General features: G+C 33.0%; 10 protein-coding genes across 17 annotated transcripts; 2 read left to right on the top strand and 8 right to left on the bottom strand.

Moving 5' to 3' along the window:
- Window positions 1-16,152: 16,152 nt before the first annotated feature.
- On the bottom strand, window positions 16,153-19,750 carry LOC123713919 (aquaporin AQPAe.a-like). Its single transcript, XM_045667805.1, has 2 exons — window positions 18,728-19,750; window positions 16,153-17,750 (listed from the first exon to the last, which is right to left on the bottom strand). Exon 1 carries the CDS (start codon window positions 19,550-19,552, stop codon window positions 18,785-18,787), a length of 768 nt encoding a protein of 255 aa, XP_045523761.1. The 5' UTR covers window positions 19,553-19,750; the 3' UTR covers window positions 16,153-17,750; window positions 18,728-18,784.
- A 2,957-nt stretch (window positions 19,751-22,707) lies between these two features.
- On the bottom strand, window positions 22,708-23,441 carry LOC123708995. The gene has a single exon (XM_045660071.1). The coding sequence runs from the start codon at window positions 23,312-23,314 to the stop codon at window positions 22,742-22,744; it is 573 nt and encodes a 190-aa protein (XP_045516027.1). The 5' UTR covers window positions 23,315-23,441; the 3' UTR covers window positions 22,708-22,741.
- A 10,068-nt stretch (window positions 23,442-33,509) lies between these two features.
- Window positions 33,510-48,096, bottom strand: LOC123708720 (PHD finger protein 14). Of its 4 annotated transcripts, none has more exons than XM_045659571.1 (21): window positions 48,058-48,096; window positions 47,817-47,981; window positions 47,613-47,749; window positions 47,141-47,249; window positions 46,718-46,846; window positions 46,523-46,605; window positions 46,118-46,272; window positions 45,355-45,507; window positions 44,163-44,278; window positions 43,474-43,592; window positions 42,451-42,636; window positions 41,357-41,559; window positions 40,534-40,652; window positions 39,969-40,137; window positions 39,000-39,729; window positions 38,004-38,111; window positions 37,242-37,313; window positions 36,644-36,703; window positions 35,772-35,893; window positions 33,985-34,093; window positions 33,510-33,905 (listed from the first exon to the last, which is right to left on the bottom strand). In XM_045659571.1, exons 1-21 carry the CDS (start codon window positions 48,065-48,067, stop codon window positions 33,885-33,887), a joined length of 3,075 nt encoding a protein of 1,024 aa, XP_045515527.1. In that variant the 5' UTR covers window positions 48,068-48,096; the 3' UTR covers window positions 33,510-33,884. The 4 variants fall into 4 exon arrangements, with proteins under 4 accessions (XP_045515527.1, XP_045515544.1, XP_045515535.1 ...); XM_045659588.1 differs by having other exon boundaries at window positions 39,969-40,116; XM_045659579.1 differs by having other exon boundaries at window positions 40,534-40,640.
- Window positions 48,097-53,176: 5,080 nt separating this feature from the next.
- LOC123707567 (tubulin-specific chaperone D) lies at window positions 53,177-67,735 on the top strand. The gene is made up of 18 exons (XM_045657712.1): window positions 53,177-53,704; window positions 53,799-53,958; window positions 54,249-54,372; window positions 54,793-55,043; window positions 55,403-55,554; window positions 55,964-56,171; window positions 56,447-56,670; window positions 57,139-57,408; window positions 58,487-58,625; window positions 59,367-59,549; window positions 60,145-60,381; window positions 61,031-61,303; window positions 62,117-62,276; window positions 63,158-63,407; window positions 65,044-65,212; window positions 65,859-65,998; window positions 66,144-66,299; window positions 67,077-67,735. Exons 1-18 carry the CDS (start codon window positions 53,342-53,344, stop codon window positions 67,197-67,199), a joined length of 3,582 nt encoding a protein of 1,193 aa, XP_045513668.1. The 5' UTR covers window positions 53,177-53,341; the 3' UTR covers window positions 67,200-67,735.
- A 24-nt stretch (window positions 67,736-67,759) lies between these two features.
- Window positions 67,760-70,837, bottom strand: LOC123707562 (putative defense protein 3). The gene is made up of 3 exons (XM_045657698.1): window positions 70,481-70,837; window positions 69,114-69,324; window positions 67,760-67,896 (listed from the first exon to the last, which is right to left on the bottom strand). Exons 1-3 carry the CDS (start codon window positions 70,740-70,742, stop codon window positions 67,806-67,808), a joined length of 564 nt encoding a protein of 187 aa, XP_045513654.1. The 5' UTR covers window positions 70,743-70,837; the 3' UTR covers window positions 67,760-67,805.
- A 273-nt stretch (window positions 70,838-71,110) lies between these two features.
- On the bottom strand, window positions 71,111-79,487 carry LOC123714861 (parathyroid hormone/parathyroid hormone-related peptide receptor-like). Its single transcript, XM_045669480.1, has 10 exons — window positions 79,160-79,487; window positions 78,676-78,804; window positions 78,036-78,239; window positions 77,478-77,640; window positions 75,959-76,081; window positions 74,559-74,818; window positions 73,914-74,118; window positions 72,927-73,134; window positions 72,200-72,380; window positions 71,111-71,818 (listed from the first exon to the last, which is right to left on the bottom strand). Exons 1-10 carry the CDS (start codon window positions 79,211-79,213, stop codon window positions 71,159-71,161), a joined length of 2,187 nt encoding a protein of 728 aa, XP_045525436.1. The 5' UTR covers window positions 79,214-79,487; the 3' UTR covers window positions 71,111-71,158.
- Window positions 79,488-89,460: 9,973 nt separating this feature from the next.
- Window positions 89,461-97,839, top strand: LOC123716311 (S-adenosylmethionine synthase). Of its 2 annotated transcripts, none has more exons than XM_045671991.1 (11): window positions 89,461-89,595; window positions 90,023-90,354; window positions 90,638-90,715; window positions 90,799-90,921; window positions 91,374-91,486; window positions 92,458-92,601; window positions 93,413-93,499; window positions 94,447-94,578; window positions 94,938-95,120; window positions 95,618-95,751; window positions 96,826-97,839. In XM_045671991.1, exons 2-11 carry the CDS (start codon window positions 90,240-90,242, stop codon window positions 96,929-96,931), a joined length of 1,215 nt encoding a protein of 404 aa, XP_045527947.1. In that variant the 5' UTR covers window positions 89,461-89,595; window positions 90,023-90,239; the 3' UTR covers window positions 96,932-97,839. The 2 variants fall into 2 exon arrangements, with proteins under 2 accessions (XP_045527947.1, XP_045527957.1); XM_045672001.1 differs by lacking the exon at window positions 91,374-91,486 and adding an exon at window positions 91,064-91,176.
- An 85-nt stretch (window positions 97,840-97,924) lies between these two features.
- On the bottom strand, window positions 97,925-107,713 carry LOC123716287 (putative serine protease K12H4.7). 4 transcript variants are annotated; one of them, XM_045671953.1, is made up of 10 exons: window positions 107,662-107,713; window positions 107,186-107,377; window positions 106,842-107,026; window positions 106,184-106,416; window positions 105,903-106,041; window positions 105,320-105,459; window positions 104,230-104,346; window positions 100,418-100,556; window positions 98,827-99,000; window positions 97,925-98,141 (listed from the first exon to the last, which is right to left on the bottom strand). In XM_045671953.1, the coding sequence occupies exons 1-10, from the start codon at window positions 107,662-107,664 to the stop codon at window positions 98,036-98,038; spliced, it is 1,428 nt and encodes a 475-aa protein (XP_045527909.1). In that variant the 5' UTR covers window positions 107,665-107,713; the 3' UTR covers window positions 97,925-98,035. The 4 variants fall into 4 exon arrangements, with proteins under 4 accessions (XP_045527909.1, XP_045527934.1, XP_045527925.1 ...); XM_045671978.1 differs by lacking the exons at window positions 97,925-98,141; window positions 98,827-99,000 and having other exon boundaries at window positions 100,427-102,206; XM_045671969.1 differs by lacking the exons at window positions 97,925-98,141; window positions 98,827-99,000; window positions 100,418-100,556 and adding an exon at window positions 102,221-102,701.
- Window positions 107,714-108,369: 656 nt separating this feature from the next.
- On the bottom strand, window positions 108,370-110,615 carry LOC123710819 (venom allergen 5-like). Its single transcript, XM_045663061.1, has 6 exons — window positions 110,506-110,615; window positions 110,300-110,415; window positions 110,142-110,223; window positions 109,684-109,865; window positions 109,214-109,311; window positions 108,370-108,535 (listed from the first exon to the last, which is right to left on the bottom strand). The coding sequence occupies exons 1-6, from the start codon at window positions 110,555-110,557 to the stop codon at window positions 108,427-108,429; spliced, it is 639 nt and encodes a 212-aa protein (XP_045519017.1). The 5' UTR covers window positions 110,558-110,615; the 3' UTR covers window positions 108,370-108,426.
- Window positions 110,616-117,091: 6,476 nt separating this feature from the next.
- Window positions 117,092-120,163, bottom strand: LOC123709750 (venom allergen 5-like). Its single transcript, XM_045661320.1, has 6 exons — window positions 120,054-120,163; window positions 119,848-119,963; window positions 119,690-119,771; window positions 118,220-118,401; window positions 117,788-117,885; window positions 117,092-117,398 (listed from the first exon to the last, which is right to left on the bottom strand). The coding sequence occupies exons 1-6, from the start codon at window positions 120,103-120,105 to the stop codon at window positions 117,278-117,280; spliced, it is 651 nt and encodes a 216-aa protein (XP_045517276.1). The 5' UTR covers window positions 120,106-120,163; the 3' UTR covers window positions 117,092-117,277.
- Between the last annotated feature and the right edge of the window lie 2,571 nt (window positions 120,164-122,734).

Below are 122,734 nucleotides of genomic sequence, written 5' to 3'. Positions count from 1 at the left end.
GTTAACTTGTTTTTTTAACTCTTGTATATCAAGTGCATATATGATTACTCGTTTAATGTGTCTACAATATATTGAAATTATTTTTTTGTCATGTCAGGGATATGTCAGGGATATACATATATATATATATATAGTTAGGTAAATATATGTATATATACAGGTGACCAAAAAGTCGTGGATCAAACGCAATTAGGCTTTAGATAGGATCATCAGCTGAAAAAGTTTTATTAAAACAACTACTTCAGTATTGAGAATGTTGATTTTTTCGAACTGTCATTTCAAAACTCCTGAATTGCCAGTTATTTTCTCACATAGCTTCGTAAATACATACACGTAGATATACGCTTTAATTTGAATGTACTATCACGTCGCATCTATATGAGTTTTACAACGTACATTTTTTATCAAAAGCCACTCTCGTTGTACACCTTTGAAATATACGCCCTACAGTCGTTAGCCTGTGTTGATTGTTTCTGTGCATTCTTTACACTTGCACAAAAAACAAGTTACACGAGACGTATTCAATGCAGGCTTGTCGGATTCGCTTTTTAATTTAGGCTTTATCTGCCTCAGTGGAAGGTGTATTGAAATGTTAGATTAGTATATGTTTTATGAAATTACAAATGCAAAAAATTTGAGATAATGTGATCGTTTAATTTTTAAGTGATACGAATAATAACGAATAGTTTTACTATGTTTATATGTTTTATTAGAAAAAGACGGTTTATTTTAATTAAACATTTTTACAACATAAAATATATTTATATACTACTATTATCATCCCTATATTTTGATTCCATTTGTGTGCTGACCTGTCGAGTGAATAAGAGAATATGGGTATGTACTTGGCAGTCTAGCGTGAACAAATACTAGCTGTGATAACGAGCCTTTGGAGTCTCATGAGAATTTGAAAGCTGCCATTGTTTCCAAGTTTTGAGACCATTTTGTTGGCGGTAAAAGTGTTTTAGATGACCTTTACGTTGAAATTTGAACTTGGACGTTGGACCTTTGTTAGTATAAGGCAAAAATAGAATTAAATGCTATTGTACTATGTTGGCCTACTATACAGCAACTGTATTTATATAATATCGGTTTCGAGATTGTTTATTTTTGAGTTGTTTATCTGAAATTCAAATATTAGAAAGATCTGTTGTCCCATGTCCTGAGAAAGACTCAACCCACTAACTAATGCCATAATTTTTTTAGACCTACCGTAGCTAATGTCTATTGTAAAAGCATTTGTAGTCTTTTCATAACTATTGTAAGCGGTGAGGAGAAGTCGAAAAAAATGGTTGGTTTACATAGATACATAGATCACATGCAACAGAATATTCCGAATAAATAACCAAAGGGAATTCAATAAACGTAGGCATGTGGAGGTTCTAAACAGACTTGTTGGTAAATTTAAAGGAAAGCTCCATCCCGGATGTGCACGCCGCAACATCCGGTACAGCCAATATATCTTATCAAATCTCATCACCGTGACACCGGCTGGAGACGAATGCATTTGAAATATATTTTGTAGGCAAATGTATAGTAAATCCTAATATTTATTAAAGGAATTTTAGATAATCTATTATTCCTAACCGTCTTTAACCGTTATATACAAAAGACACTATTTTATCAAACGGACTACTCTTTCATATTTAGACTAACATTTACGATAACTATATTTTTAAAATTTCTATGATATATTGTTTATATAATCCATAAGAGAATATAGCTGATACGTGTCAAATGCTAAATAAGAAATGACAAGTACTGGATATTTTCACTCATAAACCATACATAATTTCCATTGAAATTCATTACTGTACGAAATTCATATTTACAGAATACAAAGCGATCCCAATAATTCACAAAGTATTATTGTTCAATGTCATTTAGAAATTAATCTGCGATTAACATTGATATTGTCATTTTAATCGTATTAAATACACACAAAATTGATACTACGTTAATGTTATTGTGAAATAAATACTCCTTTAAGCCATCCGATTTTTATCGTGGTTTTGTTGTCTAGAGGGACTATTTGTTTATTAATACATAACAAAAGTAATAGAACAATATCATAGACAACTCGACAATTACTTGCCACCTGATTGGATTCTGTTGCTACCCTGACAATACCGGTCGCTTTACCAAGATATTAACTATAGTTATGAAAAAAAATTACACAGACTTTAAAACTTCTGTTACTAGGCCATCGAAGACAAAAATCTAGAAATGGGTGTTTGTACGTTTCGAATTTGATGGGCGTGACGCAGCTAACATTCAATAGAACAAACATTTAGTAAATAACTTATTAAAAATCTAAATTGTAATATCGGTAAGCGTACCACATAATTTGAACGTGTATGCTTAGAATATCACTCATATGACAGTCGATCATCTCTAGTTTATTTTAAAATACTCATTAGTTCAGTTTTTATTATTCTGTACATTATCGTCTAAATATATTCGAAATAATACTTAGATAAGGGTACTATGTACACCGTTTGTAACGTTATGTCGTACATTTCCGTTTAAAATAAACATTGCTTTTGCCAAGTTTTTCTTGAATACAATTCAATAAACGTTACAAAATCATAGCGCATAAATATGAGTTCATAAGAGTGCTATCTACACTTTTGGCACGTTTTTGTGCTCCGTAAACATTTTCACTCAGTTACATCGAAGAAAAATGGTTTTCAGACAACAAGAACCGACCTCGGAAACGAATTCACACATATATTTTCCCATCGGCACTGGTACGCCCGTTTTAAAGTGAATAAAATCACTGAGATTTTATTCGTGTTTTCATTTGTTTATCGGAACTATGAATATTTTGATAGTTGTAGTTTTACATGGATGTCAAATATAGGTAGGTTATACATTTTTAAATTAAAAATTCGAAGAAAGAGTGAAGAAACGTATGTAAATCACTGAGATTTTATTCGTGTTTTCATTTGTTTATCGGAACTATGAATATTTTGATAGTTGTAGTTTTACATGGATGTCAAATATAGGTAGGTTATACATTTTTTAAATTAAAAATTCGAAGGAAGAGTAAAGAAACGAATGTAAGTGTTCTGAAGAGTTGTTTGGGTTGACCCCCTGCCCCGTTTTATCACCGTACGAGCCGTATTTACTAAAAATTTCATCCGCATCATCTTGATGGATGGAATTCTTCCACGATCCACTTCACGAGACATTTTCTTTTACGAATCTTTTGGAATCAACTCCCGGTGAAGGGAAGTCTAGATAGACTGGAACAGACAGGGAATACCTGTTTGATACGACCTCCAACTATAAAAAGCATACTCCTCCCTTAAAGGCCGGCAACCTACCTACTTAAATGGGTGTCCACGAGATTGCTACTCTTTTTTGGAGTCCCGTAGGCTCGTTTGGACCCCTTTAAAATTTTTTGTAAAATGAAGCAAACGAATTTCAGGTTAATTTGGTATAGCTTTGTGCTGTTACATAAAAAAAAATTAAAGGTATTAACATGTCATATCACTTATAACAAAACCAATTAAAATCTGTAAAAAAATTAAAACCTTCGTTTGACCCTACTTGTGAAAATAAGATGAATCCAATTACAGTATAAAATCTATATAACGATACTGAAAGGACTGTGCCTTTTATGGCGAGTTGTCAATAAATGCAGAGGAGAAAAACCTATAGATAGTACATGACTTCTACTTATTAGTCATGATAAACAAGTCTCACGTGCAAGCAATCCCAATTTGTAAACAAAAGAACGAATTTCTTAGAAAGTTCGTATGCATGATGCCGACAGTCGAGTTTATTGCGGTTTCATAATAAAGCGACAAAAGAACGTACATAGCTGCGCAGTTTTTATTAATTAATATTAGCAACTTAAAAAGTACTTTATTACTCAATTGCTGTCGTTTTGAGAGAGGGTGTAATGATATGTAGAGTGTATCATTGTATGGAAGACTAGCTAATTCAGCCAAAGCCAATTGATTTCGACTCTTTAGGGAGTTCGTCGTTAAACCAGGGACTGAAAATGGAGTTTACACTCGAAAAATCATTTTGGCAGATCAATTATTACTCAAATATACTAAAGAAGGTACTATCTCTATTTAGAAAGATGAAGATAAATTAATACGAATAATACACCCACTTAAGCAAATAATTTCTTCAAATCATATGTATCTTAATTATGTAAAGCATTTGAATCGATTCGCTTTAGAATTCAATTTACCTCAGATATTATGCTAAGCCGGTGATGTAGCATAAACACATTGCATTGAGCACACTATACTAGAATATTCATTCATGCAAGGCAAATGCCTAGCAGACTATATAAATTTATAGTAAAAAAAATGTATATAAAATATCTGTCATACTTTATGTATATGCTTCAATATAAAAATTATGTTTATCTATAGTTCATTTGATAAAATATAGATAAAAATACTAGTCCAGACAGAAGCGACAATCTATTTTAAAATCTGAATAGTGAGTGAAATCCACAGCTGCCATTTGAATTTAGTTTTACTTTTCGTCGATATTCTATTTTCTATGTATGATTTTTTGTTGTATTTTATGTAATAGTTTTTTGTAAGGATATATATAAATGTTTGCAAATTTTATTAATTGAATCTTTGTTTTTGTTCTAACTCAGTTCTAGTTTTAATTGCATTGTATTGTTTCAGAATAATACTTATATTATGTGAAACTTCTTTATAGGCGTTCGAAAAAAATTACCGTCACATTTTTGGGTTACGCGTCACATTTTTCCATTACGTGCCATCTTTTTCTTGTCTCCGCCATGGTTTATTCGAAAAGATTCGAAGCTATTAATAACAAAAATATATAATAACGATAACAATTATAGTAATAAATTTATTACAATCAAAAAAATTCTGTAATAATCTTAGTAGTAATAAGGTAAAATGAAATAATTGTGATATTTGTATTCATGTCTATGATAATAAAAGCCTTTTGTTAAACTTTATCTAATTTTATTTTTTTAACCAATTTCTGTAAAGTTGCATATAGTAGATCATTTTTTTTAAATAAGGTCATAAAGAAGTTTCACTTCTTACGCTCACATTTTTATCTGTATAGCAGTGCAGGTGCCTGAATATATCATACATAATTGGAAAATGTCAATTCGTAGGCTGAATTGGTTTAGATTGTAATTGTAATGTACACATCTATAGAATATTTTATTCTTATGGTGAGGTTCTTCCGCAGAAGGTCTGGAATACTGTGAAAAACCTAGTTAGATGGACATAGCTGGATATATAGTTATGTTTTCTTAGTTTACGTATGAACACAACGGCTTTAAAAAAGATTGTGTTTGTTAATACTAAAATTAATAAAAAGCCTGTATCAATTTCAAGATGGATTTTTTTCGAGTTAAAGACGCACCTTTTTACCCTAAGAATATGCTCTTTCGCGTACTCTATAAGGGGCGATTGCAAGTGGAGAGGGTTATGTGGGAGACAATCTGTGCCTTACCTACTGAAACCTGACAATGCATCTCCTCGACAGCCAAGCCTTGTGTATCGCGCGTGTAAATCTTATAAAACAACCTATACTTAAAAACAATCAATAAATGTTTACATAACCGTCATTGTCATCTATGTCACGATAGTTACGTGTAAATTGAATACCAAGATAAATAAATCTTATCAAATTATTACGTAAATACATAATAAAATATGTTATTTATGTAGCTTAAGTTATGTATTACGAGATATTACTACTATAATTTATTGCGTTATTTATTAAATTAACCGTTCTGTTATTGTTTCTATGTACCGTGTAGATAGCATAGAGTTTCAGTCAATATTTATTTCAATAATAATATGTTGTTCTTAGCCCCGTAGTCCTCAATGGAATTTTGGGCAAACACGTGTTTGTCTTTGTTTTGTTTATAATATTTAAGGCATGATTTTCTGTGCTTATGAACCTTGAACACTAATTATTTCGCCGAAAATTGATGCAAGGGTACTAGGGAGGTGGCAATAATAACGAATATTGATTAGATTCATTGCTAAAATTGACTTCCAGTACATGATGGCAATAAATAAATGAACGGAATAAAATTTCTATCATTCGGCTTCAAGTGTGTGATAATTGTTAACATCAAAACATTATCGCACAATTGAAGCCTAAATGAACCCTTTAGTTTTTCGCACACTCATAAATTGTAATATAACATTCCTGTTTCTGATAATGTCTAAAAAGTCAACTTCACTTATCCTGAAGTGACACTTAGATTTAAGAACCCTTAAATAAGCCAAGTTAGTTTTTGTTAGCGTCGCAACCCTAGTAGGTTAATAAATTTATGTTAGAAAATAAATTTTAACCGGATTAAAGCTATTTGTATTATTATAAACTTATTATTCGATACAAACTCCGGGGAAATAAATACAGATAACACAACTTTCTCTACAGCTGTGATACTTTTGACATTTAACACCTTTTCTCTTCAGTCACCGTGACCACGCACGCTGTAAAGCACGCGAAACGTCGGAAAATTTTAAAATATGTAAATACTTATAAGTTAATAATAATACAAATAGCTTTAATCCGGTTAAAAAATTGTTTTCATTCAATGTGTAAAAGCTATGTTAACCAAAGACAATACTAAATTAATGTTAGTTATAAGCTCATTTTTTAAACAATTAAAGCCAGTTTATACCCAGCTTCAAACAATGAGTTTCATTTAACATTGATTTGAACATCCCTTGAACAACCGCCAAGAAACATAACTGGAAGAATAAATTTTTTCATATATTAGATTCATAAATGCAAAATAATATGTTATATCTATAAAGTTGACTAAAAAAGTTTAAAGACTGGTGTCAACCTTATTTCGTGTTACCAACTGTTACCATATCTTATTCACTCGATCACTCCAAATTTAAACGAATATTTTATGTCGACTGCCAAAAATCACTCGAATTGTTGACATATGTGAGGAAAATATTATATTCGTCTTTATATTTGTTATACTTTCATTAATCTATTTTGGCAATCTTAAGCCAGGTCAAATTATAACTAGTAAATATAAAAGTCTCAATGATCAATTAATCACTGAATGAAACTACTCATTTTAAAAAAATCTCATCACCAACGTCTGTAGAACTCATTTTGTAACTAGTACTAACAAAATTACAAGAATAATATAAAAGATTTTTTACAAAAAAACTGCATTTTAAAATCCGTATACTTTTTAATATTTGTTTCAAGTATAAATTGGATTAATATTACGAAAAATGTACGTGAATATTAACAAAACGGATATTAATGATAAAAGGATTGTTCATTTTCATTTAAAGCTGTTCGCTCTGGTCACTGCATATATTTATAACGGAATGTATAAATAAGGTTGAAAGGGACTGTGGTCAAATTTTGTAATAGAAACAGTTTCCCCGCTTTGACACATTTTACACATTAATAATGAATATACCGCATTATCATTTTCATTAATGACTATATAATTATCCACATAGAAACTCTAGTCCAAAATAAAGACGACACAGCTCTGGGGCCATCGGGTACATATAAAACATGGATATGCATACATGTTGGGACAAAAAGCCCTGAGCGACGAAAACAACACACATTGACTAACTACAGCATACACAACATTCTCATCAACATAGGTACCAATAACAAAGTTGTAACTTAAAACTATACGGTCATGATGTCATAGGAAAGCTTCTTACGCATCGTGAAAGTTTTAAGAGATTTTCAGTTTAGTTAAGGTCAGTTCGTCATATAATAGCTGTATATTAAAGTATAACCATTGGTGTAACCCACAAACCCAACAAAATAATATATGTAACAACTGTGTTAACGACTCACCATTTTGCAACAAATTAGCGAATAGAAATGTGATGTATAAAGCTTGAAATTGCCGAGCATTAAAAACAATTTTAAAATCCTGCCTTTATAAATATGCAAATCGCCGGTCGATTTGACGCGTCACGGCGGCAACCGTAACTACCAGTCAATAAATTAAATTCCTGAAAAATTTACCTGAATAATGGATTTATGAAAAAAAATTGCTCGTGAATGTTTACTTCAATTATAAGAATTGTTTTCAATTACAAATCCTAATAGATACGGAATTTGGAACGAATGCAACTAAAAAATGAGCACTAACGTGGAAAGACTGGATAGAGACCTGAAATGACTGAAGAATGGTTAAAAAAATATTGACTTTAAAAACGTTTTATACATAATAAAAAAAGGTTATTTAGTTAAAAATCAAAGGGCAGCTAGTCTCTTCCTTTTGACATGCTGACAAAATAATTTCTACATAACACTTACATTTTATATTGTGGCAAGTGGTTTAAAACTTTTTTTTCGGGTGACTGGACCAATTACCAATGGCACAATAGGCAGGCCGACTATATCCACAATAAATTTTATCTTTCCGCTCATCATAGACTATGTAAAAACTGTTAAAGGACTGGCATCTACACACCTTACGCAAAGTTGGAGATGCTACTACTAACTATACTACTACACTACTACTACTACTATACTACTATATATGTCAACTGCATCATACACATACACATGCTCATACACATTACAGTCACTTACGTGCATCTACGTATATCTACGTATCTATATTAAAAATTAAGAGAAAGAATTTGTTCTAAATAGTTTAAAAAATAATTTAAATTAAAAAAAAATATACCTAGTCTAGCCATAAGTTCTATTATAAATAAAATGCACATTATTAAAATTTATACCTATACCTTTGGCTTTTATACAGATCTGAAATCTGTTTGGCCACGAACATGTCATGTCCTCTACAACTGACCATAATTTGAAGTCTAAAGGGTTGAGGTCTGGGCTAGGTGAGAGTCAGTCCATATTGTCCATATGTGTCCAACTTGATAATGAGCACGAAAAAATATGTGACATGGCGCAAAATAGAAACAAGTTTTTAAAATAATATACGTGTTCTAAATTCAAAATAATTAAAATTTAAAGAAAGTAAAGGTTTTATTGAAGGCCAGACTAGTTTCATAGACTAGTATTCATAAACACATTTCTATTATTTTTTTCAGCCGCTCAAGTGGCTACATGCTTATACGTAAATAAAAAAAGTTAAGCGCGAGATCCATGACTAAGTTCACCATGACAGCGGACACCACTAGCATACAATAGCCGCTTTTTATTATTTAATAGCTATTTTTGATTATCAAACAAATTTTAAGAAATATAAAAATGATAACAAAAGTATAAGAACAAATCGTTTCGAATCAATCCACGCGACAGGCACTTTTTCTTAAACACTGGCAATTCGTCGAACAAAAAGGCAGGGTCGAGATCTTGTTAAGAGTTTTACATTGTTTGTAACTTATACAAAGCGTTTATCGATTTGCGAACAGATTTCTCTTTCTCGATTCTTGAATTAAAAATATGTTTACTCCATTGTTTAATAATTTTTCTTTGTCAACTAAGTTGAAATAGGAACTGCTTCAAGAATTAAAATTAAATTTTATGAACTGAGAACAGGTGATGTTAAAAGACGTTTTAGGATATTTGTGTTTCAGATACAATATTGCGAACATCAAAATTTTGACTTCAGATGAATTAATTTATTAGTAAGCATATTACATTTTTTTATTTACATACAATAAAAAACAAACAATGCAATCTCGCAATATACAATAAAGTATAGTTTAACGTCTATGTTTTATTTACTGATAAACAGTATAGATATTAGATTGGGGAAAAATGTTTTTTCGCATTATATGTAGTATGTATGAACTTGTAATAAAATCTCTTTGGCTATACTGTTTGTATCTGGCTGGTTTTTGTATCATTAAAAGTTTAAATTTTAAAGAAGATAATTCAAAATTCAAATTAGGAAAATGTGTTTTTCATTTTCATTTCATTTCAAATTTTCATTTATTTTTTATACTGTCAAGATGAAGTGAATCTAATGAAGAAATTCGATACATTTTAAAATTTTACTACAAAAAAAGTAAAGATGTATATGGACCTAGTGCAGTGTCTGTGAGGGTAACACAAATTTGGTTTAAGCGTTTTCAATCCGACACGTTGCACTGGTAATATATATATACGGAGAAAATGGATGCCATTTTAGGAAAAGTGGAGCAAGATCCGCATATCAGCAGTTACGACGTATCAGAAGAACTGAGAATTGACTACAAAACAGTTTTTGCGGATTTGAAAAAAAACTGGGTACACAAAAAAGCTCGATATTTGAGTACCCCACGAGCTCACTGAAATAAATCTATTGATCCGTGTACTCATTTGTGATTCCGTATTACGACGTAATGAAACTATTTTTGAAGAATCTGATAACTGGTGAAAAAAAGTGGAGCACGTACGACAAGAACGTGCGAAGAAGGTCGTGGTCAAAGGCTTGTCTGTGGTTAAACCCGGGCTGGGTTGGTGATGCTAAAGGTGATAAAGGTGAAGGTGGTAAAGTTGATGCTGTGTGTGTGGTGGGATTGTTCAGAAGGACATTATTCATTATGAACTGTTACCACCAGGCAGGACCGTCAATTCTGAACTCTACTGCGAACAACTGATGAGATTAAAGCAAGAAGTTGAGAGAAAGCGGCCCGAATTTCATCATGATAACGCTAGACCTCACACATCTTAAGCCACTCAGCAACAAATCAGAGTTTGACTGGGAGGTGTTAATGCATCCGCCGTATAATCCTGACCTTGCACCAGATTTCCACCTGTTTCGGTCTCTTCAGAATTCTTTAGGCAGTGTCAGGTTAACATCACGAGAAGACTGCTTAAACCAATTGTCGCGGTATTTTGATCAGAAGCCCCAAAATTTATATAGCAATGGGATCATGTCCCTACCTACAAGATGGCAAAAAGTTATCGAACAAAATGGTACCTACTTTAGTTAAATGTAAATAATATATATTAGAAAACGTGAATTTTCTTTAAAAATGCGAAGATACCTTTTTTCCCAACCTATTACAACACCGCTGTCAGTATTATATTACCAGCTAAAAGTAAACAGGCGTCATATTAACCTTACCATATCAAAGTTTAAAAACTTACATTGCAATGAACTCCGTGAAAGTAGTCAACTACCCACCTCCAGTACAACGTTGCTCCACATTGTACATAATGATGTTATAAGGATCAGGAATTGCTAGAAGCAATGGAATATATGAGAGACTCAAGAGACAATTATCAAATACCATTAGAGAGTTTATGCAAGCAACGAAACTCAACGATAGCTTTCAGAAATTCTCTTCATGTAAATTGTCATAACAGCTGCAGCTCACATACCTAATTGAAAATTTGAAGTACGTAGCCCGACAATATCTCTGTGAACTTTCTTTGGGAAATACGATGATAATATAAACAATTTCACATAGAAATCAGAATATAATAATTATAATTATTTATTTATTGCAATAATATGGTACAAAAATAATATGTTGGTATAATCTAAAGTTCGCATATTCTGCCACACATAATGACGTGCAAATTTGTCTTAATAGAAATTTCACATTTTACATTATGACTCATATCAATAAGTCAATTATTAAATTATTTGTATCATACATATTTATTATTACACGCTATCTAATTGATATTAATTATAATGTTTCACGCAATAATCATTTACTGAGTAATAATTTTTTCCAAAATAATATTAAAATATAAAATTTTTCTAATATCTTAAGTCGATTTTTAAAAACTGCAGTAGGAAGACTTTTTAATGTGTTTTGTAAATTATTGTAAACCTTGATTGTTAATAGACATGTTATATTTGGTAGATCTTATCGAGTATATATTTTATATTTAGAATAACGTCACCGAAAGGAAAATGAGTGACATGAAATATTTCCGCTGATATATATAACGCAGTTAAATTAGCCTTTTATAATAACAAACTAATTTAACTGCGTTTCGTCTCATATAAAAAACAAACAAACAAAAAATGCAATCTTATGATAAGACACATATAGCTTTATGCTATGTATTTATTATTCCACGGGATTAAAATTTGAATCGGGAGACATCCCTACTCATCGGTGAAGAAGACAGAGGGTGTAGGCCGAGAGAAAAAGCATAGAAACTCTTTTAAAATAGTGAATACTAATAAATTCTAGCTTGCTACCTAATGAAATAGGAATAGTTTGTATATAGGTTTGAAATCCATTGAGATAAGTCCGGCTCCATTTAGCCATCGGCCATCACAGCTCTCGCTTGATACAAGCGCACCGCACCCTAAATGGAAGCTTATCCGTTGATTCCAAATGCTTGGTGTATTGCTCGAATTCAACAGTACGCACTTTGAATTTACCGCTCGTTAACGAGTGACTTCTAATTCTCCATACTCGGAAATGAAATTAAAGTGGAGTGCGACAATCGTGTAGCCATTTAAAATATCAATCTAAAATTCTGTTTATCAAACTGGATACAAATTTGTTTTTTAAATTATATTTCTAGTTATAATTGTTTATTTTAAAAATTATATTGGCTATTACTGTACATTTTTTTATTAGATTAGTTAAATCAAATGACATGATAGTAAACATGTAAGTACAAATTGTGAATTACTTCTTAGTTGACATGGCGCAGATTTGTGATCGTAAAACGTCACGTGACCAGAAATAAACAACTGACTAAAATGCACTAAGATGGATACATTATTTGACAGTTAAATCCACAGACGCAGGTAATATATACCTTTTTTTAAAATCAGTTCTAAAACATTTTAATATTTAAGTACTTGTACAGTTGGTTCCAGTTCACATGTCTCGTATTAAATTAATTATTTCATAAGTTTATTCACAACCTAATGGAAATGTTAAACTTAGTCCTTCATGCAAATGGTTAAGTTAATATCAGAAATCATAAGTTAAGGATTCTTTAACTATTCATTTTCCGAGGAGTAACAATAATTGAATTGTGAGTTTCCCTTTAATTCCAAAGCGCAATTCACGAGTAACATAATTGATACAGCTCTAGGGTGTATTAAGAATTTGTCCTTATTTTTTGTACTTTTATGGCAATATGAATAACTATGATAAATACAAAATACTATGTCTACATTTTACTTAACTTTTTCTGGTTACTTATTTTAAAATTATAGTTCTTGTGCAAGTCGCCCTAAATGATGACATATTATTTCATGTATGAAATTTTGAAATGTTGTTTCTAAGGCTAATAAATATATGATAATATGATTTAAAAAACTGATAGGTACGCATATAAAAAATTACTTTCTGCTGTTTGGGAGTACATTTATATTATATATAAAGTGATAATGTTTTTTTTTCTCTATCCTATAGAACCCCTATCCTTGAATCGTTTTAATAAAACACCTGGAAGGACTTCTGTGTTTTAGTAAAACTGTGTAAAAAGATTGATTTCGTTTATATGAATAGAATTGATAGTGTTAATAGGCTTTATTTTTGAGATATTAACCTTATTCTATGATTTATTGTTTATTGCTTTATCACGTTAAAAACCAACCACGAATATTTCCTTGTACTTTATATTCTACATCACTAGGTGTGTTTATTTTTATTATAAACAAAACTTGAAAATAATTCAATCAAAGAACATTCTATATAAGTTCTTTGAAAACATTTTCCAACAAGTACCGAGTATGTAATTATTTATCGAACGTTGCAAATTGCTACCCATTTGCTAACTATATTATTAACTATTCCGTTTCTTTCACAAGGAATACATATATAACATAACTATGTTGCACTCGCAATTTTTCCATGTTTCCATTTTATGGTTCGTGAGATGATTTCGAAGCCAAATTCAAATAAAATATTAAATGCCGCTCTTACTTAGCGGTATTTGTAATTCTAACTTTGCGTTCAGCAAATGTTCTGAATGATTTTATTTTTAAACAGATTTTACTAAATTACTTCGTATTTCATATTTAGAAACTTTATAATCTATTATTTGATTATTTATAAAACCATAATAGGCAGTTCGATTCCTAACGAATTTATAGTCGATAAGAATCTGCTTAGTATATATTTTTGCCTCAACAAAAGATCTCTGTAACGGACGTAGACATATCAGTTCCTAGTTCTATCGGAGAGTACAAATAGTAGATACTCAACTCAGCGTTGATTAAGGAATTTTTTGCCGCGTACCACTACTATGTGGAACAACATCCGATTATATTGATCAAAATCAAAGTTCCCGGCTGAATTCTATTGCATTAGGTACTTAATGACAATGGTTGTTACGGTTATCGGGTTTTACGAACAAATATGAGTAGTCCCTTCAATGTTGTTATAAAAGATTATGACTGTATATAGTATAGGGATATATAATAATAGAATACGGTCATGTAACATCATATGAGCATCCTATCCGTTTGTCTGTTTTAAAAAAAACATAATTGCCAGTCGATAGGTATGTATAGTATTAAATTCTACGATCCTTTGTTTCTTTCCCATAGAATAAGCAACTAACAAAAATGCTCATCAAAAATAACACAGACCCAAATATAACTGACGATGTATAGTTGATGTGGTTAAGAGAGCCGGAAAGTCTTAGAGCGAAGTAAGACGTGAAGGAGGATTACTGCCAGCGTGTAAGTCAAAACAGACACAGAAGTATGACTATCATCTACGCAATGATTATCACGCATGGCGTTATCTTCAGTAGCAGCATCATAGATTTACACTTATGAAGCGAATTTAAACTTCAAACATGCTTGTGATGGATATAACAGTGACGAGGGTCAACGCGTCCCTGTACGCGAACCGTCTATTACATATGCGAAAATGTGATATGTTATTGCAAGTAATATAACATATATCGTATGTATATAGAATTTTACCTTATTTTATTTAAATAAAATATTGGTGATATTCAACCTCCTCCTCATAGTACTTAAGTGAAAAGGGTGCAGACAGAATGAAGTCCTTTAGTCGTGTCTATGAACGCAATATACTCAAAAAAGGATAGAACAGACTTGTGTACAGTTTTCACTAATATATATTTTTGTCTAAAATATATCAATTACTATATACATTATATCAAAGTGGCGGAGGCTTATGTATGATATTTTATGTACACATGTATATAACACTGACAAATTTGGTTGTGTATGTTGTTATATGTGTTCATATTCTTTACTCGTCACTTTAATGGTAGTCGACTGTGTTACCATTACTATTGCTAGTAATCAGCAATTGTGCGCAATATAAATTGGAGTATGTGTAGTGACTTTAAAGTGTTAATAAAATACTTCAAATCCTGATTTACACTTTAAACTTGCAAACCAAAAACATTTTTTTTTAATTCTTAACTTTTGAGATTGATTATTGGCGTTTTATTATTATTTCCGTGAATCAACTATACAACAATTCAATATAGTATCAACAAAAACAACGGTTTATAAGAAGAAACAAAATAAATATCTTCGCCTTCCTCGCCATTACAAAAACCACTCGACAAATAGTTGGGACTTTTCGTTCAGTTACCTAAATCGTATTTTATCGACGAGCTCACTTTAACGAATTACCCTTTAAAGTTACCTAATGACGCGAGAATTTGATACAACCTTCGGTTGTTTTTGAAATATTTATCAGGCTTTTATTTCACACCTTAAATAAATCGTCATGCTATGTTTTCGCTTTTTTGTTTTAAATAAAACTTTTTGGCTGACTTAAAAATACCTTTAAGGCGCCAATGTTAAAAAACCCTTTAGTGTTTTATTGTGTTGTTTGTACTTTTAGTTTATTGACTAAGCAATAATTAAATGAATAAATTTAATAATCTATAATTAGAAAGTATTTTACTGAAGAATTTAAGAGCAGCTATTAGACACTTTGGGACTGCATAATTTACATAAGTCAAGTATTTGTATATACTCTCAGGAGGAGTAGTAGTTGAAGTATTACATTCATGAAGTTTAAAGAAATAGATCTACAAACGTTGAATGGGACATTAAACTTTCCTTTATTGATGTAAGTACCTATTTAAATTTTCCCTTGAGACGTCTTACGTCACGTAAATGAATTTCAATCAACCAAAGGTATTAAAAGAGTCATTTAGAAAATTTAAAACACCTGTCAACATTATGTGCCTATACCTAGGTAACACTGAAAATGTTTAGAAAATAAAAACGGCTTAATGTAGAATGTTGCTAATACTTTTATTGTTTTACTGAGTAATGTCAACAGTATAAATGTTACTACAGTGAGTAAGGTCATGGCAAAGGTGCTCCTTACGGAGTAGGTGGTTGCATCAATAAGCTATGTATCAATTTGGTCGCAATCGGTAAAGACGTACCTGATCATGATTCTCTTATGTCATGTTTAAAAAATATATATAAAGGTATAGAAATTTACAGAAGATCCAACTATGCGAAATATTCAATAAATGGTCGGCAAAAATAAAAATATATACGCATTTAAGATTCATTCATTCAGATCTTTCTTGGAATCGAAACGAACCAAATATTTTACTTAAGGAGGCTTAGTTGTGTATCTTGCATGCAAACTATTTTTTTATTTCGTTTTTAATGTGAAGTAACACATGTATAATAACAGCGAGATTGTTTGATTATAAGAAATACATAGTTTTTTAATTTAGTTTTATTTAGCCAAAATACACATTTTATCTTCTCTGTCGATTTTGTAGTCTCTTGTGGACAGTTAATAATTAAAATATCTAGTTATCAGTACAAATTAAGGCTTTGATCTCTGATACTATTTTTTTTCATACTGGATTTGTTTATGGCCCAAGTAAGCCAAGCCCAGCCAAGTGTCGCTGTCACACGCCGTCAACTTTTTAAAATCAACATCTTTTTTAAATCATGCCTCTTTCCTCGTGATGTTCCCCTTTATCGTAGGAACGAATAAGTGTTAAATAGACAGAAAGACTATTAGTGCACAGCCGACAATCCAATCTACGACCTGAAGGATGGGAGTCGCACAAGCGTCTTGCTATAAATTTTGTATGCGAGAAATTTGTGGATAGACCTACATACAAAATTTAACACATGCTTGGAAGCAATAAATAGTATGAGTAAATGGACCATAATACTCATCTAAGTTCAACAATATCATATACAAGTCAAACTGATCCTGATGAACCTTCTTTTTCCTTTCGGTTTAAAAGTTATTCCGATCTACTCATTTTTATTCGTTTATTCGATGAAACTAGTGCTTACTTAAAGTGCCAGAATTTAATTTAATTATGTCGGCCGCAACACTAGCTTCGTTAGTTATCAACACGACTATGTACTTGAAACTTAGAAACAATGTATCTACAAACTGTTCGTTTGCTTAGTTGAATGGTTTATTTATTCAGTTCCTGTATTTCGGCGGTTCTCTTACCAGCTGAATTATAAAATTATTTCATAAGAAAGTCAACGCACTCACTTAAATGGGTGTTCATGGCCTTTTTGGGCGACCCGTAAGCTTATTTCAATCCCTTATATAAAAATAGGTCTTCATAGATAGAATGCTGATATGAAGTCTCACGTATGAAAAAGTCTTATGCACTTGTTAATTTTAGTACTACATAAGTTGTGGTACCAAAACGAATTTTTGTAATTTCTCGCACAACCTCATCTTAGCCACAAAAGCAAGTAGAGTTAGCCTTAAGACTGACACACGCTGTCGATTTACCTGTCTAGAACTAGTTAGTTTCCTCGAGATGTTTTCCTTCTTCGTATAAACATGTATTCGTTACACGTCTAACCTCAAGTCCAGTCACATGCCTAGCCACTTGCGGGGCTAACAAAGCGAGCGTCTTTAGAGGAACTAAAATTGATAAAGCAGATTCATTTCATAAACAAACAGAAATACGAAGGAATTATATAAATTGTATATTATAGCGTCCTTGTGGATTATTCTGTCTGTGTGTTCAGTTAACCCTGTCCCTCAACAATTCGACATTGACGTGACAGCCAAAGAGAATGTACTTTGCACATAAAAAATATAACGATACTGTTGAAGAAATTTGAGGCTAAGCCTGGTGGATTGTAAAGTTTGGATCGTATATACGTATGAAGTAGGTTATCATGCTAAAGAAGTGGAAAAACTTAAAGCAAACTATTTTAATAAAATATCTTAATTACCCGCATTCATTAAATGTATTACTATCAATACTTTACAAACATTTCAGCCAATTCTTATAATTTATTATTAGCTACAATATACTTTATTACTATGTTCACAAGATTCTAGAAGAAAAAGATGTTAATATTTTTTTTCTTATATCGTAATAATTTCTTAATAATATTACAACAAAAACTGAGAAATTTATAAAAAATGTTATGTATTTCAGTATTTATTATTATGTTTATTTGCTTGTTTTGTGCTAGTATAAATACCCTCATATTACCACATAAACAATAAAAACTATGCTTTTGCGTACATGAACATACTTAATTACTTTTTTGAACAATCTTATATAATCTTACATTTTAATTAATTTGACTAAATATGAACTATATGTCGATGTTTTTTGTCTGCGTCGGTTTTTTGTTTGCATTAAGAACAACTATTTTCCTTAAAGGAAATATCAATTTTAATAATAGAGATTCCAGTTAATTCTTAAGGAATTGGATTAATATTATAAGTATTTTTATAATAATAAAAAGAAGTTATCAAGTTATAATAAATTAAGTTTATAATAATCTAAATATTGTTTTTTCTATTATATGTATATAATATATATAATAAACAACAATATTCGAATTATATTATTAAATTAATATTATACAATATTATTTTACCCATAGATCTTGTCGAATTGTTTATTCGAGCAGAAAAGTACGAAATCTTATTGACTATTATAGCCCATCCTTTTCACGTTTGAACCAAATTAATTTATAAAATACACCAGCAAACGCACCCCCTATGAGTGGTCCAACCCAGTACACCCAGTGCGCATTCCAATTGTTAGTCCATAAGGAGGGACCTAATGTTCTCGCTGGATTCATACTTGCTCCAGTCAAAGGTCCACCAGCAATTGAAAACGCGGCAATAGTAAAACCAAATTTCAAGGAATTTGCCTCATCTTTATCTTTATTTATCGGATCCCATACGGCACAGTTAATGAAACCCAAAGCCGATGATAAAATTATCTCAACGATAAGTGCCTGGTACGGATGCATGTCTACACGAGGCTGAGTGGCACAGATTGCTCCCGGTATTAAATCAAGGGGCGATACTATAATTAATAGCCCGTATCCTACGATCGAACCGAGACATTGAGCAATAACGTATCCGATTCCAAGGCCAATAGAAGTTTTACCCCAAATCATGGCTGTTAGAGTAACCGAAGGATTCATATGCGCTCCAGATATGTGGCCAAAAGCAGTGATATTGAATAGAACTATCAGTCCGAATCCAATAGACACATAGAGAGATTGCTGACCTGCTAATCCGTCTAGGGGAATACATGACATGCATCCAAGGAAAATTAGTAAAAACGTTGATACGAACTCGGCAAGAATTGGTTTCCATTGCACGTTCCACCACTGCACTACTGAGGAATTCTTGAGTTTTTCGTTTGTAATATTTCCAATGACATTAACAACATGTGTTCCGTTAGTCATTGTTCTTTAACACTTGTAATGTTAATATGAATACGTTTTATACTTATTTGTAATTTATGTACATAGTTGCTTCATGTTTCAATAAACTAAACGGCAATTAAGTAACAATATTAATGATATTATTTTTCCTGATGCACGCGTCCGCACCTCTTAGCGCGAAACGTTAAAATAGACACCGGTATAGCTTTTCATTGTTTCATTGTTTCATTGATTAATACAGATATAACATCTGTTATCAACACAAACTGCTGGAGGTGTGCATTGTTTAACAAAATAACTTATTATCTGTACAATAATCTGTTTAGGTATAAATCATTTATGTATAATGAATAAGTATTTTAAATGCTACCAAACATAACTATTACCATTATACACGCGTAACATTAACGTTATAAAGAGTGAAATTTGACTTATACATAAAATCTTTATTTACTAGTTTATACTAAGACATTTCATATTTTTTAATGAATTCAAAAAAACGAGAGAGAAAAATATGAGAATTTAACATACACCTTATCTAAACCTTCTTTGTTTAAAATATTAATTTAATATTTTAAAAAGGTATGCAAATTCTGATTCTAGTTTTTCCAGATAAACTTGACTTTTCTGTTACATTTTTTAATAACAAAACTTAAATTTATCAAATTTAAATAATGTAATAAAAATATTAGCTTCGCGATAAACATTTATGTTTCTAAGAAATGTAATCATTTACATTTATACACACACAAAAATATAATGACAGACTTAAGAACGATCAAATTTCATTATATAAAATATTTTAACTTTCAACATACATGAGATAAAAAATGATAAATATTTATGGTTTTGATAATATATATTGGCATTTTATTGTCATGCCCTATTATCAAAGTGATAAGATGACTTTGTTTTTATCAAAAAGATTAGGGACTAAGTAATGACATAAATTAATAGAGGATACTATGCCCTGTGTACCGCTGGGGGATTTTAAAAATTCTTAGATGAATACATAGTTATGTAAATCATCTTCAAGTATTATTAAATAAAAACCAAACAGATTGTAAAGAATATATTAAATTTGTAAAGTGGTTTAAATACCACTCCATACACACCTTAGGTTAATGAGTATTCAATGTTTCGGTGGTGTCTTTAATTAGATTCATATCTACAGAGAAACCTAACAACTAGGTATATATAAATGAATCCCTATTTCCCTTGGTCACGGCGTGACCGGCTGGACCAATTTCGCTAATTCTTTTTTTGTTGTATTTGTTATTATCAGGAGAAGGCTCTTATGAACATTATTCTTATTGACATAAGGGAGTTATTATATTGATAAAATACATATAAAATAATTACAGTCGCTAATTGTTTGTGGCATTAATGTTGGAATTCCTTGTTTTTCACATGGCCAATTACATGTCGGAATACCAACAAAACGCGCCAGAAAAACAAACAAAGCATGTTGTTTATCATAAGCATTTTTAGTTAATTATACCAATTCAAAATCAATATCCATACTTAATACAGGACAACGTCTGTCGGGTCCGCTAGTTATGTATAAATGTAAATGTGTAGTGCATTTCAAATCTGTTTGATTAGAATTCGTATATATAAAGATCGAATTCGATGGATGAAGATTACACACGTGACATTAGGTGAATTGTTGTGTGAATTTGCAACGAATTTTGCGCCTGTTAGGTTAATATAATTTATTAACGCAAAATAAATTCCGTGCCTTTAAAAATCATTGCAATCGATCTGATCCACAGATGCTGATCATATACAACATAATCATAATCAAAAAAATAAACCAAAATATATATCTTTTTTTTGGCGCATTAGGGAAAAATGATGAGAGTACATTTTTACGATACGCGCGCACAGCGTTACAAAAGTCGACACCCTGAAGTTAGCTATAGGCAACATTTTAGTTTTCTTGAAGTTATACTTTTTTTAGCGCGCTAGGGAAAAATGATGAGAGTAAATTTTCTATTGTAAGATTAACTACAACTAATTCACACTAATTGCATCACAAGCGAAGGGATCCAACAAAACTCGCATTATCTATAATCGAAGTCAAGAAAACTCGGTTTGATTAATAGTGAACGGAGGTTTTGTGCGGTTTCTCATTTATTCTGCTAGTTAATTTCCTGAGAACAGCTCTGGAATAATGTGTCTTTTTAAACAAATTGTTAAGATAATTCTACTTTTAATGAAAACAAACTCCACTTTAGAATGCGAAGCGGTTAGTTCGGATACCAAATTTGCGTTACTCCAAAAATGGGAAAAAATATCCAGCTTTGAGAAGTAAATCTCTTGATGAGATTTCAGAATTTAACTTCTTACCATACTTATTATTATAAGCTTGATGAAGCTAATTCAAGTATATACTGCTTGTTATATATGGCAACTAAACCAATAACTCGCGAGTTCTAAGTTAAAATAACTTCCTCTAAGTTCTGTTTTTCTTGCTTGTGTACGGAAAAACTTTGAAACGTTGTTAGTCTACAACTAGTAGCAACATTCAGATGCGAAAAAGTGAACAAGTAGTTTACCTAACGAGGCTAAAAATTTAAAATAAATTCTCCCCACGTACGATACGGGCATCCTCAGCACATATCCCCAACTTAAAGTCTAAACTATTAAATGAGTCAGGCCTTTGTCTGCTCAAACATTCTAAAATTTTAGCATGTCTGAAAAAATCCTTTGAGTTACAAAGTACCCTCTAGTGCTTTGTATGTTTGAAGGGGGATTATAAACTTGGGTTTGTTGTCTGAATCTATTTTGTTAATGGTTTTCAATAAGAAATTTTGTGATTTGCGCATGTTAATTTATTGAGGATTCGTGTAAGGACTGAAATATGCATCGTCATGTCTGTAAAAGATGTCGGAAGTGTGAACTGGGACCTTAAGTGGCATACGCCGGTTAAGCCAATAGACTAAGCTATATGCTTTTACCTGTACGAAGGATAGTAAATAAAAGCTGGATATATCAGAGTAAAGTTTGCAGAGTAGGTATGACTCCTAAGCGTAGCAGCTGTTTGACGTTAACTATAAAATAAATAGCTACTTTATGTTCATGCAGTTATATTTTTATATTGAGAAATGGTAGTAGTTAAACAACTAAACAATATAAAAACCACTAGCTTACAAGATATTTACATTTTTACGTTTAAATTTATAAAACAATAATTAACTTACAATTTTAAAGCTTACAGGCCTTACAGGCTGGATCTAAATCGCATCTACATATTTTAAACGGTAGTGAACCGTCAAAAGATTTATTGTAATCCCACAAGACTGCAACACTACCTTCAATCGAAGGATCTTCTGTGTCGTTTGTGAACTCCATTACTTCGCAATATACTTTATCCCCAATAAGCACCGCGGGCACAATTTTCTCTTTACCCTTCAAAGTAATTTTGCATTTCCAAGGAGTAAATGCCATGTACAAATAAATTTGTGTGATTTTCACAGCTAATATTTCCTTTGCCCCGCTTTTGATAGTGACTGGCTTTGATTCATCAACTCGGGGGCAAAAATCCGGGCCGGACATGAGAGCTGGGACGTCACTCGGATAAATTACATTGTCGTTACCACAAGCTTGCTGGGTGCATCTACTTTTTGTGACACACCAGGTGCAGGTTTTCTTTGTGATGCATGTCGCACAAGATAAGTATACCCTACAGGCGTCTTTGTTGGAATCTAAAATAATATCTCCGGCCAGACATAAACTTGATAAGGAGAAAAATATTACTACAAGGGTATTTGGTACCATTTTTCCGAGAAAATGTGTCTTTAAAGAAATTTAAGTTGACTTTTCTTAGCTTTATACGATGCTTTATAACTCAGTTCAGTTGTAATCGATAAGTGGAGTTAATGTGCACTGAAAGATTATCGAACTAATTTATATTTTATGTACAATCATTACAGTGTAACATAGGAAACTGCCCCGTAACCTTAGATGACCCGTAACTGTTACGCTCGTATCTGTTTGACCGTAGATAAGGTCATAATATATTTTTGCCAGGAATAGACATGATAAAACAATGCACTAAACTAAGTGAACATCCACGAGTGTATTGTCTTTTGTTAATATAGCTTTTACACATTAAGAAAACACTTTTTAACCGGATTGAAGCTATGTATTATTATAAACTTATAATTATTTACATAATTTAATAATAATACATAGCTTCAATCCGGTTAAAAAGTGTTTTCTTAATCCACGAGTATTGTTTTTCTGAAGAGGTTAAATGTAGGCTCAATAAATTAACAGCTTTTCAACTTTGTTACAAATAGCGAAAACTTGGTAGCAGTGAAACTGAAAAAAAAATTGCAGCTACACGTAAAATAATTCAGAAAATGTAAAAAAAACTACACAATTCGAAGTTTCAATCGCTAGTATAGATTTAAGTAAATCACATCTTACATTGACATGATAACCATCATGTTATTGCCAAGGGCGATTGTATCTTCGCAATATAGCACAATGTCAATGCACAATGATAATAATTTTATATGTAAAATAAACCTCAGATATTTATGTAGTTAATTATTCATTGCTGTGTATTTTTAAAAGAATTGAAATTCATCCTAGAATTTGGGGTAAAGTATTCGAAAATATTTGAACACGATAAGCCATCAAATACTTATAAGTTGATTTATTGAGAACTATTTGTATTTATTTATACATATAACTTATTATCTTTATACAGAACTCGACAGACGTTAGGCCACAATCCCACCCGATGTTCAGTAAGATACGATCTATTATTTCTTAAGTTAAATCCTAATATTTGTGGAGTGTCGCACTTGGCCGTATAAAAATATAAATATATCGCGCTACCCTTGACCTCTACGGTCATTATACAGTTGGTGATTAGCCTTCTGTGCGTGTCACCATTTGTGTTATGATGCGTTGGCTTCCTTACGACGTCTTCCTTCGTCGTATGGTCAAGCATACTAGCGCACCTAGAAAAACTGCCGTTTGGCCGGAATTTGGGTTGAAAATCGCACTTATCTATGCTTCAAAGTTTCTTTAAAACAAGACTGATTAAGTTTTTTTAACGATAGGGGATTTTTTTTTATTAAGGGATAATAATAGTTAAATTAACCATACTATCTCCTCAATATCCTCCTCCTCCCGTATCTTAATATAAATAATGTGGTTAGAGTACCAACGGTTAAGTAATTGACATTATAAACGGTAGTGTGATTTGATAAGAAATATGAATAGTACTAGATAAGAATAAGTGAAGCGTGTAGGATAAAAAAATAATATTTTGTTTGATTTTAAATACAACGTCGCTTTGACACCATTTAAGGATAGAAATTAAAAGGAAATAAAAGACATAGTTTCTTACACGAATGAAAAAAATTAACAAGAATGTTATCGAATAGGGTATATCCACCTTGTCCGTCAAGCCGTAATTATTCTTTCCGTAAAGAAGTAAAGTAAAGATATAAAACGATAGTTTAATAAAATAGCATTTTAAAACGACAAATTACAACAGGAATATTAATTTAATAATACGTTATCGAGATTTTAATGTCCTAAATATTTGGTTGATGCTACGTGATAATTATTTCCATAATTTAATTGATAAATGCAATCATGAGCGTTACTGTTGCTATTAATTATAATTATTGATTCTAATTATCATAATCCACTTAATGAGACCTACTTACCTACTACTAAAAACTTAGGAAATACACTTTTATTGTGGCACTGTTGGCCTAGTAACTTGTGTAGTCTATTCTCAACCTGAGGTACGTGCGTTTAAATCCGGGCTGCATACCAATGGTTCTTTTCTATATGCGTAATTAATGCTAACTCTTACGGTAAAAGTAATAATCGCCTTGCAAAGACATTGGCATGGCAGAGAAACGAAAAATTAACGGCAGCTGTCAAGCACATATGATGGCTCTTTTATAGACAAAAAAGCGATTAAAGAAAAACATGCAATAGTTGTAACTCCACTAAATTATTATTACACCTCTACTATATACAAAACCCATATTGTCACATTTTTACGAGAATTTGAGTTTAAATATCTAAAAAGATACCGTAAGCCTTTTATGTCATAATTCATTCTAATTTAAATAGATAAGTAATTATTATCAAATACACAATCTTTCTGAGTTTTGTGCAAAAACTTACAACATTACGATTGTATAATCACAACCGTATTTTTTTATTGATACTTTGTGGCTATAATATACATAAATAGATATTAAGGAGCCAACAGGAACCTAACAAGCGATGTCTTTCAGGCAACTTTTGTAAGGAAAAAGAAATACTAACGGTAACGCAAAACTAAATTAACAAAAATAAAATAAAATGACAAGTAACAAGACTTATTATAAAACTAAATTCTGAAAATAAAAATTAAAATATAACGATATGGGAACGGGGAGCAATTTCCATCTTTATGTACCACAGTTAGCTAAAAAACCTAAATATTTTCGTATATAATAACTTGAGAACCATAGCTAGTCCTTGTCTGAACAAGCTTATGCTATTTAGTAAATTATAACTAAAACTTATAGAACTGCGACAATTTATTACGTCACAGTTGGATCTGAACACTAACCGTAATTACTAAGAACCTACATCCGCAGTTAACTATTTCCTTAGCACAAGCTTGTCGGAAACAATTCTACAAGCAAGTAAGAACATACAACACAGATTTGTATTATTTGTATAACATCTTAGGAAAGTTTTTTTTCGTCATAGATATGTAGGCAAATTTTGACAGTTTTAAAATCTGCAATAGAATGTTGTTTTGGTCGTTTGCATACTTGTACGCATTCCTATGGTTAAATCGATCTATCACACACAGATATATACGTAATATAATATATATTTTACTGTAGTCGATATACTATTTTGTCTAATTAAATAAAGTTTAATAAGAAGTGTCAGCCTAGTGATGAAGACGCGACCCCCAATGCTTTATTTATTCGTTCGTAGGTACGGTGAAGAATTTTTTTGTAAAACAACAAGCATGTCTAAGACTGTGTTAGGCACAGCAGGCTGATAACTCACATGCCTTAAATGAGAACTATTATATCAATGAAACGTCTATCCCATACTCTACTCGTCCGTAACTTATATACAAAATAAAACTCATTCTTAAACAAGATAAAAATAAAAATGTTGGTACTCTGTGTAAGCTTAATGAGAATATGGCAACGGAAAGGCGTTGCCTACGAAATAAAGAGAGCAATCTGTACGATTATAATTTGCTATTAACACGGGGAGGCTTCTTTGGTGTCTACACAAATACAGATTGTACAGTGGTTAAACGTACCACAGTAGGCATGGCTATAGCCTGGGAATTCTATTACAAGTTAATAGATAAAATGTTTATATAAAGGCATATAACTATCAGGTGTTTCAGTATGTGGCATCAGGTGACAAATTAATCAGTTATTATCATGTTGAATCTTGAGGTATAAGTTTAATTTATATTTAAGTAGATATTTTTTTATGTAGAAATTTTTAAATCAATAAAATTACTCAAATAATCAGACAGCATGATTCTCTTAATCAAATATATTTAAAATATATATAAATATATAATATATTTGAATTATTCATATACCATTATAGTCACTTAACTATAGTGAAAGGCACGAGAACCCGAGGCGAATCCCCGGTCGACTGGCTGGACAGAACAAGTTCAGTTCAGTTTCTTACAGGCCTTAATGTTATACAGGCGCGAAGGCATGCCGAAGACAGGAAGAATGGAGGAAGATATACAAAAAACACGACCTTCAGTAATGAAGAACGCGACTAAAGAACAAGAAGTCACGTATCTATGTTTGAGGTTGAAACTAAAATTTTGCAAATTCTCTTGGATCAAATGGATCTCTTTAAAAAATAAACGACAAAATTAATTTTCATTCGCTCTCAATTATCTAGGAATAAAAACCTTATAATCTAACCATTCGGTCTAAATAAATAATCATTGAAAATTAGCTATCGTCATATAATACGTCCAACGATGCCTCTTGGGACTACGGGTAATAGTTTATAACGAAAGCTAAACAAATAGCTCGCAATCCCACGATAGGGAGAAAACATATTTATGCAGTACAGATAAAAGAAAAAAGTATGTTTGCTTTTATATTTTTATCATACTTACTAATGTATACGTTTGTGTAAATACTTTTAAGCTTTGAATCCCCGTTGGTATTTTCTCTTTAGCGACGCTTTTATCATAAAACAATTTGTGTAATTTTACAGAACATTTTTACATGTATTTGCTACATACGCGTGTAGCCTTTTTTCTTTGTCTTTTATATGTACGACATAAAGTTTAAGTAAAATTAGAAGCCAAATTTTGAATGTTAAGAAAGCTATTTATCGTAGTTACCGGCAATAAAACGTGTGTACCTAGAAAATTATATATTGTCTAATGATGAGTGTCTAGGGATGACTTTGACTTGGTTGTACGTAACATCTGTTTATTTATTATAAAATCAAATTTTAGTTTGAAGTTCCTGTAAATAAACCAAGAAGCCCCAGTTTTGAGTCGCCAACATAGCAATTTTGTCAAACCAAACCATTTCATAAGATATCGTTAGATATATTTTTTTAATGGTGAAGATAATCTTATTATTATTACTTAATTGGAAAGTCTTTTCAGTTAAGTTCCAGTAACAGTGAACTGCAATACCGTGTTCAGTCCAGAATCGAATTAGAAACGTTAAGTCAGACACCGGCCAGCGTCGATTACACATTCCGTAACCAATTTCTATTTTCCTTTTCTTTTTTTTATTGTTCCCGTTACCAAACAAGTTTATATATCGGTAACTTATTTGTTTACAGTCATAGAGAGGACATTTAGATATGTTTTTTTTTGTAACGCTTTCGAACGATTTCTTTTTGGTAAATCGAGTTTTATATTTTCGAACAGGATTTCTCAAGGTTTAGTCAAAACATTTAGTACAACTTTTTTACTTCAGAGATTGTTGAAATATTACATAAATACTTTGAAGACAATAAAATCTTGTTAAAATTTCCGAAAATAGTTCGTTGTAAAATAACGTTATACGTACATAATGGGTAAATCTCACGATAGTAGCGAACATTTCGAGTCAAAGCTTTGTTCAAAGCAATTAATGCGACTTTCTCGGAGATCTCATTTTGACTTGAGTAATCAGACTTATCTTGAGATTTACTCGTCAGGCTTGTGTTTAAGATTCTTATGACTTTATGTAAGTCGCCTTGAAAATAATTTGTCCGTTTATTTATTAATAATTGATAAACATGATATGAGATAAAGACACGTTACATTTATTTTTATTAAGTATTTGTGTCACATCAATGTCAGATATAAATCCAATTACTATATGCCACTGCTGTAAACCAACGGTTTACAGCAGATGTAGAGGCAGGCGTTGACCTGATTTTCTTTCTATAAAATAGTTCAATCTGTGGTTGTACCTTTTTAAACACACTTTATTTGCTGCTACGTAGAAAAGTATATGAGATTATTTTGAAATTGGCGTAGATAAGAAAGGCACGCAACAATAAAATATTAATAGTTCTATAGATAAATCGATCAACAAAGAAGCCAATCCTCATTTTGTTATATGTTGTTATTATATAATTAAGTACCAAAGTACTAAATATATGTTTAAATATTTACCTTTTTTTTAGTTTTTGTTTTTACGCTTCAATGTACATATAGCGTAAAAAGCGTTACATTTTGTTTAACTTTATATTCTAAAGCGTATCAAAAGTTTAAACGAATATTTGTAGATATTTTAACTTTTCATTACAGCCCTCACGGTGTTTGCTTTGAGTACTTTTTGGTAATTAACAAAGCAAGTAAATAAACTGAACCTCATTTACATATTGAATATGAAGATAGGAGCGATGACAAAAGAGTACATAATAAATTGGAATAATATCATTTTTAAAAGCTATATTTGTTATCTCCCACCAACGTTACTATTTCCATGACTCCCTTGCGTCAAATAAGCATTGTTAATGTTGTTATTACATAATATGCTCTATCCTAGAACTGTTCTCTTTATGACATATGCCAACCATTACACCACTATGTGGGACCATCTACCCACTGAAGTATTTACAAACACAAAATCTTAAAAGTACAAATTTTAAAAGGCTGGCAACGCACTCGCGAGCACTCTCGCATTAAGAGTGGCCATGGGCATTGGTATCGCTTAACATCATATGATCCTCCTACCCGTTTGGCACCTATTCTATAATCTATATGTAAAAAAGTAGGGCCACTCGGCACTTTATAATATGGTCAAACACTTTGTCTACATAGAGCAATATCTGCAAACTGGACAATATAATATAAACCAATACCGATTACCGTGGACCAACATTCTTATCTGTCACATAGTATTGATTGTGGGTTATACACCTCATTCATTCCGTGAACTGAATATCTTGCAATGGTGAGAAATGTTATCAGTTGGTGCATTTGATAGTGTAGACATCAATTAAAAATTAAACTTGTTTTGAAACTAAGTACAGGGCAAATTCATTCGCTTGTATAGAAAGCCGTAAACGAGTAATACTCAAAATCTAGTATCATAAAAATAAACTTTTTACTGTGTATATTATGCAGGAGCGCATTAGCGGACACAAAAACCTTTATAATACAAACTCAGGTGTTCTGTAATATACTAAAATGCCTTAAAAATGTTACGAAATTTCGCTTTGTGTAGTGTTTATTCAGGTCCGCTGGCTGAACTTTTGCAACAGCTTTGTCTAATTATTCCGTGTGTTTACGAAACTTTAATTATTCAAAAAAAGAGGATTAACAGCGCCCATGTGGGCTGAATTTTTATTATATAAAAACTCTTTCAAGCACCGATAGCGACGGTATTTCGTGTGTTATCTTACACGTATTTTCAATAATAACTGTATGCGCATTATTACAACGAAATAGTTTACAAATCCTACATATTATATATGATACGACTTATGTCTCGAGTAAAGTTATGAAGCTTCAATCGTACGAGGTCTATTGATCGACTGGGAATTTATTCAAAAGTTTTGGACCATAAAGGATAGAACACAAAATGTAGGGACACCTAGTTATAGAAGTTCTATCTACACATTTAAATTGTTAAAATTAATACGGTACGTAGGTAGGCATTTAAAAATGTCATAATTTTTCATATACAAGTTATTTTAGTCTTTATAACGTAAGAAGATATCCAAGTACCTCTCGATATGTTTAAGATACTCTTATCCCTAATGGCAAAATACAAATTACCGTTGTCATTACACAGAATATGAAATAGTAGAATTCACCCTTTACATAAAGAATTCCAGTTAAATAGATCAGATTTAACAGAGCGAAAAGCGTTCATGTCCCAACCTCGCGTCGAATTTTTCCAAGTACATACTTCAATCCTGAAGATGACACTTCAATGGGTTTATGATAAAGAACAAAGGGAGTTAAATGTATGATATATTTAACTGTAAATAATGGATTTTTGTACATTTCCAGAACCTCAGTTCCATTCTCAACGAAACAGTAGTAATTGTTTATTTTTCAAGGCTCATTCTAAATTAAAGTGATTAGTGAAACACATTTACGACCCATGCCTAACGATGATATAAGAAACACCTTTCATAATATACTAAGCGCTTTGTCTTTAGTAATATTATATAGAGGATTTTGTATGTTTGTGACCAATAAACTTTTCAACAATTTCACCATAATAATGCTACATTATTCCTTAGTACCTATAATTATTTCCAAATTTTAAAAAAATAAAAATACAGCGTCAAGAGCTAAAACAGCTTGTTTATTTAATATCATTAAGTCATACATCAGAGTAGCCACAGTTTACACTGGTCAGAAATATGTTTGGCTATAGATCTACGGAGATTTTGTTGCTTTGGTTATATAACACAGGCAGTGATTCAGTTACCTTTAACACCTAAAATATTACACCTTTTGTTTCAATTCATTTTATTCCACTTTCCTCAGCACCTTCAACTGACGATAACGCGATTTCAAAAGCCAATAAAACCACGTCGACTTTGAAAGGTATTAAAACACGATTGCAGGAAATACTGAAGCCTGATTTCTTGTATCGGAAACACGTTAAAGGAATAACGAAGTATGAATTTTCGAAATCAACTTTCAAATGCTTTAAATACATTTTGACATATTATATTAAAATTATGTATGTAACCCATAGGTATTTTATGATCTGTCCAAATATATATGATGAATATTTAGACCATAAGTTTTGAAACCAATTATAATAACTTAACTTTTCTTATTATTAAGACATTATGTTAGTTAATATGATATTTGCATGCATATTTTTATAAGGCCGATTGTACGGTGTTATTTATGATTAATCAATGAGAATGTACCACTTTCTTTGAAATTAAACTAATCATTATTATTTGTCTTAATCAATTTAATATGGTCTAACTAGGAGGTAAGTAAGGAATCGATAAGTATAGTAACTAAACCTATCGTTATTTGTAAAATGCACAAACTTTAAGTAATGTTTATTCAGAAGTGAACTTTTAAAAAATACGGAAATGCGTATACGAGGGACTCGTACGTGATAGATAAATTATATTGAAAAAGCTACAGTAGCGACACAGATAAATGATAGCATGACAGTTACTTGCTGTGCTGAACTTGTGTGTATATACGAAGCAGAAATCAGAATTTCTGCACAAAATTATAAAAATATTTTCGTAACACCATTAAGCTTTTCGTAACTAAATGAACAATAATCAATATTTTACCTATTTTTAGTACATTTATTTATATTCGCTGATTTTCTATATAAAACTTTTATTGCTTTATAATTTAAAAAAAAAATATTTCTTGCATTTTCGTCTTTTTTTATTATTTGAGAATCCATACTCAGTTTTACCAAAAGAGCAAACAATAAATTATTATCGAAATAATCATTAAAATGATTTTATATAATGTACTCAATATTCCCTTTACGCATAACAGAAATGGAGTAAAAAAAATAATATGAATATTCCTCGACCTTTTCTTAACTCAAATCCGTTGGCGAAATTCGAAACTCACTTTTTGCACTCAACTATCTCTAGCGCCCGGTCTAATAATCGGATTAACAGTTTTTTAGATTATGGTACGAATTTCTATACCTTGGTGTATTAATTTAGGTATTTGAAGTCAGTTAAATTTTTTGTTTATTACGTACCTCAAACTCTCCATTTTTATGAAATATCACCACATCTGTCGTTTCACAACTGAGCATTTTTTTTCTTAACTTTTTAAGGAACACATTTGCGAGACTTCTGGGCCATGTGAGTGTCCATGGGCGGCGATGTCGTGTATCCTGTTCTATACAAAACTTTAAAGAAGTTCAAGGTAACTTATAATAGACGTGAGTTTCAACATCTCGTAACTATAATGATTGTTCTGTTCGAATAACTTTGCAACAAAGAAAAACTTTCGGGCCCAAGATTTAGTAGCCCCTTTCATCAAGTATCAACACAGTGAGCTCGCAACCTACTTTGTAATTGTGGCCCAACTTGTTAGCAAGCTTTATACGGCTCCGTATTATACTAAACTCAAAGTGCAAGCTCCTTGAAAATGTTCCTGAATTATTTTGAAAATGTATGTCTCAGGCACTTCACAAAGGAAACCCATTTGAGGACCGTGATCATAAAATATTATTTTATCTACACTAATAACATAGAGTAGAGATTTTAGTGTATAGAGCGGAAATTAGGAAAATACGATCTCTGATCCAATTTCCAAGTAGCGATAGTATTTTTAGGCGATAAATTTATATTGAATATAACTTTTTTGTTTCGGGTTGGCTTTATAGCCACTATTCTTCATATTATTAACCTCTCTTTGTTAGGAAGTTTTGTATTTTGAAAAATCTGTCGCTATCAAAAATTATTCCATAATTTTCTGCAATATTTTTATATAAGTAACTAAATAAAACAAAACACGACTCATAATATATTTTATTTGACATAGAACACAATGTAAAATGTGGCCTCACATACATTAAAAAATTGTCACAAATTTTATTAACACTTATAAATTACAAATGAGAAATTACTAGAAGTTGCTCAATTTTAGTAAGATACACGACATGCGATACGACAAACGATTATAAAACGACAATCCGATAAAAATGGTTTTAAAATACGTCCGCGGCCTGGCTGTATATCGCATACAAAGTGTATAGCAAAATGCTACGAATGAACGAACACCTAAATTACAAACACAATATATTTTCAGAACATAATTCCATAATAAGATGCAAAAAAATATATGTATAGAAGCCTATTTTGTCCCTTTTTTGCATTCTTAGAATATATTCTAATTGTTATCTTCCAAGTCCTGCAATTCAAATTAATAAGTGTTATGTCAATCTTACGAAATTTATATTAAAAAAGAATTATACATATGAAATACTTACAGTCGGATCGCAATCAGCACAGTGCCACGAGTATCCGCGCTTTTTAGGGTTCTTGTTCAAGGGCGGCTCCAGACAGGTGAAGTGATACCGCTTCTGGCACTCATCACACCTATACACAAAAATAAAAATAAATTACCGAGCTTCATTTGTTTCTTTTCATTCAAAATTCTGAATTAAATTGAGTTTTTTATCACGTTTTTATTTTTATTTTGCATGCAAATTACTTAACTGTCACATCGACATAATTTGACAGAAGACATGAAAGAGAGAGTCCTAGTTTTCTTTAAACTAATTTTAATGCGCATTTTTTATTAAAATAAATTGTGGTAATATAACTCAACTTAATTCAGTATTTTGGTTATTGTGTGTGAGTCCTACTATCTATATCGATTTGTCCGCGTGCCAACCAATCAAAGACGTTTACATCTATCTACCAATTAAATTGCGATTTAATCCTGTAGTATATTTTTTAAATGTGTTTCATAACAACAATATTAACAAAATAATATTGCCGGATTTTTGTATACAAATTAAATTAACAGCCTTATTTTTCCACAGCTATACAATTCTTTACGAACACTATGCATTTAGAAATGAAACCGTACGTAAAATAGAACTAGGCAAAACAAAGCTTTTGTTACAAGGATGAATATTCAATGCCTTTATTCGCTTAAAAAATCTATGTGGGTCCGTCGGAGAAATACGTAAAAATTTCGCCTAGAAGAAGAACTCTTTAAAACAGCCTTTTTCTATTACAAATTATAATTTACTATTGAATTAGCTAATTTACCATTATAGTCAATTAAGGTACAATTAGGGTAAGTTTCGAACGCCTCTTATTACCCCAACACTGATAACAGTTCTTCCGTTTGATAACCGGCGATAATTACTTTGGGTTGATGACATAGTATACCTATAATATTGCAACGAAACAGACGAAAAAAGTGTTACACATGTTCTATACAATTTTTTCGCGACTTCATCGAAACCTATTTTCTCTAAATTGTTACCTACAATGTTCTTTAGAAACATATTATTTAAATAAGGCAGCCTTGACATAATACAGGCTTACAAAGCAAATACATAAACATGATTAGTTTATAAATCCAAACAAGTGTTAAGATAAGTAGCGACGTAACGCGGTTATCGCACGTGACTGTTTTAATATACACATAATAGAATGTCAAACAGCATAGTGTTGATAAAATTTATTTTCAGTGGCAAACAGAGAAGTGAGCAATCGAATGGTCTGGGCTAAAAGGTTAGAAAAAGGAGGAAAGGATCCAAAGGCCGACGCGATTTAAGGGCTGGTTAATGTTGACAGCAAAAGATAAAAGTTTAGAGGAGGCCGTCTTTCGATAGACAGGTTAGAATAACAAACTTGTATATCTCTCTTGTATATATTGTATATTTCATATGGCACTTTTGTGTTAAATGGTAAATTTGTTGCATTACATATATAACTATGATTTGAGCTATTGCTCAACACCACGTAGAATCGATTTGCTATTGTAAAAGGGAAACAATACATGTATTAATGGAAAATTTAGAAGCAATTTGCGAAAGGCTTATTTGTAAGCAAATAGAATACGTATAAAATTAACAAATGATATGAAAAGTCGAACTTTCAAAATCTAAATTGAATTTTATTATAAAAACATACTTATTTATTATAAAAATCTTGTTAAGGTCTCAGTTTTTTTTAAATTCAAAGGTTAGATTTTAGACGTGTGATTAATAGGTTGGATGTTTTCATTTGTTAATTTAATATTATTTTTGACACCAACCTTACGAGATCCGTACTGTCCCCGGCCTGTTGGCATACGTCGCACTGAGTTAAAGGCGTAAGAGCTGCAACGGCCACGGGCGCGCTGCCGCCGCTTCGACGCACGCGGCTTTCACGAGACCGCTGTTGGACAGGGATCATGGTTAATAGTAACATATTCAATAAATTAATTGACGTTGAATACCTCACACCACAAATGTGTGTACTATATCTCAAACTGCGGAGCCGATTCTTATGAAACTTGGACTGTTTCCTACGAATACACCTAATGTCACCCACCATCGCTTTATGAGTTTTGACTCGGAGATTTTTTTGGAAAAAGACATATATCATACTCAAACATTATGAATATCACATGTCCTATGTCAAACAGTGAACCTTTTTTTAAAAAATTCACTAAAACTCAAGCAAAATGAGTTTAAAACAAATGCACAATAATAATCATTAAGAACGTTATATTAAGATATTTTTTATAGTAAATGGCAAGTTCCAAGTGATTAACATATTTCTTACTGTCAACTGTAATGTTAGAGTGTAATTAATTTAAAACTTAGTTAAACAGATAAAGAAGTTTTATATTATTTAGTTTGTTTATATAAATGCAAATATATTATATTATTTACAGTGCGAGTGCGTATCGTATGTATCGGACTGCATTTTCTGCAGAATGAATTAATTTCGCATTTAAAATGCTTGAAATTTCAATCAAATGTAGAAAAACGGGAAAAATACTTTACCATCCATAGAATTTCCAATATACAGCATTATATAATTTGCAGTTCGTTGAAATCCCTTAATAAGCTTAAGATTCTTAGTAATCCTTTAAAAATGTGTGTAATGTAATTTTTTTCAATCCGTTCACTAAAGCATTACCTTTGGTTTTGTACTTGCTACGCTCGTCGCTTCCACTGTTTCCTCCGGTTTGCTTGGCAGCTTGCATATATTTCAAATACTACATACATCTTTCAACTTTGGATTCCCTAACTAATTTTTACCTATCTAATTTTTCCCTAACTAATTTTTCCCTAACTAATTCTTCCCTAACTAATTTTTCCCTAAAGAATTTGAAACACAAAACGAAAACCCTGCAACATTACCTAAATTCTGCAAATGTTTGGAAGGTTTTTTCTATTAATTTGATTAGATAAATGTTTTCCATAGGTTCACCGCCTAGATTAACATTCTAGTATATGAGTGCAAGGGTTATAAATAGTAAATTAACTGAATCTTACTTTAAAAAAAACCATAATTAAGTATTAATAGAACCGTTTATAAAATTGCTATTTTATTCCATAGTCAAAACTAAATAATTGTTTAACAAACATGATATGAAAATTTTCCTAATTGTATATGAATGAATTAAATTTTAAATTGAACAAAAAAAATATTTTTAAAATCATTTATTTCTCAATCCAATTTACTATCTTCCGATAAAACTCCACCAGATATGGAAAGCCAACAATTAACTTACAGATGTCGCTAAAGGATCTGGCATAACGACTGTAGGCGGTATTGGAGCTTCCGGTGTCTCTGGTTCAGCTTGCTGCAATATAATTATTTTTGTTAATATGCGCATACTTACACGGCAGACGGTTTATGTTTAGAATATTTTTTCATAGAACAGGGGGCTAACGCTCATCTGATGATATATGTTACATCGTCACTGTAGAATGATTACCTCGTATGTCAAAAAAATCTTTATTTTGTATTCTTAGACTCTTATATCATTTAACTGCTATAATGAACTAAGAAATTATTTATGTTATTAATAATAATATCCGTTTTACCATCCAAAACTATGAACAAAAGCACAATAATATTTTAACGAACATTGACGAAATCAAACATTTTTTCGTTTCCTGTAATGTTTGGTTCTCTGGACATACGAGGTTATCATTCTACAGCGACGACATGTGTCATGTACTCTCAATGCGAGAGGGCGTATGCGTTGCCGGCCTTTTAGGTAAAGATGTACGCGTTTTTCTTGAGGGACTGTATGTCGAATTGGAATTTAAATACTTCAATGGGAAGCTGGTTCCACATACTGATAGTGCGGGGCAAAACCTGCTTTCCACTTCACCATGCAGAATCTAAAAAACGGTGTTTGAAAATGTATAACTTTTGGATTACTTACTTTTAGATATCTTCTTTTTATTCTATTGTGAAAAACCGGTCCACATCTTTACCCTAATAGCATTCAATACTTTAATTATTGAAATATTAATTATAATACCTTGGAGTGTTTTTTAACTGGTGGTGGCGGCGGGCCATCATTGCTATCAGTGGGGACGTAGAACATTTGAGTGTCCAAGGAACCATCTGGCTTTGGGATCGGCTTAATCTGAAAATATATATATATATATGTTATGTAACATAATATACTGTACTATAAACAACAGTTTGAGGCATATTCTATAACCAATTTTTTTACCTGGAAATAAATGATAAAATCTAATACGATGATGTATTTTTGGCTTTAATGTTTAAGTTCTTCTAAAGGCTGAGACACCAACCACAACTAACTAAAGAAACAATTTTATCCACCAAATTTAAGTCATAACAACTTCAGAATGGAATTTAAAGTAACTTTAGTCCTACTATTAAAGCGTTAAGGCCCTAAAATCAGAGGCACTATCAGGGAAGTGGTGGGGACAACCCTAAATCGCTCCCTAGATCGCCACGTGTGTGGGCAAATAGTACCCTAAATTTATTATCAACCCTGACTCTACTGCTGATTCGAACTACGAGCCGATTCCAGCCCCACCACCAATTTCCCGATAACGACAAAAGGTCCTTTCTTTAACTAGGTTCGGCCATTTAGATGTGTTTATAAGTTATGATTATAAATGACAATATTAATGATATTACCTACGTAATAAATAAGAAACGTGTGTGTACTTAAGTACACGCTTCAGAACTTCTTTGGCGTAACAAGATAAAAATATTTTCAAAAATTTAATTCTGTTCGTAGACAATGCGACACTAACAATAGAAAAAACTGAAATATTATTTAAACTAATATAGGATGTCGGTTTTATGTGACGGTGTGCGCGCGCAACGCGCCAAACGAATACTTAGTTTTCACACTTCAACAGTTTTCTCCAGTTTCCAATACAGATTAAGTTTTTATTGCAGTGCAATTTCATAATTTTTTAAATCAAAAGATTGTTTAAGTTAAGAAATTTAGACTACTTTTAATAATACTTTTTTAATGCAACGAAATATTTACCTTAATTGTAATCCTTGGATGCGGTTGTTCAGGATTTTCCATATCTTGAGTCTTCTTCTTCCGCTTATGTTTATGTGACTTAGAAGGAGAGCGTAAGAGATCTGGCGAATATCTCGACCTGTGCTTTTCCTTTCTACGTTTCCTATTCGCTTTGAAATTAGCTATATCCGACGATAAATTGGCGAGCGTACTCTCAATAGAACTTTCAATGGCCTTAGAGTCTCTCTCTTTCGAATCGTTGAGTAATGCTGAGAAGGATAGATTCTGGTACGTTTCGTCTTTTTTTGGTGGCGGCAAATTCGCTGACTCGTTTGAGTGCTCATTGTGGGAATCATACGGGCTGTCCGCTACGAGTGGCGTGATCGACATTAAGGGCGTGTTCGTTAGTATGGGCGATGTGAAACTACGCTTGTGTATCTTCTTGATATCTTCAGAATATTCCTTTTTGGAATTTCTCTTCTTTTTGCTTTTCACTTCTTCGTTTCCATCGCTACTGAATTCGAAAGGTTTTATGGTCACTTTTATGGGCGATATATTTTCCGTTTTTGGCTTTTCTTTGTGTTTTTCAGATTTTTGTTTGGGTGATGGTGAACTAGGTTTGGAGTTGGGACTGTGTGGTTCTGTTATAATCGCCCCGTCTTTGCTGTACCGAATACGTGATCTGCGAGGTACTTTCTTTTCTAATACCTCAGGTTCCGAATCAGATGTTTTATCGCATTCCGAACATTGCCTAAAAGGGAAGATTTAAGTTATATATTATCACAAATTTTATTAAAATGAATTGAATTTGATAGTATAAACATATAGACACCCAAAGGGCCTTTCGTTTGTTAGCAGCCAAATCATTGCTCATATTTAAGACTTTTCTTATATCTTCTAAATAACTAATCACCTCCTAACTATTTAGTTAGTTATAGGCAGTTTTTGGATAGTGAAATGTGATGATTGGTGATGTATTATTATGCTTACCATCCATAAAGCTTGCTCTTCTTGGGCGGTCGCTGTAGCGGCGGCCTCAAGCAGTGCAAGTGGTAATGGTGATGGCAGGTATCGCACGCAGCCATCAGGTGTTGCTCGCTGCTGCGCGCGCACACCGCGCACTCGCGGGCCGCCACGCCTGTGTCGGACATGCAGGAAGCTACGCATTACATACATATTTTAATAAAAACTTGTAACTTTTCCCTTAATAAATAAAAAGCCTACTTCGTTCCTGACCATTTTAATTCATGACTAATTCTTTTACGTTTGCTGAAGCTAGCGTTATTCAAAACCAGTCACATGACTATATATTATAATGTACTCAAAACAGTTCTCAACTTTTAAATGTAACTAAACACATATGAAATTGTTTCGACACCATTAAAAATATATAATAATGCAGTAAAATGTCTTATTAACGGGAACTAGTAATTAATTTTCAATTTTTTTGTTCTCGCCAGATATTAAATAAAACTTATATAATCTAGAGTATTAATCGTAATACGAATATAGAATACGTTATTTTATAAAATGATTTTATGAGTGAAAGTTGTACCTTGCAGCGACGTCGAAAGCACTTTCCCATGGCGAGCGTCCGGATTGTCGCTAAGAGGAAAACCAACGCCCATCTTAAGTGCAGCCGCAGTTGGCACAGACATTGACCTGCTACCCAACCTTGTTTACAGTAAGGAGAATGTCTATGGTCACCCCCTCTTATATTAACCATTCATATGAAACTTTATTCTATCAGAATTTCACTTATAACATTTAGAATAGAAGTACTTTTAAAAAGACAGTAATATTCGACCTTATGTTTTAAAATTGTCTATTATACCATTACAAGAATTATATACATTATGCGTTTCCGTAACCATATAGTATTGAATACGTGCGTGTGTTATGTTAGACTGTTTGTGTGTGAGAGAGAATATGTAATATTATAAAATATACACAACAGTGAATTAGCTGTGCTTAGTCAGAAGTGAAGAAAAGCTCCCGCATAAGCATTTTAATACTTGGCTGGATAGGCCAACCAATTTTCAGCCGAACATTATTTTTTGAAGCCAAAGGTACCGATGGCGCCCTTAACGGAAGTTTGCCACGCTTTTGAAAGTGATTTTTCTGTGTTATCTCTCACCGTTAACTGCTTAACTATCGTTAATTAATGGTATAGTTTAGAAGGCTTTTCTCGATACCTTTAACAGTTTTAGAAATCGTGACTAAGTTTTCATACCATGTTATTGAAATTTAGAATTTAAAAATCGAATTAAATTAAATTTAATGTAAATATTGTCCCTTTTCTTAGCAAATCGTTTTACAGAGTAACCCTGCTGGCTTATATAATCATTTGAATAGACATTTTTTAACATATATCATACCGTTTCTGCAACTGTTGTGGTGTGACCTTAGGCGTAGAGCGATGTACTAGAGGCGGAATTAACGGCTTATTTTCCAGGAAACTGGTAGTAGATGGCGGTATCTTTATCTTCGGGCAGATTACTGATAACGAGTCGTAAAGCTTTTGCAGGCTTTGACGGGTACTGTAGAGGCTTTCGAGGGTTTCCGTGTTCTCATTTGTTGCCTGAAAATTGAGTGAAATATTCAAAATTTATTTAGAGGTAAGAATTTATAGGTGCCGTTCGCTACTCTCTATTGATATTACTTTTTTAATAATTCTGATCATAAATACTTTTCTATATTCATGCTGAAAAATACTGACACTACATTCCTTAACTTCAGACTTTTGTCTATTTTGAGATACTTTTTTATTTTATATCGACAAGCCATTTCTCCCTAACATACGCCGTCGACATTTTGTATCTAAGCCATGACGGTTTCCTTAGGATGTTTACATTCATCGTACAAGCGTTAAATGCGTATATATACCGCAGTGAAGTAGTTAAATCAGATAGTTAAATGAATCTCTAGACAGTTAATTAATAATCGATATTCAATCAAGTCGCTAAAGTTCCGTCAGACAAGTGAGTGAACGAAACGTTTAAGGAGTTTCCTAAAGGTTCCTAGGCAACTAGACTAACCTAACCATTTACAATAAAAAAAATCTTGGAATTTCCAAGCTCTCAGTTCTTCACGATCACACCGAAATAACAACAACAAATGAAATAATCATGGCGAAGTCTTGTTTTACATTGTTAATCAACACGCTGGCTTTCGGTCAGACAGATAGTTAAAGGTTTTCGACGCTGCATTATTTAAATCAAAATCCTAGCGACTTGATTGAATGTCGACATTTAATTAAATGTCTAGAGATTCAATTAACTCTCTGATTTAACTACTTTACTGCGACATATATAAAAAAGTCCATTGGTGCCGGGATTTAAACCTACGACCTTTGGGATAAGAGCACGCTAAAGCAAAAACACAATGTAGAAAAAAAATAGCAGTGATAAGAATTTAACAATTATTTAAAAATATGATTATTTATTAAATATTGAAAAAATCCTTTAAATACCTCATCATAATCCGTCCGAAGCGTTTCATTATTGCCGAGAAGCGTTTCGTTCTCCTTCGTGAGCCTCTCCAAAGATCGCCTTAGAGATGATACTCTCGTATTCCTCTCCAAATAGTAGCCGACAAACTCCACCGAAAATGCTGGAGGCACATGCCAGCGACGGGACACATCTTTCAGCGCTGCCATCTGTAAAATAGTTTTAATGAATCTCCAATAGATACTGAATGTTACGTCCGCACAAAGTACGTCGAAAACATTTTAGATTTTGTCAAACTAGTCACAGTTCGCTAAGGACCGTAGTCTAGATCGACACACTTAAATCTAATTTAAAACGACGACGATAGTTGAACGTGACAACGTCATAACGTTGCATTTTTCAACCGGAATTTTTCAAAAGAAAATTTTAATTTTATTTGTTATATAGATATTTATAGATTAAGCCTTTTTGTCGCTCGTTCCGCGCTCTCGCTTGCATTTCAAGCCTTAAATGGAACGCCTCAGAGGGACGTAACGCCGCACGAGTCATGTTTTTTCGTGCGTGCAACCGGCTCCATCGAATTATAAGACGTTGTCACGTCAAAACTGTTAAACCATTTTTCTATATGACACCGACCAAAACGAGATTGTAACTTGAGACACGAATTAGAATATAAGTAAGTCTCGAATCAAACCCATATAGCGCGGGAAAAAAGGCGCTAGGCAATTATGCGAACTAATTGACTTCACATTTGCTACGTAATTTAATTTATTCATCTTTATCAAGGGTTTTACAACCCCTTATGGGCCATACATCAGCAAGTATCTCTTGCTTTTTCCGTCGAACTTCGAACACCAAGATTCCGCCAACGCTTCGGTCTACCGAGTTTACTCTTCCCACCTTGGAATTATCACGTTCCCCAGTCGGCGCTGGATGTAATTATGTTCCTCAATGTTGCGCAACGCCATACAACATCGAAACATTTATTTTTAATTAATAATTTATTTAATTATTATGAAAAAGTTTTTAATAAACCGAATTCATACCTGCGCATCTTGGAACTCGAGAGCGTGCGTATCAATGCCCATACATTCAGCTTTGCGTTTGAACTTCCTCATGGCGGATGCACTACTGTACAACATACGAGCCATTTTCTGAGTTGGTACTGAAACATACAATATATATTTTAATAAACGCAATAGTAGTACATGAAAACTATATGCGTTCATGAAATTTACAAAACCATGGAATAGTTTATTGAAGATAAACATAAATAAGGAAAACAGGCGGGCGGGTGAACACAGTGATAACAGCAGACTATACACCTGTTAGCTTGTGTGCTGCCGGCCTTTGCGTATCATTCCCATATTTACATTTAAAGTCAGTTTAAAAATCAGGTGCGTATAAGTTGAAGAAGTGGCAATCCGCTACACTAATTTAAATAACAAAATAATTTCATTTCGCGTAATAATAATTAAGCTTAATAGTACATGAGTTCAAACGATTCACACCCAAATTTAAAAACAACTATGTTTTAGTTCATTTAAACAGACCATATGCCTGTTAGCAGGATAATTGTAAGTTACATTGACTTTCGCATATATTTATTGCTTTTTATTTCTTAGAATGGACAACAATTATGTCCAATCCAAAAAAGTAAAGTGTAGAAAAAAAGTCGCCCTATATTTTGTGATGGTATTCAAAGTACATAAACCGTAAAAACCATATTACTAACCCCAGGGTGGATGTCTATTTTCCTTTTGTTGTGCATACTTCCTTCTATACTTAACGAGTTTTCTTTGAATCCTTAATTTTGCTTCAGTACTCAATTTCTGTTGTAAATCCAACCTCCTATAAACGAAACGGAAAAGTTACAATTGTTTTTGTAAAGACAATTACAATTTATGACTATGTGAAAAGGATTGTATAATTCCATATAATTTTTAAAACCTTTCCATAGTCCATTTCGGAGAAACTACACATATACATAGTCACAGTCAAATACTAAATAAATTTGAACTCATTAAACTAAACCTTTTATCTCCTTCTAACAAATTATGTTTACGCTATGATGAAAAGAGACAGATAAATACTATTAAGTTAAAACAGTGGAATTAGATTGATCTATGTATTTTAATACATTTTAATAAGGAACTTAGACACCATATAAATATGTAATTGTTAGACTTATTCCATTTGTTATCCATATTTAACTATTTCTCCATAACTGCACTATACAATGATATATGAGTTTTAATGTTATTTTTTGAGCTATTATACTATTATTTCAATTACAATTCATTTCAATCCCAAACTCCCTCTTAACTTAAAAATTAATTCAAATTTTCGTAACTATTATATACTATATGTTACGCTCCTCTAATAGATTTTTGAAATCCCATCTCACAGCTCACCCGTTTTAGACACTTTTAGGACGTTTAGGATCTCCGCCATTAAGTTATGGAATATACTGCCTGACTCCATACTTTAGGCTATCTCCCTAACATCTTTTAAAAGTCTTCTACATAAAAATTTAATAAACTAAAAACCTTACCAAACTAAACATAAAAAACTAACTAAAAATATAAACTGCTCAATTGTAACTTTAGTAATTATTTATTATTCTTTTCAATTCTTGAATGCAATACAGATTAGCTTTTTAGTTATTAGTTAATTTAGTAATATTTTGTTTATTATTTTAGATTAAGGTTGTTTTTTATAAGATTTGGTTATTGCACTTTACCCATCATATTTAGTTTTTTAGTTTTTTTCCTTACTAGGGTACAAAAGATCGCTTGTTAGCGATAAGGGCTGCCTGTTGCATCCCTTAAGTACAATTTTTATGTATTATGTAATTTGTTTTTCTATAAATGTAACGTATGTAACGAAGTGTAAATAAATAAATATATTCAAATGATAAAATATACCTTTTCTCAGTTCTCAACTGCAAAGCGAGCCAATTACGCTTTCTCTTCTTGACCAACGTTTTATCAGAATGTAGACGACAATGTGCGTAGAACGGATCCGCTTGTTCCACTTCTTCTGAATGTGCCTCGGCCAGTAAACCGGCGCGTTGACCGCTAAAAATATCACAATAAACACTTTATTTACATCCTCAACAATATCAGGAAATAACTAAAAAATAGACAAAGGATGTTAATGTGCGGTCATATTGCTATGAGCCGCGTACTCTGTAGCTTCCAATAGCCACAGCGACTCCGACATTTTTGTATGCATGCTCGATGTAGTTCTCTTAATAGTGGAATGCACAGGACAAAAACTCATTTTTGGGATCGGGTTTGCTATTGGAAGTTACACAGACCAAGTTGATTCAAGAAAATCCAAACAAGTAAATATAGTTTATCATTTGTCAATAATTTATTAAGGGTACATAATTGGCATGATACTTTACTTAATAATTTAATTACAAAAATTATTGTAAAGAGGTATGTCTTCCGACCAATCCATTAAGCCGTGATGTGAGCCAGTAAGACATGAGAGCTATAACATTTTGAAATAAAACTGATTTAAGGCAATACAAAAAGTCACTTTTATAACTTTTGAAACAACAAAACTGCTGCCACAAATTAATACGAGGAATATGCATTGACATTGTAGCTTACCTCAAAGATACAACATGCTACTAAATCTTCAAAGCATTATTTAGTTACATAAAATAGTTTCACTTACCAAGTGACATGAAAGAATGTCTTGCAAAGTCCGGCGTCACATTCTACGCACACGCCCGTTCTAGCGAGCGTCGAATCGTCACATAAGGCGCAACTACGCGCTCCCCAACGAGAGTACGCCATTTCAAATAACGTCACCCCGGACAATTTTTCCACCTGAAAATAATAATACCAGAACTTTAAGTGGTCTTGAACTCTCAAAATGAGGCAGTAAATACTTAGGTGAACAGCCTAGGACACTGAGAGATTAATGTATAATTTTTGAGTTTATAACAACAATGTTTGTGTGGAGTAATTTGTATCATACAAAACAAGCACAGTTATAACAAATTTTGAATTTATTATTGAAGAAATAAAATTGAAAATAAACACTAATGTTAATACAAATAACCAGATTAAATAATACCTCCGAAAATGCTACCCCAGGAACATATAGAGCACAGACCAAGTGGACCCAAGCACCGACTTCAGTTTCTTTGAATATTCCACCTGAAACATTTGTTTGATGTGCAAGTTTTACTCACTTTACTGAGTACATAATTACAGTCCTCTTCAATATATTCAAAACTCGATATTCAAAAATAACAAAATAAATAATCACCTTTATTTGGGCATAGTTCACAACTAGGATCAGACACTCCAGCTTTACATGCTTCACAAAACCAGGGCTCAGTTGATGCCGAACTTACAGTACTTGATTCACTTGTCACATCCGAAACACCATAGCATCCTATAAAATAACAAATTAAAGTCTATATTTAAAAAAACCTATGTCAAGCTTTAAGGATATAAATATTTTGTTTTAGTATAATATTAAGTAACTATTAACACTTTTTAAATATAAACAGGTAAATTACATATAAACTAAAATTAAATTAACGCAAAAAATACACAGTCTTTACTTATTAAATCAAAGATAGATATTGAGTATGCTGCTTAAATATACTTAGTAACTATTTCAAATTTGGTGAAAAAAGTATCAGTCTCTATAGAATAGACCTCATTTATTTAAATATCTTATCACCTTCATGCACAGTAACACCACAGCCATCACATTCAACAATTTCATTGAAATCATCACTTCTTGACCCCAGGCAACCTGCACAAATCATCATGTTGGCCAAATCAGGAATCTGAAAAAAAATTTTAGTTTAATTAGAGCAACTAGAAAAATAATTGAAACTGAACAGAATTGAATAAAAAATTTCCTTGTACATGAACTCCACAAGTTCCCCTACCCTACAACTTTCCCTAAAACTTCCCCTCAACTTTTAGTAATTGTATTCATATAAGTCCACAAATGGGCTTAAGGCCAACTCATATTTTCAGAATTAGTTTTAATAACAACACCTTTATTAACAAATAGGTAAATTAGTGATGCGATTTAAACCATTTATTATTACACCAGGCAAAGCACCCATTACCTACACGAATAGAGAAACAAACAGCACCACACAGCAAAGTTTTGACGCCCTAAGCTATAAAGATATACTTACATTAAATTCTTTCTTAGCTTTTTCAAGCAAATCTGTAACAGACACCTCTGCTCCCAACTTAGGTGCTGGATTTTTAAATTCATTTTCCATGTCTGATCCTGATTCTTCATCTGAACTACCACTGTTTGCACCATTTTCTGGAAATATAAATATCTTGTATTTTCTTTTTCTCTAACTAATAATGGGAGAAAAAAAGATAAGTACTTCTTCCATCGTCGTCAGAGTTTATGGAATAATCGTCGCTGTCTTCAGGATGATCTTCTATTCGAAAATCAGAATCATCTGAACTTTCACCTTCCCCAAGATCAAAATCAAGCAAAGATTGCGGTTCCACCGGCTTAACCTTACGTTTAGCAAGAACTCTGCCTTCTGTAAAAGAATAAAGAACTTTAAAAAATTGAATCATTATAACTTTATAACTTTGTAAATTATTATGATAACTTACGATTATTCATAATGACATATTAATAATTCTAAGTTAATACAAATAATGTACTTATAATATTATGAAATTCATGATAAATTGCTTAAATATTTTATTTATTAAATAATAAAATATTTTCTATGATGCTTTCAAGTTTAATTTGACATTTCTGACAATGACTACTGACGTTTGATAGTTGACACCTAATCATAGAGTTAAAAGCTTTCGTAACTTCTACATTCAATCCTCACAATTTGAGATAACATAAATACAAGGTTTTTAATGAAATAATATATTAACAGGTTTAACAGAAGAATTACTTATCATGTATGCTTCATGTTGTGTTTATGTTTTTTTTTGCGAAATAAAACAAAACCTATGGGGTTATACTTGTTTTGGCGCGTTAGGGAAATATTATGAGAGTAAATTTTTACCGCATACCGTCACTAAAAACCGATACCCTGAAGTTAGTTATAGTCAACATTTTAGAATTTTTGAAGTTATACTTCTTTTGGCACGTTAGGGAAAAATAGAATGGAATAGAGTAAATTCATTATAATGTTCATGTCGTTTTTTTATAAACGTAGAATAAGGCGAAAGATTAAATTTTTGAAAAGATTTTTATTTTGTTACCCCAAAGAAGTATAACTTCAATGGCGTGTATATAAGTACACATACGTTTTTTTATTAAATAACTCTTTGTCTTGAAATATAAATATGCTGTATATTATATCGGTATTCCAATATTTTGAACAAAGAACTTAAATATTCTAACGGTGCAATTATATGTAAAAAGTGACTGGATAACTTAGCACTTGAAATACTATATTTTTACAGTGTACATAAACGAATAGAAATTAAATATATCAAAACTAAAATAATTTATTTTCTTTGAAATATTTAAATAATGAATTGATCTATTGACTATTATTCTTCCCATTGGTGAAATCTCAATCTCGAATACGACATATTTTATAGTTAAACTAATTTAGATTGGTTATGTACTTTTACTTGTTAAGAAACAAACCCGAATTAATGAAACGAAATAGATTTAACACGACATAGAGTTGTTTTGGGTAAAGATATTAAGAATCAAATGCTTTTAATTCAATCATCTCTAAAAGTTGAGGGTGTAGAATATTTTTCTTAATTACTCACTTGCTTGACTTAATGTCTTATCTTATAATGTCTGGATGGGGCAAAGTTCGTCCACAGTGAGCCACCGTCACATTCGTTCTAGAGCTTTGCATTTCACGTCGCTCCAAATATTTCCAGCTCTTTGCCTCAACTGCAATTGAACATCACCAGGTTGGATCGGCCACGCTTCCGCTTCACACACAGGTCGCTCTCCGGCGAGAGTCGAGAAAACATAGTTTCATCTTGCTTAGCTTCAGGCCATCGCTTGCTACTATAAAATGTAAATTCGGCCCCACATGGAGTATTGTTCACAGCTCTAGGTAGGTGCTCCCCAGTACCAGCTTATTCCAATTGGCCTGATTTAACTCGTGAGTCTGTTTTTTTTAAAGTTATAATTTATTGAATTTGATTGGATTGCCTCTATAAACGAAATATTATTATTTATAAATAAAAAAAACTGTTTTGCTAGCGTCATTTATTTTTGTACTTTTTTATATCGCTCTGTATAAAGGTTTATTTTTAGTGTTATTTGGTTTTTGTATATTGTTATGACTTGACTTGACTTAATGTCCTATAACCCCTAGGTGGGGCAGAGGGCGTCCACAGTGAGTCTCCATCGCGTTCGGTCTTGAGCCTCGTGTTTCACCTCGCTCCAAGTCTTTCCGGCTCTCTTTGCCTCGTCCGCAACTGTTCGGCGCCAGGTTTGTTTGGGACGGCCACGCTTCCGCTTTCCTTGCGGATTCCAATCAAGCGCCTGCTTGGGAATATGATTGAGATCCCTTCGGAGTGTATGGCCTATCCAATTCCATTTGCGTCGCTTGATCTGCTGGCTGATCGGGGTTTCTCGACAGCGCTCCCAAAGTTGCTCGTTAGAGATCTTTTCAGGCCAGTAGATGTTCAGAATACGGCGAAGACAGCGGTTAACGAAGACTTGGAGTCGGTGCGAGATGTGTTTGGTGACCTTCCACGTTTCACACCCATAGAGCAGCACAGATTTGACGTTGGATCCGAATATTTTAACCTTGATTCGACGCGTCAACATCCGTGACTGCCATATAGGCCGAAGTTGTGCAAAGGTTGCTCTGGCCTTGGCAATGCGCGAAGTGATGTCCTCTTCTGTACCTCCAGTTTCAGACACGACGCTTCCGAGGTAAACAAATTGTTGAACGCTTTCTATGTCCTCTGCACCCACCCGTATTGGGGTGCGATTCTCAACTCCAACACGCATTTCTTTCGTTTTCCAGGTGTTGATTTTGAGTCCCGCAAATCCCGCCTCGCGTTCCAGGTCGTCCAACTTAGATTGCATGTCGCGGTGCGTATGACTCAGCAGACAGAGGTCATCGGCGTAATCCAAATCTTCTAAGATGTTGGTTAATCCCCACTCTATTCCGCGACGTTGGTTCTGATGTATGCGATCCATAATCCCGTCGAGAACAACCAGGAAAAGTAGTGGCGAGAGTAAGCAGCCTTGCCGGACGCCTGCGTGCACTTGAATATCGTCTGAGACGAGACCATCGTGAATCACTCTACAAGAATAGTTCCTATAGCTGGCCTTAACTAGGTTAATTATCTTTGGCGGGACACCAATGTTAGAGAGTCGCGACCATATGCTGCTCCATCTCAACGTATCGAAAGCTTTTTCGAAGTCAACAAAGGTAAGATAAATCTCTCTCTGCCATTCTGATGCCTGTTCGAGAATGATACGAAGAGTGTTAATTTGGTCGGTACACGAGCGGTTAGGCCGGAAGCCAGCTTGTTCTATGCGAAGGAGAGGCTCAACGGCTGCAGATAACCTGTCCAAGATAATTCTGCAGAAAACCTTGGAAGGGGCCGAGAGCAAGGTGATACCTCTCCAAACATTTCTGCGGCTATTAAATCAAGCCCTGGTGCTTTACCAGTCTTAAGACCCATGACCGCTCTCTCCACTTCATCACGTGTAGGTGGTTCGATATCGATGTCTAGTGGCCTGGGTGGTGGAAATGTGTCTTGCATGCCTCCATGCGTAGCTGTGGGACGAAAGGTTTCCTCGAAGTGTTCACGCCAGCGTCGTAGTTGCCCTTCTGCTGTTACGATAAGTTGACCGTCTTTTGATTTTAGAGGCTTTTTATGCTGACTTATCTTTCCTGCCAAGATTTTAGTCGCTTTATACAGTTCTCCCATGTTGCCGGTGTTAGCGGCAATTTGAGCGTGGTCAGCAATACCGTCAACCCACAACCTTCTGTCCTTTCGCGAGCTGCGATAGATCTTCTTACGAATCTCCCGATACTGCTGTCTGAGGTCGGCTTGTAGTAGTTCGTCGTTGGTTCCGAGCAGTTTTAGGTGGAGTTCCCTACGGTCGTTTATCAGCTGCCAAGTAGCTTGTGACATCCAATCCACGCGCGAGTGCTTAGTATGACCTAAGTCAGAAGAGCTGGTCTCTGTGTAGGCCACTTTGATGCGTTTCCACTCTCCGTCTATTGAGTCATCGTCGGCGTGAAGTCCGGTGAAGCAGTTACGAAGTTCAAGCCTGAACCTGTTCAAAATTTCAGGATCTCGCAGTTTAGTGACGTCAAACCTTCTTCCAGCTCTACCAGGGGCACCAGCTAGTCGCGCAACTGCAATCTTGAGTCGCATTTCGGCTACAACCAGATGGTGGTCGCTGTCAATATCAGCGCCTCTTCGGTTTCGGACATCGAGGAGTGACGAGCGCCACTTCGAACTGATCGCAAGGTGGTCAATTTGGTTTTTCGTGGAGCCATCAGGGGAGTTCCATGTGTACTTATGTACATCTCTATGAATAAAAAGTGTCCCACCGATGGTCAGGTCATGGTGTTGGCAAAACTCTATAAACCGTTCACCATTCTCGTTCCGTACTCCGAGTCCATGTTTGCCCATGTTGCGCTCACAGTTACTGTTTTCGCTTCCCACTTTTGCGTTAAGGTCTCCCATGACGATCACAATATCTTGTTTCTTAATACCTTTAAGTGTGGCATTTAGAGCGTTGTAAAAGTCATCCTTGATGTCCTCCGCAGACGTGTTGCTGGGAGCGTAACACTGCACAATGGAGATCTTCCGTGCTCTTGAGTTGAAGCGGGCCCAAATGATTCGGTCTGAGATCGGTTTCCAGTCCAAAAGACTTTTCTTTGCGGAGTTAGAGAGGAGGAAAGCGACGCCATATTCAAGGTCGTCATCCTCATTTTCCTTCCCGGAGTATAAAAGAGTTAGGCCTTTGGACGTTCTCAGTTCGCCAAAACCATTTCTACGCACTTCACTTAAACCAAGTATTTGTAGATTATATCTTATCATTTCAGCTTCTGCTTGTGCTAGTCGAGTGTCGTTACTTAGCGTTTTTATATTCCAAAAAGCAATTCGTGTCCGTGGTTTAATGCCAAAGGTCGTCGGTAAAAGATCGGTCCGGTTTCTCACTGTTTCGGTTTCTTGAATCGTTGGTTTTTCAGGCAAGCAGGAGATTAACCCACTGTGCCCTAGTCTGATAGTGGGGCTGCCACTTTAGAGCATCCAGACATGCTCGGTTTTATACGGGTTACCTCCCTAGTGAGTGGATTCTGTTTTAAGGCGCAGAATATTCGCCTTTTGCCCTGCATCCTCAGCTCATCTGCAGCTCTAGGTAATGGGCACGCGTGAGCGTGGCTGCAGTAGGTCCCAGGGTGGACGACTAGGACGTGGATGACTCGGACTGGTCGGGGTTCTGCTTATACTAGTGTTCCACTACGTAACACAGCAGAAGGTTTTTTTTGGCTTTTTCTAGGCAATGCTGACCTCACTCCATCAGCGATTCCCACCAATACCAACCCGAACTTCCCACCCCGTCATTTATTTTTGTACTTTTTTATTTCGCTCTGTATAAAGGTTTATTTTTAGTGTTATTTGGTTTTTGTATATTGTTATAGTGTATCATTTTTATCTATCAAACTTAAGTGTAAACTGTTCATTGCTGAATCTGTGGTTTCATAGTTAAAGACAGTTGACCAGAACATAAAAAAAGACAGTTGATTTGTTGTTGTTTTTACTTTTCTTTTTTCTGATGAGTGAGTTACTAACGATAGTAATTTAGAGGTTGAAAAAAAAACTTTAACGCTTATAATAACTATTGAACCTAAAACCTGTATAACTTCACGCTAAACTTTAATTTTCATATATATCTCAAAATAATAGCACATTATCCAAAATGGTTGGTCTCGACGCTGATATGAATAGAGACGAAGACTGTGACAATATTGGTCTAGGATGTGCCTTAGAGCACTTTTCAGAGGTTGAAGATGTACTAAACATGATAGACAATGTGAAAAATATATATGACACTCCCGCAATATTCGAAGGAGAGTACGACAAACTCTACAATATTCTTAAACAGTATTATGAGCAGCGGCACCTCTTGGATCCCCATTTAGACAGGATATTAGCAAAGTTCATGACTATTATTAAGGATAAAAGTTCTTTACCTGAATTAAAGCATGCAACTTTCAATTACATGTATCAAATAATAAGAGTAAGGGGGTATAAAGTGGTTGTAAGACATCTTCCTCATGAGGTGTGTAGTGTGTTGTAGTTTTTGTGTATGTTTTTAATATCATAGAATGCTAACAACACAAATTTAATCTTCTTTGTGTTAATGCAATTTTCAGGTAACAGATCTGTTGACTATACTAACATTCCTTGAAGCTCAAAATCCCGATGATAAAGAAACATGGAGGAGCAGATTTGTGTTATTACTGTGGCTTTCAATTGTTGTCATCATTCCTTTCCACATGAGCCGCCTAGATGGGTTTGCTCCAGAACAACCTGGTGTGTATTAAAGTTTCCTTTATATTATCTTTTTCTTTCAAACTGAAACGACTTGAAATGAAACTTAATAAAAATAATAATTTAGACCAAAAGCACTTATATTAATCTCTCTTCTAATCTTATATTAATTAATAAGAGTATTTCTATTTCTTTACATTAAATATACAATATACATATTAATACCATGATAATCTTCTATACACAATGTTCATAGTAACATGCATAAATACATGGGGATATACATTTTTCATACAATAGTGTATTAAAAATTATTTAATGTTAAATTTTAGGAGCAGGTTCTTCAAAAAAATTAACTGTAATGGAAAGAATATTTAATATCTGCAAAACATATGCTTTAAGTAAGGATACTTGTGCTGAAGCTAGTGCATACTTGGCTTCAAAATTCCTGATAAGGTAAAAAATTAGCTATTGACATACATTGTGTCTTTTTATACTGGTTAATGTGCCCTATAAGCTTAACTGTACTGTACTGAACCTATAATTTTACTTCCTATTATATTATTTATATTTATATTCCTAAGAACCTTGAACCTTGCAAATATTATATGAAACTGTAATACTACTGTTAGTTGCTTGATAAAAATAAAAGATTTAACCAATTTTATATTATTGAGTATTTTTTTATTGATCTATTCTTAAACATAAGCCTTAGAGTGTTTGAATGTTTAGTCCTTGTCTTTGTCTCTGTGAAACAAATAAATGTTTTAAAATATTTCTTTAACTAATGGGATACATTATGTTTACAAATAAGTTGCTATTAGATTTCCTATTTAAAAGTTTTATTGTAGAACCTGAATTTTTGTTTTGTACTAGGTCTGATGTTAAGGAATTATATATGAGTGCATTTTTCAATTGGGCCTGTGATATACATTCCAATATTCAAGAGGAGGACACAATCCACTATGGCGTTTTAGCTGCTGTAGCAGCAGTGTTGAAGCATGGAAAAAGAGATGATTTGCTTCCATTTGCGTCCAAACTCCTTGAATGGGTCGCAAAGCAAAACTATAAGAACCATAAAGCTATGCTCGTGCGAAAATATGGAGTAAAAATCGTACAGAGAATTGGTATATATAAATTTTTATGTATTTTTGTGATGTTTGATACAGTATAAGTGTTTCATAGGGGCGGACTAGAAAACACATATACTGTATCCCTACAGAGGCCCTAGGGTTGGTTAACTGAATCCATTATGTCAAAACAAATTGTAATTTCACTTGAAAAAAGGTCAATAAAATAAGCATAGTATAATGCATCAGAATGTCAAAAACTTTTATACTTACTTACAAGTGTATTAACATAGTCTGCTTTAAAAATTATTAATTAGAACCAATCATTAAAACCCAATACTGTTTAACCAATCAATTGATAATACATCGAAATACAGCAAGAAAAATCAAGAGTAATGTTACCATAATATTAACAGGATTAACTTTTCTCCGACCTCGTGTCGCTGCGTGGAGGTATACTCGGGGATCCCGTTCACTAGCGATGACCTTAGGTGGTGTAGCAGCTGCTGGAGACACAGAACCTACTACTTCACCACCCGATGAAGATGATCAGGATATACCACAAGAGGTTAGTATTTAATATTTTTTTGTGACATTACATTTTGATAAGAAAATAATAAATGAAAACAACCGAAAGTTACTGAAATATACATGTCGCAGCCAACTAGCTTAATTAGCCGTTCAATTAACAGACTAGGCAAGCAATGGAATGTCATTGGTCCAAGTCATTTGCATAGCTGTTTGATCTAGTGTTTGGCTGAACATCTCTCTGTTATTTGAATTCATCTGTTAATTGAACGGCTAATTCAGCTAGTTGGCTGCGACATACACATACAATAAATAAAAGAAATATTTGTAGAAAGATTACAATACAGTTCTTTTTCTTCATTACTTTGGTTAGTGAAGATTCTTCAATGGGCTTCTAAGAAAGTTGTAGACTAAAAGATTATTATAAATTTCTCAAACGTGAACTTCAGGTCGAAGATGTTGTGGAACTTCTCCTTTGTTCCCTACGCGATGACGACACAGTAGTGCGGTGGTCAGCCGCGAAGGGCGTAGGCCGTATTGGGGCGCGTCTACCCGCCTTAGCTGCGGCTGACGTGTGTGAAAGCGTGCTCACTTTGTTCGCGGAACACGAAAGGGACACCGCATGGCATGGTGGATGTATGGCGCTTGCTGAATTAGGTTGGGATCCTTTAACTAGTTCACGATACAACTCCAATAATGTTAAATTATTTTAATTATTTACATTTCTTTCCCCTTGAATTTATATTTTAAATATAGCTCGAATTATTAACGTTCTTTGTAAATATATTTTTTATTAACTGTACACCTCATAAATATTTTTTTAACGACTTTGTACGACGCTACGACTAAAGCCAATACTTCCATACAACCATATTTTAATGGTGACAAGAACGAAAAATAATCTCAATAGTAAATAATTCTGAATGTTTCAGCGCGACGCGGCCTCTTATCCCCGTCCCAACTATGTGAGGGTGTACGTTGTGCAGTGCGTGCTTTGTCACGTGACGAAGTGCGCGCAGTGGGCGCTCGCGCAGCACGTGACTCGGCGTGTCACGCTGCCTGGGCTTTCGCAAGGGCGTATGATGCGCAGGCGTTGGCCCCACACGCGGTGGCCTTGGCTAATGCACTTATTGCCACTGCCTGCTTTGATAGAGAGGTATTTGTATATACAAAACGATCAAGCTAAGATACAAGTACATAAGTTCGATAAAAAAAATATTTTACACAAGTGGAGGATTTTATGGCTGTTAATATGCAACATTACAAACACGAACGCACACGTACTTATCATCATATATTTACGGAAGAGCTGGATCTTCGGGCACAAATAATTTGTATTTAAAATGGGCCCACACATCGTCCATGATTTTAGTATATAATAAAGATATTTATAAGAAATATTTTGTTATAATATGAATATCGTAAAACGTTATGTACTATTTAAAAACTATATACATCCTAAAGTAACCTTTTTTATAATAATGAATATGAAATTAAATTAAGACTTCAAAAGTTATTCAACACCTGTAAATGTTGTAAAATTGGTTTAATGTCTTTCTTCTTCTTTCTCTTTCAAAATTATTTACGGTATATAGAATAGATAAAGAAAGTATATATTTTATAGATAAACTGCCGTCGCGCAGCCGCAGCTGCCTACCAAGAGAACGTAGGCCGTCACGGTATGTTCCCTCATGGGATATCTGTACTCACTACAGCGGACTTCCACTCAGTTGGTCCAAGGAGTAACGCCTACTTAAACGTGGCCCCTCAAATTGCTGCCTTTCCCGAGTACACCCAGCCTCTAATCGATCACCTGGTAGACCTTAAAGCGGGACATTGGGACTTCGCGGTTAGGGAGTTGGCCGCTAAAGCTCTGAATAAACTTACCGATAAGGTGAGTGTAAAAAGTATTCATTTTTGTGTGCTAGTCGTTGGAATAACCCAAGGTATTTTTTTTTATAAGTACCCTCAAAATAACTGTAATTTTAAAATTTTAACTCATTGGCTGTCATTGAGCATTTGATTGTACTTTACAGTACGACTAACTTTTTTATAATATCTTCACTTCGGGTAAATAAAAATGTATCAACAATTTAAGGGACTCCAAATAACAATATTACTATATATAACATATCAAAAACGGTTTCAAAAAAAAAATACACGTTGAGTTTTAAACTTCCATTTCTTTTCAAAAGTGAATAAGACCTTCATACAAAATGATTTTGTTTTAATTTTATAAGAATTCTCGTTGTCACTTTTTGTCATTTGTGACATTAGATATGAGTTAGGCTTACGTAGTTTTTTTATTTAGCTTTATTTAGTTATAATTTATTTATTAATACGTAATAATTTCCTCAATTGGATAATCTAGAACAATGTCTGATGTTAGTATTTCTAAACAATTAATCCTAAAATAAATCATACCTTCTAACCTGAAAAATCATCTAGATTTTCAGGCACTAACTTTTGGTGTTTCTATACATATAATGTATTTAAACTGTTTAAGGAAACTTAGTGGCAAGTCTAATTACGTCATAATTTACGTCAAAATATAATTGCATATTGACACAGGGGAATCTTAGTTAGTCCTGTCCTTACTAGCTCGGGGAGGATCGCGCAGTTTACTAATAGACTAACATTGTTCTGCTATAAACTGACAACTAGGCTAAACCTGTCCCTGGTAATTATAATAATGACGATTCCTTTGAAAGTTGAGTTCTATCGCTAGTAAAACACGACTCAAACAACTTTTATTGCAATCTTTTGCGCGTAAATTGTGTACATTATGGACTCAAACTAAAGTCTTAGTCTTCTAACCTCTGTTATAAATAAAAATATTATTAATATGTAAGCTCTTGAATGCAAATAAATAAAATTATAATTATAAGCATGATCGTAAAAATCGTCATTTTCCACTGAGTATGTAAGTGACTTATCAATTTCATCTTATTTAAAAGGAATGTTGATTACAGATTCCAGATTATATGGCCACCATAGTTTTACCCAAACTAGTACAAAAGACAGAGTCCATGGATTTGAATCTACGGCATGGTGCCATACTTGCTATTGGAGAAGTTATCAACGCACTCTCCGAAGCTAAGTTACCTAACGGTAAGTTTCTATATAGTGAAATATTGTTTATGTTTAGCAAATTATAATTTATATACATATTTTATAGATTCAAAAATATGTATATAAGTGTCAATGGAGCTACAAGGTTTTTTTTTAGGTCTGGGCCTCAGATTTCTGTATCTGTTTCATGATCAATTATTAATCTAATAGGCAAGTAAGTGATCAGCCTTCTGTGCCTGACACACGCCATCGACTTTTTGGGTCTAAGGCAAGCCGGTTTCCTCACGATGTTTTCCTTCACCGTTCGAGCGAATGTTAAATGCGCAGAATGATAATCCATTGGTGCACAGCCGGTGATCGAACCTACGACCTCAAGATGAGAGTCGCACGCTGAAGCCACTAGGCCAACACTGCTCTGATTGACAGAAATGACATGATTTACAATATACATAAAAAAAATAATATGTATTAGTATAGCAATATTTAAAATATATAAGAAAAATAATCAAAATATTTGTGAGAATATAAGTTTCAAAAGTGCCTCGACACAGGTTTTATAGTGAAGACACTAAAGCTTAAGTATGTATATATCAAACATCATTCGTTAAAATAATAATAAATAAAGTGTTTTTTTTATTCCTACTAAAATTTATTATTAATCATGGTATGCTAGGATAATCTATGCGCTGGATAATTATGATTTTTACCGGATTTAAATATTTTTTAAATATTCCTGCATATTAGACCTGCATTTTAAGTGTTTATCTTCTTAAAATGCAGGTTCTAAAGCGGATTCGTTGATTCCCGAGGAGGTGATAACGTGTATTCGGTCCCTGGTTGGGCGTTTGTCTTCTCGACAGCAGTTCCGAGGATTGGGCGGGGAATTGATGCGACAGGCGTGTTGTCATTGCATCTCTAAGCTTTGTCTTGCGCATGCGCCGGTGTACGAGCTTGATACTATCGGTGAGTGTGTATAAATAATTGACCGTTTTGTTCCAATACGAAATAAATGAGAGCTTTGGTTGTTTTTTAGAAGCTTTTCTTACAATTATAGTTGTCTAGATTACCATCGTTTCGTTCCACACATAATTAAAAAAAGGTATTCTAGTTATTTTGTGTTACCGTATAATTACCGACTATAATGAATTCTAAATAAGCATTAAGATTATGTTGAAATTCTAAGTTTTAAATAGGTTTAGTGCTTTTTATCATTTATCAATACGTTGTCTTCAAGTGAAAGCTGTTTGTATCCGCTGAAAAGATCTTTTATTTACTTTGAGAATTGAACTTTACAAGGCAGATGAGTTATTTACGTACATGTTACCTCGTATTTTATCAAAGTCATGCTTGAGCGGCTTGACCAGCTTATTATCGCGTAATACACTTAAAAAGTTGAACAGAAACATGAAATTTCACGTGTCACACACACACACTGTTTATCTGTATCTCTTTATCTTATATATGTATTTTTTTAAGCCAGGGAGAGCTAAAACTGGTGGATAGGATACTATTAAAGAATCCTTGGGCCACAGCTTATAAGAAATTTGTAAATTTTCAGACGAATGGCTGAACCTCATAGAAGAATGTCTGCCCCACGAAGTACAAGTGATTCGGGAGAAGGCCATCGAAGCCTTGCCATTAGTATTCGAAGAGTATTTGCAAAACGACGAGTTCGTTTACGATGGCGTTAATGCGAAGGAGAAACGCGCGCAACTGATGAAGAAGTATTGTGAACAACTGTCCAATACTGGAGTCAACGGAATGTTGTTTAGAATGGGGTATGCTCGGGCTGTGGGTAAGTTATCATTAATTATATTAATAGTTAAATATACAAATCTTTAGTAGCTCAGTAGTAGAATAGCTGGTCCTATGTGGATGCGTAAAGCTAGAACCAGAGAAGAGTGGAAGCCCTTAGAGGAGGCCTATGTCCAAGGAGAAGCTGTTTAACAAAAACCAACCGGATTGCCGATTAATTATTAGTATTTTTTTTAGTATTTCACGTTTCTTAGGTACTATAAGCAATAAAGGCTTTTATTTATTTGTTTATAGAAATCTTTATCGTAGTTCTGATGGATTTTTTATTAGAAGAGTTTATTATTGGTATAACATTTTTATTGCCTCAAAATGTAAACCTTTATTATATTATTTCCATTTAAAATATTGTAAGTTTTAATATAAACTAATATAGTTCGAAGAAAGTATTTAATTTTCCGAACCACTAGCAACCTTTTGTGGTCTGATTATATGCGGACATTTAAGCGAATTGTATTATTGCTTAAAATAATAAAAAAATATGCAATTTTTTAGTTTTAACTTTTTTATGAGTTTCCCATATATATTTTTTATTTTCATTTTTCCTCTCTCATTCAAACCATACATTTCGACATCCGTACAAGTTTCTACCTCTTTTTTAGACGGCATTCAACTAGCAACAATGTTTCCAGGTTCTCTCCCAAAATTCGTTTTAACCGAACACCTACCACTCGTAATACGTTCCCTCATAGAGTGTACTAAAGTTACCGAAAGTACCGCAAAATGGGCAGAAGCCCGCCGTGATGCTGTAGTGGGTCTCACTGACGTGTGTCAGACTCTGGGAATTGTGGGTGTTGAAGACCACGTCGCGGATGTGACGCAGGCTTTATTGGATTGCCTCGCAGAATACACGATTGATATGAGGGGAGATGTTGGTGCTTGGGTACGCGAGGCTAGTATGTCTGGTAGGTATTAATGATGTGTGTTTAATAAAAAAAAACTTTTAAGAGATATAATATGAGAACCGAAATGCTATAGAAAAAATATCGAAGCTAATCTTTAGAACAGCTTGCCTCCTGATATACGAAATAGTGGTGGACCAGTTTCGAACAGGCATGCGAAGTTATTTTGTAAATGAACTCTAATTCAATAAGAGCGTACGACGGTGTCGTGATATATTTTTCTTTATATATATATAAACAGTGTATATAAATATTAACAGTGTACTAGCGTAAACAAAAAGATTTTGAAAAAATAACTTTTATTACATCCGCTAGATGGCGGACACTGTTATAGTTCATACACAGTATTGTTAAAGTTTTTAATTTATTACACTGATTCAAATCGTGAACTAAGGACAATTGAAGAAAACACTTTTTTAACGGATTGAAGCTATATATTATTATTAACTTGTAATTATTTTATTAGTTTGTAGGGTTTTAAACTTTTAGTCCATATCAACTCCGATGGAATACAGATAATATAATTTTCATAAATTAACATTCAACACATTTTGTCTTTAGTCACCGTGACCACGCACGCTGTAAAGCAAGCGAAACGTTGGAAAATTTTAAATTATGTAAAATAATTATAAGTAATGCATAGCTTCAATTCGTTAAAAAAGTGTTTTAAATGTGTAAAAGTTTTGTTAATAAAAGACAATACTAAGGACAATTGTTTTATTTTTCTTTGCCTTCCGCTAGATGACGGACTTTCTGCTTAAGTTGTAGTATTTTCATAATTAGGAAGCTTGAAAATTGATTTTTGAATATTTTCAGGTTTGTTATCAATTTGCCGTCAAAGCGCATCAGATGCACCTCACCTAAACAGCCCTGAAGTGATAACCGCAGTGATGTGTGGTGTCGCGCAACAAGCTGTAGAAAAGATCGATAGGACGCGTGCGCACGCTGGAAGGATATTTACTGCGTTGATTTATAAGTAATTTTTTAAAATCTTTAATATAGAACCAAAAAAAAAAATAAACAGTTACAACCTTTTTTAGGTCTGGGCCTCAGATTTCTGCATGTTTCATGATCACTTGTCAGTCTAATAGGCAAGTAGGTGATCAACCTTCTATATTTGATACACGCCGTTAACTGGTTAGTTTTAACTCTAGCCGGTTTCGTCACGACGTTTTTCTTCACCGTTCGAGTGAATGTTAAATGCGCACATAGGCAGATAGTTCATTGGTGCATAGCCAGGGGTCGAACCTACGACCTCAAAGATGAGAGTCGCACGCTGAACCCTCTAGGTCAACACTGTTAGGATATAAAACAAACACCAAAAGCCCTATATAGTAAGTATTCTGGCTTATGCCAGATCTCACATACAAATATGGCTTTCATAAATATGCAATAAAAATCAGTAGAGTTTCAATTTTCTGAATACTAACTTTTGTATACATTATAACAAAATAAAAATGTATATAGTAAAAGTAATGATGGAATAATCTATTGTAATTACAGGGATGCGTTCTGAAACGAGCCAATCAATGAGTTTCTAAGTTGCGATCACAATATGTATATGTCACAGTAAAGTAGTTAAATCAGAGAGTTAATTGAATCTCTAGACAGTTAATTAAATGTCGATATTCAATCAAGTCGCTAAAGTTCCGTCAGACAAGTGAGTGAACGAATCAAAATCCTAGCGACTTGATTGAATGTCGACATTTAATGAAATGTCTAGAGATTCAATTAACTCTCTGATTAAACTACTTTACTGCGACATAACATTTTTAAAATAACAACAGATTTTTAATGCAATTTTACTTTAAAAAAACTTTTGAATGTATGGTTGTACTAACATTCCTCTTCTTTCAGCGATCCGCCAGTTGCAAATATCCCTCAGCACGATGCTCTAAAACGTATATTTCCTTCCGAAGAAGTAGAAGTGAAGCCCCAACGTCAAGAGGAAGAGCATAATTTAACTAGCGAGAACTCGAATGTTGTACTTTGGCTGTTCCCGGGACATACGATGCCGAGATTCGTCCAACTATTGAACTATCCCGCATACAGATATCATGTCATTAAGGGCCTGATTGTGAGCGCTGGAGAATTAACTGAGAGCCTGGTAAGTTCTAAACGTAAAGTTACAATCTCGTCCTTGAGCACTGTCATATATATATATATATATATATATATATAAAATTCTCGTGTCACAGTTTTCGTTGCCATACTGCTCCGAAACGGCTTGACCGATTTTGATGAAATTTTTTGTGCTTATCCGGTATCTATGAGAATCGGCCAACATCTATTTTTCATCCCCCTAAATGTTAGGGGTAGTCCACCCCTAAATTTATTTTTTAGACAAAATTTTTAATTTCTATTTATATTTTTTTATGATATAACATACAAAAATACATACAACCCCTCCACGATCAACCCCTATTTTTAATTATAGTAGAATTTTTATGGAACTTTAAAAATGTTTCCTATATAAATAATATACATGGCAAGACGACGTTTGCCGGGTCAGCTAGTATAACTATAAAAACCCCTTAAACTGGATTTTAGTTTGAGTCTTAGAGAAAATGTCCTTTTTGTTTTTTTCATAAGGTCCTAATTGTAGCTTGTGCTTATTGGGTCATGCCGCTGATGTCGAAACTATTTTCATTCTGCAGATGAAAGGCTATTCGTGCATATAATATATAATTTAAAATGTAGGGAATCTCTGAGACATAAACTCAAGGAAATGAATATAACATACCTTTCGTCACAATATATCTATGGAAATATTCTGTATTGGGTGGCGCAATAGAACGTGCAATTATTAAGTATAGGCTAAAAAATAAATACAAAAGGTATAGTTTTATGAAATATAGGATGATTAGGTAACAAGTAGGCGACAAGTTTTACAGTTATCACCCCAGATTTATTGACAAGAATTTTCACAAATTTGCGTTCGCGTTTAGAGGAGTGCCGTCATTTAGATATGTTATTTAAAAAAAATAAACAACATTTAATACAACACTTAATAATTGCACGTTCTATTGCGCCACAAAAATTGTGATAAGTTTACTAAAATAGAATATACGTATAATGTTAATACTCGGGACGAACGCGGGCTGCAATTTCCGCGTACTAGACTATGTAAAGTTATCATTTTTTTCGGAAATGGGATACTCTTCTTTAATAAAATTCCAGAGGATCTTTTATCTCTGCGTTTTAATAAATTTAAGAAATGTATTAAAGAAAAGCTGTGTAAAAAGACTTACTATAATGTTAACGATTATCTAGTTGATAAAAGGGCCTGGGACTAGTGCTAGACAGGCTAATTCTAATTATTTTTGCGATATTTGTTTTAAAATAAGTGTTGTTTGCCATTTTGTATGATGATTTGCTATTTTAAAATAGTACCGAGAGTTTTTTACGCCGGTTTTTTCCCTCGGCCTACATCCTCTATTTTTGCCGATGAGTAGGGATGCCTGGCATTACAAATTTAATGACGTGGAATAAGTGATACCTGTGTCTTATATACCATAGTAAACATATTTTTTTATTATTTATTTACTTGATTTATTTTGGTTTGAGGCTTACAGAAATATGCCCGTTTTGTTTTTTTTTCAAAAAGCATTAAATTTTCTAATTCAACACTAGAAATTGTTGAACCTTAAGGGTTAAAAACGTAACAACTACTTTGCCGGGAATTAATTCAGAAGCTGATCTACTTAAATTGAGGGTTACAACACTAACCTTTATAATTTCAGGTAAAACACACGACACAGTCCCTATTCTCATACTTGAACTCGCTTCACGAAGATCTCGATACGTTGAAGAGCATCTGTGATACGATAATACGAGTGTTCGCTGATAATCTTCGCGTGAAACGAATCACTGGACCAATTTTCAATTTCCTCGACAGACTCCTGAGTTCAGGTATGTTATTCCAATTATTTTTGGATTACATTTTTAATCAGAATATCAGGTATTTATCATGAAAATTGTGTAAACTCTCCGATAAATGGCATAGGCCAAATTACATAAGTGTTGATTGTACGCCAAACGCCGGCTTATATACATCGATCATTAGCTAACCACTTAGATGGTTACCATTGCACTGTTTGACTCTCCGTAATCAAGTTGCCATGATTGCAAAGTGGCCTTTCAAACTCTGTCGCGACCGTTACAAGCGTCATCTACATTACCGATAATATTGCCGACCCTAGTGCAACAATAATGCCGACACTAGTGCAACAATATTGCCGACACTAGTGCAACAGTATCGGCATACTAGGGCACTAATATGGCCGACTCTAGTGCAACAATAATGCCGCGGATAGTGCTGCTACTATAGTTAGTGGAAATCGCCATCCACAGTTATAGTCCAAGGAATTTCATTTTTCACCTTACAAATTTTTGACGTACATGTGACAAAAATTCAAAATCTTTTAGTGTGTACGAACAACATTTTGATTGGAAAGACATATTTTTTTCTTGAAACTGTTTTAATCATTTTCGTCTCACTATTTTTTTGATTAAATATAATGATATTGATTAAAAAACATTTTGATTTCTATTGCAGGTTCCATATCACCCATACTCGAAGACAAGGAGTCTACGTTCGCTAAAAATGTATTGAAGCATTTGCAATTGGAGCTTCGAGGAGGCAAAAACATCTACAAATTATTGGATTCTATTAATGTTTTGTGCCAACTTATCCAGGTATGTATTTGGATTATGGACATGTTAGAAAGGTTATAATATATATAATATGTTAATAATGGATTTATCGAATTCCCTGATGGAGACTTGTGATGTCATAAATATATATATTTTTTTAATTTTTATTAATCTATTTTTTCGTCAGGTGGGAGGTGCTGTATGCGCGAATTCGCTGGGCATGCTCGTGATATATTTGTGTTATGGTGAGCGGTATGTTCGTCGATGTGCAGCAGCCCGCCTATATGAGGCGCTCACACTCTATGGAGACGTCTGTGACCTACCCGCGGAGAACCTTGATCAGGTAATAATATTCAGTTATAGACACTTTGACAAGTAGACCAACATATCGGAACGCCTATAGAGTATTACTATGAGATATTGATTTATCTCTTTCTGTCAAAAGTGCGTTTACGCTGTGTTGGACAGAGACAAAGTACTAGTGTTTACGGCGCAATTAGAGATATTTACTTTTATAAACTTTATCTTAGTCATATTTTTAAACAATTTTTGACAACCAAACAAAATCTCCTTATACAAAAACCCGTATCTCTAGAAATTACAGGCACTATCCGGTCATGTTTATAGTTCTCTGGAACTTCCAACAGCGACAGCGATTCCGACGTTTTTCTAAGCAAGCTCGGTGTGGTTCTCTTAATATCCGTACCGTTGACGCAACATTTGGTTCGAGCGCAACAAAACTCATTATTGAAACCGCTGTAACGCTTTTGCAAGTGAGAGTTAGTTCAGATCTAGGTGCAGTCTAGAACGGTCTATAAAAGTTCTTAAATGACAACTTGAGTTATTTTAGATTTGCAAACATTGTCTTAGATGTCCATTGTCAATTTTGTTCGGTAAAGGACGTCAAATGTTAAAAAACATCCATAGATATTATAAAATGGGTTTTGAACCGTTAGCTTAGACTAAGTGGCTTGGACGTTTGCTAATATTTCTCGTACTGTCTTGTATTGCAGTATTATATTTTTTTTCAATTTACATCGTAAAATATATTAATTTGGTTTGTCGCAAAAGTCAAGTATAAAAAAAAACACATTTTACACCAATAAATTGACACTTTCAGGTAATGTCGATTTTGGCGGACACGGACTGGGAAAAGGACGTGAATGAATTGAGGCCCATAAGAAATGAGATTTGCGATCTCATGGGAATAAAAAGGCCGGTTATGAAAGCTAAGAAGCCTTAAAACCGTGTCTTATTCTTTGAGATAAATTTGCTTATGGCAACTTTGCCAGCTGCTTCTATTATTACCGTTTTCTTATCGATTAATATTTACAGGATTCTGTCAGGTCTATGTTTTAAAGTATAATTTTTGGCTAAGTAACACTTACTGGCCTACACTACTACACTTACTGGCGTTAACATGTGATTATTAATTTAGAAATTATTATGCCAAATTAACTGCCATAAATCACGATTTTAAACTAAAAATTGTTTACCATATAATTGGTTTTCCTTAAAATTTGTTCTCTCTGTCTCTCTCGCATTATGAAATATATAGCCATCTCGTTTTTGGGTAGTCGATAACAAAACGTAATATTGTGTAAGCCTTTAAATAACCCTACGCTAAGCGCAAGACAGTGCTTATAATAAATTGCTTGCGTTAGTTCACAATTATGTTACGGATCGTAGCAATATTTTTTTTTACTTTTGTTAACAAGTGATTGTTTTATTTATATGCTATGAAATTATATTCTCATCTCATTAAAGTATTTATTATTATATGTGTTTTATTGGTAACCTAAATATACATTTCACAGCTTAATAAGAATACAAAAATCTTAATTATCTTTTAGCCAATAATTTGTAAATCGGCAGGATCTTGTGGTGCGTCGGCAATTAGATTGGACCAAAATGTTCCATAGTTCTTTAAAATCGTTCCCCTGTAATAAATGTATGATTATTCATTTGGTGTATTTATAAAACGTCGGTTATAAATGATTTGACAGATTGAAGCTATGTATTATTATTATAAACTTATAATTATTTACATAATTTAAAATTATGTAAATAATATTTTAATTTCTTTTTCCGACGTTTCGCGTGCTCTACAGCGTGCGTGGTCACGGTGACTGAAGTCGGAAGTCGCGAAAATAGAGGACACCGTGAGTCATTTCTGCAAAAATCCGTCATCTTTTAGTCGATATCAACTTCGGGGTAATAAATACAGATAACAAACTTTTTCTACAGCTGTGATAGTTTTGACATTCAACACCTTTTGTCTTCAGTCACGAGACAGAAACGTCGGAAAAAAAATTAAATTGAAAATTATGTAAATAATTATAAGTTTATAATAATATATAGCTTCAATCCGTTTAAAAAGTGTTTTCTTAATGTGTAAAGGCTATGTTAACAAAAGACAATAGTATCGAACTTATTAATAAGAGATCAAACACGTTTTCTCAGCCACCAATAGTTTTATCGTTGTTAGAGTTGATTAATGTATATTCCTGTCTATTCAATGTATACAGAAATAGTTTGAAGAACACATTAATCTTAGGTGTTTCTTTATTAAAGAAACTTGATTACACACTACATCCGTGTTATCCTAATTCCAATATCAATATGAAAATAAACACTATCTATTTGTCTTATTCTTACGAAACATCCATAAGTTTTAGATTGGAGCGACGTCGATAATTAGTATTTCTAATAGCTTGTCACTAGTAATCAGTAATGTTGCATTTGATACTCGACCATAAAATTAATTCATAGAAGCGCACATCACATGAGGTCAACATCTTAAATGTGAAAGGCCGTACCCATATACAGATGATTTAGTTCTAGAAAACCTTAAATGGTAGAATCATAGATTTAAATAGTTAAAGAAGATTTTACTGCAAATAAGATTTGTAAATAGTTTGTCATTTAACAGATGAGCAATGATTACTGTGAGACCATGAACCAAGATTAAAGATCAACGATAATATTTTCTACGAGCTTCTGCGATTGTTATTGTATAATATAAAACTGAAATTTATTAAATACACATTCAGAACTATATTTGCAGAAAGAATACTTATTAGTTAAAGTCATCACGATAAGTGTATATTTATACGATAAATTTAGTAATGCTTGTTATATTTACTTGAAAACTTACGTGAAATACACTCTGCCATGAGAATGCTGCGGTGAACGCCATACAAGTGTAGCCCTAGATTTGTCTCGTGGATCGGCGTGTGTCACAGACGAGCATTCAGGGTGCACAGTTGTGTTGGGTGTCTTCTCCCAAGCCCCAATCCAGTCATTTGTTTCCACTGAACGTGCTTGAATGAAGAAACCCTTGAAGGTATCTACTCCTTCAATTGATACTGGAAATAAAGTTTTTATACTAATATTTGTTTGATAAAAAAAACATTGTTAACCAGACTTTAATTGGGAGCTGGTTATTCCTGTTGCACCCTAAAGTAACGACAGCTGTTCAGTAGTTTGTTTTAAACAGCTGTTGCCTTGAACATGTTCTAGCCCTTTACGGTGTCATGAAGACATATGCCAACACATTCTATAAATTTACTAGCTGATCCGTCAAACGATTTTTTGGCATATAAAGATTATTAAAGTACTAAAATTTCTATAAAAAATTGGGTTTATAATAAATATAATATAATAATATATGTTATTTAAATTAAGGGTGTATTTTTAATGACAAATTACAAAAATGTTGGGTTTGACTAACCTTATTGCATAGGGGTATAAGAACAGTTATCGACCTTATCTGAAACCCTCCTATATAAATGTTTAAGTCACTGACACGACTTTGAACTTTTATTTATTTAGATATGATTTGTTGAAGTTCATAATTATGTCGAGGTTTATTCTTCGTGAATATATACATGAAAACTTTATACAGTACGCAAGATGTCGATAAGTAGTCATTAGCACTAATTAAGAATTTTAAGAGCATAGATCAGCTGAATGATCAATCCGTGGCAGAAGTGACATATATTTCGTTATGATAGACGTAATATAATGATTTGAACGTGTAAGTACCTAAGCAAGTTTGCCATAAGTGTGTGACCTACAATAACAACGTTCTTGCGTAATATTATCGAGTGGGTTACGGACTCGTACGCAAACAGTTTTATCAATGAATTATTTTTAATGTTAGATAAACTAACTGTCAAGCAATTAAAGCGGAACACTGATAACGGTTAATAAGAAGAATTATTTAAATAGTGTAGAATTCTTGAGGATGACTCGCATCCTATCTACGCAAAATTGTTATGCGCTGCTTTTATTATGAATATCAGTAAACATTTTCGAAATTATTTTTACACAATTACTTATTAGGACTGATTTGTATACAATATAAATAATACGGTTACACAAACCTGTTTATGTTATAATATCATAATAGGAACTATGCTACTTGAATTTATTTATCATTTTCAGGATTCTGGAATACATATTATTTTCTAGATCTACTAAGTTGAGGTACATAAAGAAAAGAAACTGAATTTTAATTACCAGTGATGCGCATTCCAGGACGATACATAGCTGAAGATGCGACAAATCTGTAGGGTATTGTTGACAACGGCTGTGTCCTGTGCTGGCCGTGATTCGGCTGATTTGCACGATCCTTGACGCATGCGTCTATCGGCGCCCCATCAGGGAAACCCCCTACCCTCCAACATAACAAAAATAAAACCACTAGTCTCGATATCATTACGAAATTTATATTTTTGGTAGCCGCCAAAAGGTCCAACGTTCGACTGTGCTCGCGCAGCATTTTACGTTCACTTTTGTAACTTTGAAAGGATCTAGATTTTGAACAAGTTAAATGATTAGCTTTTACATATGTGACATGACGTGTATCCGCCCCGTTTATGTATTGGGCAACTTATATCGATTATCTAGTCGGTTTACTTAACGTGTTTCGATATTGCTATAGTTGCCGCAGTCTGTGTACCTGTTAATTCTTTGTATGACCATTATATGTTTACTGTTAAGCAAATGTCATTTAATCGGCAATAGAGTATCAATTCCAGCTTATTGAGATAATCTTTAACGGAGTAGCCATGCTAAATTACATTTAGTATGGTCAGCATAAGAATAAAACAAGATGTAAATTAAATAAAATAGTCTTGAACATTTTATTATGAGGAAAATATAAATTTTTAATTAGCTTGAATAATGAAATAACAATTAATTATATTCTACAATAACAATTTTTTCGTTTTCTTTCCTGTTAGGTGAAAGTAGTTCTGATTTCAAGGCGAGGTTGTCGTTAGTTTCCATGTATTGTATTATTTCATCTAACATATCACTATTTTCGTATTTCTTCAAGTTATCGTTATCTTCCCCAACATTCTGATATGTATTATGTTTTGGCTCTGTGTCTACTTTTGCTTTTTTATCATTTTCCATATCTTTAGCTGCCTTAGTTAGATCAATCACTGAATTGTTATAAATGCTACCATCAGGTGAAGCGCATTTCAACCAATCCGGGCAGTTAATGGACACACTTGATGCGTTAGTGAAGTTATAGTCGTTATCCAAATCGGGTCTATCTAGATAATCATATCCACCATTCACCAGACCATTGTCACCAATAGTTTCATAGACTGGATCCAGAATTTCTGCCAATCGTTCTGTAGCTTGTATTGATATGATTTCGGCGACATGTAATCTTTGTCTCATGTATGTATAGGTATCTTTCTCTTCCATGTTAGATGGCAGAGCAGTACTGTATGTGAATCGGCGGTCGGAGTTACCATCTATACTTGTGTGATAGTTCGAACCTCTTACTCGTGACACTACAGCGCTTTCTGTTTTCTTGTATGTCGCTTTTATAAGTCCGTGAACCTAAAAAAGTAATGTGTAGTCATCAGTATTGCGACGAGGGCAGTGTTAGCTTATATAACTACGGTCGTGTGTTTGTGCCGTTATTACTAGGTGCGCAAAACATTATCGTACATTGAAGGTGTCTTTAGAAGACATCGCAATTATACTGGCACATCTTAGATATATAAAAAATAAATCGACGAAACAAAGCTCAGACATAGAAGGCTTCTAGACAAGTTAGAGAAGGAAAAAACTAAAGAAGCGGATCCTGTAATCAGAGGCCAAGACCTAAACAATTGCTGCCCTACTAGATTATGCCTAAAAAATAAAACTGAAAATTTGTAAGAACTTACATGATGACATTTAATTACTGTATAATGAGTGACAATAGAAGAATGTTACCTCTTTGTTAACATAGCAATAGAGTAAAGCCACGATGAATCCCTGCAAGCCTTCTATCGTGTAGGCAATGAAATAGTATGTTTGTTCCCATACACAGTCATCGGTGCTTGGTCTGACTGCTGTAAATATGAACTGAGTACCAAATAGCGGCATCAGAAATAATGTTGCCTTTGCTGTGCTCCTAAAATATTATTGAAATATGCCTTTATATCGTTTCATATTCTAGCATTGTGTATCAGAAATTGATTTATAGTCAATATCGGAAACGTAAACAGAATACAAAAGAAATAAGATTGGTGTTTGTTCGGTTGTAGAAGGTTTTAAATATGAATGTTCTAGAAAATTACGAGATTTCTACTTAGTTCAATTATAACTCGGCACTCACTAATTACATTAATAATAATTATTATCAGTTTAACTTGGAGGCATTGGGTTCTCATTCAAACAACAGGCTTCGTGTTGAAAATTACAAACGCTTGTTGCATTAGCTGATATATAAAATGATTCGTAAAACGTCTATACTATAATTAGACTTAACGTTTATGTTATAAAATTTCATGACGTATATCACGCTGGACAGTTATATAGGTCCCTAGTTCGTTCTCTTAGAAAATTAAGTCGTTTCGGTTATGACAAGAAATACAATGAAAAAAATTATGGAGGTTGTTAACAGGCATATTTTCGAATAACAACTTAAAAAAATAGTGCAAAAGTATGTTTGACTCACAATTGGTTAGCATTTTCCGAATTGCGTATCTTAGTTAGCAACACCCTCAAGACGTCAATAAAAAGTACTGTATTCAGAAAAAGGATTAAAATTCTGGGAGCGTCAATGATCCACTGGATATGATCGACAGTGTAGACAATCCAACAAGAGTGGTCATTTTGCAGTGCCATTACTACTGACCATGCAGCCACTGGTATAATTGCGATCACTGAAGAAGTAGTTATAATCAATATAGTACAAAGGCTTCCCAGGAACATACAAGATACAAGTTTATAAGAAAGCAGCCTACCCTTACCCTAAAGGCCGGCAACGCATCCTTTAATAATATGGTATCCATGGGCTTCCGTAGTCACCTTTATAGCCGATATATGAACTTAGTTAACGTAAATTAAATATGATATTAATTGTACAGAAAAAAAACATATATTACTTTATTACACTCTCACACTATAAGCAATTTTCAGTTAAAAATTCTAATAATATATACGACTAAATCCGTAATAGTATTTTAAAATGTTTCGGAATATAGAATTTAATTGTTTTTATTTTACCGAAAACCTAATGCTTTTTAAGTGTGTTGTCACTATTTTCGTGATAGCTAAAACAATTTCACACTAATGGCATATCAATAAGACTAACACCTCGACATCCGTCGTTCCACAACTGAGCGTTTTCTAAGGCAGTTTTTGCTACCACTATGTGGAACCAGCTGCCCACTGAAGTATTTCCGAAACAATTCGACTAAGGGTCCTTCAAGAAAAGAGCGTACCAATTCTTGAAAGGCCGGCAACGCACTTGCGAGTCTTCTGGCAATGTGAGTGTCCATGGGTGGCGGTATCGCTTAACATCAGGTGAGCCTCTTTCCCGTTTGCCTCCTATTACATTTAAAAAAAACTACATATTTTTAGTATAAAAAATGTGTATAATATGTAATATTTTATATATATACAATAATATTTTATTATATACTAAAATCTTAGAACTTACCTGCTCCGATCCCATACAACCATGCAATTTGCAATTTTCTCCTAAACACGGCAACTATAAGCCGGTGCAGATATATGCCCTCCACTAACATACATATAAACACAGCGTTACCCGCTACACGTTCTGCTACAGCCAACGCTCTGCACGCTACGCCATTCAGAGACAAAACAGTGTCTCCAGTTGTTGTTAGCTCATCTACATACACCTTACACCGAAAAATAATAATATAAGCGTTAAGAATGAGTCAGATTCAAATTCCAGATAAATTAACAGTTTGTTCGAATGGACTTATTATTCTGTTTTTTTTTGTTGTTGTAAATATTCGTAGTGGTTAGTGTTCGTAGTCGTTTTAGTCTTAATAAAGAAAACCCACTCGGAAACATTTCAGATTTGTGAGTCTCCATGGGCGGCATATCCATCGATGAACCTTCATAGCTAACCCCTAACAGTAGATTTAAGTAGAGAGTAGTGTTGGCTTGAGCTTGGGTCTCACCTTCAGGTCTTCCGTTTGAACCTCAGACCTCACCCTCACAGCCGTAATTCAAACGCAGCTAATGGTAACTTTTTAAAAGCGCGCTGCACTTTACACTCATTGGGACGCTGAAATTATTAAATGTAATAGAAACTTATTTCATATGGACTTACCTCACTCCTGCTGACGATGACCAAAACGTTCCGAATCACAATAGCTATCAAAAGATTCCTATGCAACGCCACTCTTGTTATCCTAAGTCTCTTGTAAAAGAAGAAAATGAATATGGCCGGTATACAGCAGGCAATCGAAAACGATAGCATAGCGATATAAAAACGATATCTTCGCAAAAGACGCGGTGTTATGCTACACGTTGTGTAGTCCGTTTGAAGCTCCCATGTTCCATTTTCAAAGCATCTCTTACTGCTGAAGTCTATAAAATACCGATTGTCTATGAAAAGTGAATTAGTGTGTGTTACCATGGTTACGGTAGCTTTAGTCCAAGTTTAATTATAAGATTGTGAAAAGTTCGTTAGTATTTGCTGTTGGAAAAGTAAATGGGTCTCTCTGCATCTTCTACCGCATTTACCATGGGGAGTGTTCAGAAGAGTTTTTCGGTCTAATACCTGCAGCTGAGTTTCATTATCGGACGTCAAGGCAAAATACAAAATACCATCCGTATCACCTCGACGTCCGTCGTTCCACAACTGAGCTGTTTCTAAGGCAGTTTATGCCGCGCACCACGTCTTTGTGGAACCAGCTGCCCACTGAAGTATTTCCAAACTAATTCGCCTTAGGGTTCTTCAAGAAAAGAGCGTACCAATTCTTGAAAGGCTGGCAACCGGCGAGCCTTCTGGCAATGTGAGTGTCCATGGGTAATGGTATAACTTAACATCAGGTGAGCCTCCTGCCCGTTTGCATATATATTAATACATATTAAGCTTAACACTGGCCACAAAATACAAGTTTTGTTCTCGGGATACAAATAAAGGCAATATTTAGAAAGCAGCCGCCAATGGCCGGGGACCATTTTATAAGGACTAAATTATCTTGTAGCACAAAATTACATGTAATCTAATATGAGGTTTATTTCATTAGTATAAACACGTTTCATGTCTGCTGAACTAATTATGAAGAACGTTTATGTAGAAAAATGGAAAGACCAAGGGTATTTTTTTTCTTTATATAGGCTGCCTAATAGCTTTCTGCTCCCCCTTCACAATTTACTGGCTTCTGAAGTCATCTTCCGAAGAGTAAGAGATGCTACTGAGATCTAACATGTAGTTGATTCACACACATTCTTTCATTCACTCACGTGCACCTACACGCTCATTCATACACTCAAGCGTGTTACGCGTCGCGTAAGCTGTTAAGAATTAGGAGAACAATTTGTTGTAAAAAGTTAAATTTTTTTAAACTAAAATAAATATCTTAAATTTGTTATGGAAGAGCTGGGAACCCTGGCAAAGGTATTTTTTCTCTAAAGGGTTCTACACTGTAATGCATATCTACTCATAATAAATAAACACTGTTTTATTTTATTTTAATGCAATGTCAGCCAGTTTCAACTTACGGTTGCAAGATGGGCCCGAACTGGAGTAAGCAAATTCAGAGCAAACAGCACTGGCCACTGTACCATTTTGAGCTGAGTCCCAACACGTCCACCCGTCAAAGGTCGTTTCGCAAACATTGTTTTCTGTTTGGATAGGATTTAAATTATTTTCCGGCTTAATTAGACATCATTTTATATATTTTATGAATAAAGGCGTTTTTTGACTTAATTGTACAGTGACTTATAAATACTACGAAAAATACGATTTTAAATAGAAATAAAACTATTTTTTTAGTTATACTCGTTAAAATGTCTCATGTAGTCTTTGGGATAACTATTATTTAGGTTTGTTTATTTAAATGTATTATAAAACAGATTTTATTTCAATGTATAGTTCTCCCATGTACTAGAGACGTTACGAGATAAGTAGATAAGCTCATTATTTATATGCAGCTAGGTTAAGTATTAAAAACACATTTCGTCTCATCGATTTTCGAAATCTAATGATTTTAGATTGGAGAGTTCGCACTAATGCGATAATAAATTTCAGATTCTATACTAATTGAAATACTTGAGCAAAGATGACCGCGTTAATATTGTTTATTAACTTAATAGATTAAACTAGCGATGTAGGTAAAAAAAATATTACATGACAAGAACAGAAATTTGGCAGTACTACAGTGCCTTAGCTTTAACGTGCCTGATGGTGTCAGAATGCAACATCATCCCCGTTACTTCTTATGCACCGCTAGGCTAGCTAACTTCTAAAAAGGGCACAATAGTCAACGAATTAGAGTTTAACGGACCTTTTTTATTGTCCGTTGAGTTAACTCTGTCTCTCTGTCAGTTCTAGTATGTTCTAGTGTTAGTGCATGTATTATATAGCATGTTTTTCCTAATGAATTTCTTGTTTGTTTTATGTTTTGTGAGTGATTTTTTATCGGTTATGCATTCTTGTTGATTTTGGGTCACCTGTTAGGACAAGATTATTTGTAAATAAAAACTAATCTTTATCATTTGTTAATATGTAATTAAAATTATAATCTTTAACGCCTATGACAAAAGAATTGCACGTCTGCACAACGTTGAGTGGAGGCTGTACAACGGAGTCTCAAAAAATGATAGTACGAAACATGTACTGTAGAAAATATGCCAAGATTATAGGATATCAAGGGAAAGTACCGTAAAAATCGTAGATAATTTAACTTCGGCAGTTTCATTTGCTTTTTTTTCAATTTGAATAAAATGATTAATTTCACGTTATTCCTTACGTTAAATATACTATGTAACTTAAGAAGAATTATTACTTATTGTCCAATATCTTCAGCATCAAAAAAATGTGTTTCTTTTCACGTTTGAGTGGGTTCGATTCCCAGACGAGACAAGTAAATTTTAACGTACTCTTCCTTGATGTCCCAAATTCTTGGGACGCCCTGTAGATATAATATAATCGATATTAGATCCTTATATTGAAATCTTTCAATAAAAAATTAATAAACATTTCGTTTACATTCTCAAGGTATAAAATTTATGAACAAACCAGTTCCATCTCCCATGAAATTGCTACAACAATCCATAGCTTGATAAAAACATCTTTCCCACCGACCGTGACCTGATGGTACCAAGGCATCTCGTACCGCTATTGCTACCTCTTCGAGGGCAGGATCAAATGGATAACAGCCGCATGAGCCGTCCTCTTTAACCTTAATAAACGTTTGACTCAAAATATGATTTATGGATGTTTTTTATAAAATAGGAAGAGAAACTTTTACTTCTGTTTTACTGATTTTTCGTACTCTATTTGTCTAATTTTGTCTTAAAATCCATTTGACTTTCGTAATTCCAAGTAAAAGGTTTAAGATAATTGAGTTACGCGGAATTATAGAGTCTTGGCCTCAGATTACATGGAATTTATCATTTTATAAAGTATGTGTGTGCCTGACATATGTCAAGATTTTATCTAAGACATGGCAGTTTCCTCACGATGTTTTCCTTAAACGTAAAGCGTTAAAAACAAGAAAAGTCTATTGTTAGATAGCCAATATACGCTTAAACTAATACACACTGTTCAATCTATTAAAAGGAAACAAGGACTTACTACTTCTAAGCACGGAGCGAAGAGGTTTCCATAAACACACCCAGCATTGAGGTTCAAAGGGTTAGAACCATTGACATACAGGAAATCTGGGGTGAAGAGTAGGCATCCTCGTCCGGCAACCCATCGGTACACTTGTTCGTGGTATCTGACATTACGGAAATTACATGTCTTACCAGCTTCTGAGGGGATTGTGTCGGGGGGTTCCTGGAAATTCAATGACAATGGACATTGACAAGAATTGTCAAAAAGATATTAATTGCTATTGCTTGAGTTTGTATAAAGAATACGTCATAAATTTTTGTACAAATCACAATTATAAGAAATTCTTTGAATTGGATCAAATTCGAGGTTATTGGTAAGTATGGCATCTACCTTCTCGTTGCTTAATGTTAGTGTTTTCTTTTAAATATGATGTGCCTTTATTTCAGACACTAAATATTTAATCGGTAAATAAATATAACTAATCCAAAAATATAATCTTAAACATATTATTACTACGATGCATAACGTGGACTGGAATAAACTCGTGCAAAGTAAATCAAAGCAGTAAAAACCTAAGCATCTACCTCTTGAGTATGCATACATACACTACATATAATATAACAGAATCTAAATATAGTGGATGGAGTTTAAGTTTTACCTCACAGATATAAATATTGGGCTTTTCACAAGCGAGCTGTGCATTAGTTCGCAGTGCCACTCGAGGGCTACGTTGGTGCCAAACACTTAAGTCCACACTCACGGGGTTGAGGCCGTCGTAAGCGCCACCCTAGACAGCAAAAATAAACTTTTCTATTTTTAGAAAACCAACACATTTCACATACCTGTTGTAGCATTGTGTGCTTTTACAACAAGTAACATGAGATTCTGTAAACATTTAAAAATTCCGAGACAGTTCTACACAACAACACAACAAAGACGAATTTGATATAATATGCAAACAGACCTGCCATCGGCATATTCGAGTTCTCAGTTGTTGGAATTTGATTTTTAGATTGAAATCATACGATAAAACGCTACAAGCTTTTGTGTAAGTTGTATAGTTATAGTAGATATTCTTATTTTATATTACCTAAGTATATATTTCTACCTAGAATTTGTTTTTCTAAAGACATTAACCATACCTGTTGAACAAGCCACAACAAAACGAATATCCAAGATTTATAAGACCCAAACATTATGTATCACGAAATTTTTACACAGAAAATCCATAATGACGTATAAACACTTTTTGTTCACAAATAATTAGTAAATCACTGCTTATGTATCTAAGGCGTGTTATACACATAGCACGAGACAAAATCATAACAGCCTTTGTTGATTGTGAACTGAAAATTATTTTCTCTGCGACCACGTCAATTGTGCTAAACAGTGTTTACAAATTATCTAGAGGACAATCAATTGTTATCAGAAATTAATCACTAAATATGCTGTGATTGAAATAGCGACTAAAAAGTCTTATCATTTGAATGTCAAGTTTTGTGTTACATTTAATAATCTAATTAGTGAAATATTCGTATTTTAATTAACTGTAATTTAAAATTTAAAGTTCTCCTCAAACCTCTTACAGTTTTATAATAAGAAATATAATTTCTCTTATAATAAATTGTTTATTTTTTACTAATAGTTTAGTAAAAAATCGTATTTCATACTACACTTAATCATATGAATTGAAAAGGCTTAATTTTAGTATAACTAATTATTTCATTTGTAAAAATAATTTTAAATTTTCTAACATTAATCATAAATTAATATAATCTTAACCTAAACTGTACTTAATAATAATGAATTGTAATTACTATGTTTCTATTTAACCATAATGGTTTCAGTTTTCTAGTAAATCACAACGTTATTTTAACATTCATACTTATAATTCAAAAGCTAAATGAAATTAAAATACTGGCTACACAAAAAATATAGTTTGTAATTCTACACACATGTTCCGTGCTATGCGCACTCATGTAAGATTTAGTTTCGGCTAATTAGGTTCCAAAATGGGACATACGAATGTGTAATAATCTGAACAGGAAGTGTTGTTTGGACATTACTTGTTATAACATAATAAACTTGGAACATCAACATTTTGAAATCAGAAATAAAAACATTTGCAATCTTGACACGTGTTTAGTGAGTGTCGCGACTCCATAGCACAAATCACTATTAATCATTAGTAAGATAAAGTCATTTCCTTTATCACTCATCCATAATATTTACAATACTAGACCACTATCTAAGGGAAAGTATGCACGTTTTAATGTCATCTATCATGAGAATATATGCCACAGTGAACCTAACAATAAATGATAAGTGGATATTTCCAGATTCGATTTGATTTTTGACCTCATAGTGACTTCACGATTTGAATGATTTAATGTTTCGATAATTTTTTTAACATTGAATTTGTATTCATTAAAATTTACTGATTAATTTAATATAAAATGAATATATATTACTCAACTTACTAATAGTCCGGTAGTATCATAGACATACACTGGACTCTATGGTACGCCATTATCATTATTAATTGGCTTAAAGGTCTCGTTACCAGGCCATAAAATTATTTAAAAAAAAAAACATTATTAATTATCATTGTAATACGATTACAATAAACCTCAAATAAGTTTTTGTTTCGAATTCCGGTCGCTAAGAATATCACACTAACACTTCTCGACCTAAAACACTCGGGCCATCGGGCATGCCAGTCAGTGCTTAGACTGCTCGAGGCTCCTCCTGTTAGGTCAGACAAAGAACAGCAACATCCTTTCTCTACATGTTCTTTACAGTAATTAATATACGTAGTTGGTCCCAAAGTTCTGTGACTGGCACATTATTTTTAAATTTCGAATATGATTTTATAATAAAAATATTGCATTATATTTTTGAATGTTTGACTATAGTTTTAAAACAAAAAACAAAAATAATCACTTTCCTTAATTTTTCACGATGGACATTGAAAGAAAACCAAATAACTGTTAAAACGCAATAGCGTTGCCCGCTGTGGGCACTCGCCGAGTACCATTTTCAAGTTGCTCAAAATTTTGAATATAACGCTAAGGTGTGTACGGTACACAACCGTACTCTTGATAGGTACAATGAAATCTCCAGTGAGGACAAGAAAAGAACTGGCCAACACGCTATTCGCGGGACTTTGGACTCTGCACATGCACACAAAGCCAAGACCACAAGCCTGGTTTGAGCGTCAAAACATCGACTTAATTAGACATGAGCCTTCCTCTAGTCCGGACCTTAATCCTTTTCACTATAAAATTTGGGAGGTCTTATAGAGGAAGGACTGTGATAAACCCCATAAAAATTTGGAGAGTCTGAAGTCATCTTCAGTCAGTCACTGTGATAGAAGACTGGCCGCGGCGCTTGAGAGCCTATATTAAAAATAAGGGAGGTCATTTCGAATAATTTTATACTATATCCTTAATTAATGTTCTATGAATTGAAATATCATTCATTAAAACCTGATCAGTACTTTTGTTTTTATCATTATTTCCATTTATGACAGAACTTTGGGACCGACTACGTATATTGATAAGAGAACATGGGCATATTTGTACCAATAGGAAAAAAATATTAAACATTCCAGCTACTGCTCTTGTCTATTAAATCATAATATAGAATAATACTCATAAAGGGTCACATACATTCAAATATTATTTTTAATTTTGTTGATTTGTCTATGAATAAGTGCAGTACTTGGTTACAATTCCGACTAGTGTTTTGAATGCGTTAGGATTAGCGATTTTTTGCGCAATTTTTACTACCGCAAATTTCTAATTACTATATATTGTAGGTAACACTGCAAGTTGACGGAACGACTGAGAAGTGGGCCAGTGGGCCCATTCTTTCTTAGGGGTCTCTTCTATGGCATTTTCGAACGCTTTCACCACATCTTCAGGGCTTTTATCTTTAGTTCTTGGGTATTAATGAAAGTCACAGGGCGCCAGGTCAGGACTGTATGGCGGATGACTCATTATCTCGACACCTGCCATAGTCAAATATTCACCAGTCCATGCGAAGGTGTTTCTGGTCATCGGTTAAAGTATGGGGAATCCATCTGGTACACAGCTTCCTGACGTTTAAATGTTCGTGTAATATTTTTTGACTCATGCCAATGCCTAAGCTTGCCCGTATCTGTTAATAGGTCACTCTCTTATCTTCCTCTATCATGCGTCGCACAACACTGATGTTATCTTCAGTAGCCACTGTTAAAAGACGTCAATAACGCGGATCATCATTGAGATTGCTAAGTTCACGCTTAAACTCGTTAAACCAATTGTAAATAGTGGTACGAGATGAACTTCATTAAAAAAGCTAATCGCTGCCTATCATAGTTTTGTTGTTGAGTATGCCCACAACGAAAGTCATAATAAATCATTGCCGAAAATTTTCTCGCTTTAGGTTCATTTTCACGTGTAACAAGACTTTTAGATTTGCCGCCAATTCACAAAAACAAATGACAAACGAATGCAATAGTAACATTAAGTTACCAAAGAGTTCTAAAATTGAAATTCAAAAAAGTTTTCATTAGCAATGTTTCTAACTGGCCCGTTCTAAACATTTTCAGTCTTACCCACGTATTAGTAATATTTGTTTAATAACTCATAATATCAAAATATCTATTTTTGACTCCGAAACAAAAGCAATAATATTTAAAGTAACGTTAATGCGAACTTGCGGAATCTGAATACAATTTTGTTTAAACAGATAGTTGCTATTTTACAATTTTTCAAATACATCTTTATAATATGGTACATTTGCTATCGTAGTTTTTGACGGACCTAACTGGAAATGTATATGAATTAGGGCAATTTTTTTTAAAAGAGGAATTTAAATATTTTATACCTAGTTTTATACACTCAAAACGAACGCTGGATTGTTGTACGTGTTGGGTTAGCCCCAAACATATTAGGTTGGGGAAAAAGTTTCTTCGCATTTTTTAAGAAATTTTTTTTAATATAGTTTATTTAGATTTAACTAAAGTATGTAGTTACTATTTTGTTCGATAACTTTTTGCCATCTTGTAGGCAGGGCTATATAAATTTTGGGGTTTCTGATCAAATTACCACGACAATAGGTTTTGGCAGTCCTCTCGTGATGTGAGTGTCCATGGGCGGAGGTATCGCTTCACATCAGGTGAGCCTCTTACCCGTTTGCCTGCTATTACATTTAAAATAAAACAGCTGAAAGAATTCTGAAGAGACCGAAACAGGTGGAAATCTGAAAGTACAAGGTCAAGACTATACGGCGAATGCATTGCACGGCATGCAACACATCCCTACCAAGCTCTTTAATTTTTGCTGAGTGGCTAAAGATGTGTGATCATGATTTAGCGTTATCATGATGAAAAACCACACCCCTTCTGTTGATTAATTTCAGCCGCTTCCTCTCAACTTCTTGCTTTAATCTCATCAGTTTTTCGCAGTAGAGTTCAGAATCCATAGTCTTGTCTGGTGGTAACAGCTCATAATAAATAATGCCCTTCTGAACAATCCCACCACAGATTTACCCAGCATCAGATTTACCACCTTCACCTTTAGCATCACCAACCCACCCCGGGTTTTGCCACAGTCTGTGATGCCTGACCGGCCTTTGCACCTTGACCTTTTTCGCACGTTCTTGTTGTATGTGATCCACTTTTCATCACCAGTTATCAGCTTCTTCAAAAATGGTTCGGTTTCATTACGTCTTATTAAAGAATCACAAATAAGTACACGGTTCATTAGGTTTCTTACCGTGAGCTCTTAAGGTACCCAAATATCGAGCTTATTGTGTACCCAGTTTTTTTCAAATGCGCTATTACTGTTTTATGGTCAATTCCCAGTTCTTCGGCTACGTCGTAACTACTGATATGCCGATCTTGCTCCATTTTTTCAAAAACGGCATCCATTTTATTTAATAGGGCGACTAGAGCGACGTGCCGCTCTGGTCGTATTGACATCAAAGTTTTCGGATTGAAAACGCTTAAACCAAATTTGTGATACTCACAGACACTGCCAACTGCAAGTCCATAAACATCGCAAATTTGTTTCGCGGCGTGCGTTGCATTTTTACCTTTTTTGTAGTGTAATTTAAAAATTTATCGAATTTCTTCATTAGATTCACTCATCTTGACAGTACGAAAATTAATAAAAAACACACATTTTCCTAATTTGAATTTTGAATTATCTTCATTAAAATTTAAACTTTTTATGATACCACAACCAGCCTGATACAAATAGTAGCATATAGCCTAAGAGATTTTATTACAAGTTCATACATACTATAATGCGAAAAGACTTTTTCCCCAACCTAATATGCGCCAAAGCAGACGTTACCACAGGTGAGCAACAAAAAACAAAAATGCCGTTGTTATGTCAGAACTCATATACAAATAAGTAGCAATCTGTGCACTCGTCTATTGCTCTCAATAATTGATGGAAGCTACAGACAAATTTTTTACCTTGCCACATACTGAAATAGATAACATCGGGACAGTATTTAATGGTTTTTTTAAAGAATGTGTTAGATACCAAATGGTCAACATATTACGCAATCTATAAAAACATTTGTTCATTGATTATCTTCTTAAATGGCTTTGTTTTTTTCTTAATTTTTGATTAAATAAATTATCAGTATTATTGTTTTATGATTGCCTCTTTAATCTGAGGTCACGGCCTGGATACTGGTATATTTTTTATTATTCCTGATATCATTGCAGTTTCATAACATAAACATTTTTTTAGTTATATAATTAATATAGACCCATTTTAAATACACATATATAAATTGAGGTTCAAATAGATAGAGGATATTTAATAAATAACGTGTACTATCCCCAGGATTCCTTGTGTCAGCTAGCAGCCAGTATCTTCCTTTGTTATATGTTAACTGTACTTGAAATTTTTTTATATTCAAAACAATTTATAATTAATCTATTGTGTACAATAAGAATATTTTCTGTATCAGCATAGGACAGGTTGACGAGATGTTGTTTAAGATTTTTAGTAAATATTTGTAAAGTAGTTAAAGATGAAAATAAAGTGCGCTAATGAAATGATTAAAATATGATAATTTAAAAGGAAAATGGTCGATAATATATCTATGCTCTATTCAATTGTCCATTGGTTCAGTCTGAATAACCTTATGATTAATTCAAAATAACTAAATGCATTAAATTTTGCGCAAAGAATGCAAGGGTAATGGATACTAAATCAATTATTAATGATGAGGAATTGAATCTGGATTATACAACTGTTTATTATACAATTTCTTGGAATCAGTATGTAATCATTAACGGATTAGCGAAGAGACTTAGTTCTGCAGCTTACACGGTTAAAACGATTCACTCACTTACTGATCTCGCAGCTGATCACTAGCAGCTCTACAGCTGGACTTGTTTATTTTAGTTACTTTCACAGCTTAATGACTTATGGCGTGATATTGCTGCTGCTATCGAAACTATTTTCATCCTGCAGAAGAGGGCTATTCGTGCAATCTATAATTTATAATGTAGGGAATCTCTGAGAGATACATTCAAGGAAATTAATATACTTAACTTTTTTTTAAATATTTATGTATACAAAAATTGAGTTAAGTTTACTAAAATAGAACATACGCATAATGTTAATACTTGGAACAAACGCACGCTGCAATTGCTCCGTAGACTATGTAGTAGTAAGTTAGTAAACCTTTTTTGGGAAAAGGGATACTTTTCTTTAATAAATATAAATAAAACAGAGGCTATAGTATTTATTGTCTTTTGTTAACATAGCTTTTACACATTAAGAAAACACTTTTTAAACGGATTGAAGCTATACATTATTATTATTAACTTATAATTATTAACATCAATTTAAATATTATAAATTTATAATTATTTAAATTTATGTAAATTTTAAATTTAAAAAAAATTATTATTAGTTTATAATATTTAAATTTATGTAAATAATAATAAGTTTATAATAATAATACATAGCTTCAATCCGTTTAAAAAGTGTTTTCTTAAAACAGAGGCTCTTTTATCTGTGCGTTTTAATAAATTTTAGAAATGTATTAAAGAAAAGCGTTTTAAAAAGACTTACTATAATGTTAACGATTATCTAGTTGATAAAAGGGCCTAGGACTAGTGCTAGTCAGGCTACTTCTAATTAATTTGCGATATTTGTTTTAAAATATGTGTTATGGCGAATGGCAGTGGCATTTGGCACCATTTGCTGTCCTGTGATTCTTTTTTAGTCTTATGTACTTGCTGTCTCGTGCTTGCTTTTCTCGTACCAGTTTGTTAAGTCTGGAGAAAGGGACATCCGTTACATAGGCACTTAGTTTAGTATTATTAACTGGGAAGCCGGAGAAGTCATTCTTACACAAATGTGACTTGACACAACGCCACCGTTGTGTGACGGGTCGTTTAATTCCCCTTAAATATGGTTGAGTAAAATGATGGCTGGATCTCACGTCATGTCTGTGAACAAGTGCCACTTCCTTAAACTGGACTGCGAGGGAAGAGCAGACCGTATCCGTCCTTTTTGGTTTCTTGTATGTTTGCCATGGTCATTACTTATGACGATTTGATGTTTTAAAAGAGTACACCCTCTGTCTTCTTTGATTGAGTAGGGATGTCTACGATACAAGTTTAATGACGTGAAATAAGTGATATTCCATATATAGTTAGTTAATAATTAGCAGCGTAAACCAAATGTTAGCAATCATCGCACACTTAAAGACAAAATGAACCCGTAACTTTTTCCCACACTCATAAATGTGACATTTGTAATGTATCTAACATTATCGAAAATACACTTATATTGAAGTATCACTTCATTTTCAGAACCCTTATAACCTAAGTAAGTTTTTTGTTAATACAGCGTCGCAACCCAACTACCCCTTATTTTAAGTTAGTTATAAGCACATGTTTTAATAGATTAAAGTCAGTTGACACCCAGCATCAAAAAACTACAGCCACAGGCGTCTCCATATTATGGGAAAAACGTTGTATGTTTAATTAAAATAAAACATACACACCATTACAATATAGCAATACCTAATCATTACCTAAGCTTATCGCATAACATTGAAAATAGAATTCTTATTAATTTCAATTTCCTTTAACAACCTGATCAACACGTCAGACAATACAAAGTTAATTTAAAAAGAATATATTATTCAAATTAAAGAAGTCCTAGTTCATTTCAGTAGTGCATATTATTCAAAAGTATATTTTAAAGGTTTATTTAAGACATAATCAGTCACGCAGAAAGAAACATACTCCTTTATCTATATCTGACAAAAAATCTTATGCAACCATTTCGTCATGTTAGACAAGGTCATTATAATGTTAAAGTTTATCAATAAAGTTTCGACTTAAAATTGTAACATTATTTGAGTAGTATTTAAAAAAATCTATGAGATGCTTCCCTAACGATAATTTCCCTAACAAAAAATCCATGCCAGCCGTGATAACAACGCACGATACGTGTAGATAGCGACTGGGCTAACAATTATTTTTGATTAGCCGAACTTTGTATTATATATTATTCATAAATGTTAAGACTCATTTATGAATAACTTACCTTTTTGACATTAAAATATAACAATGTGTAATTTCAAAAAAATATATTATGTTCTGACCAATTTAACTGTATGATGAATGTTGAATTGAATTTGAATTGGTAGCATGACCGTGTACTTTGATATTTCCAATAAACAAGTAAAATAAGCCTGACATATGTGACTAATTTATTCCTTATTATACAGTTTTAAAAAACGTAATCGTGAATTATTTTTATAAATAATGGGAGTAAGCATGATAAGTCACAAGCTAATGAGTCATCGCGTCAAGAGGTCAATTCTGAAGATCGAAAATGAAAAGTTTAATGTATGTTATTGCGTGGTATTTTTTTAAACAAGAAAAATTATCTTCTTTATCTTATCTTTTATGCCAAATTCGACGAATATTTTTTTTAAATTATTTATTTCCACACAATTATCTTAACAGTTCCCTACTACTAATGCGATAGAACTACACAGTCCGCCTCAGGTTTTTGCTTGGTACCCGTAGACCTAGTCTCTCCATAATATCCAGATTACGAACCCGACACGTAAGTATCCCAAATAAATACACAGACAAAGCAAGCTCTCTTCTGAGGCGTAGCTAGTCATACCAGCCAGAAGACCCCACCCACTATACCCAGAAGGGTCTATCGGGTACCATATGAAGCCCACACCATCCACCGCCACGACCAAGTGACTAACTTACGCATTATATACTGATCTGATTGCACAGATATTCGTGAAGCCACAAGCTATTCGTAATATGAATAGGTTTCTGTAAGCTTTTTGCATGTCTTATCTATGTGGTGCGCAAAACCAAGATCTGCATTAATATATACTCCCCGACCTTTTATCTGTGAGAATCTAGCCAACGTTAGATCACTAATGGTATAATTGTATCGAGTGGGCAATCGTGCTCTACTGCGAAGATGTATAACATATTAAAAGTAAAAAATAAACAAAACTAAACAACACAAAAAAGTAACGAAACTAACCGACAGCAGAATCAAATTAAAATTAAATAATGTGTTTTTGATATTTAACTCTTTTGAGCGATATGAACTTTTATTTTTTCAATACTTCTGGCTTGTTTTTAAGCAAATAATCTTAGATACGTAATATCAAGAAATTCTATAATGTTATCGCTGAACTCTCACACCGAAATTACGTCATTAGTTCATCTACTAACAGTTTAAGAGATAAATTGTAAATCAACTGAAATTTAGTTTTTTTAACAAATTTAGCGATGGTTGATGAAAGCGAATATTTCAACCGTCAGTATACGTGAGGAGATCCATGATCTAATTCCCAAAGTTTGTCGTGATGTCAGGATGAAATCCTTCGTGCCTCATACGTAACCTCAGCCTCACACTTGAATAAATGTAGCAGAAATATCTTCCTAAAAATACTTTTTGTTTGGTAGGTATAAAAACAGCAAGAACAAATTAATACGTATAATTAAATTAAACTACCGATTAATTACTTATTGTTCTTTATGCAAGTACCTATTAACATTTTCTCGCTCTTTAATGCTATTATATTATAAATACAGTACTTTTTCGTTTATACAAAATATGTTGACTACATTTTTTTATAGAATTCCCGTGTTTCCATTTCTGTTTGTTTCTTTCATGTTGAAATTTACCGTATCTAAAATTATAACTTATAACCTACATTTATTGTTTAAATAAATAATAATATATGAAATATTTAATAAATACCTACCTATATCGTTTTTGGAAATAAAATAAATTAATAAGAAAATATTTTTATCAGAAATTCAACTTACAGCGACTCACTTAATATAAATTTCGAATTCAAGCGAAAGCTCTTAGACTAAAATGAATAAATACATATTTAACTTCACTCTTTGTGTGAACTAATCTTTAAGTTTATGGACATGCGAGTTTTGGAGTCAGTTTGCGTATGATTGCAGTCGGGAAACGTTCTTACTAGTGCGTGTTCAGTGATTATTTACTAACTACTTGTGTCAAATCGAACCAAATAGCAAATAATAAAGGTATCATTTAGTAAAAATTTTTAAATAGTTAATATTATTTTCAGTTAATATTTATTACTTTGTTCAATTTCTTAACTTAATTAATTTTTATATATGATTATACATTGTAATATTCCTTTAACAATAAAACGTTATTATGTATTAGGTATTCAATATTTAATTTCAATTGTTTAATAACTAGAAAACAACCGCTAATAACACACATACATGCAGTATACGAAAAATAAAACAGCTACAGTATTTATATATTAAAAGTATTCATAAATTAATTAAATTTCACTACCTAAATTTCTTTTGAACTTTATAATTCTGGTTATTTCGGTTGCTTAGGATTTATGATAATTGCAAATAATATAAACTTTATTTTTATTACAATACGCGCCAGTTTTCATATCATCACAGATTACACAAGGAACTTTTTTTTTAGGTTATACCGAATGAAAACAAAATAAAACTGCCAATAGCAGCCCAGTTTTTGACGAGCAGTGTCAAATACGACGTTTGTGATTGGCTTATATTTTGAATACTATAGCGCCACCCCAACGTTATAAATATCAGTGTGAGCGCGCGCCGGGCCTCTTTTCCACAGTATTATTACGAGAGGTTTTATCGTGTTATTTTTGTGAGCTAACTCTAAATTCAGAATGCCGGAAACCTCGAAAATGAATGGCTTTGCAAAGTCAAATGGCCACAGCTATGATATGGAAGATGGATCAGTGTTTCTATTTACTTCAGAATCAGTGGGCGAGGGTCATCCAGGTTAGTTCTTCAGTATACGGGAATAACGAAAATATTAAAAAAATGGCCGACTTAAAACATGTGCGCATATATTACATTAGTTACGACCACTTTGTTTTGTTTTTGTATGAAAAAGTACTTATACACTTCACAGATTTCAATGTGGTGTAAGATGTAAATTCAATTACATCACATGTTCTGGGTCATGTTATGCTTTGCAATAATCAAAACACGTGGTTGGACCAACCGCAACCAATTAAATTATTTCTATGTTTAACTGTGAAATATCAATATTTTATTTCAGACAAGATGTGTGATCAAATTAGTGATGCAATATTGGATGCTCATTTAGCTCAAGACCCGGACGCAAAAGTCGCATGTGGTAAGTTAACGCGCAAACTCCCTAAGTACCGATATTTGATACCAATAAATGTTCGGTATTATTTATATTGTGTTTATTTATAGAAACGGTAACAAAGACGGGCATGGTACTGTTGTGTGGTGAAATAACATCAAAGGCTTTTGTTGACTATCAAAAGGTTGTGAGAGAAACTGTTAAACATATCGGCTATGATGATTCTTCCAAAGGTTTGTGGAAAGTTTAATAATATTAGTAAACAAACATAATTATTATCAATTGGCAACAAGCCAGACAGTGATATTGAACACAGTTCAAAATTGTCTCTTGACCTCCAATTAAAAGTAGTCTAAATTGTGTTTCATGCACTAGGTTTTGATTGGAGAACACTAAATTTGTTAGTGGCAATTGAAGAACAAAGTCCCAACATTGCCGAAGGGGTATATCAGGACAGAGATGAATCTGACTTGGGGGCTGGAGATCAGGTATACTTCTCGGCTCTGCACGAATTGGGATATCATGGTCAATATAGGGAAATGCATGCTTTCTAGGAGTTGAGTCATTAGTCACTGTATCATACTATGGTGTAAACAACAATCTTGAAACATTTGTCCGGAGTTAGATGTTGGATATATTGTAACATCATAAATAAACATTTAATTGTTAATGCATGTTGGGTCAGGGTTTGATTACAAGACATGCAGCGTGATGCTGGCACTGGACCAACAGTCACCAAACATTGCTGCAGGGGTGCATGAGAACAGAAATGATGAAGAAGTTGGGGCCGGTGATCAGGTATGCCACTAGTTAGGTATTTATAAATAGAGGAGACAAAATAATTCAAGAAACATGATACATCCATTACAAATATCAGGCAAGGCAAGTAGGTGATCAGCCTTCTAAGCCTAAAATATTAAGATTTAGTAAATCCAGATAATAAATTTATAAACTAGTTAAGGAAATTATTATTATTACAACATCTAATAATCAGATTTAATACATCCTGCAATAGACACAATAACATGTTTCTTTTAAATCATAACAAAGTATTTAACCTGTATATTTTTATGTAAATAGAGATGTGACCTTTTGTATTTGAATTTGTTGCAAAATGAATTGTATGTGTTTTGCCATTTATATATGCACATAACAATTGTTCATTATACTTTTACTTTTTAGTAAAGTATCATTGTAATGCTGATACTCTGTTAATGAAAATCTAGGGTACAAATATGAACAGATTTTTTTAGAAGGTATAGGTTTCTAGAGACCTTGAATAATAATGTTTAATTTATTTTATCTTCTTTAATTTATGATCATCAATAACATCAAAGCAATCAATTCTCATTGTGCATATTTTCTGGGTTTTCAAAAATCATTAGCCATTAGGGTGATATTCAGAATAGAGATATAGCGCTAAGTTTGACTTCTATGAGTTGGACACATTGGGTTTACTCTCTTCAGTCTTGACTATGAATCTTATCCTAAGACACTTGGATTTAACACTTACTCAAATTGGGTTATATGATAATTAATAATAATAAATTTATCAATCAAAATCAATTTATCAAATTATATATAATTTCAAATATACCTTGCTTTCTTGAGTCCAAAACATTTTTTATTGTTTTTGGCTGAAATTCTCTGATATATAGATGGTCTTATTTTATTTTCAGATTATATTGTATTTAAGAAAATCATTATCTTTATGTTCTATGTTCTTTGAATACCTTATTAAAATTATTACCATGATTACATCTCAACAGGGATTAATGTTTGGATACGCTACTGATGAAACTGAAGAATGTATGCCCTTAACTGTGGTGCTGGCTCACAGACTGAACCAGAAAATTGCTGAGCTCCGACGAAATGGAGAGTTTTGGTGGGCTCGACCTGACTCCAAGACACAAGTAATAATCTTTATTCAATTTGAACTTAAGGTTTTAAACCATTATGTTTAGAATTAAAAAAATATTGATGGTAAATATTACAGCATACACATCTATATTATTAGCCCCAGATATTATCTTAAGACAAATAGCTCTTAGGATAAATGCATACTAGCAACAACTATCTATTAGCTGGGAATCAAACCCCCGCTCTTCGGGTTATAAGCCATAAGCTTTTAGTAAGAAAGTCACCAAAACGGCAACGTTAAATTGAATGTTACAATTCTATTAAACTGAACTGGTTTCTAATGTAACAATCTTCATTGTTATTTAAATTGTATAATAACAATAGTATCAAAAGTGTGGGGTTACATTTTATCAGTGAAAGATTCATGAAATATTTCTTTAAAAACACGAATGTATTATGAACAAACAGAACACGTCATTGTTAAAACTACTGGAGGGAATTGTTTATGAAATTTAGTTATTGGTTATCAATGTTAGTAGCATCGATTATACGTAATAAGTGAATGGATATGAATGTATCGTCTAGTAATAAGGTAATGCATATTTGGCGAAATGATTTATATTAATTTTTTAAGTTTAATTTCCTCTATAATGAAATTTTCTAAACTAATTGAGATCGTATAAAGAATCTCAAGAGTGTAGAATCAAAAGTCCCCTACAATCTAGGTCTCGACTATAATTTTGGTTGCCTGTTTATAATAATTTATATGTGAATAATTATATATGTATTGATGTGTGTGGTTGGACTGATTTTCTACAAAATATAACAATGTAAATAAATAAAAAAATATTACTTGTATTTCAGGTTACATGCGAGTACATATTTGCTGGAGGTGCAACTGTTCCCCAAAGAGTGCATACTGTTGTTGTTTCTCTGCAACATTCAGAAAAGGTAGATTTTCATATACTTTGAAAGTTTTTCATTGTGTTTGTCTAAACTTTTTTGAAATTCCCAGGAAACACTGTTTAGTTCTATTTATTAGGAGAAAGCTTCTGCTTAGAAGGTTTACAATAAATTGAGTGTATTTCTGCATAATGACAAATTCCTAATTTTTTTTCTATTCCAAGAGAAAAATGAGCCAGGAAAATATATGTAATTTTATGAGATAGATTCATACAATTATATATTAAACATTTACATACTATAACCTCAATTTGAATACAATATTCAAATAAGGTAATATGTAAATCTATATATTAACATATTAATTGTTTTCACATAATAAAAAACACACGAAGATACGTCATACAGACAATGTAACAAAAAGCGATTAAACATTTCACAGTTGATGCCTTTGCCTTCTTCTCTTTCATATTAAAATATTTTATCAGTGGGGTTACTAAAATATGTTTGGTTTAACAGACAGGAATTAGATAACTTTAAGTGTCAAGATTCCAGAAGTAGGTTATCTATTTATCACTCAAGGCTATAGTATATAACTGGAATTTTAAGCTACATTAATTTTTATATCACTTGACAGTAATTAGCTGTTAAAATATAAATCTTATTAAATGTATAGAAAGTTTGTAGTTTTCAATTTTTTTTGTATTTCAGTGAAATGAGATGTTATTATTAAACCAACCAACAACTCTGTTGTTATATGTAAAAATTGTTCCATTCTATACCTAAAAAGTTTATATTGTATTGATTGGTCTTCAGTGCTCAATCAACTTGATTACTGTTACACCCAGGCCTGAGAGATATGTATTATATTTCTTCTTATTACACTTTTGATGTTAATATAAATTTCAACTACTTGAAAAGGTTAAGAATCATCGCCATATTTTAAGAGCTTCCATAGTTAACTTTAATTAAATGGGTTTTAATATTAATTCTAGATAAGCCTGGAAACTCTCCGTGAAGAAATAAGAGACAAGGTGATCAATGAGGTCATTCCATCTCAGTACCTTGATGAAAGAACTGTTGTTCACATCAATCCGTGCGGCCTGTTCATCATTGGTGGACCTCAGGTGAGGCCATTTGAAACATATGGCACTATTTGAAAAATATTATTTAACATATGACCTTGTATATTTTTCAATTTTGTGATTATTTTCTTTATTGGAAAATTGTTTTGTTACTTACTATCTGAAACGAATGAATTCGGGAATCCATATAATAAACACGGACGGGCCGTGACAGTGTGAAACAATTTTTTTTATTCAATTAATGATGACTAATCGTTTAGGTCACAATATTTTCTCATTTACGCTAATATTACACATTTTATACACAATGTATAATTTTCAAATCCTAATAAAGCTTTTAAATAAATTCTGATATGAATAAACTTAAAATTTAATTTATACCATGAATTTTAATCTTTCAGTCGGATGCTGGTCTAACCGGTCGCAAGATAATAGTGGACACATACGGCGGTTGGGGTGCCCATGGCGGAGGTGCTTTCTCCGGCAAGGACTTCACTAAAGTGGACAGATCTGCTGCTTACGCTGCCCGCTGGGTCGCCAAATCTCTAGTTAAGGCCGGTCTTTGCAGACGATGCATGGTTCAGGTGAGACATCCATGATAAATAGCAAAAGCCACCAAACGAGTAGATATTTTTATTTTAAATTACATTTTAGGTTAGTAACAAAGAAAATCAAATCTGATAAGAAGTAAATGCCAAAATTAGCAGAAACTTATTGCTATACTACTTGCTTTATTATTTAATATAGTGATAATTTCTCTAAAGTTATTGAATAATTCTTACTCATTAAAAGTACTTCTCCATAATTACAGTTTTAACTGTAATTTTCATTCAAATTATGTTTATTTTGAGATGAGAAGAGGTATATTTCTTAACTAACTTCTTAAGAGAATTCTTCAGTGCTAGAGTAATATTGGCTCATTACGGTATTTTCTCATAAACCTTTTCTTAGTGCTATCAAAAAAATTGTTTACATAATAATGAAACCTAACCTAACCTAAAAAAGGGGAGATAAGACATTATTCAGATCACTTTGTTACATTTAGTATTAAATTTTTTTTATTATCCTACAATATTCGCAGGTCGCATACGCCATCGGAGTAGCGAAGCCGCTGTCGATCACTGTGTTCGACTATGGCACCTCGCACAAGACACAGCAAGAGCTGCTCTCCATCATTCTTAAGAACTTTGACCTGAGACCGGGCAAGATCGTCAAGTAAGTAATTTAATTAATTAATAATTAGTATTCATTTGAATTATAAATGATATCTTATACAATTTTAATAAATTTGAACAATTATAAAGTTATAATCGTTAATTATATTAGGTAGAATGTACGGACAAAATAAACAGGACTATATAATTTATGTTTGGCTAATTTTAAACTATAATTTTAATGTGAAAATCTAAATCACTATATTTAAAAAATATCAGCTATATAATTACGAAAAAATGTAAATACTTGCATAAAAGTTAATCTAATTTAATATTTATTTTGGTATTTGGGACGAGATCTGCAAAACAAAAGATCATTAAAAAGTTCAGCATTTGAGTTAGAAATGGTCTAACCTGACCATTTTATTTATATATAATAATGATATTCGCCCAAGTATAATCTTTTTATATTATACATAATTATTAATAATAAAATATAAGAATCAGCATTGTGATTTGACTGTCATCGGAGCTGTGGTAATCACAATTATTTTAAGCAAACAAAGTATATAAATTGTTGCATCAAGATCTTATCTCCAAAGCAATAATACAGAAAATATCCTAATTAATAAGTTCATTATCATTAAACACAATGGACTTCTAATCGTTTAACTAAATATAGGACAGCAAAATAAATATACAAATCTGTTAGTAACAAGGCATTACATAGGCATCTCATAGCGTCCAATTATTTTAAAATTACTCGGACACACAGTAATTGTGATTGTTCTCTCTTCTCTTATAGCTTTATATTGAAAGTATAATTTGTGATATTGTTTCATTTACTTGGATTTGTTTGTTCCTATGATTTATCTAAAATTTTCTTAAATAAAAGTTTTCCCCAACTTTCCATAGAAATTTAATCAATGTCCATCATTTGTTGGCTTCAGATCATCTAGTGTCACATGTTTGTGCCCCAAAGGTAATCTATGATAGAAGTCCAGGTTTTTTATTTTAAGGGATTTTACTAATTTAATTTATTTACTATATAAGTCAGTTATTGTATAAAAATAAAATTAATCGGTTTGTTGCATAATGCTTATTTCATGATCTCATAACCAATTGGTTTCTGTAGGGACCTGAACCTCAAGGCGCCGATCTATCAAAGAACCTCGACGTACGGACACTTCGGACGAGAGGGCTTCCCCTGGGAGACGCCGAAGCCCCTCATCGTAGATTGACTTGCGACGAACTCCTAGATTATTGTAAATATTTCAGTATATTTGAACACTTGTGTGTTTCGTAGCGAGAGCTAACACTAACTTCTCTCTATAGATTATTTGTAATGGAGCTAACGCTCGCACCTATTCGATAAGTATTCGTCAGTAGTGTAGTAGGCGTAACGTCATTTCTGAATTTGAGTTAGTTCGGGGACGCTCGCAGTTCCACCATTTGAGCTAATTTTAAGCATCACCGCAGGCCACGTTTATGCTTGAACTCAGTGTTATTTATGAATTATGTTACGTTGTAAGCCCGTAAATGGTGAACTGCCCATCTCGAATTTGAGCTTTGTTATTTTAAGCGCTACGAATCGGTAACGCCGGTTACTGCCCTGAGCGCGTCACAGTGCCTACTCCGGCCCGACCTGCCCAATTACCTGAGCCATAAGTGATATTATATTTAAACTGACCTGTATGAAAGCAGCTTAGCGTAAAGCAATAGAACACATACCTACATACCCGTCTGTCGGCCGGTAGTGATGGCGCTGCAAAACAGCAGTGCGCGAGATGTGCCACAGTATAATATCACAGTTGTTGTATATTCTTTCCCCGCCTCTGGCGCACTGCGATTTGTGTTGTGTTTCCGAAAAGGATCGAAAGTGGAAAAGAGCCATTTCGAAAGCACACCGACCCGTTCACGGCAGTAGCGTACCGTGCATTTACAATGCTGCCGATATTTAGATGAAGTTATTTGAATTTTATGAAATTAGTGTATTTAGAACTTTGATCGTCGGTAGTCGGGTAGTGACTAATTATGATGTATTTTTCGATCTGGTTCCCCCGTTGAAACTTTGGATAATTGTGGAAATTTGTCACGTTTGTGAATTTGAAAATAAATTGTATTCTTGACACGATCGGGAATTCGAATATATATTTTTTTATTTCGCCTCACCTGTTTTCACGGTTAATGGATTTGATGTATTTTTAATTCAAAATGAAAATAAAACTAGAATGGTTATAAAGCTATTTTATTGCAAATACCTAAGTTATCCTTGAGTTTTACAGACATATTTCACAATAAACTTAAAAAAAGGAAAGGCATAGTAACTACAAAAACCGATATCTTTATCGAAGCCAACTGGCTATAAGTCTTCGCGCTGCCTGTTGCGCGTTAGTCATACGGATGGTGTCAGTTACAAGCCAACTTTGCAAGTCGAAGCAGTGAGAGGCCCTGAAAATAACGATTTAATTTGGTATTGGTATTATATTTTAAATTAAGAATGTGAGGCCGTTCAAGTAATATGAAAGCACTTAGGGGGTGGTATTTGATTTTCTTATTTGGTGATTACGTCAACAGTAATTATTTACTTTTTTACACATTTACCCACACATTGTCTATGCTTGAAAACGAAATGCATTTTCGACGATTCCTACAATAAAATAATGCGTTTATGTAATATTATTTTTGAGAGCTTTGCTTACTTTTGCTGACAAGAGGAAGGAGGCGGGAATAAATTGCAGTAAATCTGCTTACGTGATACTTGAAATTCCAATCCTATTTTTTTACAGTTACATACCACATTTGATTATTTTCTTTATTTTGGATGAATTTTCTATATTTATCACCTAGGCCTTAAAACAGTCATGGGCTTCTATGTAATGCTTCTTAAATGATATTGATTAAAAATGTACATAAATCATTTGAGTCTAGACTACAGAGATATCGTATATTGTTAAAGTAGTTTTCTATAAGTCCGATGTACAATGATAACCATACAAAGCGAAGGTAAGCGCGGCCTTGATAGATTTTTTTAACATGTTATATGGCCATAACGCTCTATGCCTATATACAATTTAGTGAGGTGACACTATATAATTATAAAAAGCGCCCTCTATGAGTATGACATTAAAATTACCTCGCTACAGTGTAGGTAGGCGATGTTTCCGACAAATCCCGATCATAAACTCCAAGGTCGTGCCAGGGATCAATAACACCATGGATATTTATTGTGTTGTTCACTTGAGGTTTTAAACCACCAAATACTCTGTTGGTGCGGTCCGCTGCTGCATTTACGAAGGCTTCGTCAAATCTGTAATATTTGAGTTTAAATTAAGATAAAAGTTACATTACATTGCGTAGCATTTTAATTAAAATGGACGAAAAATAAAAATTATATTAGAATTAAGATAGTAAATTAGCAACAAAAAGACAATTATAGGCAAACTGTTTTCCTCACAAGGTGCCCTTGCAATACCTTAGAAGAACAATTGTTAGTTTTAAAAGAAGACATACTATGGGTGTTTTAATAAATAGTAATAATGCGATATACTTTTATTGATTGCATATGTATAATTTTCAGGGATAACGTGGGGTTATAGTCGTGTAGAGATTTTACATCAGTACTTCAGTTTTGGAGCCTATTCAATGCAAACAAACAATCAAATCTTTTCTTTATAATATTAGTGCAGTGATAAAACTAACAATCGATTCGCTTGTGGTTTTTAACGTGTTCTTAAAAATGGATAATTTTGAAGTTGGTGGTGGTGGTAGAATATTGTCTTTCCTAAGGAGCTGGTAAATTAAAATTTTATGGTAACAGTAGGGGTGCATATTCTGCAAGTGCTCGTTGATGCGCTGAGTTTAAGATAGGAAGAACTTTAATTAACGACGAGACCCGCCCGGGACGCCCTACATCGAGAGAAACTGCTCAAATTATTTAAAAAGTCGAGAATATTTTCAGATACGTGTTACTGTGTTTTATAGTAGAAGAAATGCAAGACGAGGATCCTCAATGACGCCTGCTGGCTCGTATCCTCTACACGACGTGTTCGGAGCAGTGTGGTCGCTGAAGCCTGTGAAGTTCCCAGGAGACTTCTGTGCTTCTGGAAGAACCTAGGCTGGCTTAATTAGCAAGGAATTTACTCACAACGGAGTTGAGTCTAAGTGCGTCTAAGTGCGGAAACTAAGTCCACCACACCATGCCGTTGTAGAAGAATTGATGAGTCCATAATATTATACCCACAAAAGTACGAAAAAGTGTAAGAATGGAGTGCTGGGTGACTGGCTTTTCGTCGCGTAGAAATAAACGAGGCTGAGAATTTCACAAAGCTTTTGGGTTGTTACAACAGATCTTAACTGATTTTTGGCTCGATTTATAAATATGGACGAAACATAGCTTCAACATTAAAAACTGTCATGACAAACATGAGTTAGAAGAGACCGATAAGGCGGGTTTCTGAAACAGCCAAGAGAGTAATTTTCAAATACATTAATCATGGAGCTACTACTACGGGTAGGTACTTTGTACGCAGGAAATAACAAAGTACGTGGCGAACTCGCTAAAGTTGTTTGAAATGGGAATTTTAGCTATAGAAAAAAGATATTTTAAGTGTGTAAACCTGAAAATACCTGAATAATTTAATAAAACATAATCGTCTTTTTACTAACGCGCCTAGTACTACTATTCTTCCTTTGAAAAGCATGTATATAAGTATTTTATTACTGACCTTTGATCGAATGCCTGTTTACATAAATCAACGTAGAATGGCACCGAGAGCCATCGCAATTGGTCGAAAACTGTGCCGCTTCGTGGGGCTGTTTGGTAATAACCATATTCGGTACATGTCTGGTAATACCATGCCCGATCTAAAAAAATAAAACTTGGTGGAATTTGCCACTAAACGTCGAAAATATGTTGAAGACATCGAGTGTGTTCTTGAACTGTATTAATGCTAACGAAAATTGTGCCGCTTCGTGGGGCTGTTTGGTAATAACCATTTTCGGTACATGTCTGGTAATACCATGCCCGATCTAAAAAAATAAAACTTGGTGGAATTTGCCACTAAACGTCGAAAATATGTTGAAGACATCGAGTGTGTTCTTGAACTGTATTAATGCTAACGAAAATTGTGCCGCTTCGTGGGGCTGTTTGGTAATAACCATTTTCGGTACATGTCTGGTAATACCATGCCCGATCTAAAAAAATAAAACTTGGTGGAATTTGCCACTAAACGTCGAAAATATGTTGAAGACATCGAGTGTGTTCTTGAACTGTATTAATGCTAACGAAAATTGTGCCGCTTCGTGGGGCTGTTTGGTAATAACCATATTCGGTACATGTCTGGTAATACCATGCCCGATCTAAAAAAATAAAACTTGGTGGAATTTGCCACTAAACGTCGAAAATATGTTGAAGACATCGAGTGTGTTCTTGAACTGTATTAATGCTAACGAAAATTGTGCCGCTTCGTGGGGCTGTTTGGTAATAACCATTTTCGGTACATGTCTGGTAATACCATGCCCGATCTAAAAAAATAAAACTTGGTGGAATTTGCCACTAAACGTCGAAAATATGTTGAAGACATCGAGTGTGTTCTTGAACTGTATTAATGCTAACGAAAATTGTGCCGCTTCGTGGGGCTGTTTGGTAATAACCATTTTCGGTACATGTCTGATAATACCATGCCCGATCTAAAAAAATAAAACTTGGTGGAATTTGCCACTAAACGTCGAAAATATGTTGAAGACATCGAGTGTGTTCTTGAACTGTATTAATGCTAACGAAAATTGTGCCGCTTCGTGGGGCTGTTTGGTAATAACCATATTCGGTACATGTCTGGTAATACCATGCCCGATCTAAAAAAATAAAACTTGGTGGAATTTGCCACTAAACGTCGAAAATATGTTGAAGACATCGAGTGTGTTCTTGAACTGTATTAATGCTAACGAAAACTGTGCCGCTTCGTGGGGCTGTTTGGTAATAACCATATTCGGTACATGTCTGGTAATACCATGCCCGATCTAAAAAAATAAAACTTGGTGGAATTTGCCACTAAACGTCGAAAATATGTTGAAGACATCGAGTGTGTTCTTGAACTGTATTAATGCTAACGAAAATTGTGCCGCTTCGTGGGGCTGTTTGGTAATAACCATTTTCGGTACATGTCTGGTAATATCATGCCCGATCTAAAAAAATAAAACTTGGTGGAATTTGCCACTAAACGTCGAAAATATGTTGAAGACATCGAGTGTGTTCTTGAACTGTATTAATGCTAACGAAAATTGTGCCGCTTCGTGGGGCTGTTTGGTAATAACCATTTTCGGTACATGTCTGGTAATACCATGCCCGATCTTAAAAAATAAAACTTGGTGGAATTTGCCACTAAACGTCGAAAATATGTTGAAGACATCGAGTGTGTTCTTGAACTGTATTAATGCTAACGAAAACTGTGCCGCTTCGTGGGGCTGTTTGGTAATAACCATATTCGGTACATGTCTGGTAATACCATGCCCGATCTAAAAAAATCAAACTTGGTGGAATTTGCCACTAAACGTCGAAAATATGTTGAAGACATCGAGTGTGTTCTTGAACTGTATTAATGCTAACGAAAATTGTGCCGCTTCGTGGGGCTGTTTGGTAATAACCATTTTCGGTACATGTCTGGTAATACCATGCCCGATCTAAAAAAATAAAACTTGGTGGAATTTGCCACTAAACGTCGAAAATATGTTGAAGACATCGAGTGTGTTCTTGAACTGTATTAATGCTAACGAAAATTGTGCCGCTTCGTGGGGCTGTTTGGTAATAACCATTTTCGGTACATGTCTGGTAATACCATGCCCGATCTAAAAAAATAAAACTTGGTGGAATTTGCCACTAAACGTCGAAAATATGTTGAAGACATCGAGTGTGTTCTTGAACTGTATTAATGCTAACGAAAACTGTGCCGCTTCGTGGGGCTGTTTGGTAATAACCATATTCGGTACATGTCTGGTAATACCATGCCCGATCTAAAAAAATAAAACTTGGTGGAATTTGCCACTAAACGTCGAAAATATGTTGAAGACATCGAGTGTGTTCTTGAACTGTATTAATGCTAACGAAAATTGTGCCGCTTCGTGGGGCTGTTTAGTAATAACCATTTTCGGTACATGTCTGGTAATACCATGCCCGATCTAAAAAAATAAAACTTGGTGGAATTTGCCACTAAACGTCGAAAATATGTTGAAGACATCGAGTGTGTTCTTGAACTGTATTAATGCTAACGAAAATTGTGCCGCTTCGTGGGGCTGTTTGGTAATAACCATTTTCGGTACATGTCTGGTAATACCATGCCCGATCTAAAAAAATAAAACTTGGTGGAATTTGCCACTAAACGTCGAAAATATCTTGAAGACATCGAGTGTGTTCTTGAACTGTATTAATGCTAACGAAAACTGTGCCGCTTCGTGAGGCTGTTTGATAATAACCAAATTCGGTACGGATACCGGCAAACTTCTTGAGCAATAAACAACGGAGTGGGGGAAAGATTTCGCATCGTACTAATTACGCGATCGAAGTCGGAGTCAAACTCCCATTGGTACCTAAAAATGTCTTCTCGACATTTTGTTGATGATGTTTGCCGGTATCTGTACTGTCTGGTAATACCATGTCCGATCTAAAAACATAAACTTGATGGAATGTGTGACTAAACGTCGAAAGTATGTGAAACAAAATGTGCAACAGTATCGGTGAACACTAACAGAAATATTAAACGAAAGAAAACAATTTTTTGACCGGATTAAAGCTATTTGTATTATTATAAACTTATAATTATTTACATAATTTTAAATTTATTTTTTTTCGTTTCGCGTGCTTTACAGCGTGTGTGGTCACGGTGACTGAAGAGAAAAGGTGTTGAATGTCAAAAGTATCACAGGTGTAGAGAAAGTTGTGTTATCTGTATTTATTTCCCCGGAGTTGGTATCGACTTTAAAATTATGTAAATAATTGTTTATAATAATACAAATAGCTGTTATATAATATAATAACAAAGTTAAAAATTGTTTTGCATTCAATGTGTAAAAGCTATGTTAACCAAAGACAATACAATATTATACGATATTGCTTGCAATACTGTATTATAATACAAAATTAAAAACAAAAATCGCTGTGTTTTATGGCGAAAAATACAAAAAGTATAGTTTAAAGTCGCTCTTAAATATCTCTGCTTTTACTATTACAACCTTAATATTAATTATCTAAAATTACAACAAAAATATTTAAAAAATATAACCAGTCAGAAATAATTGTACACTGAGGTAAATAATTAACGATATGATTTATTACAAGTCCATTCCAAACACTACTTAACCGATTTTGATGAAATTGAGACTGTTTCCCAAAATTTTAATCAAAATTGCTTTGAAGCCTAAATATCTTAATCCTTATTATCTAATTCCAACAATATCACTACAGTTGATAATATTTACAATAATAGTCCATTTCCCTAATGACTCTGACCACCGAAACAAACTATATAAAGAGGTCAATACTTACTATTATCACTTGTATACCTGTAGCGGTTTACATAGCTTTCGTAAGAAATATTAGTACAATTTACAATCCCACGCGTGGCTGCAATATAACCACCGACTTTTTCCATTGGTGTTGACCCTGAAATTATATTTTTAAGCTACAATTTATTTATGGATTAAAGAAGGATTCACAGAAGGCGCTCCTTTTTTAAAGACCTTAAAGACCAGCTGTCCAATGTGCTTTCTTCAGAATAGTTAATAAACTCGTAACAATGACAACCGGTACATAACATATAGAATGTCGATTCACACTACTGTATGTGACATAGGCGTCACCAAATTAAATATCTTGTAATAAAATACAATTAATAATGAATGACGTTTAACATATTACACAAATTTAACATGATAATAATTTTCTACGGTAAATAATTTAAATTTCGTATTTCTACTTTATTGGATTAAAAAAAACTACTTATGAACTTGATATTATTTCACCTTACAGTTCTGCTTCATAGGTTCTAAAACAGGTGTTTTCTGCAGTCTCAGGTATTAATATGTTTGAATAAGCTTTTGCAATTAGTATATTATTATATTTTTACATAGTTTAGCAAAAATATGTTTTCTGGAATTCTACCAAAAGCAATAGAAACCAGACTTTTATAGTTTTCACAGAAGAAGATAAGAAGTTTGAGAAGTAAAATGTTTGTTGGATAGGATTTTGTACTTGGATTGGTTGCAACTCGGTTTCGCTTGGACTTCAATCGTCGCTAAAGTAACGTTCTTAAATCTTTGAACAATCACAAATAATCAAATCAAAATCACTTATGAATTCTGATTTTCATATTTTATTTTTCAAATCAAGGGCGTAGAACCATCGCTAACGAACTACCGCTACAGTAGGTAAATTACATTATTTGTTATTACCTCTTTGTTGCAGAATAATACTCCTTAAAATGTTTAATAATAGTTTATCAAAAACGTCTTGGTTATTGGCCTTTTTATTTCGCAGCATACGAAAAAATTCTATGCGAAGAGATCGTAATTATTGAAACAGGGCAAACTTTAAAATGACTGTATTGCCTATAGTATTTACAATAATAGAATCATACCGTAAGAATCGAAATTATTGCAAATTGACCGAAGTGTTCCCGGGCGCGCTTGTTGTACGGATCCGGAAAATGTCCAACTTATAAACCCTGAAAAATATCCCAGCTCGAATTCATTGCCATAGTTTAGAGGTCTACACAATCTGTAAAAAAAGATAATTTAAATATAACAGTTAAACTAAACAAATTGCATAGTACAGTAAGTACACATACGAAGGATATGTAAAATCGAATATGTCAACCTATTTGTCTATAAAATAAAACAAGAAAATGATGCAATCTGATGTCAAAACCGTCACTGTATTATTATTGTTTAATAGTTAACGAAACAGAACAATTTTTTTTGAATTGAAGTAAGCGTACTAAAACAACGAATCATTAACATACATTATATCATTTATGATGAATACAAATTGTATTAAAAATCCTTAAGGAGAAACGAAACCGCAATCCGTGATGACTTTTATACGTGACAAAACTATCGTTAATAGGGTTAACTTACATTATACAACTATCTTAGAGTAGTTAGAAGCACAGCTATGCTGTGAAATATGTATAATTTTAATCACATAATAAAATAATTCACCTGTATGCCCTTTCCAAATTTCGTCTACCTTCCTCAGTGGCCATGGAAGCCACAGTGTCAATTATACCCTGTCTGATCGTCGCTATCATTTGATCACCGCATTCCGATTGAAACGCTCGATGAACTACCTCTAAATATCCTGGAATAATAAATGAAATATATATCTGTGAAACAAGGGTGGCTAGGAGGACAGAATAAAATTACGCAAATATCCAAGTTTCTCGAATATTAGATTTACAATCCACATATTAATACTTGTATCAATTTTAAAAAACTGTTACCTGTAAAATCTACTTTGGCTAAAATCGGACCACTGGATCCGACTACGCCTTCGACCAAATGTGGATATCTCTGTTTGAACCAAATAACCATGTTAGCTGCGTATGACCCACCGAATAAAATCACTTTACTTTCAGCGAACCGTGGATGACTTTTCATTTCACGTATAAAATATGCCAAGTCAGCCAATGCTTGGTCTACATTTAGAAAGCGTAGGTTTTCGGTTGTGAAATTTCTGAAAAACCGAAATCCTTATTTTTAATTATTGTACAGATTAAAATTATTCTATTGGTGGATTTAAAATTGGTTTTTTTCGCTATGTTTATTTATCAAAATCCTAAAACGAATCTACTTTCGATTCATTTTTATTACCCCAGCAACAACAAATTAACTTTCTTAGGGGCAGGAACATAAATGTCTAGAAAGCACAGAGGGCTGAGATCTGTTTCGTTGGTAATTTGTCTTCGTACGAAAGCAAATGATCAGCTTCTTATTATGCCTTACACTAAAACCACCAAGTTTTGTGAGTTGGCAAGGTTGTAAGCAACCAACTCAGGTCAGGTTTTTAAGGCACGACAGACACTTATGACCAATTGCCCACACCGCTCTCAGGCGACAAACATATAACACGCTGTACAATGACTTTAAACAGATACCTACTGGTATGGAAGCGACTCTCCATAATATCTATGTTCTGTATAGAACATGTAACCTTTGTTTTCCTGCGCTGTAAGATACATGTTACCAGCTCGTAACCAGCCTTCGACGATGTCCCACTCCCCTCCCACAAGAATATAAAGCGGTGACCCATCGCCGCCAAAAAATTGATCATTGAACATAAAGCGCTGAAATAAATAAAAAAATACACACGAGAGGAAACTCAAAACTCGCCAGTAGATTACCGAAACTAATAAATTTTGCAAAAGCAATTGCTGATATCACATTCCCTCTGGTGAATTAGTTTAATAATTAGAGTAATGAGCTAAATATAATATTAACCATACCATTCTATAAGTGTCAGTATTCTGTGGATCAAAGTGGTCTATAGGCATGTTGATCCATTCAGTCAACACGTTCGATGGGGTCAAGAACTGAACATCTCCAGGAGATGAAAGATCTACCCGGAGTGGTGGGTCTAGTATCATTTCCTCGGCCCATGTGGACGATATTGCGCATAATATGGGTATGAACAGAATCTGAAACAAAAATATTTCAGGGAATATTTAAAAATTATAATTCTCTTACTTATATTTACCCCGTATTGGTATTTAATGTTAAATATTTAAAAAAAAAACAACCTCAAGTTATAGTAGCTTTAAACATATTTAGATTCGTATATAACGATCGAAATATAAAACGGATCACTAGAACACCTTATTGGATCAACTCTTAAGTAGGAGATGTTCCTACGAAGGGACTATAAACCTACAAACCGTTCAACAATATTTAATTACAAAGTAAAACACAAAATTAAACTTACCATTTCAATTATTGTCAAAGCACTATAAAGTCTAAATAATTATGACACGTTATCTGATATTGATATCGTATTATTGAGATAGCGATAATACGATTAACGTTATGATAAAGTACATTCAAAATATAATTAGCTGAATCTTGTGAATACGAGATTTTGTCCATCTTAGCAAAACAAACTTGGAAATTACTTATTATAAATTAAAATTGCTTAAAACTATACTACTCTATATATTTTATATACATTAAATATAATAAAATGGGACGGTAATATCTACAGACCGATATTTGGTTAGTATATAAATGATATAAAATTTATTATTACATTAGGTAACCCAAATTATCAATATAATTTGTAATACCATACATAAATATGTGATATTATCTTTAGCAGTTTATTGCGTTATGTCTACGTCGCTGAGTAATTAAAGAATACGAATATATTCTACAAACAGATCAAAAATATGCATACAGCTAAGAAAGTAATGAGCCTTGTTTTTAGTATATCTACCATGAGTTTGACAACGTAGTATTCTTCAAAAAAAATCATACAAATATTCAACAAAGATAAAAAGTTGAATAATACTAAATACGTTTCATTTGTTATCTTAAATAATCTTAATTATAGTTACAATCTCATGCTTTTAATTTTTTTTATTCTAAAAATCTTATCGCAAAAATAAATTGAAAACAGAATAGTTAAAACATTATAGAATTAGGAATAAATATAATTGAAACCAATAGCATAACTAAAATTAAAATAGATTTATCATATCATATAACACTTGTCCCCGTAGAATCTACTGCAGTCGTTGGCACATACGAGCTGGCCACTCGGCTGTCCGGCGGGATAGGGAGCCCTGCCCAAGTAATTTCCACTGTAAACAGAATTATTATAAACAGGTATTACAAGTAAAAAAATCAGTATGTTAAAGCTACCTTATATAAGTGACAAAATGAATTTGATATTTTAATAAATTTTTGATTACAAAAAATAAATTTAGGCTAAATCAGTAACCGTAAATTTATGATCGTTATTCAGCGATCTTAAAAGACTACAGCGTCAATTTAACAAAAAACCATACGATACTATTATAGTCCACTTAAATTCTACAAACATGTTAATTACAGTTAAAATATAATATAAACTCTATATATAATATTAACTTACCAAACTTAACGCATTAATTTTAAACAAAGTATAGAAATTAAACGTATAGTTAAAAAGAACATACGCTTGAAATATAGAGTACATCAATATAAGTCAGTGGTTATAAATGTAATACAAAATTTTGGTCCGTGTTTGGCACATGACATATCAACCGAAATTATTGAGTAATTATGAACTCATAACTCAACATAATATTTTCATTGATTTACGCGAGTCCGACAAAGTTAAATAAAGCTTCATTAAAGAATTCAATCGCGAATTAACTATCTTAATTACTCAGCAGCCAGTTCAGTCACCAATCATGCTATAATCGGGTCGTCGAATAAGGTACTTCATTTGTTTAATTCACGTTTAAAAGGTTTAAATCATTATTTTGGCTACTTACGTCGGTCCATAGTTGCATACAACGTAGTAATTAAGCCATCCATTTTTATATTCTTTAGAGACCCCACAGCCTAAATAAATAGAGTCGGACCATGCCACCTGAAATAAAAATAAAATTTCTTCAAAAAATATGCACTAAAATACAATTCTCCTAGGCGATGTGGCTATTAAGTTAAGAAAATTAGTAAATGTTAAGAGTTAAAAAAATTAGGTTATCAGTTTGACAGTGGGTTTGGAATTGGATAAAATTTCGTAAGTGTATTTTAAATTTTAACTTCAACAAACAGGAACAGTCCCAAGTGTCATTAAAAGAAGAGTTCTACGTATTTCGAGGACCATGTTTAATACCTAGTAAAGGTAAATAATGGAGACAGATATTTAGGTTTAAATGTTAACTGATCACCAGTTCGCCTTTACTATAGCTCCAAAACAATTTCAAAAGAATGAAATGATTATCCAATCTTAACTCACCTGTGTATAATGACCAGTCTCTTTAGCAGAAGGCTCAAATTGCCAAGCTTCCAAAGGTCCATAGTTGAAGTCTTTGTGTTCACTGAACCAGGAATCCACAGCACTTCTTGGTTCAAATTTGTATGACAGATCAGTGGAAGCTGTCCAGAATATATTTTCACCGGTAGAAAAGCGATTTGATCCTAGAACATTCAATAATTTTGTGAGAAATTGTTAACAATTCAATAAAGTTTGAAAATATAAAAAAATATATATATATATATTTATTTATTAATTTTCAAATAAAAATTCAGAACGAGATAGTAAAAAGGAATTATTGACATGTTATCGTACCTTATTATATACGTTGGTATCGCACGCACATGTATACATGTATCACATTTAATTGAAAACCTAACCCAGTTTTATTTAACTAAAATAAGATCTTTTTTACAAAGGCCTTCCATATAAAAACTCACCTACAGATCTATCCGGGTTATGCATAAATTCATTATTGGAGGCCCATTTTGCTGCTTTTGCTGCCAACTCCTCGTCCCAAATCTAGAAAAAATATTGACTGTTACATATTTATTTTGTCTATTATTATAACTACTCATTTATATAAGATAATACTTACAATATACTTCATCTCCGATGCCGCCGGTTGATTAGGTATTTCTCCCTTCGCCAATTTCAACCTCCAATAATTATGTCTATCCACGAATTCGCGAATATGCCTACATGACAGCTCAGCTAAAACAGAAAAAGTGTTCAGAATTTCATTTTCACACAATAAATTAACGTCGTACTTTACTAATTTCTAAATGAAAGATTGATACTAACACTTTGACGCTGCGTAGGAAAATAAAGTTAGGAAAAGCACAAACCGATACATTTTTAACAACAAATGTACTGCCGCTAATGCAACAAGACTGAGGTTTGTTGACTGCGGCCTCACTTAACATTATATACAGTTTGTATACGCTGATAGTAATGTAGGTACCACGAGGAACAATCGAAACCGCGTACGTAAAAGTGGCTAAAACTGACAGACACTTGCATCTAAGTGAGGGACTTAATTTTATTAAATTTTATGATAAGGTTTATGATTGCCGTAGTAAGTAAAAATATTGAAACTTGCCTTTTTGTACGACCTCGATGAAAATAATCTACCTTCATAAGAGACGAGGATTGTGTTTTATGCGAGTAGGATTTAAAAAAACCATTATGACTCGTTGGATGTCAGAGCAAAACAATTATGAGCATTATTTAAGGTGCCAAATACTTAGAACGACATGTGCAAGAAATTGTTTTTGTCTTATTTTTAATTACATTAAATTAATAGTTCATATTTAAAACCGAATAAAATAAAGTTATTAGTCACTCAAGTACTCATTAAATTCCTGGAAATGGAAAATATTTATAAATGTAATAAGCAGGCTATTGTCAGAGTTTATTACCCTATGGTGGAGCGTTGTGAATCATGACATGCTGACCACCTCAACTTGGGAATGCGACTCCTTACTTTTTAATACTATGTTGACAACATAATAATTTAAATAAAGAATAATCCGATTGCGTGGTGAATCATACACACTTTGCATTGAAATACTTAATATATATTGATGTATTAGTTAGTAAATTACGTCATATTTCATTTCGATAATGTATTTACAATATTTTTAACCTACATTATAATAATTATAAATGGATAAATCAGAATTACAACAAATTTAAAACGTCTGATCCCTGTGGCAGTGTATCTTTAACGCTAGGATTTCTTCGTTGTATTGCTATACTTATTCCTTGAGCGAGAAACGCACCAGCTCTGGGTTTACCGGTACCTTACTACCAGGCGTTAACTTGGATCTTTAATTGGCGCCTGTGCTCTTGAACTTCACGGCCCAAAAGGTATACTTGCTTCAAAAATTAAATTTTGATAACACTTTTGTGGCTCGTTAAATTTTGCTTTCTGAACGAATACTCGGTGGTTATAATATAATATAGAATAGTGACCATTTCGTAACCGTTGGTAAGGTATATAATCCGATAAATAGAACCGCCGTAGAGATTATGCGAACTAATAATATTCTTATTTGCTATATATCATTGTCTTTTACCAAAAAATAATGTCAAACATATTATTATTATTAATGACTTCGTATTCAAATATTATAACATTTACTATCTGCATGTGACATATGAATAAAACTTGTCAGGAAAAATAGAGTTATTGAATTATCACATTTTTTATTTGCCATGTAACGTTTTAAGATGTACAACTATCGCTATAGTTTTCGTCAACTCGACGAATCATGGTTTAAACTTAAAAGTATCGTCAAATAGTTTTAACAAACTAGCACGTAATCTCAATAGCCTTATACTATTATTTCCATTAGTGTATTTTTAGAGGACCATAATCTCAAGAGGTGTGGTCACATTAAAATCAAGTGAGAACCGACCTTCTAACGCAAAAAATATAATATACCAATCTTGGCAGAGTTAAGATGCTTGATCACAACTTTAATTAAGTATCAGCTCCTTTTGTTGAATCTTTACAATATTGCTTATCTAAGCCACTAAATAAATAAAAATGAATCGAAATATTTGTTGTTAAGCACAAAACTCAAAGATGGCTGGAGGAATACGAGTACTTTTTTTTTACAATTTATGTCTTAAATATAAAAACAACAATTTAATTAACATTTAGTTTAATATACAACCCACTTAGGGAAACAATGTGCAACACAGAGGTGTTGGTTACCAACCAAAAAGTTGGACTGAGTAAAAAATCTTATTAAGACGAAACGAAGTTCGGGGGGGCACATTAGTTTTAAATAAAATATTATCAGCCCTAGTTATGAAGTCATTACGATATTTCGTGCGTTTAAGACAACAATGCCGATATGATAGACAAATATAACATAGGTAAACTATTAAGAAGCGTTTAAAATCAATTTTATGCTCTGAACGTGAGTAGAGAGACAAGGAAGACATGTTTCATAATACTTCAATGTATTATATCTAACGCGTTGTCAGAGATAAAGGCAACTGTGTTTATAAAATAAGATCTAGCAAAGTGACCTTGAGCAATTTTTTTACCAAAATTTAAGAATATAAATTCATTGAAAACATGGAGATTCGGAGAGAAACCGCTTATATACCATTTGACAGCTTACTTAGGGCTCGAGGTTTTGTTTACTAACTTTGCTCATATTTATGGTACTACCATAGTACCATAATAAATAAATTATCAATCCCTATATTAAAAGTAATTTAGATTTGGAATGTGTATATTGTTAGTGAGTGATTAAATCACCAAAGAGATCATATACGTACATTGTATGAAAACGTTACTGGCAGTCAACAAAAAAGTTTTTGTAAAAGTAAAAAACGAGCAGTGTTGGCCTAGTGGCTTCAGCGTGCGACGCTCATCCCTGAGGTCGTAAGTTCGATCCCCGTATGTGTACCAATGGATTTTCTTTCTATGTGCGCATTTAACATTAGCTCGAACGGTGAAGGAAAACATCGTGAGGAAACCGACTTGCCTTTGAACCAAAAAGTCCAAGCCCAAAAAGTGAAAGATCTGTTTCATGATCATTTGTGGTCATCATCAATCTGAGGCCCAGACCTAAAAAGGTTGTAGCGCCATTGATTTTTTTAAAGCAAACAAAGGTAATGGAATAAATAAACGTGATGAGTTGCCCGTAAAATTACCCTCCACTTCGGGAGCACTATTTTAAATTGTGTGATGTACTTTAGATTGTTCGCATGATCAGTATCTTTTTTAAAAGAGGCTTGCCATTAAAGTGCTTTACTTTATATACTAAAAAATCCGCTTAATTCCTTAATTTAGTTTAATTGCTGAAGGTAGTAGGCGTAGGTGTAATAGACCCGGAGTCTGGTCAGCAGCGCGCCTCAGCGTTCTCGGGTATTGATGGTATGGGAATGCCTACCCGTCTGGTTAGCATCTCAGTCGGCTCACTAGGTCACTAAAATAGTTTCATAGAACTAAACTAAGTAATGCCTATAAGCCGACACCACAATTCACTTATAATACGCTTTAGAATAACATTACGTCTTTTCATTAAAACGTAAATAATATTAGGGTTAAAAAATTAAACACGTAATAAATTTTCAATATTTATTTTTGTTACATTGTTCTAAATTATATCACGAGACAATGGAATTAGGAGTCGATAAGTTAAAATTATTATCGAGTATTAAATTACTCTTTTTGGGTCAATAACAGTATTTTATGTAACCAGACTATTTACTACTAAAGATACTGCCTTTGTTGTTACTGTTTGTCCATGTAATGGTAACCATGGCAACAAGCAAGTTTTTATAGTCCATCTTTTGTAATGACATAACAGATTCATAAACGTACTATAAGGCTTAATAAGTATAGAATGTTAGGCGTTCATAAAGTGATACAAGTGATAACAACATTGATTGAGGTATGTTTATCAAAACTCTATACTCAGAGTCATCCATTAAAATATTTGTAATTGTATACTAATGCCCGCATAACAACTGATTTAAGAAACCATTAAGTGTTAACGAACAACACTGAGTACAGATGTTACTAAAGAATCCCCGGTCAAACAATATCAACATTAATTTGTATGTGCATTAATCAGTCATTTGTTAATTGTCATCAAATAATGATCGTATATCATTTAAAAAAATACACTATTTAAAAAACATACCGTGGTATTTGTACATTTCATAAATTCAGGAGTACTAAGATTTTTTAATCATTGCCCAAAAATATTTTCCATAATCAATCTGGGTAAAATTATATACATGAAATGATTACATTTAGATTACAAAAAATTATTCAATTGTCAATATTAAACTACAAAATAAATTACTGAATCACATATTTTATTCAAAAATTTAAAAAATATACAAAATGTAATCACGGATGTGATCTTTAATTTTTTCTAACAAATACCATTGACCCGCATCAGTTTCTACTTATATTTCTAATACATTCATTCATATAGTTTAGGAGATGACTTAGTATTCATAATTTTGAATATTAAAACATGAAAGTTTCAAGGCTTTACTATCTTAATAGAAGCATACAAGTCTTGATTGCTAATATATAGTATTAATATATATAACAGCATTAATTTTGTTTATTGACTACAGTCGTTATGTCAAGTGGAAATAAAAATTATATAGATGTCATCTCATAAAAAAAACTCACACCACATCACTTACTTTAAACAAAATGGTTAAAATTTATACCTAGTTTCACTTTAACATATAAATACTACAAATGAAACCATTTGCAGAATAAAAAAATAAAAGGAACCTCCTTTTAAGGTTCACCGCACACACTAGACAACCCGTCATTCACACTTTTAAATAGTTTAAATTTATATATGATGTACAAACATGACAGGGTTTCAATTTTAAATAACAAGTCATAATTACTTTTTTTTAGTAGTTTGAAATTCGCATTAAATATTCGTATTCGCAGTAGCACAAGCTGAACGAGAGCATTCTCAAGATATACTTGATATGATAATGTCATTTCCATATATTTTATATTATTTTCTATTCTCTTACGCTATTAGCTTTATTGTTCTTGCGAACGGTGAAACCATTTCCTATGAAGTTGAAATGCATAAAAATACATACGACAGTGGTATAATAAACCCTGGGCGTAGTAAATAAAGGAAAAATCTAATGTTAGGTTGAGAAGTTTTAGATTTAAAAATAGTAAAATAGGGGAACTAAAATTCAATTACAATAAATTAGCTATATGTCAATGTCAATAAACACGTGATTTCTCATAATTAGAATGTTTCTTACAGTTAGAGCCCGTCAACAGTTCAACAGTAACTGAGTTTCTCTGATTAAAAAAACATAGTTCACCCGATCGTGTGAACGGTGCCTAAATTGTCCTAATTAGTGCTTGGGCTGTCTGTACCGCTTCCACTGTTATCATTTGTCAGAGATTTAACATTTTTGTTATTTCTTTTAGCAGACTTGCTCAGTGTTGCCACTTTCTTAAGCAAATTCTGGATTTTGCTGTTCATAAGGCTGAATTTTGTCTCATTAAGACGCTTTTATGTTCTTCATCTCGATACGGAGGTCTGTTGTATCATTGTGGTGTTGAGCCTTAAGTTCTGTTATCTGAAAGATAAGTAGGTTTTAGAATAAAAATTGGTTCGGCCTCAATTATCAAATCAGTCAATCAAAATTAAGTAGACACCTTAAAATCCTTACCAATTTATCTTTGGAGAGTAATTCCATCTCTTTCTGCTGCACTTTTTTCTGTAAACTTGCAATAGTTTCCTTCAATTGTGTCATAGCTACTACGTGGTCTGAACTGTTAGGATCTAATTCCCCTGGAAATGTATTAGGAAATCTGTTTAAAATAATAGACAACAGTCTTCCCAAATGAGTCTGATAAATTTATTAAATTCTTACGATGATGATCTGTGCAATTGTAAAATTCCAAAACCAAATGAAGGTGTAAAATTGAAAAGATAAGTAAGGAAGCGTAGGAGAAAGTACCCATGCAGGCAGGTATTTATGCTGCTCAACAATGCCCATTTCTCTTGAAAAACTTGTGATAGGTCGAGTTAATGATGTTGTATGCAATGGGTATGAAAGTTACTATGCTTACAAATTGATTGTGCCATAATAGGCCAAAATAATATTTCATATATTTAAATAGAGAATAAAATACCTCAGTACATTGTCAAAGACTAAGCTTATAAAGACTATGCCTTTGACAATGAGTATTCCTCAAGCATTGGACCATAGGCATTTATAATTAAGGCTGTTTTTATTAATTGAGAACAAACCTTGAAGTGGGTTTTGTTTGGATTTTTTCTCCAATGGGACATCACCCATGGATATATCGTTACCATTTCCTTTCATTGAGTCAGATTTACGCTTTTCTTTGTGACTGTTTTTGGATCTGTGTTAGAAAACTTCAATCAAAATATATTTTTATTAAAAAATAGTTTCAGGTAATTTATTTTAACTAATTAATAACAAAAACACTTAAAAGCCTATTAGCAAATTTATATAATCTTGTGGGTAACATAATAATGAAAAATAATGTTATCAGATTTTTTTATAATTTTTATATATTTAGATAATTAGGTCCATCTTAGCAAAACAAACTTGGAAATTACTTATTATAAATTAAAATTCCTTAAAACTATACTACTCTATATATTTTATATACATTAAATATAATAAAAATGTGACGGTAATATCTACAGTCCGATATTTGGTTAATATATAATTTATATAAAATTTATTATTACATTAGGTAACCCAAATTATCAATATAATTTGTAAAACCATACATAAATATTCGATATTATCTTTAGAAGTTTATTGCGTTATATCTACGTCGCTGAGTAATTAAAGAATACGAATATATTCTACAAACAGATTAAAAATATGCATACAGCTTAGAAAGTAATGAAGCCTTGTTTTTAGTATTTCTACCATGAGTTTGACAACGTAGTTTTCTTTTAAAAAATCATACAAATATTCAGGAAAGATACAAAGTTGAATAATACTAAATACGTTTCATTTGTCATCTTAAATACTCTTAATTATATTCTAAAAAATCTTATCGCAAAAATACATTGAATACGGAACACTTGTCCCCGTAGAATCTACTGCAGTCGTTGGCACATACGAGCTGGCCACTCGGCTGTCCGGCGGGATAGGGAGCCCTGCCCAAGTTTCCACTGTAAACAAAATAATTATAAACCGGTATAAGTAAAAAATTAAACTTATAGTTAAAAAGAACATACGCTTGAAATATAGAGCACATAAATATAAGTCAGTGGTTATAAATGTAATACAAAATTTTGGTCCGTGTTTAATGCACATGACATATCAACCGAAGTTATTGAGTAATTATGAACTCATAACTCAACATAATATTTTCATTGATTTACGCGAGTCCGACAAAGTTAAATAAAGCTTCATTAAAGAATTCAATCGCGAATTAACTATCTTAATTACTCAGCAGCCAGTTCAGTCACCAATCATGCTATAATCGGGTCGTCGAATAAGGTACTTCATTTGTTTAATTCACGTTTAAAAGGTTTAAATCATTATTTTGGCTACTTACGTCGGTCCATAGTTGCATACAACGTAGTAATTGAGCCATCCATTTTTATATTCTTTAGAGACCCCACAGCCTAAATAAATAGAGTCGGACCATGCCACCTGAAATAAAAAGAAAATTATGCACTAAATGTAATTCGCCTAGGCGATGTGGCTATTAAGTTAGAAAATGAGTTAAGAGTTAAAAAATGGAGGTTATCAGTTTGATAGTAGGTTTGGAATTGGATAAAAATTCGTAAATGTATCTTTAATTTTAATTTCAATAAACAGAAACAGTCCCACGTACATTAAAAGAGAGGGCAATGTTTAATACCTAGTTTAGGTAAATAATGGAGACAGATATTTAGGTTTAAATTTTAACTGATCATCTGTTCGGCTTTAATATAGCACCAAAACCATTTCAAAAGAAAGAAATGATTATCCAATCTTAACTCACCTGTGTGTAATGACCAGTCTCTTTAGCAGAATACTCAAATTGCCAAGCTTCCACAGGTCCATAGTTGAAGTCTTTGTGTTCACTGAACCAGGAATCCACTACACTTCTTGGTTCAAACTTGTATGACAGATCAGTGGAAGCTGTCGAGAATATATTTTCACCGGTAAAAAAGCGATTTGATCCTGGAACATTCAATAATTTTGTGAGAAATTGTTAACAATTCAATAAAGTTTAAATGTGTCACTTTATAGATAATGTGAAACATATATTTATATTGTTTTGGATAGAAGTAATAACTTCTATATTTCATTTTAAAGATTACACTGGCAACAAATACTCCAAATTTATCTCTCTCTTTTCGAACGCACGTCTAGGAATTTATACAAACACTAGCTGACCCGGCAAACGTCGTTTTGCCATGTATGTTATTTATAGGAAACCTTTTTTTTACTATAATTAAAAATAGGCGTTGATCGTAGTGGGTGACAATTAAGGGTTGTATGTATTTTTGTGTGCTGTCATAAAACAAAAAACAAAAAAAAATTGTCTAATAATTTTTTTTGGGGTGGACACCCTTATCACTTAGAGGTTTGAAAGATAGATGGTAGCCGATTCTCAGACTTGACTTTGAATATACATAAAACATTTCATAAGAATCCGTCGAGCCGTTTCAGAGGAGTATGGGAACGAACATTGTGACACGAGAATTTTATATTTATAGAGATATAAGTTTCAACAAAAGTCGATGGCCTGTCCTCCAGGTTGTCGTTTATAAAGAAAAGTTATCAAGATACAGATAAACAGATGCAGTAGTCCAATGTGTTGATCGAACTCGAACATTTCATTCACATTACATCGGTATATTTCTTAATGCAATTGAAAAGAACATGTTGGGAACTATCGCAAAATAAAGAAACGCGAAAAACAAGCAAAAGCGACACAACTGGCTTGATTGCAACTAACTATTATTATATGATAAACGACCGTTTAATTATTTTTATTATGAATAAATAGGTGACCAGCCTTCTCTGCCTGACGCACACCGTCGACTTTTTTGGGTCAAGCATGTCGGTTTCCTAACGATGTTTTCTTTCACCGTACAAGCGAATAATAACAGAAAGTCCATTGGCAAGCCCGGGGTTCGAACCTACGATCTCAGGGTTGAGAGTCTCTCGTTGAAACCACTATGCCTACACACTGTTATACCAATAAGAGCAATACCTGGAATAATTTCTAACAGTATATATATTATATATGTGTACTATTTATTTATTTTTTATTTTAAAATAAAAATTCAGAACGAGATGGTAAAAAGGAATTATTGTCATGTCATCGTACCTTATTATATCGTATACGTTGGTATCGCACGCACATGTATACATGTATTACATTTAATTGAAAACCTAACCCAGTTTTATTTAACCAAAATAAGATCTTTTTTACAAAGGCCTTTCATATAAAATAACTCACCGACAGATTTATCCGGGTTGTGCTTATATTCATTATTGGAGGCCCATTGAGCTGCTTTAGCTGCCAACTCTTCGTCCCAAATCTAGAAAAAACATTGACCGTTACATATTTATTTTGTCTATTATTATAACTACTCATTTATATAAGATAATACTCACAATATACTTCATCTCCGATGCCGCCGGTTGATTAGGTATTTCTCCCTTCGCCAATTTCAACCTCCAATAATTATGTCTATCTACGAATTCGCGAATATGCCTACATGACAGCTCAGCTAAAACAGAAAAAGTGTTCAGAATTTCATTTTCACACAATAAATTAACGTCGTACTTTACTAATTTCTAAATGAAAGATTGATACTAACACTTTGACGCTGCGTAGGAAAATAAAGTTAGGAAAAGCACAAACCGATACATTTTTAACAACAAATGTACTGCCGCTAATGCAACAAGACTGAGGTTTGTTGACTGCGGCCTCACTTAACATTATATACAGTTTGTATACGCTGATAGTAATGTAGGTACCACGAGGAACAATCGAAACTGCGTACGTAAAAGTGACTAAAACTGGGTTTTTGGTGAAATTTGATTCATTTAAGGTAAAAGCAACGTATTTCCTAGTCTTGTCAATAGTTACCGTATTTAGCGAATACCGTACCAAAGTTGGTTTGGTAATTTTTGAATTTATCGCATTTATACAGACAGATAGACGCAAGTGAGGGACTTAATTTTATTAAATTTAATGATAAGGTTTATAGATTACCGTAGTAAGTAAAAATATTGAAACTTGCCTTTTTGGACGACCACGATTAAAATAATCTACCTTCATAAGAGACGAGGATATAATGCCTTAATATTGTGTTTTATGCGAGTAGGATTTTAAAAAAACCATTATGACTCGTTGGATATAAGAGCAAAACAATTATGAGCATTATTTAAGGTGCCAAATACTTAGAACGACATGTGCAAGAAATTGATTTTAATGAAGTATTTACAATCTTTTTAACCTACATAATAATAATTATAAATGGATAAACCAAAATTACAACAAATTTAAAACGTCTGATCCCTGTGGCAGTGTATCTTTAACGCTAGCATTTCATCGCTGTATTGCGATACTTATTGCTTGAGCGAGAAACGCACCAGCTCTGGGTTTACCGGTACTTACTACCAGGCGTTAACTTGGATCTTTAATTAGTGCCTGTGCTCTTGTACTTCACGGCCCAAAAGGTATACTTACTTCAAAAATTAAATTTTGATAACACTTTTGTGGCTCGTTTAATTTTGCTTTCTGAACGAATACTCGGTGGTTATAATATAATATAGTATAGGGACCATTTCGTAACCGTTGGTATATATACCTTATATACTCCGATAAATAGAACCACCAATAGAAATACATCATTGTCTTTTACCCAAAAAAAATGTCAAAAATATTATTAATATTAATGACTTCGTATTCAAATAATTTAACGTTTACTATCTGCATGTGACATATGAATAATACTTGACAGGAAAAATAGTGTTATTGAATTATCACATTTTTTATTTGCCATGTAACGTTTTAAGATGTACAACTATCGCTATAGTTTTCGTCAACTCGACGTATCATGGTTTAAACTTAAAAGTATCGTCAAATAGTTTTAACAAACTAGCACGTAATCTCAATAGCCTTATACTATTATTTCCATAAGTGTATTTTTAGAGGACCATAATCTCAAGAGGTGTGGTCACATTAAAATCAAGTGAGAACCGACCTTCTAACGCAAAAAATATAATATACCAATCTTGGCAGAGTTAAGATGCTTGATCACAACTTTAATTAAGTATCAGCTCCTTTTGTTGAATCCTTACAATATTGCTTATCTAAGCCACTAAATAAATAAAAATGAATCGAAAAATTTGTTGTTAAGCACAAAACTCAAAGACGGCTGGAGGAATACGAGTACTTTTTTTAAAAATTTATGTCTTAAATATAAAAACAAGAATTTAATTAACATTTAGTTTAATATACAACCCACTTAGGGAAACAATGTGCAACACAGAGGTGTTGGTTACCAACCAAAAAGTTGGACTGAGTAAAAAATCTTATTAAGACGAAACGAAGTTCGGGGGGGCACATTAGTTTTAAATAAAATATTATCAGCCCTAGTTATGAAGTCATTACGATATTTCGTGCGTTTAAGACAACAATGCCGATCTGATAGACAAGTATAACATAGGTAAACAATTAAGAAGCGTTTAAAATCAATTTTATGCTCTGAACGTGAGTAGAGAGACAAGGAAGACATGTTTCATAATACTTCAATGTATTATATCTAACACGTTGTCAGAGATAAAGGCAACTGTGTTTATGAAATAAGACCTAGAAAAGTGACCTTAACATATTTTTTTACCAAAATTTTAGAATATAAATTCATGGAAAACATAGAGATTCGGAGAGAAACAGCTTAAATACCATTTGACAGCTTACTTAGGGCTCGAGGTTTTGTTTACTAACATTGCCCATATGTATGGTAGTACCATAAATATGGGCAAAGTACCATAATAAATAAATTCTTAATCCCTAGATTAAAAGTAATTTAGATTTGGAATGTGTATATTGTTAATGATTGATTAAATCACCAAAGAGATCATATACGTATATTGTATGAAAATGTTACTGGCTGTCAACAAAAAACACAAACCAAGGTCGTTTTTGTAAAAATAAAATCAAACAACGAGCAGTGTTGGCCTAGTGGCTTCAGCGTGCGGCGCCCATCCTGAGGTCGTAGGTTAGATCTCTTGGCTCGGCTGTGCACCAATGGATTTTCTATCTATGTGCGCATTTAACATTAGCTCGAACGGTGAAGGAAAACATCGTGAGGACTTGCCTTAGACCCAAAAAGTCGACGGCGTGCGTCAGACACAGAAGGCTGATCACCTACTTGCCTATTTAATTTACAAATGACCATGAAAGATTGATCTGAGGCCCAGACCTAAAAAGGTTGTAGTGCCATTGATTTTTTTAAGGCAAACAAAGGTAATGGAATAAATAAACGTGATG

Source organism: Pieris brassicae, chromosome 1 (genome assembly GCF_905147105.1).
Source record: "Pieris brassicae chromosome 1, ilPieBrab1.1, whole genome shotgun sequence".
Classification (NCBI taxonomy): Eukaryota; Metazoa; Arthropoda; class Insecta; order Lepidoptera; family Pieridae; genus Pieris; species Pieris brassicae.
The sequence above is the reverse complement of the archived record's forward strand: the minus strand, read 5'-3'. Positions and strand labels throughout refer to the sequence as shown.

Excerpts from the sequence above, each read along its gene's own strand:
- LOC123707562 (XM_045657698.1), bottom strand. The coding sequence starts at position 70,742 with ATGCTGCGCGAGCACAGTCGAACGTTGGACCTTTTGGCGGCTACCAAA. Across the intron at positions 69,325-70,480 it reads TCCTGGAATGCGCATCACTG|TATCAATTGAAGGAGTAGAT; the intron begins GTAATTAAAATT and ends CTTTATTTCCAG. Across the intron at positions 67,897-69,113 it reads CATGGCAGAGTGTATTTCAC|GGGAACGATTTTAAAGAACT; the intron begins GTAAGTTTTCAA and ends CATTTATTACAG.
- LOC123710819 (XM_045663061.1), bottom strand. The coding sequence starts at position 110,557 with ATGTATCGGTTTGTGCTTTTCCTAACTTTATTTTCCTACGCAGCGTCA. Across the intron at positions 110,416-110,505 it reads TTCCTACGCAGCGTCAAAGT|CTGAGCTGTCATGTAGGCAT; the intron begins GTTAGTATCAAT and ends TTTCTGTTTTAG. Across the intron at positions 108,536-109,213 it reads GTATGCAACTATGGACCGAC|TGGAAATTACTTGGGCAGGG; the intron begins GTAAGTAGCCAA and ends TTCTGTTTACAG.
- LOC123713919 (XM_045667805.1), bottom strand. The coding sequence starts at position 19,552 with ATGACTAACGGAACACATGTTGTTAATGTCATTGGAAATATTACAAAC.
- LOC123709750 (XM_045661320.1), bottom strand. The coding sequence starts at position 120,105 with ATGTATCGGTTTGTGCTTTTCCTAACTTTATTTTCCTACGCAGCGTCA. Across the intron at positions 119,772-119,847 it reads CATCGGAGATGAAGTATATT|ATTTGGGACGAAGAGTTGGC; the intron begins GTGAGTATTATC and ends TGTTTTTTCTAG. Across the intron at positions 118,402-119,689 it reads CAACCCGGATAAATCTGTCG|GATCAAATCGCTTTTTTACC; the intron begins GTGAGTTATTTT and ends TGAATGTTCCAG.
- LOC123716311 (XM_045671991.1), top strand. The coding sequence starts at position 90,240 with ATGCCGGAAACCTCGAAAATGAATGGCTTTGCAAAGTCAAATGGCCAC. Across the intron at positions 90,355-90,637 it reads AGTGGGCGAGGGTCATCCAG|ACAAGATGTGTGATCAAATT; the intron begins GTTAGTTCTTCA and ends ATTTTATTTCAG. Across the intron at positions 91,487-92,457 it reads AAGTTGGGGCCGGTGATCAG|GGATTAATGTTTGGATACGC; the intron begins GTATGCCACTAG and ends ACATCTCAACAG.
- LOC123707567 (XM_045657712.1), top strand. The coding sequence starts at position 53,342 with ATGGTTGGTCTCGACGCTGATATGAATAGAGACGAAGACTGTGACAAT. Across the intron at positions 63,408-65,043 it reads GAGAATTAACTGAGAGCCTG|GTAAAACACACGACACAGTC; the intron begins GTAAGTTCTAAA and ends TTATAATTTCAG. Across the intron at positions 65,999-66,143 it reads TTTTGTGCCAACTTATCCAG|GTGGGAGGTGCTGTATGCGC; the intron begins GTATGTATTTGG and ends TTTTTTCGTCAG.
- LOC123716287 (XM_045671953.1), bottom strand. Across the intron at positions 106,417-106,841 it reads GGAGAGTCGCTTCCATACCA|AAATTTCACAACCGAAAACC; the intron begins GTAGGTATCTGT and ends TCGGTTTTTCAG. Across the intron at positions 105,460-105,902 it reads AATTTGGAAAGGGCATACAG|ATTGTGTAGACCTCTAAACT; the intron begins GTGAATTATTTT and ends CTTTTTTTACAG.
- LOC123708995 (XM_045660071.1), bottom strand. The coding sequence starts at position 23,314 with ATGGTACCAAATACCCTTGTAGTAATATTTTTCTCCTTATCAAGTTTA.
- LOC123708720 (XM_045659571.1), bottom strand. Across the intron at positions 43,593-44,162 it reads AAATAGACATCCACCCTGGG|TACCAACTCAGAAAATGGCT; the intron begins GTTAGTAATATG and ends TGTATGTTTCAG. Across the intron at positions 34,094-35,771 it reads GACAGTACGGATCTCGTAAG|GTGTGATGAGTGCCAGAAGC; the intron begins GTTGGTGTCAAA and ends TTTTGTGTATAG.
- LOC123714861 (XM_045669480.1), bottom strand. The coding sequence starts at position 79,213 with ATGTTTGGGTCTTATAAATCTTGGATATTCGTTTTGTTGTGGCTTGTT. Across the intron at positions 77,641-78,035 it reads TCGCTCCGTGCTTAGAAGTA|GTTAAAGAGGACGGCTCATG; the intron begins GTAAGTCCTTGT and ends ACGTTTATTAAG. Across the intron at positions 71,819-72,199 it reads ATTGCTATGTTAACAAAGAG|GTTCACGGACTTATAAAAGC; the intron begins GTAACATTCTTC and ends TTACTTTTTTAG.